This window comes from Aythya ferina (genome assembly GCF_964211825.1).
Source record: "Aythya ferina genome assembly, chromosome: 5".
In the NCBI taxonomy this organism is placed as follows: domain Eukaryota; kingdom Metazoa; phylum Chordata; class Aves; order Anseriformes; family Anatidae; genus Aythya; species Aythya ferina.
In genome coordinates, this window is record NC_140301.1 from 56,950,073 (window position 1) to 57,093,175 (window position 143,103).

The 143,103-nt window shown below is 43.8% G+C and overlaps 1 protein-coding gene across 3 annotated transcripts; it reads right to left on the reverse strand.

Moving 5' to 3' along the window:
* Positions 1-36,456: 36,456 nt before the first annotated feature.
* On the reverse strand, positions 36,457-104,577 carry JAG2 (jagged canonical Notch ligand 2). 3 transcript variants are annotated; one of them, XM_084519656.1, is made up of 26 exons: positions 104,194-104,577; positions 103,653-103,976; positions 80,046-80,097; positions 73,269-73,523; positions 72,083-72,143; positions 61,670-61,800; positions 61,159-61,278; positions 58,785-58,898; positions 58,122-58,235; positions 57,438-57,551; positions 56,897-56,943; positions 56,461-56,634; positions 54,013-54,163; positions 53,583-53,747; positions 52,985-53,098; positions 51,553-51,666; positions 51,052-51,165; positions 50,434-50,550; positions 49,470-49,497; positions 48,366-48,451; positions 45,621-45,734; positions 45,332-45,447; positions 43,373-43,618; positions 42,789-42,920; positions 41,647-41,803; positions 36,457-38,755 (listed from the first exon to the last, which is right to left on the reverse strand). In XM_084519656.1, exons 1-26 carry the CDS (start codon positions 104,560-104,562, stop codon positions 38,283-38,285), a joined length of 4,002 nt encoding a protein of 1,333 aa, XP_084375782.1. In that variant the 5' UTR covers positions 104,563-104,577; the 3' UTR covers positions 36,457-38,282. The 3 variants fall into 3 exon arrangements, with proteins under 3 accessions (XP_084375782.1, XP_084375781.1, XP_084375783.1); XM_084519655.1 differs by having other exon boundaries at positions 80,043-80,097; XM_084519657.1 differs by lacking the exon at positions 57,438-57,551 and having other exon boundaries at positions 80,043-80,097.
* Between the last annotated feature and the right edge of the window lie 38,526 nt (positions 104,578-143,103).

A 143,103-nucleotide genomic window follows, 5' to 3' on the forward strand; every position in this document is an offset into this window, starting at 1 on the left:
TTATACATATCTGATTTTATTTGAAAATAGTGGAACTTTCTTCAAGTTTTGGATAGTTTTATGTTAAATTTAGTACCTGAACTGGCTTGGTTTATCTTTTTTTTGTTTGTTTGTTTCTAAATAAAATATGTTTCCGATCCATATGTCATGTTCCTCTGCTGTCACTGCAGCCATCTCAGCCTGCGTCAGAGTTGCCTTGCTATACAGCACACCTGCTCCGTGGCTTATGGCTCTTAATTGAATTTAATTCAGAGGTTTTGCTCTAACTTAGAGGTTGTTCTTGCTACAAATATTTCATAAAATATCCAACCACATCTTGAGGTGTTTTCAATAAATAATGTCTATAATTGTTCTAAATCTGATTTTTATTTTCTGCTTAGAATGCCCTTTTTCTCCTAAACTCTGTATTTCTAGGAAGTTTTGAGTATTTCTAAATATAATATTTCTTCAAAACAAACAAACAAACAAAAACTTCTTTCTCTGGCAGAAATTTGGTTTCACTTTGTTTTTCTTTGAGATCATTTTGTATTATTATATTTTATTCTTCCCTTTCAAGTCCCATAACAAGCTGCTATCCAGAAGTCACAGATGACAGCACTTGTCACCCTCTTTCTTCACTGTCTTAGCATTAAATGTCTAGTGAAAGCTAAGCTCTGTCTTTTGCCTCTTCCTAGAGAGCAGAGGATAAATCGCCAGCTGGATCTCTCACTGCCCACTGTAAATTTAGTGCAGAAGATTGGCTAGAGTAAGTAGATGTAACCCTCAGATGGCTAAAATTGTATCAGATGATTTGTGACCTGAAGAGAAACAAGACAGGCAAACAGAGGATTGTAAGAAAAGTGAAGAGAAAATGCAGCCTCAGCTATCAGAAAATCTATGTGACATTGAGTGACAAGTTAGGAACAAAGGGACATGGAATGACAAGTAAAAGGGGAAAAATATGGAAGAAAACTATAATTCAAGCATTTTGATATTGATATCAATATTTTTAATGACTTTTTTCCAATACAAATTTCAGTCTTTCTCATGCATCTATCTTCTTCATATAGGGACTAATTTGTAATTTCTGACATCTGACTATTATTGCCAAATAAATGCAACCCCTGTATCCAGCATAACAGTTCCAGTTAGCATGGATTCCTCTGCTTCTCTGTTCCAGTTTCAGCTGTTGCTGCCTGCCTTCACACATGCTGTATGCTTGCTGCTTTTCCTTGTCCGGATGGCTGCAGAGAAGACAGTCTGCCACCACAGAGTGGGCACGGCAGGGCTTCCCCATCTGTCTATAGAAGGACAACCAGTTTTTGCCTTGCTGCTGTTGCTCAGACTGCTGCGTGATGGGAAACTCGAGGTTGAAGATCCACTGATCCTTGCATGACCTTGGACAGCTGGCAGATCTGGATAGTGGTTGTACCTGGATGTAGGTGCCATGATAGATGGGGATGGAGCAGCCCCGGAAAGGTTTCCCTGCAACACGCAGCACAAACCTTAGCGAGGTGTCCATACCACGGGTACCCCACGGTCCATCTGGGCCTCAGCTGCTTAACTCTGGCTCTTTATTTTAGAGTCATCCCTCAGGACAGCCAAGGCATGCACTATCGTGTCAGTAAGCATGTCTGATGGAGCCCGTCAAGTGAACAAATAGCCTTTCAAGGCAAACCTCTCTTCTCCAAGGCAACTGTTATGGGTTTCCCACTGTTCCATTAATTCCCACTGCTGGGTTTCCCTAAGGTTGCTGTAGATTACCAGGAAGGTACATTATTTGAAAGGGTCACTGGTCTCAACATATACACCTATACACAAAATGGAAGACTAAGTAGAAACTAGACTTCTAGGTTCATAATGAAAACATAAGCAAGGCAGATGTGACTTAATATTGTGCCAACAAAAAGGAAAATTCCCCATCAGCATTATGACTTGCCATCCTTCATAATACAATGAATTTGGAAGCTGAAAGAAAAATAGGGAGCTTTGGAAGTCTTTGATAGGTGTTACTGGAAGTGGTATAGCTGCAGTCAAACAAAAGATCCAGCATTATAGTGTATTTTGTCATTTTCCTGAAAGAGCCAAGACAAAGCTGTGATTTATTTTCATTTTTTGATTTTCCTTTGTTGTTGTTGTTGTTGTTGTTGTTGTTTTTTCTACTAGTTCTAGTGATATCTGAAGAAGATTGGGCACGTTGGGGTGTAAATGAATAAGCATAAGTTGAAAAGCAATCCTACTGCCAAACAACTGGCAGCCCCACTGCCCCAGGGAGACTAAAGGTGGGCAGGGATTAAGAAGAAAAGCATCCAGACTGGAGTCAGGCAGTATAAAGAGATGAAAATAAAATCCAGATCTAAATGCACAGTCCCTCTGGCATACTTGATCAAATTGCCTGTTCTCTTACATTTGTAAGTGCTATAAGCCTGCCTGCCAGGAGGATCTTTATCTACCTCTTCTTCTCTTTGAAACTGATATAAAACCAAATACTGATGGCTTGGTAGCTTCTTCTGACATACCAACTGATCTGATCTGATTTGGTGCTAGCACTCGGTGTTGCCATGACTCTTCATTTTGCAAACCCTTTTCTTCTTTTCCCAAAGTCAAATATGGAAAAGCTGTGACAGCAGCATGAGCAAAAGGATATTGGAAATAATCCTCTTCATTCAGCCTGCATGCAAGATTTAGTGGTGCAGTAGCATTGCAAGGATGATTTCCATGCATCTGATAACACTGTGACACCCTATAATAAAACGTATACCTTCTGTTTCATTTTATCCATTTAAGCCCTTTGAGCAACCAGCAGTTGTTGAGTTCCCCGCTCCTACTATTAATAGCCGGGGCAGACCACGTCTGCCTACTTAGATTTATTACATTTTAACTAATCTTGATTGAAGTCTTCGTATGTATAGGCTCCAGAGCAGTCAGTCACCAGGGTTACACACAACACACACACAGACACACACACACACGTACATGCAGAGATTTCCCTGAAATTAGCTCAGTAGATCTGAAGTGAAAGTCATTTAATGTGAGGAAAAAAAAAAAAAAAAAAAAAAAAAAAGTTTCTCCTTATGAAACCTGGAGAACTAAATGAAAGTATCACCTCTTTCTCTTTCACCGTGATGGATGAATCCTGTACTTTTACCCATGTGAAAGTCCCACTGAAGTCTGTGGGGAAGTTCCCTTGAATAGGGAAACTTGTGCAAACCCACGTCTTGCCTCTGCCACCCATAATACTGGCAGAGAATTTCTCCCTGATACTGGTGTATTTTAGTTGAATAGTTTCAATAATAGGCTTTGTGTTAAGGGACTTGTCAGCGATGTAAAAATCCACTCAGGGGAAAATTCATGACACAGTTTCTCAGTGTGGTCTCTCACGAGTCCTATGTATGCACCACACAGGGACAGACGATGTAAGGGGCACTGCTGTCCCCATGGCTGAGAGAAGTGGGTTTGGGGTCTGCCATGTCCTTGTGTCCCTGCTTCCTCCCACAGGACTGCACCGAAGAAGGGGGCCCAGCTAAAAAGGCACAGAGCACTTTGCTTTGAATGCAACATTGAAATGCCTGCAAGCCAAAATATTTCATTTAATTTAGGATCGTTGAATTTAGGAAACACTCCTAGTCTGGAGAAGAGGAGGCTCAGGGGAGATCTCAGTGCTCTCTACAATTGCCTGAAAGGAATGGCAGTTGAAAGGAAGGTGTGGGGAGCTGGGGGGTCAGCCTCTTCTCACAGGTAACTAGCGATAGGACTGGAGGGAATGGCCTCAAGTTGTGCCAGGGGAGGTTCAGGTCGGAAATGAGGAGACATTTCTGCTCAGAAAGAGCAGTCAGACATTGGGACAGGTTGTTCAGGGAGGTGGTGGAGTCACAATCCCTGGGGGTGTTCAAGGAAAGGTTGGACGTGGTGCTTAGGGACATGGGTTAGTGAGTGACATTGGTAGTAGGTGATCTCGGAGGGCTTTTCCAACCTTAATGATTCTATGATTCTACTGCAAGAACAAGATAAATCTCCTGGGGTTTTAAAGGTTCACATCAGAGGTCTTTTGGCTGGGGCTACTCAAAGCCTGCAGCTCCAGCAGGGCAGTGGGTTTGCCCTGGCTGAGGACACGCGGCAGTGGGCGTGACACGGTGTGCACCACATGCAGGGCACAGCCGTGGTGTTGGCTGCACCAGGAGCCAGCACCGTGCAGGAGCTCTGAGGCCTACAACACACGCTGAGCTTCCTGACCAGGTGTAGATCTCCTGCACCGTGTGTGCATGGCAGCTCCCAGGCATCCACAGCACGCTGAACACATTCAGCACGCACTGCACATGCAGCTTGATGGTGACTGAAGCCAGCCTGTAGGATTTGGAGATGTCGTCAGCAGGCTGCACATCCCTCTGTGAGAGTGCACGTGAGCTGCAGAGCCCTCATTTCTGGAGACCTTGGGAAGAAAGCTGGCCATCTCCATAACCCTGCATTCGAGGAGGGGCAGAGAGAGACTGATAAGAAACTGCTTTCTTGATAATCCTGCCAATATCCCAGGGGGAATGACAGCTACGGAGGGGCAGTCTGAGGCTAATGGGATATGGCTCAGCAGGGACATTTCCACCTATTAAAACCCCTCCAACTGTCTGTGCCCAGGACAGAGGTGAGAATTGTTTCCTTCTTTTCTCTTAAGAATGGAATAAAAGGGAGGTGATGAAGTCAGTGCTAGGTGTTGAAAGCTGATGTGGATACTGCTCAGACACTTGCAGGGATGTTTTCGAGAGTGACTGGGGTGATTCAGCGGTTTTGGTCAGGAATAAGAGTGGTGTGATTGGCTTGTGACAATGGCATACACCACACGTGGCTAAAGGGACATCGCGAACCCAACTGAATCATAAACACATCAGCTGTGGGGGATTTGTATCTAATGTCTTTCTTGGCACAAACAGGAACCCTCGTCCCCAGCAACTCAACCAGCGGTTCCCTGTCTGCTTTTGCCGTAAGATGTAATGCAGGATGATCAACAAACCTCCATCAAGGAAATCTAAAAACTTCTGTAAGCAATTTAATGAGAAGATGCTCTCTGAGCCCACACGTGGCAGAAGCTGAAACAAGAGATAAAACACGGGAGAGTGATGAACCCATCCATCACCAGCAGTGTAATTGGGAAATTTCAGGTCTTTTTCTGCCTCACACACCAATTGAAAAACTCCCTATCTTATCAGTTCTTCCAAACAGTGTCCAGATTTTCTCCATAAATCATTTTTAATTTGCGGCCATCACTCTGTAGCTGTTAACGACATTATTCACAAGGTACTGTTATAGTTACTGGCAGTTCAATATAGATGTATATACACCAGTGAAAAAATAATTGTGAGGCAGACCAAAGCACAGAGATTAAAATGCAGTTTTAAGAATACTGAGGCACAAAGTGGTCAGAAAGGAGAAAGCCTTGCTGGGAGAAAAAGAAAAAACCTCAGTGGTTGCTTCAGAGCATGGCACGGCTGTATTCCTTGCTGGAGATGCCGGGCTGGGAAGAGGCTGTGCTGGTTTTGGCCACCCAGAAAACCTTCCCCATTTCCCCAGGTGTGGATTTTCCTGAAATGAGCTTTCATGCCTACAGTGTGTCCCCAAAGCATCCCCTAGGAGGCTGCAGGGAAGGTGCAAGCCCAGGAGTGGTGGTGGCCAGGTCACAACGGGCTGCCTGGGCTCGGCACCCCCAGTCCCAGCCTGTTGGGACTCGCCGTCAGCTCTGAGCCCTCTGGTGAGGGCAAAAAGCCTCCCTGGAGGCACATGCCCAGGCTGACCCCGGTGCGGAGGCTGGGCCAGATTCTGCAAATGCTGTTGCAATCCGGGAGGAAGCCAGTCAACACCTAGCAGCAGGGTTTGCTCGAGCCACGAGCTTCATTTACGCTGCGGCGGCCAAAAAAAAAAGTCTAATTGAAAATAAATCTAATCCCATTTCAAAGAAAATAAGGGGTTTAGCAGAGCATATCAATTTGGTAATAACAGCGCTCGTAAAGCTCGCCGCTCTCTGCTGGCCTCCAAAGCCTCGTGTAGTTACGAGCGATTATTTAGTGCATTTTGCTTTCCCCTGCAGGAAGCCAACTGAGAGCTGCTCCTTGGAAGAAGCTGATCTGAATCAAAGAGAAACTCTGCCGCTAAAATCTCTGCTGTGAGCCATCCCAGGAGAAAGGGGAGCACCTCAATCATCCACCCCGCTTCTCCTCCCAGGAACCATTTTGGAGGAAGCCTCCATCATGAAGCCACAGCACACCGCCAGCCTGGGCCCTCTCCTTTTAAACGTCACCCTTTTCCCCAGGCTCTGCAGAGGGGCCGGGTGGGCTCAGCTGAGCCTGACACAACAGGAATTTCTTTAAAAAATGATCTGCATGCCTGCCTTGAGCTCCTTGTGCTCATGCTCCCCCCACCCCAGAGGGGCAGGAGGGCTTTGCGAAGCTGCCGTGGTCCAGGCGGACAAGAAGCAGCTCCACAGGCGTGATTGATGGGTGCTCTGGTGGTGGGAGCGCCGAAAATAATCCCAACAAATGTTTCCCAGTAGCACCTGGCAGCCAACCAGAAGAGAGCACTAGCATTTCCTAAATACTGAAAAAATGACTGTCACCGCAGATGCCTCGCTAAATATAACCCCCGTGAGGTGGCAGCCTGTGAGAGGCTGAAAAGGGGCAGCTAGCCACGATGTATGCACCGTGCTGGTCCCATCTGAGCCCTGGGCTGTCATCCCCAGGCTGCAAGATCCCCAAGACTTTACTGCACAGGCTTCGAAGCCTCAGACGTGATGGAGAAGTCTCTCGAGGAGTAGGTGCCAATGAAATACTGCAAATTGAAAACAGGGAGATATCTGAGCAGAGCAGATTCTTTCTGTCTATACGCAGGAAGCATGATTTTGTGTGTTATTCCATCTCTGGGGCTCGCTGGGAGGGGCTTTACCCACACACCTGGGGCTATGGGGTGCATGGTCCTCTGGGGTGCCTTCTTAGTGCCTCTGCAGAGGGAGCCAGGCAAGCATTTTTGAGTGCTACCCAGCAGCCCCAAGAGCTGGGGCAACTTGGAATCACAGAGTGGTTTGGGCTGGAAGGCACCTTAAAGATCATCTAATCCCACCCCCCTGCCGTGGGCAGGGACACCTCCCACCAGACCAGGTTGCCCAAAGCCCCATCCAACCTGCCCCTGGACACTTCCAGGGATGGGGCACCTACAACTTGCACACCTAAAATGTCACAGCTTTCACGGGTGGTTCACACAGCAAAGTGCAACCCAGCGGCAGGGCAGTGCAACACAGCATTCAATTTTTCATGGAGATGGGGGTTGTTCCTTGTAGCCCTCTCCCCTTTGGCCCCAGGTAATTCCCTCCAGAATTACTTTGCCAGCAGACTCCAGTGGTTCCTCGGGTGATGGCACTGGGAAGCATCAATCCTAAGAGCATTTGCTTTAGCAGCTTGCTGGGTCACTGTATGCATCCAGACGTGATTTTGATGCTTACACATGAGTATCATTTCCCTGAGGTGGCTTTTATAGGGCAGTAGGGCTGAAGGGAAGTCTTGTGTCACTCTTGAATCTGGCTGGTCTCCATGGTGCAGTCCATGGGCATCTGTCTGCTGGCCAAAGATGTTACACCAGCATTAGATCCCACTGCTGGAGCATTTGCTGGTGCAGCAATCTTTCATTGCCTTTATAAAGCCTGCCAAAATTTGAACTTCATAATGGACACCAACTTAATTTCAGCAATGCAGAAGGAGGAGCATCTGAGTGGGAGATTTATTTTCCTGCATTTGGCCTTGCCCTTCGATTCTGAGTTGCAAGAAGCTGCAAGCAACCTTTCCCCAGCTCTTATCCATGAACAGCCAACAAAATATAAAATAAAAAGCCCAGCCTGTGATATTACTGTAAACTCTGGGCTGTCTCCTGTCTATATGTTTGCATAGTGCCTGCTACAGCAAGCCCAGGGGTCCCAGAGGCTTATCATCAGACAGGTAGCTAACAAAGGAAAGCAGCTGTACGCTTCCATTTCAAATCCATCACACAACGTGCTGGCAGGCAGGGGAATTTCGGAAATCATTATCCAAAGCTGCCATCTTCATCAGGAAGCCCCCCATATGCTCTCTGGAAGCTCTTGCTTGTGCATTTTCTTAAAAACAATTCAGGCTTTAGCCCATCAAGATGAATGATTAACTTCCGAACCAAGGAGTGCGGGGTTTCAGCCTTGCAGGTCCTCTCTCTAGCAGGAGGTGTCGTAGGAACGGTTCCTACAGCAGAGTAGGTAAACAAACGGATATAGAACAGAGTCCTCCATAGGACAGCTGGTGAGAAAAGCTGTAAGGGCAGTAGTGTCATTTAAACAAAAATATCTAATTTGGGATCTCCTGTACAGGACGCAGGCCCTTATGCATGGCCAGTGTTTGTCCACACCAGAATCTGTGGTTATAGGTGATCCATTTTTGCCTCCAGCCTTATCTGTACCATACATGGAGCATGTGAACATTTTCATGCAAAGCTTCAAAAGAAATGGGCAAAACCAATCCCAGCAAAAGGGATGGGCAGTTCCATCAGCATTGCGTGCATTTCTTGGTTTCCTTTTTTTTCCACGTGCTTCCCTCCAGCCTGGCCGTCTGTGTCCACCTGTTGCCCCTGCTCTTATGTTTCAATTGCAAGCGCCGTGGGATAGGAAGCGTTATCCTCACTTGTGCAGGGCCTGAGCTGCTGGCCTTAATGCTCTGACGTGATTCCAATGGTCTCCTACAGCGCTGGTTATCTGGCAGCTGGAGAAGTATTCTTCAAACAGGTCTGCCTCCTTCTACCACCTGTGTTTGACTCTGAGACTTCATTGCAACAAATTTCACAACCCTCAGGTTTACCTGGGAGCCCACTCACACCAGCACACTTGAGGATGCTCTCAGGTGGTTTTGGAAGAGGAACCCAGCAGCAGAATGATGGCTTCTGAGAGGCATTAGAGGGCATGAAGGAAAGTCAGTTTACCAGAGGCTCCCTAATTCCTCCTACTCATCTCCTCCAGGAAGGCCCATTGCATATCTCCCATTCCATTCAGGTATCAGCAGAACTAACAGGCACCTTAGGAGCCATTAGGATTTTAATATTCATACCGCTTCCTAATTGTTCACTTCCCAGAGCCTTCTCTTCTTGCCAGGAGATGATAATGTTCCTTGCCCAGAGCCAGATTCCTCCAGCTCCCTGACTAATTTTCCTACAAATTTTGCAGCAAAAGCAGTTGGCTGGTAAACCTGCTCCACACTTAGATGGCACCTAGGGTGAAATTCATCTCCCTAGCTCCAGACACCTCCACCTAGCTGGTTACCATTTTGTCTGCTGTTGTCTCTTTAGAATCAATGGCTTCAAACAGGATTCATCTCATCCTGAAATTAATTACTACAATCAATTAGATGCATCCTTCTCTAAAATGGGTTACATGACTGTGAGGGAGCTTTGGTAAGACAGCAGCCGTGTGAAGGTCTAAAGCATCTACTCTTGTGCCCAGAACATTGTCCTCCAGTATTTAAAACTGGTTTAAAAAAGTGTGGAATTATGACAAATCTGCAGTGAAATAGTCATCAAAAACCCTGATTACTTTCTAACTGCTCCAAATGAACAGTTCCTATTACTTCTTAACCCCAACCATCCACTTGAACCACCAAATCCTAATGACAGACTCCAAGAAATTTATATGAAGCTTCGGTATCACCCTTCTGGATGTATGTGCACAGTTTGTTATCTTATATGCAATGAAGTGTACTTTTTTGCGACTGAATGGCAGGTTCAGGCACTGGAAACATCGTCTTTCCCATCCTGTAGCTGTGACATCCCTGTGCATGTCCTCTGCACACCGAGACAAACACAGCCAAAGAGAGCCCTAAAAGTTCTCCTGAGCCTCCGGGTGGGGAGGACAGAAAGGCCTTGGTCTTGAATCTTGCATTTTCAGTGTTCTCCCTGCCTGTAAAACCTTCATTTCTCTGCTTGGCCTTTCATTTAGCTGGACTTTGGCACATGTCAAGAGGCAGCCACCTAGTGAACTTCCTGGCTGAACAAGGGGATGCTAAACACCACCACTGCCTTTTGAAGGGAGCATTGCCACTCATTTTAGGTCTCTGAGCAGAAGTTACACCCCTGCCGTGTGGTTGTTCAATGAACTTGAGGCTGTGAGCCTGCAGATACACACACGGGCATGCAGCTGGTTTGCAAACTATCAATTACTGCAGCAAATAAATAAATAAATAAATAAATAAATTTATATCTCTGAGACACCCAGCTGAAGAGGAAAAAAAGAGTAATAACAGCACAGAACTGGCAAGACAACTGTCCAGAGGTAATAAGTGAAGTTTTTAAGCTCAGTTTGAAGACTAGCTGCAACTTGCCGCACAGGAAAAAACAGAAGACAAAAGCACTATTATGCTTTCTTAAAAATGTAAGAGTACAGCACACACATTCCCTGACAAGGTCATTAAACACCGGTTCAGAGACCCATGGCAGCAGATGCCCGGGCCCTGGTACAATGGGTGTTTACTCTTCGATTCAGCCAGGTGCTGGTATGCACAGGGGTTGCTGTCGCCTGCAGAGCACCGCTTTTGGCCCGGCGTGGATCGCAACCGCTCGGTATTGTTGGTGCACAGAAATGCGGCTAAACCCACCCCTTCAGATATCTAATTTGTTTGGAATGACAGGCATGTCCTGACCTAAAATTAATTCTGCCAGGTGATATAACTTGTTTGAATTTGCAGGAATTTGCCATTTGGAGAAAGGAAAAAAGAGAAACTTTTAATTAGAGAAGGAGCTAAAGCAGCTAATTTGATCTTTCATTGGGGAAAAGAATTACAGGTTAAAAATGAAGATTATACACTCCGGGTGAAGAATGCTCCCTCCTTTCAGGTATGCTTTGATGAGGCTTCTTCCCCTGCAAAGAAATGCAGTGCACATTTCTCTCAAACCTCCTGTTCGTTGTCCTTTGGGCTCTGCCCATGGTGACCCCGTCATGGTGGGGATGTGTCAGGGGACCTCTGCTCCTCTGGTCGGCTCTCTGTTGTCCATCAGGTGGGAATACAAAGGTGGCCACTGTGGCCAAGGCACAGAGAGCAACCCCAACTCTCCAGGGCTTTGTGCCCCATGCCTTGCCCCTCTCCTTGCCAGGAAGGAAAGCAAAGACCCCCTGTCCTCTTCCCTGGGGCTGAGCAATCCCGCTCACCGTTGGTGTGCTATCTCACTAGGACCACATGGCACAACCCCGACAATGGTGCAGGAGGGAACTGTGTGAGCATGGTGCCACCATGCTCCGGGCTGCCCCCAGCATGGCCATGAGCACTGCCCCGGGGCATCCCTGGAAGAACATCAAGCTTTGCCATGTCCCCAGAGCCACCATGACCCCTGCAGAAACCCAGGAACAATTCCCACCACCTCCAGCACTGCAGGTCTTCAGCAGCACCGGGGCTGTGTCCTGGCAGTGAAGGCTTCCAGGCTTCCTCCTCCTGGGGGAGGCTGGGGGCTTCATCCTTCCCCAAACCACCCTGGGGACATGCAGGATGCTGTCTGGGAGAGGTGCAGCCCTGACATCGGAGTATTTCAAACTCAGACAGGTTCAGACTTCCCCTTCCCAAAGCTGTGAGCAGAAGGTCTCAGTGCTTTCTAGAAGCAGGCTCCTCGGACAGAGCCACTTCCTGACGGAGCTCTTTGTCTTTTATCAGCAGGAGTGTAATCTGAAAAAGGCTAATTATTTACTGGAGGGTTATTATTATTATAAATTTTTTTAAATCTTTTCTCTTTTCTTATTAGTGTCCTTCCAGTTTATTACTCATTTGTGGCTTTTTTTTTTTCTCCAAGTTGTCTTTCAGGTGAGGCGCAGTGAAGTGGTGTTACATTCCATGCATGTAGGGGCTTAGCTGCAGTTTCATTGTGTATTCAACCCTATAATTAAGACTCAGATGGAAGACTTTATGCCTTTAAAGCAAAGAAATTCTAGGTTTCTTGGCAAAACATTTGGCTGAGTACATAGAGAGCACCTTAAGTACTTAAATGGTCTCTACGTGAGGAAACCTGATGCCAGAAATGATGTACCTTAAAGGCAGGCTGTTGGGAAAAAGCAAACAAACCAAAGCTAAAACGCTTGATGTCTCAAGGTGCATTCTTCCTGCGCATTATTTTTTTTCTTGGAAGATGCTCTGTGAGAGGGATTGTATTCTCAAAAATGTCTCGTTGCTGGCACTCGATTGCTGTTAATGTGAGCTGCATAAGGAGTGGGAGTCAGCAAAAACCACCCAGCTGGTTTTCAATAAATGATGAGGGGCTCGGCCGTTGCCTTTAAGCAAATCAATACAGCGCTGCTGCAGCCAGGGGAGTGCAATGGGAGGGAGCCAGTGTCTTTCTGAAGGAAAACCTCTGCAGGGAGGAGGAGCAGAGCGACGGCTGTGCCCCTGCCCAGGGAGGGTCAGGGCAGCCCAGGGAGGGTTGGGGCAGGAGGAAATGCTCTGCCCCTGCCAGTAGTGCTTTTCCATCCTCTCCTCTCCTCTCCTCTCCTCTCCTCTCCTCTCCTCTCCTCTCCTCTCCTCTCCTCTCCTCTCCTCTCCTCTCCTCTCCTCTCCTCTCCTCTCCTCTCCTCTCCTCTCCTCTCCTCTCCTCTCCTCTCCTCTCCTCTCCTCTCCTCTCCTCTCCTCTCCTCTCCTCTCCTCTCCTCTCCTCTCCTCTCCTCTCCTCTCCTCTCCTCTCCTCTTCTTTCCTTCTGGAAATGGCAGGGAAGGAGGACAGACACAGTTGTTGGGCTCAGGACAAGCAACACAAGTCACAGCTCCCCACTTTTACAGGAGGACGCATTTGTGTTCAAATACCTGCGTGGCACAACGTGGACCAGCAATCTCAATGACCACCACATCAGTCATAGAAGGCAAAAAGAGTATTAATGCTCACAATATTGATATATCGTTCAGGCAGCAGTCTTTCCAACAGCCAATCTCAAAATACCCCAAAGAGGGATCAATAACATTTTTTTTGTAGATGAAGAAACCACGTCACAGAGCCGTGACCTTGTCACCATCATACAGCTGGCTGGCGGCGGAGCCAGCAGCAGAATTAAATTCACAACCCGTGTTTTAATCAGCCTAAAACAAACTCAGCTTTGCCATTTTGGCTCTTCATGATGCCATTCTAAAGTCTGGCAGAGAAAGGCGCATGTATCCTTCACTCACCTCCCCTGGGTTTGGGGCCTATCGAGTGTAAATGCAACGGCAGAGCGAGAGCAATAAAGATTTCTATCAATGGGGGACCTCCCACTGCACAAGGAATGTATTTAGTTTGACCTTCAAAAGTAAGCAATTTGCCAAATGTCAGCCCGAGCCTTTTAGGGGTATCTGTGCTTCTTTCAAGGAGATGGTCTGCATATGAGAGCCAGAATCTTTTGGGATGTGAAAATTACAACAGTCTCTTGTTCTTTTTTTTTTTTTTTTTTTTTTTTTTTTTTTTTTTTTTTTTGTTATTAGGCATCAGAGTAAATAAGCATAAGCCCTACATGGAGCATCTTGTTGGGGCATACACTGTATATGCTCCAGGGCGCAAATATTTTACACACCCTCCCCTTTGATTTTTTTTTAATGGAATATGCAAATCGTGCATGTTTCAGCTGGGATTGTCTGCCTTTGATCTGACTGCTTTCCATCCTGGAATTTCTTGCAGCGGGGAGACCGAACCCAGGCATGCAGTGAAAGGGAATTTCACCCCGCACTTTCCCTAAACCCGTCAGGGGCCCGGCAACCTCCCTGTGAGGACTTTGGCTGATGGCAGCACTTCTGGAATACAGTCCCTAGGAAGGAAGAGCTGGAGAGCGCCTGCCTGGGGCGTGCGAAGGATAGGCAGAACAGGTTGGGTGCCTCCCTGCGAGGATTCGCCCCTGAAGGGGATGGTTAGGTGAGAGAAAGTCAAAATCTCCTTTGAACCACGGTGCCCATCCTCAGCGTGAGAGGGTGGAGGCACCGATAGCCGTGATGGATGCATTGCATGCAGCAGCATCCCTGGCAGCACCTCCTGCCTCACCCAGCACCCCTTGGCCATGCAAGGACTCAAAAATAACCCTGAATGCAAACTGGGAGCACCTTTTGTGGGCACCTCAGATGTCCCGTTAAGGCCAGGAGATGCTCCATCCCCAAGGAAGTCACAGGAAAATGGCTTTAAATAAATGCAGCAGGGGGGAAGTGGCAACGAGAGCCACCTGCAGCCAGCGAGGCTGGGGCAGGCACGGAGGAAGAGGTCAGCTGAAACAACAAGCGGTGCCTAGGCTACGCTGCCAAAACAGCTCACGCCGGGGCTTGAATTACCTCCGCCTTTGTGCAAACAGCCCACATGGCTGCCGTGATCCGCTCCCTGTCTGCGATGAAGCAGATAGGGACTGGAGGAAAGCCGGGCGGGGAGAGAAGGCAGCATATGGTGACACGTTTGGGTTCGTGGCATGAAACGGGCTCCTGCTCCTGCTGGAGCCTCTGGCTCCAGGGACAGCAAAAGACAAATTTGGGGGACCTGAGTAGTTGTTTTTTTTTTTTTTTTTTTTTTTTTTTTGGCACATGGGGAAATAAGCTGTCTATCAGGCATGTATTGATGGGCAGGAACACAGCCTGTGTGCCAGGCTGTGCTGCAGCAAACCAAGCACAAGGGGAGTTTGCATATTCAGAGAGAACAATTTGAGCTGCCTGGAGAAAATCGTACCAACGCTAGGGAAACGAGGCAGGCAGGGAGGGTGTCCTGGCAGAATCTGGAAAGTATTCCTGTTTATTTCTGCTCGCCTCTGGGGGAGAGGGCAGCACAATGAATCATTCCAGCCACACAAAGAGCAGAACTCGGAGTTTACCTGAGCGAGAGGAAAGCTTCTCCAAGGCTCATAAATGCCTACTGACTTGTCCTCTTCCATTTGTGCACCTCTGCATTTCCAGGAGCACAAGCAGAAAGAAAGCAACCCTGAAAGAAGACCATCAGCAGGGCCTTTGTTTTCTACCTGTTTTCTACTCTGTTTTTTCCTACAGGCCCCTTGCCCAGTGATGGAGCCGCTTGCCTCCAGCCATGGACTTGGTCCATCCACCACTGATGGAAGCTGGTGTACGTGGAGCCCCGGCAGACCCCGCTGTGCTCCTCGGTGCCTCTCCCCTGCACATTGCCCTTTGGGGCGAGCCCAGGACACTGCCAGGGGTCAGCTGGGGGGGAGCCAAGAGTTTGGCCGGCAGAGTTGTGGGGCTTATCAATGGGCTCTTGTTCGGCTCAGGATTCCTGAGCTCCTGAGTCACGTCTTTGCAGGTAACTATAAATCACCCTGCAGAGCCTTCTGCACAGCCCGGGGTTTTGCAACACTTGGCCCTCTGCAATTTTGCCTCCTCTGCAAATAGCAGGAGTGGCCATTTCTGCTCTGCCCGAGCCAGGCTGTCTGGTTACGGGCTCTGGGTTCACAGGGGGTTTGTTGGTCCCACTGGGCTAGTTCTGCCAAAATTATTGTATTTCATTAAATAGAAATATAGAAATACATTAAATGCTAGAAATGCTAGAAATACATTAAGATCCTCTGTGCTCCTGTTTCTCCTTATAAGGAATTGTTGCTACTGGGCTGGAAAGTTGGCCAAAACATCCATAATAACATCTGCAAACAGGCTCAGGAAAAGCATAGGGGTTGAATGCCTGGTCAGGTTGGCAGCTCCACCCCAGGATCCCACTGCTGGGTGGCATTTCCCCACAGGTGAGCTCAGGGCCATTTCCCAGTGTTGCTGTGGCAGTCAGCAGCTGGGCAGAGGCAGGAGACATCAGATCATAGAATGGCTTGGGTTGGAAGGGACCCTAAAATAATCTAGTTCCACCCCCCTGCCATCGACACATCTGGTGTCCACCTTCCTTCCCCACCCCAAATCTCATTCACCTCCACGGGTGACGGAGTCCCAGAGGACAGACCCTGCACCCACTTCATCCACTGCTAAAGAATTTCACTCCTTGCAGTTTCACGGTGCAGCAGATTGTCTGGGTGCAGGATGCACCTGCATGGCCAGATGTGGGGCACGGGTTGGCTTGAGCTGATGGCTTAGGCATGCTGTGCCCATGGTGGCTCATTCCACAGGCTCCTTCCCTTTCTAGAAAATAGCTAAAATATTGGTGTGAAAAAAAAATGCAAAAAAAGCACATTATTGCACCAAGCCGTCAGCATGGCTGTCACGCCGTTGTCTCAAGTCCAGTCAGCTCTGCCCACGAAAGCAGCTGCTGAGGCTGTTCAGGGTTGTATTTTTGACTTTTCCAATTTTCAGGCTCACTCACCCTCTCGCTGGTGCCTTTCCCTCTCTTGGTGCTCACTTAATAATGCATGACCAGGAGCACGGTAGGGCAGCGCGTCTCCCCGGCCGGGCTCGGGTTACTTGCCGCCCGGGAATTCGACAGATGGGAGCGCTGGGATTCTTTCCATGGCCCCCGGCCTCCCCAGGCTCTCAGGATAGCAGAAGATTATCAGGGGCACATCCCAGCACAGTCGCCAGCCCGGGAGAGGAGAACCTGCAGTGAGAGCTGGGGGGGTGGTAGGAGTCATTATTTTAATGAAACTATTGATGATGAGATGATAGGAAGGCAGGGCATTCATAATCGTGTGGCTAAGAGGATTGGTTTGGCTTCTTTAAACTGATTTCACTTTCATCATCATGGCCCAACTAATTACAGAGAAATGGAGTGGCTTCTCGTGAAGTGTATTCTATTTTCTGCAGTGCTACTGAGGGAAATGCAGCAAGAACTGCTAGGAACGTGGTCCCCTCACCCCCATGTGATGCTCGTGTGTTCTCTCTCATATTTTTTCTGCTCCAAGGGAGTCAGAAGAAGATGTCAAAACAGGTGCTTCCTCTGACCCACTGCTGGGTCCATCCAATGTACAAATACACTGGATCATTTTGCACAGCCTGAATGATGCTCACACAAAGAAGCTGGGGCAGGTTATGGTGCTCAGGGTCCTGAGCACCACAAATGACAGCTCATTTGAACAGGTCTGTGTTCAGTGGCTGTTTTCTTCTTCTTAGGGCTCTGTATATTCTCTACGCTGAGAAATGTGGATGAGAGCAACAGGGTCAGGAGACTCGGGGATTTCAGGCTCAGGTGTCAGCCCTCCTGGTGTGCATATAGGTGAAGCAGTCCCAGACAGTGGGCTGGGAGCCACGCTCACAGCTTCTTGTTCCAGCAAGGGCTGCCTGTGCTGTAGCAAAAACATTTGTTCATTTTTGGGTATGAAATCTTGCCAAAGTTGAAGCTGGCTATACCTAACAGGTATGGCAGAGCAAGGTGGAGGAGTCTCACAGAAAATGGCATTGTTGTCAGAAATGATTGCCTAGAATATGAAAACATTGGTCTGGCCAAAAATGTGGAGTTTTGGGGACCCCTTTCATGCCTCTACAGCTGCTTTGCATGGAGAATACATCAAATAGGAACCTAATAGCTAATGCCAGCTAACATCATCGTGCACACAGAAACCCACAGCAGTGCCCTGCACATCTGCCCCCAGAGATGGGGCGGCTCAGAAAGGGAGGTGGCTACATCATGGAGCATCAGGCAGGTGTCTTCATCCCTTGGTGAGGCCGCTCTGCAGGCTCTGTCAATCCCGGGTGACAAGATGCCTAGATGGAAGCCAGCATTTGCTGCCTGTCTCAGTTTGCCTGCTCCAGCCTTGCATGGAAGCTTAAAGCACCATGAGACAGCTCCCGCACCAAAGTATGTCCCTGCTTGGCTGACGCAATCCAGGCCAGAGACAAGGGGACTTAAGACAGCTCATGAAAAAAATGCCATTAGGCTCACCTTTAAACCTTGCCTTCAGGCTCTCAGGCTTAAAAATAACACCCACCGTTGGCCATGTATGTTTAGCTCACTGGGGGCTTTCTTTCCTGTAGGAATGCAAGGATTAGATGGTCTTCTCCGTTTGTGCGGTGACTCCACCAGCGCCCTGCAAAGCGATCATGTTCTCCTCTCCTAAAGCCTGGGCTGGATTGGCAGCAGCGGTGCAACAGCAGATGCATGAATGAGATTCCAGTGTGTGCGTCCTGTCCGGGCGGGAAGGAGGGGACAGCTCCGCAGGACAGGCTCCCTGTGAGGAGGAGCAGGACCTTTGAGCTGTGGGGACCCCCCAAAAAAACAACCACCAAGTTCCTTGGCTGCTGTTAGCTCTTCCTGGTCTCTCTGGTGTACACCTCTGGGCCTGGAGAGATGTTGTTACCCAGGACTTTGAAAAGAAAGAAAGGATGTTTCCTGATCTCACTGGTACTTTTTTTTTTTTTTTTTTTTTTTTTTTTTTTAAGAATTAAGCAGCTTTTTGGCCAAGCAAGAATTCAAGGGCAGTGGGTACAATAGGAACAAAAAAGAACTTTACTAAATCAAACCTAGGAACAAAAAAGAACTTTACTAAATCAAACCTAGAATTAGTATCTGCAGTCAATAAACCTGAAATGTAGGCTTTGCATCACTGCAGAAGACAGGCAGAAAGCCTCATGTCTCCACCCCTCAGGGGAAGGATGAGGGATGGAGCAGTCCTCCAGAGCAAGCCTGCTATACCCAGAGACTCTCTTACAGATAAAGGGAGACAAACCTTGTTCAGAAGGAATTTCCTTAGCAGGATCAGTGATGTTGGACTGGGTATTGCTGAGCGTTTGCTCTGCATTACAAGTCCTCTGCCCTGCTGCAGGAGCAGCCTGGCTGGCCCGACAGAGGGATGCGGCAGCAGACAGCACTGGGCTCCGGTCTGTGTGCCTCAGGATATGATTCACAGAGGCGCTGGGCTTCCCCAGAGGTGGGGAAGTGGTTTCAGCCCAGATAATGCAACACCTCCTCATCCGTCACAGCACCTCGGGACGTCTGAGAGCTGTGGTGCCTGCCAGAGGCTGTGGGGATTGCCATGACTTTCCCCTTCAGACAGCCTCCAGTTTTCCTGGTGCCTCCTCCTCTAGTCAGTTCACCTGTTTCAGGGTGCATTGAGATAGGGGATCTTCCTCCAAAGCTGCTTCGGCTTTTTATGATCTTTACAGAGCAATTTGTTAAGTGTAGGACGTAGTACAGGGCATCAGGGGCAGTGGTCCTTAAAATATTCCTGTTAGAGAAGGAGCATTTGCAAAGGTGAACTTAAAGTAAGATGAACGTTTAGCTCAGATGCTAAATGTCATACTGAAAAAGTGTTTGGTGATGAAATAAAAGTGGGCAAACGCTCTTGTGATGGCTTGTTTAAGAAAGGGAATATTGCCTTTGGTCTAGCTGTAAAAATGTGGAGCAGCCAGAGACACATTGTGCTGCTGGGAGAGAAAAGCGGTGGGTGATCATTCACATCAATCTAGTAATCCTGGAAATAATTTGAACCAAAGTAGCAGAGGAAAACAGAGTCCAAAAAATAAAGGTAGCAATGAGCCTGTAGATATCTCTGATATTTATTGTCCCATATGAGCAGAAATACTGCAGTGATGGGGATCAGGAGATGAGAGAGCAGATTCCTTAGGGAAACAGAAATCAGTACCAATGTCTGAGTGTATCGCTAATGGGTTTTATTTCCATGCACCTCTCATCTCCTGGGTCTGAGCTGGCCAAATGACACATCATTTTCTTGCCTGCTGCTCTGCAGCACTGATGTCCAACCACCACAGCTCAGGTGCAAATGCCCGAGATGCTCACCAGAGCAGTTTCTCTCCGGGTGAGGCACTCTCTCTGCCTTGTGGGTTAGAAACTAGCCTGAAGAAATTATAGCAAAGCCTCCTGGTGATCCCGTTTGATTTAAGCAAATGAACTCTTAATTGGAGAAAAAAAAAGAAGTGCTTTTTTTTTTTTTTCTGATGAACTCTGATTTGCACTAGAGTTCTAGCCAGTGGTACGTATTGAAATGTCTCTGGGGAGATGCTGGGGTGGCACTGAGAAGCTGTTGGAGAACAAACTGGCTGTCTCAATGCAAATGAACCCTCAGAGATAGCTGGGAAGTCCTTTCTTGTGGCCTTTGCTAAACACCGTGGTGGAACAGGCCTTTATTTGCCCCTTTGTGCTGACTGTACACACTGCATGCATGCCCCAGGGTGATGTTATGCCCTTTGTCCAGGCTGCAGGTTAGGCACTACAATTAAATGAGCACAGAAGCAGTGAGCTTGCAAAAACAAGAGGTTCGGCTGCTGGCCAGGGATATCAGGCAAGGGGGCTGCAGGAACCCCTCCTGCTGTGGTGTCCCTGGGCATCCATGGTGGAGCTGGGACAAGCTGGTGGAGCAGAGGACATCCCCCTTGCTGGGAGCCTCCGCTCCCCTGTAGCATCCAACTGCAAATTGCAGCTGGGCAAAGAGACGCTGTTCCTCTGTACCCTTTTTGTCATATTTCCAGCACTGGTTCACATCCCGTTCCCTTTTCACTGCACCTTTGCACTCCCCCCTGCCCACCCCTCCAAGCCTGATGCAGTCAGGGTTCTCTGCCCCACCAGGGCAGATTTCCTGAGGAAATCTCTCAGCTTGAGCCCCTGAGCCAGCCCCTGGCAGGGAACAAGGTTGCACAGGGATGTTTATTTCCCCAGGGCAGCAGCGCTTGCGGCGCTGTTTTGCTCCTGCTTGTCCGTGCATTCCCGCCAGGGATAACAGTATTGTCTCAAGGAGCGGCAGGCGTAGGTACGGGATCAGGAAACTTGTTTGGTCATGCCAGGATCGCAGCAGGAGCTCTCTTATCTGCCCTTATCGCACAGTGCTGCAGCACAGCTCCCCTACCACGGCCCTACACAAGACCCCAAAAGCATGGGGTCAGAGGCTCAGGTGCAGCTGCGCTACCCTGGCCACTCTCCCTGCAGTGCCGCCAGCCATACAAGGCTTCCTCAGGGACCCCAAAAAAGTGTGGAGGGAGGGGAGAGAGTGCGAAGGAAAACTTGCCCATCGGTGCATTTGTTCTGACTTTCTCCCTGGTTGACCCTGGCTGGGGCCAGCTTCTCCCTCTCAAGCAGCATTAGTGCAGCCAGCCACGTTGCAAACCCCAATAAAAAGGATTTTGGCTACCCATAAGCCTGTAAAGAGAGCATAGATGGCAGTCTGTTTTAGTCAATGGCATCTAGGAGAAAATAATTAGCCTAGACTTATTAGCCTAGACTTATTTGAATGAATTGCTGTGCAAGACAGAAGCACGCTGGGCTGGTTAATGCACACCCTGCTCAGCAGTTGCTCATCTCCTGGTGCTCCTGAATGGCCGGGGCTCAGATGCATCCCCTGCTCCAGAGGGGTTTCTTCAATACCAGGGAGATGTGAAAATGTATGCACTGCGACGTGCCCTGAGCCAGCCTGCTGCCCAAGTCTGTTAAATGTTAAAAAAATCTGGAGAGCCCAAAAATACAGACCTTGGAAAGCTTTGGGACAGGTCCCATTCTGGGCATACGGACCCTGGGCTGTTGCTGCCATAGCACCAGTGCTCTCTTCCTCACTTCAGTGCCCTGGGGGCTGCTCTGGCCAAGAGTATTTTTACCAATTCCCCCAAATCCAAGAACAAACAGAGCTTTTCCCTCAAACACTGCTGTGATTTATTGCAGAATAACGTACTGACAGGGGTGGAGGAATGGGACAGTGTGGGGGTCACTGTGTGCTGGGACAAGAGGCATCAGTGCAGAGCCAGGGCATTGACATGGCACAGATGCAAGGTGTAAGCTTCAGCACTGCAGGCTGCTGACTTTAGGGAATTATTTGGGCTGTAGGATTTAACCCAGTGCAATCAAAATATTGCAGAGAAAGGGGCAAAGACAATCATGGAAAAGCAAGCACTGCTTGCTTGGTTTTCCTCAGTGCAGGGTGAGGAGCTTGATTAGCCAAGCAGCATCTCACAGGCGTCACCCGCATGCAGGGCAGCACCGGCAACTACAGAGACTTCTTGTATATGATTTCATAATAAATCACAACAGATCTCACCCCGATGGAAACACTTTGTTTGTTTTTGGATTTAGGGGGAGGCACGCCGGGGGCTGGAGGGGCCGGGACTGAATGTGTTTGCACATTCCCTGCCCGTGTGGGATTGAACCCCTGTCAGCCTGGTGATGGATGCACTGCTGAGCCAGTGTATCTGATCACCACAATCATTAACCAAATTGTTCGAGGGTCAGGGGTCGGGGGGCCAAACACCGCTTCTGCTCCCGGTTTTACAACGTCCCTTTGTCGCATTGTGCATGAGCGTAAGCCCAGTGCCCACAGAGCCTGGCCAGCACGACCACGCCACTGGGGGACGCGGTGAGCAAATGACAAGAACAAGGATGGGGAAAGAAAAGGAAAAAAAAGCACAGACATGGACTTTTTTTCCCATGCAGATGTCTAAAAGTGTTAAAAAAAAATATTCAGTTGCATGTTGGGATGCTCCTGTTCATCTTGAAAGGCAAACCACTGCAGAAAGGAAAAGATGTGTCCAACCCCTGGCTCTCACCGAGGGTCTTCTGCTTGCCGTGCTGTTGAACCATGTTTGATGCATCACTGATGCATCTAAGAGGGGATTTAGGGACTTAAAAATTTGCCTGGGGGCATCAACACATGTTTTGTGGACTGCGATCCCTGAGGAGGTATCAGGCTGTCAAAAAGAAGGAAGGAGGAATCAGCTCATGTTGGGGCAGAGGGGAGGGAACAGGCTGCAACTGCAGCAGGAGGTTTGGATGGGGAGCAAAAGCTCTGGGATGAAATTCCCAAGCAGAGACGTGTACTGCCCAGCAGCTTTGGGAAAGGCACCGGAGGAAGCACAGGGAGAAAACGTGTGATACGAAGTACGTTCGCTTCAGTGACCGAAAATACTTCTGCTCATTCTTCAGTGTCACAAGAAGACATTTTTGACATAGCTTATTTAGACAGCTGCTTGCAAATATTCAGGTTGAGTCCTTTCCTGTCAGAAGAAGAACGTGAAAAAGAAAAAGAAAGTGCTGTTGTTTCAAAAAATCGAAACTTTCTGTGGGAACATATAGCTTTCAGCCAAAAGTCACTTTGCAAGAGGCTACACTGGCACTCTCCTGCCAAGGGCAAGATATTCTCTTGGCCTTTTCTAAGAGCCTGTATGACTTTTTTTTTTTTTTTTTCTCTCCCAAAACAACTTGTCATTAATTTTTAATGCATATTCTATTACAAAGAGCACTGTGGTTTCAAAGGCACTGAGACTAGAATGAGGAACATTGATTTTACTGATGAAGAATGTTCTTCTGACTTCCAATATCCCCCTTGATCCTTTGGAAGGAGATTTCAAACTTTTTTTTTTTCTTCTTATTTATTTATTTACTTATTTATTTTCTATTTGGAACCAATATCTCAAACTCAGAGAAGTTTTGAAATCACATAAGTCCCCCCTCAAAGGAAATCCTCATCCCATGCAGCTTTACTCATTTCCCCTGCAGACCTGAGTAATAAACGAAGGAGGAGGCTCTCTGCAGAGGGGACAGCAGCCCAGGAGCTGTGCAGGCCCTGCACGCAGTGCAGTTCAGATTAGAGGGGACCCAAATTCCTGGGCTGTTGAGCACTTCCTGAACACGTTCTTTCAACCTGCACAACCAAAATTTGAGGGCTGTTGACACAGTGGTCTCTCCCCATGGCTGTCTACAGCCCCAAATGTGAGCCCAGACCTTAGGAGCAAGCCTGGGGGCACCCAAGCAGGTGCTCTCAGAAGGTCTCATTGACTCTCCAGCAGGTATCTCAGCTGGACACAGACAGAAGGAAGAAGATGCACTAAAGAATGGCCTCATGCAGTAGATGCAGTAGATTTTTTTTGTAAATTTTCCTTCTTCTTGGATGAGATCCTGCGCGAAGAACCTTTTGGGTTGGTTTACTTGATGGAAGATTTACAGCTGGATGGTGTCCCAGTCCCATTGCAGATGTGTGGGCTCCAGACACTCTGCACCTGACTCCCCATTTGGGAAAACATCTTGAGGTCACTTGGGAAATTTGGCTTCTCAAGGTTTCCAAATGGTGGCTGACTCAGGGGTGCACAGAAGCTGCTGCCATAAACTCGGTTTGCAAGACGACTGCACACATCAACTCTGACACAAGAGCTGATTAATGCCTTCTAGGCCATTGCTGGAGTGTTTGCTGAATCACTGCGCTCCTCTGCCTCAAATGGTTCTCTTTTATTATTAATCAGTCATAAGGAAGACAAGTGTCTTGTGTTTGCAAGCCATGGGCTGCACTGAGGTATTCAATTAGCATTGCAAGAGGAGGCTGCATCACTTGGTCTCCTGCCCAGATCAAAAGCAACAAGTACCAAATATTCCTTCTCCTGAGGACTGAATGATTTACAGCAGGGTAGCAGGAAGGTGGGAGTAGTCCTGGGGTATGTGAGGACTTCACGTTTTGAAGGGGAATTTTGTTGATAACTAAACAGACCCCATGTTGGGGCTCCTTTTAGCGATATTATTGTGTAGATAGGTGGATGAAATGGCAAATTGCTCATCTCTGGAGTCAGCCAGCTGTAGGCAAATGATTCTTAAATTGTCATCTGAGATGCAACACTGCACAGAGGGCAAGAAAATGCTTACTTCCAGCCGAGCTAATAATTCCCAGCAAGGAATTTTTGTCTGGTGAACTTGAGCGAGGTCTTTGTGAGTGGTTTGTGAATTCCTTGGAATTATTGATGGCTTGGGGGTTTCTCTGCAGGCTGTGGGTGGGGTGTTTTTTGGGGGGTGGATTTTGCTCATGGTAGGAATTTCAGGTGATTTTTGATGGGAAATGCAAAGAAGTGGCATTTGTTTCTGCCAATGTGAGATTCTGTTCCTGCTTTGCCCTGGGAGGGAAGAAGAATGGTGACCATCTGTGTTGCAGGCTTCATGGAGAGGGAAGGTTGCACAGGAGGCTTTCTTTGGATGCTGAGCTAAAGAAAGTGCTGTGAAAAGGAAATCGCTTTCTCCAGTGAGCTGCTCTGGCGAAGTCCTACCTCCTGAGCTTCTTTACTCCAGACTTAGCCCTTGGAGACAGCTCCAGAGCAGTCGTTTTGCTGTGGTTTAAGCCCTACTAGTCAGCAAAGCACTGCAAAAAGCTCCTTTTCAGCCATAGCTCTCCCCTGTGCTCACAGCTGGGCATGGACTCAAGGTCACTGCTGAGTGAGGGTGGGCTGAGCACTTCCCCACATACTTTGGAGCCTAAAAAATAAGCCTGTCATGAATTGTCCAGATTTCAGATGTTGCCCAATTTTTTCCATGTGGGCTTTGTGGGTGTTTTTCTCCTTTTCCTTTTTAAGGGCGTCTAAAAAGCCACTGTGCTAAAGACGGGAGCCTGCATTTGAGTCAGTGTGCTCCTCCAGCACATGGCACACCTCGTGTCCCTGACTGCTCCTGGTAGTGCTACCACCAGAAGTGTCCCAGCTGGCCAGGGATGCAGGTCAGGAGGAATGCCAGCCCCCATCCCCATGGTGGACCAGGCCCTGAGCTCTTTCTCTGCCCCCATGTTGTGTTTTCATCACCTTTATCAAGACGTGCCATCTCTGAACACCATTTGGATATTTTTTCAGGCTTCACGTCAATAGGAGGTTGTTTTTTCCATCTTCCTAATGTTTTCTGATGTTGAGTACCAGGGATATACTCTACCCAGCATGGATGTAAGAAGCACAGCAGTAATACAAGGAGGAGGAGGAAGGGTCACCTCAGAGGCAGTTTGTTAAGAAGCTGAGCCTCTCTTTAATTTCAATAAGGACTGAGAGATAACTTGATTATGCCATACACATTAGTGCTAATAGGATCTTTAACATTAGCAAAGGCATAAGTGGTCCGAGACCACTTAAGGGTCAAGCCTATTTGAACCAGAAGGAAAGAACAAACCTGAACAATGATGGCAACCAGTTATCATCGCAAAGAGGAGCAGGTACTCCATCTCCTCGTCTGCCAAACAATTTGATCCCTAGTGAAACAACCTCTGGAACTCAAATTATTGAGCTGAGTGATCGAATATCTGGGCTAATCCAGATTTAGCAATTCCTTCTGGCCATTAAAGTTATGACCCTCCTGGTTCTCACAGTCTGCCGGTGGGAAAGGGCTGAATTTGGTAAACTCAGACAAGAATGCGGTGTGCTATATTTATACAAATCAGCACAGCATTTGCCTTGTACGGAGCAGCCCTGTCCTGTGGGGCAGCAGTCACTCATCGAAGGGCAGCAGCAGGTCTGGGTTGGGCTGGAAGCCATCCACAGCCATCCCAGGGCAGCACCCACATTGCTGTGAGCAGCTCTGATGATGGTCTGCTTCATCCTACATTAATGTAGAAGTGGCTTTCTGAACATCCAGGGACCTGTGAGCTTTATCAGCCAACCGCCATAACAACAACAACAAAAAAATAATAAAATAATAAAAACAAATAAGCAAACAAATAAAAGAGGTTAAAATGCTATGAGAAATTTAAGCTTTGTAACTCCCCAGACTTTCCTTCCAGGGTTTGGATAGTGCAAGCCAGAGCACAATTTCCAGCTTTTGCCTTGGAGACAGTTTCATAGAACCCCCTGCCACCACCACTCTGTTCCCTCCTGCAGCGCTGTCAGGGAAGCAGAACCCCAAAGCTGACTTGGGCACTTGTTTCTTGCAGGGCTTGTGGTCTTAACCAGGGCTGCTATGAAAGGATTTTGAGCACGGACCCTTAGGTGGGGAGCAGCATGAAGCCCATCAGGAACAGCCAGAGCAGCAGCATCACTATGGCAATGGAGATAAGGAGCAGCCCTCACACCACAGCTGATGAGTGAAATGTTTTCTGGCCCTTTCAATACCTTGAAGTGTTTTCCTTCTTGACTCAAATTAGAAGTAGCACAACTTAAAAACAATTAATGTCCCCTTGGAAAAAAAATAAAAATAAAAAGTGATTTTTCCTTCTATTTTTAAGCCTCGCTTCACCACAATGGCTCCAATATTTCACTCCTGACTCAAAGGCGAAGGCAGAGTGAGCAGGATATGCTGTAGGGTATCTCTCTTGCCACACCATTCGTGTTATTCCTCAGTTCCTCTCCGCCGGGTTGATCTTGGCAGCAGATCACACGCCGGTGCAGCACAATGTAAACTGCAGCCATTGTTGCTCCGTCCCGCGCTCCTCATCGCTGCGACAACATTTCCCCAAACGCCTCCCGGTGAATTGTTGCCGTGCCCCGTCCCATTTCCCACCCCCCCAAGCCCATTAGGCTGTCACAGCTCAGCTATTCATCGAGCCCCCCTCGGAGGCACCGCAATACGGCAGTTTCCCTTTGTGGGCCGACATTAGCAGGGCTTTGACAAATGGCCTCAGTGCCAGCAGTTGCTGCAGGGCCACCCGAATGCTTCATGTCTTGTGTGGGCAGAAAAGGCTGGTGGGGAAGCGACCAAAATGGCTTCAAGCTGCCTTGTGCCCTCCTGTCACACGGTGAGGGCCCGGCGGCAGGCCCGGCTGAGGCCCCTGGGGAGGTGATCTCTATACATATAATGTATTGAACGTGTGTGTGGGCTCACTCCTTCGACAACACAGAGCCAAAGAATGTGCCAGCCGTGCTGAACCTGAGCTAAGCCACCTGGCTTCCTGTGGGTGGCTGCCACCATGGATAAGCAGAAGGATGCCCCAGCACATGCCAGCCTGGGCCAGACCACAGGCAGAGCCATCCCTGTCCCCACAGAAGTCCCCTGGCCATGCTCAGCCAGGCCGGGTCCTGGTGGTGGCGGAGGACGCTGCCCAAGATGGGCTGGGAGCGGTGATAAAAGTGACATCCGTGGGAGTTCGCCGCTGGCTTCAGTGAAAGGGGATCAAGCCTTCTGTCACTTGGCAACCCGCTTTATCGACATGAACTTGTATCTCTCTCTGGTGCTGTTTTTCCAAGGGCTATTCATGGTTCAAAGCCATAGACAATGCCGCTCCTTTCTTCACTCACCGCCACCTAGTTATCTCTGGCAGAGTGTGACTCTGGAGAGAGGCAATTTGAGAGAGGAAATACACTGGTGATGGAAATAGTACGGAAGATACAACAAGGACTTGGCTTTCTTGTTTATATCTTACTCGAGATTATGTTTCCTGACTGCATCCCCAAATTCATTTGAATTGTTCTAAAATTCTTCTGAAAGGCACAACAACAAAAAATTACACACATTGCAGAAAATCATGAATGATTCTGGTGATTTCCAAGGTGTGAAAGCAGGAAAGGGGGTCAGCGCTTGGCCCTTGGCTAAAGTATGAAATGCAGGGAAAGTCCAGGAGTATGGGAGAAAGAGACACCTACGTGGGAAAACTTTTATCAGCATTCCAGCTCATAGCCATTGGAAAAAACATTTTGATCTCTGCAAACTCTGAATGTCATAAAAATGCAGTGTATGGACAGACAAATATTACTATGGGAAATACTACAGATAAGATTGTGGTAGGATGCACTTAGTAAGGAGAAGTGCAGGTGTGGGTGTGCTCCTCCTCCCTGGAAGTCCGCTGGGTCAGTTCACCTTTATGGCAAGGAAGTTTGGTCATCCTGGGCTTACCTGGTGTTTTCTAAGTAAATCTGATTGTCCAATTGACCCAATTTTCTGAAAAGTGTGCACATAGAGATCAAGTACTATACTTGTAATGAAAAAGAAAAAAAAGAGTATCAAAGAACAACAACAACAACAACAAAAAGAATAGAAATAAAACAACCAGAAAGTTATAAAAACAATAAACTTAGGAAACAAACAAATGAAACAAATAAGATTTTTCCCCAGTTGGCTGACCTGCAACTGTTCAGGACACTGACCACAAAGTGGCACTGGGATGCCAGCTTCTCCCCTCTGCAGGTCTGGGGCTGCACGGTAGAGATAGCACCTCTGAAGAGTGCTATCTCAGTTTGGGTATTCCACTGCTGGAATACCCAAACTGAAACTTTCTATCAACTTCGATACACCCCAGCTTGATCACAAAACATTTTCCTGTGTGATTTATGAGAAATAAACAGCTGCAGCTTAAATAAACGCTTGCAGGCCTCTGGCTATACTAACAGGAAAAAAAAAAAAAAAACAACAACAACAACAACAAAAACTGACAGCAAATATTAGCAACAGATTTTTAACAGGTGGGGGGAATTATCATATGTATTTCAGAAAAAACAAAGCAGGCACTCCTAAATCACCAGCGCTGACTTAAACACAAAATTTAAAATACATACAGTATGTGAGCAGCAAATGGTTTCTAATTGATGAAAGTTTGTAAACAAGCAGCAGCTTTCATCTGCAGCATCATGCACAGTACGCGCTCTGTGCTGGGGGCTGGATCCTGCTGCTAAAGCCCAGGCCTGGGAATGGAGACATCTCCTTAACAAATCTCAAGGCAAAAGCATCCTGGAGCAAGGAAGAAAAGCAAACATGGACCCACACTTTGGAGGGTCTGAATGAGATATGAGAGCAGTGCCAAGCCAAGGAGCCAGGCACATGGGGATCCTGGGGTTTCCCACCAAGAGAACTAGAGCCATGTGGTCCAGAGGCAGCTTTGGAGCAGTTAACCTGCAGGGAGAGAGTGGCTTTGTAAAACCATCTTCAAGAGATGTCATTTGCCCTGAAGCAAGAAAGTTGATGGCCCTTTCCAGCTCCTGCGTGTGGGCATCTCATCATCCTTGTCTCTCTTCATCTCCTGTTTTGGGAGAAGACTTGCCTCAACATCCAGCCTCTATCAAGCACCGTGAAGAAGTATCTGAGGAGCAATCTGGGCAAGTGGGAGTAGCAGAAAGGAGGGAATGTGGCTGGAAACAAGCCTCTGAAAGATAGGCAGGGGCATGGTCAGGACAGAAAGGTCTGTTGCAGCAAAGCTTGCAAAGTTACTGCTCAACTTGTGATGCAAGAGCAGAGGAGATAGAGCATGTCCGGAAATGTCTCAGTAGTGCAGATACAATCAGGGCTGAAACACACAGACCATGCCAAGGAAGTAACCTTGAATGTCTGCTGGTATTTTTCTCTGGAAAGCAACAACAGGATATTACAAAGGGACCAAATTTTGGACATGCTTCTCAGTGCTTACCTAGGTTCACAAATTACTTGCCCTGGAATGGAGCACAAGAGGCAGAAATATGCCCTGTTCCAGATAAGGGATCCTTAAGAGGTGGTGTCCTGTGGGGCTGTCACAGCTGCCTGGGCACCTGGACAATGGGATGGTGGCTCTCAGAGCACATTCTCAGCGTTTGCACTGCTCCCCTTGCACCCAGGTCTGTGGTGGCTGAGCGTGAAGAGCATCTCCCCGCTTGAGAGAGTGGCTGCGGTGGCAGAGCTGTGCACACATCGAGCACCTGCCACTTGCGAAAAGTAGCCTGTCCTCATTCAGTTTTTATTTCCAGAAGTTTTCATTGCTCTCTGCTCCAATACATAATTAATCACTCAGATAAGCTGAACCAAAAGCCAGGAAATCAAAGCAGCCCAAGTTTTGAAAACACTTTGCCCACAAACCCCAGTTTAGCACCATACCCTACAGCAGGAGAAACACAAACCCCAGCAGAATATAGCACCCCGCAGCTCCCAACCCAAGTACCCAAATTTAGGCATGTAGATGGAGCAGCTTAGCTCTGAGGATTGCTGGGACCCATATAGACCACCAGAGAGTCAATGGGAGCAGCAGGTGCTTGGAAACACTGCAAATCAAAGCGCTCATTTAGGGGACTAAATATAGAGGAAAATTTAAACACCCAGGCTGGAAAATGTTGGCCATGTCATCCCTCTGCTGCATTTCACCGCGGGACCCGCGCACGCAGGCTGCTCCCACGCGATGCCCCTAGAAGGTGCTGGGTCTCCATTCCCACTGCGGGGCTGCTCATTAGCAGGTTTTTATCCACGGTGACACAGTGCAAAGTAGGTTCTCCTCCTGGCTTTTCTAGAGGATATGGCTGCACTTGAGATAACCTCGCGGGTTTATCGGTACTGAAAGCAATGTCAGCGGGCTGTCAGAGCACCTCCCAGCCAAGCGTCCCTGGCGCCTCGGGGCTGCATGCAAACACTGTCCCTGTGCCACCACGTTTGCAGCCAGGAACCCTGCAGCTGCCCTCCGGGGTGCAGGAAGACCAGGCCCTCACCGTTCAATTCACCCAAACATTTCCAGCAAGGTCTTATTCCACCTCCCATCAAAATGCTACTGCACCTCTCCGTTTGCCTTTTGGGGAGTGGGGGTTTGATGGTGCTGCAGCGGTTGAGCTCTTGGTGTCGTACAAAGAGGTCAGCCCTGCCCAGGGGTCTTTCAGCCAGGACATCACCTTGGCCAGAGCAAAGGCTGGTCGGCACATCTCCTGTGTAGTCTGGCTTAGTGTTTCTGCACGAAATGGCCCTTTCTCATGCCCCCTTATACCGCTTCATAAGTAATGCATGGAGGATTTGGGACTGTAGCCCAGCCACGTAGACATACATCAGCAAAGGGACCACCAAAGAGAGAAGAGCTAGATAAACCACATGGCAAAAGGAGAAATGGATGCAAACTGTCCCACAATTTTCTAATCCATGGCGAGGTCAGTTCTGGGACTGCTTCTAACGTGGGTACAAAAGGATGGATGATCCCCCCTCTCTCCAACAGCTATCACATACTACTTAAAAAGATTTATAGCATCGTGTTTCTGCCCAGGGTGGGGCATGTGGCAACAGCCACCCACCCCTTCTTCCTTCTCACTGAGATCATGCATTTCGCCTCTCCTAGAACAGCAAACCACAAAGGCAGTTGGTGCAGCACGGTGCCATGTGAATGGGGACACTTTGGGCATGTGGTGGTGAATGTGGGGCTGTAGACACCCCACTTTTCAGGAGTGCTTTATTGGCTGTTTAAATGTTGAATGAATAAACCAATGCCATGCTCTGCCTTTCCAGCATGGAGATTTTCCTCTACTTCCACTGTCTCATTTCTGTGCTAATTCTGCCAGTGCAAAGGACTGTAGTGACTGGCCTCACGCAAGTACTGCATCTTTGTTCAGCTGCTGGGAGCCTTTTTTGCTTTCCCACTCCATCACATGCGAGGAAGCTGGGGAAAGCTGTGCAGATGCAAGAAGCAGAGTGGAGACAAGGAAATGCAGATTGCTAGTAAGGGAAATCAACAAATTGCTGAGCTCTGAAAACATCATCTGCGTTGTCAGTGGAGGCCAAAAAGTAAATACCTGTGATTTTTAAGAAAAGATTTGAATAAAGTGGAGAACTGCACCGATCTGCTATGGCTGTTGCTGTTCAGTTTGGTCATCCCAACTCAAGTGGCAGAGCACAACTAAGAACAGGGCTTACACAGGACAGATGGTTGGAGATGTGGAACAGCATCTCTGCATGTGGAGACCAAAAAGGCTGGGACCCTGAATCCCAAGACGTAGGGAGATAAGGGTGTCTGCATTGTAAACCCCAAATGTTGTGGAGACTGCGGGGAAGGGATCAACTGCTTGCTATATTCACAGCACCTTACAGGGGAACAAGTCCACAATAAGCAGAATTTGCTCCGAATTCACACTGCCACTGTGGAACACATTGCTGCCACAGGATGTTGTGTAGGCCTAGAGCATAGAAGGGATGAGATGATGCCATGGAGAAGAAATGACTATTAAACACCTCTGCCCCAGGAAGCCTCTAAATCACCGATTGCCAGAAACTGGTTGGGTATGAGAAAGACTCACATTGTATTTGCTGATTTTTTGTGCTTTCCCTAAGCATCTTCTGCTGGCCACTGCAGGAAACGGGACGCTAGACTAGATGGACCTTTGATCTGAGCCTGTACAGCTGTTCATTGACTCTACTTCCACCCACAGATAGCATTCTGTTAATTAGTAGGTGGGGTTACACCCATCGTTATGCTTCCAGCCAGGTGGCCTAGCCTTCAAAGGGTCTTACACATGCCGCTGCCACAGCAGTTTCCAAACCTGCTCCACAGCTCCCTGCTCAGCCTTCTTTAATACACAGCCTATCAGCACAGCAAATCTGCCGCAGGGAGAAGTCCCCTCCAACCCGAGACTCCTTCAGATGGGTGGGAGAACAGATAGGGTAGCAGCTGAGACAGATCTACAAGTTAACGAGTCTCTCCCCACCCAACAGAGCAAATGGATTTGCATTGGGTTGGGTTTGTGGGTTTAGTTTTTTGGACAGAACATTTGAAAGCAATATTCTCTCCAGAAAGCAGAGCACGACTCCCTGGCTCTGGTCTTGCATCCTTACAGGATTGTCACATTTACACCAGTCACCCTCCTGCCTTGTCCAGCACAGAGGGAAAGCTTAGTTTGGATTTCAGAAACACCGATATTCTTTGTATCTATTTGTGGTCATAAAGAACAATATAAATGGAATATCATTAATATGAACAAAAATATAAAGCCTCCTAGACACTATTTAAGGTTTCCATGACTTTTTTTTCCCCCACACAGAAACTTTTACAACAGTTTTTGTTTTGTTGTTCAGATCACACTGGGGAAGAAACAAGTTCCTCACTTGAATTTCTAGAGACCTGATAATTTTTCCTTCTGACTAGCTGACACGCATACTCCTTTCATGAAGATATTGCAAAGTATCTGTTGAGAAGGATGTGATACACTCCCCATAGTTATAGGACCAGGTTGTTCGTATGAACCATGGGTCGTTTGTTACTAGCTACAGGAGACATCAAACAGCATTGTTCAGTCTTTGGGAAATTACACACTCTGTGCAAACCGTGCTGATTCTCTGCAAACAACTGAGTCTTTCCCTCTTACCCCCAGATTTTACTGAGCACTGCAAGTGAAAAACTTACCCATTAGATCATGAAGTTAGCAATGCTTGTAGAAACAGATACCCTAGATAAGGATATTACTTACGTTATTTATGAGCATTTGATTGTAGGCAGATGTTTACAATCAAGTGTTTGAAGAGATTTTTTGCACTTAGTTTAAGTCCCTGTCGTGATGAAAACAATCACTTGTAAACAGACATCTGCATAGAGATGCTGTGTGTAAGCATGGGCGCTAGAAAAGGCATGAGCATAGAAAGTGTTTAGTCTTAACTCATTCTGAAGAGGACCTTTCGTTCCTTTACTGTTTTACATGTCTGTTCTTTATTCAAAGGCACGATAAATTAAATAACAAGAGGCTATATAGGAAGAGAGTGCTGTAAAGCACCAAACAGAATGAGTGCAAGATTCACAGAGTTTTTCCAAACCAATATTCCAGTGATCCCAATGTCAACTTTACCACTGGCTTTGCTATTTTTCCTTTCTCAACCACCATCCTCCTCCCACACAGTAAATCCCACAAAGGTCACAGCTAGCATCCCCACATCAGGCAGTCCAGCTACCCAGGAGGGTTCACATGTTGCTGCCATGCTACTGCACGTCTGAGAACTCTTCTACAGGCTCATCCTATCTCTGTTGCATCCCAAGGACAATAGTCCATTAGCACCCAAAACCAATGAGACAGACTGCACCTGTAACCTCATTGAATCAAACTCAATGCCCACACAAGTTAAGTCCATGCTGCCCCTAGCCCCTTATCCAGCACTACAACTAACACTCTCTGCAGCTTTCAAGGAAGCAACTAAAATGCCTTTCAGCTTCTAGGTTGTTCCTGAAAAGCATATGGGGGAAGCGCTGAGTTATTTTGCTATACAAGTTGACTTTCCATCCAAGCACAGTTTGATCCCAAGAGGACTAATTACACGGTCCAGCGAAGAAGAAAAAAACAGCCAAAAGGAGCAAACTCACCAAGTGTTTCAGATTAGCATCAGAGAGCATTGAAAAAGCAAAGTTAGCCTGGAACTACTCATAAGTTTAGAAAAAATCTCAAACGTGCCTGTTTCTAAGTTGTTCTCATTACTTAGTTCTTGCAATAGCCCTTTCAGGAGTAATGCAATGCTTAGCATACCTGAGAAGACCTGCACCAGCAAGAAGTTGAGATGCACAAGTTCAACACCTTATGTAAAAAGTCAAAAAGAAACAAAGCTACAGAGTAAGCATGTATAAGGCATGGGGAGAAGGCATGCAATTAATGGAAGAGCAGCGTAGAAATAAAATCTGTAAAAAATCTTGGTAAACTCTACAAATCAGTTTACTTTTTGTTCATCCTCTTCATCATCTTATTTTATTCACCCCATGCTACATAGCTTGTGCTGGTCACCATATGAGGGTAGCATGAAATAACTCTTGGTTTTGGCAGGTAAATAAGTACTACTGATATTCACACTAGTTTCACAAAGCCATGTGAGAGCAAGGGTCAGGATCTGGAACCTTCGTGAGGGCTGATACCAGCCATCAGGGACACTCGGAGCCTTTGGTTAGAATGGTTGATGAGCCAACTGCAGGTCTGACATCAAACTGTCACCCAGTTACTTTATTTACCAATTCAATAATATATTAAAAACAGAGCTAACGTCTTCAGGATCAGTGAGCCAGCTCGCTCCTGCACAACAGCAACAGCCTTACTATACATATTTTGATCCATTATTTCTCCATTTCCATACAGCAGTAACACCCACCACATTTATCCACATTCATGTAAAAACCTTCCGACAAGAAGCATTCTCTCTATCTTCAGTACATGGCATCAAAGACTCCTCTCTGCAGGAGGTACTCACAAATACTGCAGCCTCAGCTAATCTTATAGAACAATGAATTTCATTGCTCCCACTATCGCTAGGGAGCTAATGACAATCACTAGTTTTTTTCCAAATCGATTTTAGAAAGTAATAGCTGAGAAAATGTTGGTTCCTTGCCTCATCTTTGGATTTCCACAGCCCCATGAGCCCTTCTTCAACAACAGGAGACATGTTTGAATATTTGAAGCTTGGAAATCAAAAGGTAACTCAAAAAGTAATGAAAGAATTTGATTTTGAGAACTGACTTTGTAGCCAGGAACTTAAAAACAGCTCTCAGAGCTTAGAGACAGTTCTCACTCATCAAGATAAAGACAAGCCAATGCCCTAAGGAAAAACCCTAGGGAAAATAATGAAATAGCTATGGTGACTGGAATTCTAGTCTCTAGGATGCTGTTTCTGAGGTTGGTAGCTGATAGAAAGAAAAAAAAAATCAGTATTTATATTCCATATCTCCTTGTACAAAAGTTCAGCTTTCATGTAGGTTTTTGTCATAAAAGTCATTTAAGTCACCATAAGAAACAGACATAGACCTACTTAATTACAATTGGAGCATGAGAAGACTAGAGCTTGAACAGTTACAGAACATAGAAAGGAGTTAGTTAAAAAAATCCAAATCACTTTGGCAAGAGTGTTCCAAGCTGTTTCGTGCTTGACAGCCCTCTTATCACCCAAGGAAGCAAACTGATACCACTAGACAAGCCTCTGCTCAGCAGCTGGGAGAGAGAGCCATTTCTAGAAAAGGCACATGGGCAATAGCTGCCAGCAAAACCAGCCGCTGTACTCTGCAAGGGGCAGCACAGAGAATCCCAGTTTAAGTAGTAGGAGGTATCTGTGCCTCTAGACCACCTCCTGCACAAAGGGCTACTGGTGTAGTAGTGGGCAAAGGACAACGCTGCCAAGTTGACTCAGGAAATACCAACACGAACAAAGGCCATAAGCGAAGGTTAGAGGAAGTACCAGGTATTAAATCAGGACTTTCACTCCTCATTCATTTTGCCTCATCAGATCAGAGCTTCAAGTAACCAAAGCAAACACAATGTGAAGTATCTTACACACAATGAGGGAATCATTTTATTAGATTATGGAAGACAGCAGCATTACAGTACAAAAAGTTACAAGAGTAGCAGAAAAAAAGTGTTTTTGGTTTAAATACTCAGGATTATACTGGGGAACATGAGAAGGATAGTACCCTTTTCTAAACTAACTCCTAAACCAGGTTATCAAAATAAGTTTTGAATATTCAGCACAAGTAAAAAAGTTACAACAAACATCATTATAAAATGCTTTAATAAATAGTTTCTTTTCTGAAAGTTTTTTTTTTTTTTTTAAGAACATGTCAAACAAAAATGTACTAAAACAGAAGATCCTGCAAAGCAAATCGTGTGTTCCTGTATAAAATAACTGATTTCAAAACATTCATGTTTACATTGTTCATGGGCCAGAGTTTACACTCAAACATCCGCTCCTCTCACTGGTAGGGTAACTAGGTGTATGTAGTGTTATGCTTCTTCAGTACTTAAAATAAATGTACAGTTTGCCCAGTAATAGCAATAATAAAGCCTAAAAAAAAAAATGCACAAGTCTTCCATTACAAATAACCATTTCTAACGAGGTACTCCCATCTTCTGAGCTTGCCAGCCTTTTTTTTTTTTTTTCTTTAGAGCAAAAGATGAATAAAGCACAACAGAAACAAGATTGAGGAAAATATTGTTCCCTTCATTAGGCCTGTATTTAAACGCAAAAAAGTAATACCACATGTAATTAACATATTCACAAAAGAAAAAACAATGCCTCACTATGTTGGTACTGTACAGTAGATGCACCCGTTAGTGTTCTTGAGATGGGCTGAACATGGGGATAAACAAACATTTCTGGATCTATTTACATGTAAGTGGTTATGTTCCTATGTAAATACAAATGACCAACAGATTCCTAACATTGATTGTATTAACATCATTTTCTAATCTGGACATAATACCAAAAAAAGTCTTATAAACTGCCATAAAACCTCCTTTTCTGTAACATAAATTAAAAGGAATGACATGTAAAAAAAGACCAAAATATTTAAGTTATTAAATCAAATATACAGAGTGATTCATTTAATATGTACATATTTACAAAAAAAGCACTTTCACTATTAGAAAATAAACTGTGTCAGTTGGGGAACCTAGAGTTCTCACAATTTTACTATATTGATATGGCAGTCTTTGACAGTTGCTATAGAAAAAGTTTAATCTCAAGGCACTTGTCACATGCTTCAATACTGCAATTCTAAAGGAATTCAACAGAAATAAAAAGGCCACTTTTAAACCACAGTTGAAAGATCTCTATAATTTTTTTGTTCCTATTACAAAGTGTGTAAGGCAAATTTGGAAAAAATCTTACAGAAGCTACTAACGTAACAAGTGCAGTGAGCTGCCATTAATAGAGATTCAAAGTCAAGAAAGCAGTTTAAAGTTCACAATTTCCTCAACCAGGAGGTTTTAAAGCCACCATTAAATTAGAGCAAGTAATAAAAAGAAATACATTCTGTAAACAGTGTACAGTCTTTTGTAATAAACTTTACACATATTGAAAATACAACCTCTCCTCTGCCACACAGCGAGTGTATTATAAGTAAACTTTACAAAAATAGCAACTATCAAAGATTACTCATTTTTTCATCTGACAGTCATTGAATAATTTATACAAGGCTAAAGAAACAAAATAAATTTTATTTATTATTATTTTTATTTATTTTTTTTACGCAAAATAAAGAAACTATGAACATTTGACTCCAGATATTTTTAGTCCTTGATGCAAAGTGGAGATGTCAATTTTTCCCCTCCCCAGTAAGTGTAGGCGCAGTCTGCCTACATTCCAAATACAGATTAGTCTCTACTGCCTTCAAAGTTTGATGCATTCACATTTTTTACAGATCTGTTGTCCATTTTGCCTATTTGATGGGATTTCTTTACTGGACTGCTCTCTGATGTATCAGATGCCTTTGTTGGCAAAGGCTTTGCGAGTTTGTGAGAGAGGAATTTGTCCATTTCCTCATCTCTTTCCTCCTCTTCATCCTCCTCTTCCTCATACTCTACATACTCCTCTACTGCATCACAAGTTCTTTTTTGAGGAGATATGAAGTTTTTGCATTCATAACGAATGTCTTTGTTACTGTAAGATCTGTCTATAGGATTTCTTATGGGATTCAAAGGCGCCCACTGGTTATTGGCACCCTCTTCTCGGGGAGGACGACTTCTTTCTCTCTCTTTTCTTCTCTTCCGAGTCCACCACACACAGATGATTATACAGGTCAGCCATACAATGCTAAATACCGCACAAAGAATTGGAACCAAATAATCTAGAGGGCAAATAAAAAAAAGCAAAGTCTTGAGTTAATGGAACTAGTTATACAGCACTGAGCAACTGCAAGAGAAATATCCATACAAAGCTCTAGATTAGTCCTAGAAAGATTTTTTTAGTAACTCTGTTAGGTCCTAGAAAGATTTTGAAGAAAGGAGGATGTCATTGCTGCACAACAGCATATATCTGAATACACTAGATTGTCAAGAAAGACTCTTTACAAAAATAGTGAAGTTGGGGGAACACCTGAGATGTTTTTCCCCTCGAAAGGACAAGCTTCCTATATAAACAGCATCTTCATTCAAGTACCCAAGCCAAGTTGGCCCAGAAAACCTCAGTAATGACTCTGAAAAGAAACAAACTGTTTTTGTAGGAAGGAAGCAGAATGAAGAATATCATCCCTCTAATTTGCCCCTGAAATAGCGTATTTCTGATGCAAATGCCAGTGCTAGGTATCCTATCAGTAGATTTCCTTACCATCAAGTCCTCCTGTATTCATGTGCTACCTAGCTCTTACCTGAATGTTTTTGTTTGTTTTTGTGTTTTTTTTTTTTTTGTTTTTTTTTTTTAAATATTTAACCAAATCAGTCAGGCAGTCTTTAGGATGGTCCACCAGTTTTACTTCCCTGTAAAATTCTTACTTCAATTTCTCCTACAAATATGGTATATACCATAATGTTGTCACTAGATACAAGAACATTCACTGCTCAATGAGTAAGCAAAAGGAGTTGATGCAACTGCTTTTCCCCCAGTTCCCCTATGACAAATCCCATTAGTGTTGTCCAAGCCACACAGATGGATTATTCTTCTGGGAAACAATTTCTGAAGATCTGACAGTTATTTGTCTGTCTTTTTCAAGGGCTTTATTACTAGAACAGAATATCTTTTCTGCTAAGCAAGAATTCATGCATTGTAAGTAGTAAGAGACATCAGGTGCTTTGCTTTTATAAAGACAGGATGGCTCAACAGCTCTGCAGACACACACAGTCCGAACTACAATTTTGGCCTCTAATCTAAATACAAGTTTTCTGCAGTTTTGAGACAGTTACTTACAGAATAACCTGCAAGTTGCTGTACAGGGGACTGCTTCAATGCCATGGTCATTCATTCCAACTTTAAAATGTCTTCTGAACATATTCTAGTGTGAAAGATGATGGTATGCATGATCTGACATGCTCAAACATTTCCTTCTTGTACAGGAAGATGAATAACCAGGAAAGGGGTTTGCCTCATGAGATTTAAAGTCATAGTTTAGCATGCTAGTGAAAGACTGTGCTCTTAACAATAACTGTTATTCTCTCTCCATTTTCCATAAGCAGTCTAAACCATGAATGTGGTGGTGGGAATAACTTAAGAAAAGGAGCTCTTCATACCAGCTTCAAGTAAAAAAAAAAAAGATTCTTATGCAAAGAATAGTCTCCATAAGATCCAAATGAAGATTTAAATATTTTTTTTAAGCCAGAGGAAATTGATGAAGTATTTAAATAATCATCTCCATCTGGACACTTGAGCATCCCACAGAAATCAGTCTTAAAGATATAGGGCTTTGCACCAATGTTTTGTGGTAGGTTTACACCTGCCACACCTAATTAAAGGTGTCTAATTAGAGGGTAAAAATAAAACAAACCAAAGACCATGAGACCAGGCTATAGTTTACTTCTTCATGAGTCCAGTTAAAGAACTGGGGTCCACTGGTCAATATAGAGCATCCACAGTGAAATGAGTCTAGAAACATCTTACAGCTAGTGCTTGAGAATAAAGTCAAAGACTTCGCACTTTCTCAGAGAATCTTTGGATTTCATTGATGCAGAAGTAAAACAATCCCAACTCTTTCCCCAGAATTTAATGCACAATCAGAACAGAGAAGCTGAAGTATTTCAGAATCACAGCTCAGTTATCATCTATGACATTTCTATTCATGACAAACAAAGCTAGTAGCCTCCCAGCCTCCCTCAGAAGAGCTAAGGAAATACTACATTTGCCAAGGCTTTAACAGATGAAAGGCATTCCCCTAAAGGGAAAATATAAAGGAAATGGAACCAGGCAATTTACTCATTGTTTTGACTATGGTTGGAAGATCTTCCAGAAGATTATCTGGGGAGGTCTAAGAAAGTTGGGAGGGTCTCCAACATTTGTAAGATTTCCACTCTGAAGCTCTTTAATCAAACTGCAGCCCACCAGGGGTCCTTCAGAAAACCTTCTCCTGCCTCCCCCAGACAGGAAAAGGACAAGGAACACAGGCACGCAAAACTTCAACTGTTCATTTTGGCACATCTCTTGGACAGACAATACTGAGAGATGAAGGTATCTCCAATCACACCATACCCTTGTTAAGGGGAATGTATGTTACAGTTTAAACCAGCTGTGCACTACTGATAAACATGAAGGAGAACAAAGTTTTGTATTACCATTGTCAAGTACTGAAAGATCCTAGACATCTAACTCCTGCTAAGGTAATACATAAGCACTTCAGAAGAGACTTGGTATCACACTATATCCACCCCTGTTCCCATGTTTTCAGTACCTCACATCTTCAGTTTCTATAGTGCAGCAGCACCAAGGTCTGAGGTTTGGTTAAGGTTAATGTAGGAAAATCAGAAAAGATATGAAAACAAGAACTCCTGATCTGGTGGAAGGTATGCTTAGGATAGAAAATGGGGTTAGAAATAGTGGCAATAGCAGGTAGGGACATAATCCATAACATGGTATCAAGTTTAACCTAGCACACAAGCACAGACTCTTGATCTTAAAGCCACTTTCCTCTTCAGTTAGCAATAGCAATTGAAGAAACAACCTGGTCTACCATTTTCCCACACAGAGACAAGACACTGACAGCAAGGAATAGAAAACACTTGAACACACACAGGATGAGTGCATTGGGAACCTTACCTGATGATGAATTCCCAACAACTATGGTCTCTACTTTAACTTCAGTTACTGCCAACATAACAGTGCTGTTCTGCCGCTTGGTGATGGCATTTACTATTGTATTAGCAGCATTCTGTATGAGACTATTGTCTTGTTCATCTCGATGTGGGACAAAAGACTAAAAGGCAGGGAAGGTGAAAAAACAATTACTGCAGTCACCTAGGCAAAACATTGCAATTTTTAAATTTAACTCTATCTTATTTGAGTTCTGTGGCTTGAGTTTACCTGACAGAAGTTAGAAACCTTTAAATATTCTGTAGCAATATCATGGATGCCTTTATTTGAACTGCAGATGCAGTGTCAGGCTTGGTTGGTAACATGCCTACTTGCTAATCCAGCATATCTCAAAATGCAGCTGACTTCCATGTCACTTACACCACTGAGCTAAACTTAGTTATACTTTGAAGCACTTCAAGATGTGTGGATTATCTAGATAGAAGCCTGGACTAATAACAGTCTGCTCTATTTATACCATACCGTTTACTTCTTGCATCATGGCTCAGCATGTTCTTTACAATACTGGCAGAGACAGTCCAGCTTCTGCCTTGACAAACACTTTAATATGAAAATTAATTCTTTATTTGGAAACTACTCAATAGAGAAGCATTGAGTGACTGAGCTATAAATGCCTCTAAAGCACATCTTTAGCTCAGTATGGCAACAATCACTCGCACCTACTTAGCTTGCATCTTCTTCAACTTAACACTTATGCTTAGTGAACATCCTGAAGCAGTCATACTAGATGGCAAGTACCAACTTCTTTACACTGCAAAGATCAAATCCAACCACCTGCAACTATCTCCCCACTGAGAAGGTCAAAAGCCCAAGATTTGATAGAGCAGGTAGGCACCTGTTCACTAATTTAGGCTGAATTAGTCCTCAGAATGACTTTATCAGCAGATTGTGGTCACCTTCTGTCATTAATGAAGCTTGTAATCCAGATATCTAGCAGTATAGGAAATTCCATGAGATCACAAAATCACAGTACAGTCAGCCTAGGCCACAGATTGCAACATCTGTATTGAAGTGAAACAAGCTTAAACAACCTCTTCCCCTGCTCAAACTAATGACAACACATATACACACACACATCTCATACTTACAATAGCAACTTCCACCGCATTTTCTGTGGAGTATGACAGATCACATAATATTATCAAAGTTCTGTCCCTAGAAACAGTCCTAGTAGCTGGTAAATATCGAATTTCAGAACAGATATTTTCAGTTGTAGTGCCCTGTTAGAAGCAATGGAGATCACATGACTTTGGTTCAAGTCAAAATTAGCACAAAATAAACACCTCCACAGTTTCTGCGGTTACTGAGACCTGATGAAGGGGACAAATAAGGCAGGCAAGAAATGGCAGAAAAGTGAGGAACAGTTTTTGAATGAAGGGAAGAAGCTGAGCTTATATGACTATCCTAGTACAGTCTAAACCCAGCTTGTACTGTAAGAAGTAATTTATTTCTTTGAAATTAAAATATATATATATATTCAGTAAAAACCCTAACTTTACCTTGCCCTTTAGGCAAAGCAAAATTTATAACTGAAGTCTAAGAATAAAATTTGCAAGTTGATGACAGCAAGTTGTGTTATAAATATTTATCTTCTATTCCCCAACACGGAAGATATATTAAATATAGAAATGTATAAAACATATTCCCATACTTGATTAATAATTATTCTCACCTGGGGGACTTTGTTTCCATTAAAAATTAAAGTAATCCTAGCACAGTCATTGTCCAAGTATCCTGAATTAGGTAGACACTTGATATTGGCAGGCAGAGGTTCAGAGGCACTGCATTCTCCCCAGTCAGTACACGGTGGCTGAAAACATTTCATATACTTCTCCTGGCATTCTTGACCCATGGGACACTGGGTATTTGAATTATCCCAGTGTTTGTGTAACAGACAAGGTTTTTTCCCACACCACACCTAGAAATTCAGAACAAAAAAAGTACTGTTACAGTTAATTGGTCTTATGCATCAAAATCAAATAAGCTATTCACTAAGATGGTCATGATCTACTACTAATTGCAAAGTACTTATTTTGATATTACTATAGTCTTAGTAGAAAATGGAGTTGCTCTTCCAGAAAGAGTGGATGTTTTGTATTGACTAAAGAGTAAACTGAGCAAAGATTACCCAAGATACTGGTGACACCGAGGGGCTTCCAGATTAATCCCACATAATTTCAAACCATATGGAAGTTCAGACTTTTTTTTTAAGCTAGTCATCTAGGCTTTTTATTTCTAGAATATAAAAACCTCACTAAGGTTTCATTTCCCTTCAATTTTTATACTAAGATCCTTGCTACAGAATGCTGAAGACATTAAGGAATGACAGATCATTAATAACCACTGACATTTCGACCACTCTTCCAAGAAAATAGTATGCCAGCACCCCCAACTTACTGAGGGATAGCAAGCTTGCAAACACCACTCCACTTTATGATGCACCTTTGTGAAGCATATAAAATGCTATACAGCTATTCATTTATTAATGTATGGATTTCTTAAAGCACCATTAACAGCAAGAGAACATTCATTTCACTACACATGAAAGAACCAAACAATATGAGTAACTTGTAATCACTGCACCATTTATTTGCCTCAAAGCTGTGTGCTGCCACCCTATACGCATCCTTAAGTCTCCTTCCACAACAGGAAGCATATTTCTGCAGTTGTAGTTGCCATCACGTGCTGTTCCCCTTTGAAGGCATCTCAAACTTCAAACTCACAATACCATAAAGACTAAAAATAGTATTTTTAAATTATTACATGCAAGATACAGTTATTTCCTAGCCTACAGGGCATACCTACCTAATAAAAAACCATGAAGGCTGAACAGACCAGCAAGATCCAGGCTTTTAAACTGGTGCTTCCAATGAAACACCTGGGAGATTGCCAGGTGAGGCAGTGTCATAAGTACTATTAGCACTCATCTCAAACCACCCACCTAGCCTTACAACTTGTAAGCAGCACTGATCATGTTTTTTCTCCAACTGTGATGTAAAGCTGCACAGGCACCACAAATCCACTGAGATATCACAGCATGGCTGAAAGGTCTGCAGCACATACGTTAACATGTTCTATCTGAATTTAGGCTAGTCATATGGCTTCTAAGTCACAACCACAAACATATAGTCCATAATAAATATATAAAGATTACAATTAGTCAATTCATAAGTCTACTGAAGGACAACACAAAGGCAAAGATTGCCCACTGAAGAAACTGTTTTTCTTCCTCCACATCCTTTACCTTGGAATTAAGGTTTCTTGGAATTAAGTCTAATACCATGTTTGCAAAGCTTTGGCAGAGATTATTTTTTTTCTAAAATCATTTCAAGGATCATTATTCCATTCCCATTAATATTTACTTTTCTGAAAAAAAAAAAAAAAGTGCCTATCTGCTTCTAGAGAGCTTGTTCTAGCAGGTAGAGGGTAGGACAATAGCTTATCATTGTAAAGCCAATCCCGTTGGTGTTTTTACGGGAAGTCCTTGCAGACAGAAAAGGACATTCTGTGGGTGTGCTATGCAAGAGTCTTGATGGAAAAGAGAGACTAATTTGTGCATGAAGAAATACTAACTTGTACATGAAGTATGTTTCAGCCAGAAGGATTTAAGAAAGCAGGTCAAAATAACTACCTTGGTGCAGTCAATACGGCCATCCAAGCAGTGACAGTTGTTGCATTCTTGATCCCACCTGCTGCCATGAGGAAACGTCATTCCTTTAAGCCAGCAAGGCTTTCCAATTCCAATCACTACAGAAAGAAACAGGCACTTAACTCAGTCACTGAAACTGTAAATATTTAAATAATAAAAAAACCTTGCTGCTTATTCAGACCATTGCATATAAACTCTATACTAACTACAATTGTAAATTGTACCCAATTGTTTTTTGGGGGCAGAGGTTGATAAGTAGATATAGAAATACCTTCTTGGCACCTAGGACCAACTCTTCCAGGGGGACAAGTGCATCGGTATCCATTGATTTCATCTATACAAGTGGCACCATATCCACAAGGGGAAGACTGGCATTCATCAATATCTAGAGAGAAAATAGCAAAACTCAACAGCAAGAACATAAAGCATTGTAATCAAACATTTACTGGGATGTAATCTGACAATACCTGCTTTTCTAACACACAAGAGTTTGGCTTCAGAATTAATCATCTTAATTGGAATTATTCTTATAATTCCATCCTAATTGAAACTTTGGTAATCAAAGCAGCAATCTTATGCTGACTCATCTTACAGAGCAGAGGTGTTGGACAGCTGTAGGTGCTAATGTCTTCTCCACACACAGCTAATGTCAGAACAGGATGTGGGACTGTAGTCCTAGTGTCTGCCATTTAGACTTAGAAAATCACATGCTTTCAGGAGGTTATCATAGCGCAAGAAACGAACAATAAATTGGCTCAACAGTGTCCCCCCAAAAAATTACAAAGGAGTTTCTTACAGCAATACAACCTACCACGAAGAGGAAAAATATAGTTTGTTACAGACATTTGATACAACTTCCCAATAACTATGAAATAGCAAGTAGATTCATTTAGTACACAGATACTTAGCACAACAGCATCTCAAACAGCCTTCAAAGATTCACGGACTTATAGAAATCTAATGAAAAAAGGCAGAATCATAGAATTATGCAGGTTGGAAAAGACCTTTAAGATCATCTAACCCAACTTTTAATCTAGTACTAAAGTCCACTACTCAATCATGCTGCTAAGTCCTAAGCCTACACATTTCCTGAAGATCTCCAGGGATGGTGACTCAACCATTTCCTTGGGCAGCATGTTCCAACACTGCACAACCCTTTCAGTAAAGGAATTTCTGTTCTCCTAATATCCAAACCTAACTTCCCCCGACACAATTTGAGGCCACTTCCCTTAATCTCATCACTTGATGCTTGGGAGAAGAGCCCGACCCCCACCTTACTATTGCCTCCTTTAAGTAACTGCATAGCACAATTTGCATCCACCCCCAACTCCTTTTCTCTAGGAGAAATAACCTCAGATCCCTCAGCCACTTCTCCTAGGACTTGTGAAGCAAGAAGCATTGCCCGTTCAGATGCACAAAGTATTTGTCATCCTGGATAAGTGAATAACACTAATTTATGCAAAAGTCTACCAATAGAAGTAAAAAAAACAACCTGCCAATTTGCAAGCTACAGCCAGCTGCTTCAGTTTTGACCTTAACTGTTCTCTCCCAAGACATATATCAAAAGTTTAATAGATTCATTTAGGTTGGAAAACACCCAACCATCAACTAACACTACAAGTCCACCACCAAACCACATCTCTAAGCACCATGCCCATGTGTCCCAAGTATCTCCATGGAAGGTGACTTCACTGCTTCCCTGGACAGCTAGTTCCAATGCCTAACCCCCTCTTGAAATCCCACTCCAATCCTACAGAAAAATTATTTAAACACTAATTCTTAGCTGATACAGGCTATCAGCTCATCTTCTGTGTTTACAGGACTAGAGTTAGTCTCATTATTACCACCACAATTGCTTTCTGTTATCTGTATAGGCAACAGAAACAACAACACATAAATGAACATGAGCCAGAGCTTTTGGTTCTATTCTAGCTCCCTTCAGAACCACTCCATGACAAAGTACCAGCAAAATTCAGAAGCATCTAAACTACAGGGTTTGATTACTCCTTCCTCCTCTATTCAAGCTATGTTAAAGACTATCTAAATGGCTGTTAATTCTTACTGTTATCAGCATCCCATAATAGGTATTTGTTAGAGCTACTTCCTTTGTTTACAACTTTCTAAACAAGGAAAAAGCAGTCAGCAACCCCATTACAAATACACAGCATTTGTCTTTGACTACAAGTAGTCCTCTCTGCATTTCGCATCTGGAAAAAGGACAGTTCAACATCCCTGAGTGTCTGCATGTAATTATACATACATAATTATCTGCCCTCTCTGGTTCTACATCCAGAGATCGCTAACTACAGTAGATGTAATAGCCTCAAAGTCCGATCTACCCAAAGTAAAATTATATAAAAATAGAGTAAATATATTTAGATCAAAATAGTAGTATTCAGAAGTATTTAATTAAAAACACAAAAAGACATACACACATCCACAACATTTAAATGTAGTCTTCAAGTCCTTTGTTTCCTCCTTTTTTTCAGCCTCTAGTGAAAATTGCCATGTAACAGGTTAGTTTTATAGCTTTGAAAGAGCCTTTATCGTATTTCTTGCAAAATGCTGTGCTCCACTACCTGTATTCATGTGCTCCTCATATTTTGTTTTCATTTGAGATATCCAAGTGGATTTTAGTTTCTAATTTTTTAGTTTCTAATGTTAAATGGTACACTTAATGCGTCATCTTTAATGATGAATTGCTTATCAAGAGAAATAATAGATCATAATAAACTCCTATAAAACCAACACTCCAGACCCTTCAGAAATGCCTGACAAAAAGCAGCGACAAAGTACAATTTAAGCCAAGTCACTTTGGTTGCATTTAATGAAATAAAGAAAGGAACAGGAACTGCCATTGTTTGCAAGGTGAGTACCAGTGCCTGACTGACCCAGTTGGCTTCTTTATTTGGAATTCAGCTGACCTAATGCAAAGAGGATTTAAGGGTTCTTTCCGATTTGTGTGCTGGAATGGTGCAACCTTTCAGGTCATTATTCATATAGGTACTTTACTTACTAATTCTGCAGTCAGGACCAGCAAATCCAGGTGCGCATTCGCATCGAAACCAATTCACACCATCGACACAGATACCTCCGTTGTAACTGTAAAAAAAAATAAACATAACTACACCAGTTGTTCTCAGGCTACATTCACAAGTCTAAAGATGAACGAAAAACATAGGTTCCTCACACTGCCTGTTCAAATGCAAATTTCTATCGTCTTTATTCATGGGACTTTCTCACTATTCAAAGAATTACAAAGTCCCTAATTCATAATACTAGTCTAGACTCAAGCTATTGTTTCAGTGGTCTCTAATTAAAGCTTTGTTAATTAAACCTGCTGCTGCTGTTCAGGGGAACAACTTATTTCATCATTTGAAAAAGCATACTGTTAGATAAAACTGCTTTGTAAGTTACCTGTTGAACCAACAACATCTACAAAAGCATGCATGGGGAAGAACATCAACAGATCTCAAGGAGATAAAGCAGCCCTAAAAAGCTAATACAGAGCCAGAACTTCTGGAATTTATTTGAAATGCAATAACCCCTACTGAATGCATCAGAGGTTGACAACAGGGAAAGATAAGGTAGATAGTTTGCTTAATCCACGTGTCAGTATTTTTCCTCTTAAGCCATAAACAAACTTCTATGTTTAACACTCCTAATATATCTCTCCCCCAAAAATTACTATTTTAAAAACTCATTTATACAGAGTATTTGATCTAACTGTAAGTTTTTTTTTTTTATATTTGTTTAAAACTATTTGCTGCAGATTAACAAGTTTTGATTATTTTTCAATTCTTATTCTAAAACTCAGTTGTAGATACTTGAGATGTTATCAAGTCTGATTCATTTCACACTATAGTAAGTCACCAGTCAGTTCTGGCATGAAAACTACACTCTGAAATACTTTGTTCATATATGAATCAGCTCAAGATCATTCTGTGGTCTTTGCTGTTGTGAAGAAATAGATAAGGCACAACTAAGAACTGCTTTAAGACTTACAAAGGCTGGCTTCAATTATTTTAGGGCAGAATTTGTTCTAATCTAGAATAGAAATCCATATTACTGTGCTGTCTTATTTTCACAATAGGTATAGAATTGTAATTCTCATACTTACCATGGATGAGGGTTGCAGTCATTGGTATCTATAAAAAAGAAAATAGACTAACATCAGACTAACATAACTGACATTTTCTAGCATACAATATTATAAAAGACAATGAAAGCAAAAAGTTCAAAAAGATTCCTTCTACACACACGCTTGCAAAAAAAGTTCAATTAGACCTAAGAGACTTAAGAAATACCTTACATTTTCATTTTAGTCATAAAGTCTTACAATTTCTGCATATTCAACACCATGGACTGGTAAGTAGAATGATGGCAACGTAACAGGAATAAAACACATTATTGCAGTAGTAGTTCCTAGCTCACACAGCCTCTAAAAGCTTTTTAAAGGATTCTTATTACTTTAGCAATTCATACATATGTATGCAACAGTCAGATTTCTTAAGCAAATCTTTCACATTATAAATAATTCTGAATTATTTGTTAGCAGTTACACTGGTACTGTAACCTTTAAAACAGCTCATTAGGGCATACATCAGTACAACAGCCATTTCAGGGTAAACTTAAAGTGAAAACAGATCTCAGATGTAGACTTCTTCTGTTATGCCTTGAAACAAAAAAGAAGAGCTGCAAGCTTTGTTCCACCTAACTAATTCATTGTGTTGACAAGTCAAAGCAATTAATAACTATCCTCAAAGAAAGTAGCTGTATATGATGGAATATGCACCACCACCTTACTTTCCAGATACTTTTCATTATTAAATATACAGAGCAAAACAATCCCAGAGATAGTTGATCCCAAAGATTATTTTTCTCTAAGAGGCTGGATGTCATATTTTGGCAGAGAATAGTGGCAAAAAGAAACACGGCAAATTCTTCATTCATTAGTCAAGCATCATATTTACTGTGAGTGATTCAGATATTTTGGCAGCTAAACATAATAAACTTGCTTTGTTTCAGTTAACAACTCTGCTAGACACTCTGAGTATCACAGAGCAAAGAAGAAAAAGCCTTACTCTGTGTGCATGTACGTCCTTCCCATCCTTCTTTGCAGATGCAAGAAAAGGAGTCTCCGCTGCCAACACATGTTCCACCATTCATACAAGGGTTTGGAATACAACTGCTGTTTTTAGCTTTGAAAACAGAAAAGGTATCTACTTAGCACAACAAATATATCCGTCATCTGGATATATCAAGATCACTAACCTGAATAGCACTTATGTCAGCACTGCAAGACTTACAAGAAGGTGAAAAGATTCTAAGAAGAGCCACATGCACAGTCATCTCTTACCTACCTTCACGATCACAAATCAAATGCTTAATTGAATCAAGATAAATTATCTATTTTTCCCCCATGTAAGGTAAGCATTCCTCAAACACTGCTAAATTCCTACTCTGGTAGTATCCCACATCAGCTGGGATACACAGCCTGCACAGGATGTGAACACTGGTTGGTGCTTATGACTAGAAATTTTTCTAGAAAAGGGAATAAACTACCCTGAACTCAGTCATGATCCAACTGGAAAGGCATTGACAGTCAACTAGAATACAGCTTTCCCCATTTACGAAATGATTAAGTATTATTTAAGTTGTTCTCTGCTTCTGCCTTTGTCCATAGACAATTTAGAGCTTACCAATGTTGCAAGTGCTTCCAATCCATTCTGGAGGACACGAACAGCGGAATGTATCTCCATCGTCATAGCACGTTCCACCATTGCTACAAGTATTTGCATCACATTGGTACTCACCTACATGTTTACAATAAAAACAATTAAAAATAATCAAGTCCAGGCTAATGGAAATTAGAAGGCCAGGTATTTTTTACTCACAAGTTTACTTTTTTTTTTTTTTTTTTAGAGACTTTACATTTAAATGCAACGGTACTAGAAATGCGTAGTTCTACTTGCTGTATTAGAGTAAGCAAGCCAAAAATAGTGGAATCTAAGGGCCTCTCTTAAGACTATTCCACTACAGTTTGTGAAAGAGTAGGTTCTTTAAAAATTCCATTTTGTTGCTGGGAAACTGGAAGAGGTAATGAAAATACGACTATTATTTCACTGAGATTGTTTTAAGTTTCAGGAACTCTAGTCTCATGCAAAGAAAGAAAACTAAAGATCAAAGAAAAGAACACTTACGTGAATGGCAAGTTTTGCCTTTCCAGTCATTCTTACATTCACAATAGAAGTCATTTACCAAATCAATGCATCGGCCACCGTTATGACATGGGTTAGGAGAACAGTCATTGAAATCTAGAAAGAGTTATTCAAATTAGCTGATCTAGCCTAGCCAGGGCCATGACAAAGAACACAAAATGTTTCTTTATAAAGGAAATAATCTGCATAGCATTTATGAAAGCAGCATTCCTAATTATTAAGCAGTTATCTTTATATAAGCAAGGAAAATCTATTTTTAATAAACACGAATTACAAAACACTTTGACAACATAAGACAAAAGTATCTTTTAGAAATCAGCAGTATGACTAAGTAGAGAGCCACCATAGTTTCTTTTTCCAGCAAACGTCTGCATTTTGAACTTTAGAACTTTCTACTATGCAACTTAAGAGTAGAAACCACAATATCCTGAAAAGAAGCCCTAACTCAGGCCATCCACAAAACAAGGCTCGCTTCTCCATGTGTACATGTATATACACACAAATATACAGAAGTTCTAGAGAGAATGCTTTCTACTCAAGACAAGTTTCAATACTTAAAACAATTATTCCAAAACAACCTTCAACTAAACCACACAAATTCTTGAAAGTGATAGCTATCAAAAGCTTCTCAGCCTTTATTTCACATCTGAATTGACAGACATCCTGTAGTAAGTCTCAACAAATCCTTGTCCTCATGTTTTAGAAGGAACTTCATTCAGAGTAGATATCACATTTAATAAAGAATCAGCTGCAGTTTCCTCTGAGTTAACATCCATAAACTTGATCTAGTACACTTCATTAGCCAAAGCCCAAGAAGTCTCAGCCAAGGTAACAAGAGTAAAGGCCTGCTCCCACTGAGCCCAGAATACAAAGCACTTAAGTTGCAATATTCATCGAGTAAAACTTCAGACTTCAGCAGTTCTTTTCTTACCAAAGGACTAGAATGTTAGATTTGTGATTCCTTCAGTAAGGTGGAAGCACGTTATAACTTACACAGGTTTAAAGCTAAAAAGCTTTCCAAGTTTGGAAACTGATGCATATTAACTGATTTGATAAAGGACAGACTTATGTACATTAAGTACACTAAGAGGCAAATATGCTTATAGCAATAAGAGGAATGAGTCTTTTTTAGCATGTTCTCTATTCACTTTTGCTTCTCCTCAGAAGAACTTTTTTTCTCCTGAGGTATGTCCCATGCTATAACCAAAGCATCAGATTATAGTTACATCAAAAGAACAGAATCTTTTAGAGCTGCTGCTATAAAATCTTGAAAATGCTTCACCAAACAACACTGAGTAGGCTGTCTGTTACCATAGAACAGAGAAACTACTGCAGGATTAGCTATATCCTAAATGTCACTAATTGTTACAACATAACTGTAGTATTTAACAGGGGAATGCATAGCAATACTCACTTGTGTCACACAACTCTCCTTCCCAGCCACTTGAGCAGAAACACCTAAATGAATCAACTTCATCGATGCACGTCCCACCATTCTTGCAAGGTTTCCCAAGACAATCATTGATGTCTATGACAAAGAGTCAACAATTATTGCTCAAGACTTTCTTCATACACAAAAACAAACTAGGTTGAATGATTTCTAGGCATTTTCTAAGAAAAAAACGCTATTCTCCATTTTGACATGCACAAGAACAGCTCATAGCATCTGTTTTCAAGCCTGGTAAAAATTCTAGATGTGTTCTCTCTCTCACGTATCAAGACAAACCAGAGCATTAAGTTCCCCTGGAAAAAAAAAGTTCAAAAATACCTAAGTAGTAGGTACAGACACATTCGCATTAAGATCAGTTTTCATTCACAGAGGAAAGCACAAACCACTACAAAAGACAGTTTTTTACCAGAAGAGATTGGACTTGAAGCAATACACTGGAAACAACACTCTGCAACTCTTAAAATCCTCACGTTTTACTTTATGTTGTAGAGCTTCAAAGCAAAAACAAACTTTAAGGAGGTTTAGATCAAAAACATATATTTTAAAAGAAACTCCCACTTACTTTCATGACAGTATATTCCAGTAAAACCTCTTTCACAGGCACAGGTAAAATTCCCTCCTGGCTGACTAATACACCGTCCATGAGGCCCACAAACATTAGATGAAATGAAACGGATTCCTTCTTGGGTAGTATTAGTGAAGACTTCTATTGTGCAGCTGTCTATTACTAAGAAAGAGAAGTACACCATCAGACCATAAGAATCCGTATCACTTTAAGTTACCCAAAAATTAAGACCTTAAGACCAGTTAACTTTTAAAAACAATTATGTTACTTCTCTACCGCTTTATAAACGAGCACTGCTACAAGCACTTTCTTCTCACTATTTCACCAGGTCCATGTACAATAAAATAATTCTGCATTATGCTATTCGCAGAAATACTACTTTTCTATGTACCACCATTAAGACAAATTTCTGGACAGGAGCAGGTACCTTTACAAGAATTGTTCTTGCAGTGGTCCTTGAGATGAGAACAATTCTTTCCATCATAGTCATCAGGGCAGGCACAATAATAATCTCCTCCCAGATCATAGCATTTAGCCCCATTCTGGCAAGGGTTAGGTTCACAGAAGTCAATATCCATCTGTAAGAGAGACCAGTTAGCAGCAGCAGCTTCATTTCCCAGAAATAAACAGCTTTAAGTATGTTGCTGGAGACAGATGAAGCTGATTTACAGAGAACCTCAAGTTTATGGATTTTCTACACTGCATATACAGAAGGAAACTTCAGTTGTTTTTTTTTTTTTTTCAACTTTAATGAAGGGCTTTTACAAAGGGCTTCTGATTCTCCAATTAAAGATATCCCTTTGCATGAGGCTGAATAAGCATATTCACAATAACTTAGCAAAGAATGTGTCATTAAGAGATCGCAGTGTGACTACTCTAGATCATTATCCATCATTTCTCTGCCCTTCACACCCACATGCTATGTGCTGTAACTCAAGTTAGATAGCAGCTCACTTAACTTGCCTCTACAAGACACTTAAAATGCACAGCACCTTCCAAAAATGTATTCTCTAGAGCAATTCAGTTCCCCTCCCACCTTAACTAACACATAATTTGTTATTGAACCACACAACTTTGAAGAAACCTCTGGAGATAGCTACTCCCACCTCCTGTGCAAAAAGCCTCTTGTTAGACTAAGTTGGCCAGGGCCTTATCCTTACAAATATCTAGCATGCTGATTTGCACACAGAAATGCAAGGTGCATTTTGAACACTTCTTAGAATTTGCTTTTTGAACTTAACACTAAACCCAGTGTTCATAACATAACCTTTAACAGACTCATCCTTTTAGGAAAACAATTCTGCTTCTACATCTTAGACTGCCACAGAAGACCACCACTGGTCACACCCCAAACGAGCTTTTGAGGCTGCATTGATGACTGAGACTATATTGTTATATCAGTTTCTTTCCCCCAAACTGTTCTTACAGACTGCACTCCTGCCCTCGAGTCAGTCTTTTCCTCTTCACATCTTGTGAGAAAGGAAAACTCAATCTTACAGAAGTCTGATCAAGTCCCATAGCGTATTTGGCCACTCTCTTTCTTTTCAACTGCAGAGTTTTTTTTTTTTTTAAATTCAAACCTAAATAAAACAGAAGGAACCCCAGATGTCTAAGCATTAATTCAGCACAGCATGTACAATTCCAGCTGCCATTGAGAGATTTTCAGCCAGCTATTTAGCAGACTCATATAAAACATTTAAAGCAGACTATAAAAATAGGAGATCTGAGAATCTTTCTCAGACCTAACTATCATACATTTCCATTTGTTTCCTTCCATTAGTATAAATTTCCCCTTCCCAATGCAAGTCAGTAGCTGGTACTTTAGCATCTGGAATCAATGGTAGATATTTCCTGCAGCACACACGGCAAGAAGCCAATTCTTCCTCTATTATTTGAACAGATCTACTAAAACTTTAATTACATATTATGGTATGAACCAGCAAGAAGTAGAGCACCCAAGATACAATCCTTACGTAGAAAAGGCATGAGTTATTAGGTACTACACCAGTTTTATTAAACTGGTCAGTATCTGTAACCCTTAATTTTGAATAAAAGGAAGACAGTACAGATACATTACAATAAACATTCTTCAGCATGTAGCAGAAATCACTCCAATGTCCTCCATTAAAAATTCTGGAAGAAATCCAACAAGCTTCTAATACAATGCTTTCAGTAGATGCTGTCTTCCAACTATGTTTATTTGTTTTTTTAGGAAAGCCAGAAAGTACATACTTGAGCAATATAATTTCATATTGAGAAAAAAAACTAGCATCCTCCCTAGGAAGAAGTAGATCTTCATTATCATTAAGTATTTTCATTAGGAGTTATCAACAGCATTCAGTATTTAAGATCTGAGTACTTAATGTGTAATAGCACTGCACATTCCCACAGCGATGTAGAACTGGAAGATCTGAGAGCCAATACTTATGTATCTACCTGCCTGTGGTTATTCCTGCCAACATTAATAGGATCACTTGAAAAGTACATCAGCTTTATACTTCAGAGTTAGTAGGACAAAGGTCTAAACCATTTAATGTAACAAGAGGACACAGCTCCTGAAGATTTGAAAATTTCAAAAAGCATTTCAAGCTTAAGGAATACTTACAGCTTTAAAACAAAGGAATACTTACAGTTTTAAAACATTTAGGAGGAGATTCAACACCTATATGCACCAATTTAGTTTATCAAGCTGCACCTTCAAGTTTCATAAGCACTGTGACAGCACTGAACAAGTTTGCTTATTGAGAGTGTCAAGTATCACCTATATCACACAGTAACACCTTAGGCCTTGCATTACTCTTATTTAAACCTGGAGTTACGTTTCTTTCAATTCAATCCATGGAGACTACTGCAGTAGTGTCACCACTGGCCTCACCTCACAGAAGACTCCCGAGAAGCCCTGTGCACACAGGCAAGTGAACCCATTCACTAGGTCTTTGCAGCGGCCTCCGTTTTGGCATGGATTGCTTTCACACTCATTTGTTTCTGTCTCACAGTTTTTTCCTGTGAAACCACGAGGGCATAAGCAATGGTAACCATTCACTTCATCCTACAAGGAGGAGAAATGAACAAGTGGGAAGACTTGTTTATTGATAAGACTTACACAGAAGAATTCAAGTTGTTTCTACATTCTGAATTTGTGAACAGCATTAACACCACAAAAATCATTTTGTTAAAATTTTGTGGACAGAGTCTGCAAGCTTTCAACGTATCTTACCTTGCAGCCTCATTTAGCCCATCTACAGTTGGAACTACAGAATAACTAGTCAGAACAAAATTTATTTTCAACATGGTATGTAATCAAAAGTTACCTTACAAGTCCCTCCATGTTGACATTGTCCATGACAGTCATTAATATCTATGGATAAAATAAGCAAGGTATTAGAATTTATAAGACTAAGTCCTAAAATAGAAGTCTAGAATAAAAAAGCAGAACAAATTATTTTCAAGTAGTGTTTAAATGTAAAGCAAGGATGCTCGACATCTTAAGATAGTCTTATTTTAAAGAATTTAGAATTCTGTAATAGAAGTTAAATCAACCGGTATCAGCTAATCTCATATCTAAAGTTTCAGCTAAAAAGTATTCAAAAGTGAACACGATATTCAGAATCAGGGGTGAGTAGTCTTGCTCTAGGAAGACAATTACAGTTACATAAATTTAGATTCGTTTAGAAAACACCTGTTACATTTCTAGATCTAATGGTACTTTCAATTTACTTCATTAGAAGTTAAGAAAATCCAGACAACGATTATTTTCCTCTTGTGTAAGTATCTATACTATTATTATTAGGCCTCGTTTAAAAAGAGAATGAAACATCCTATATACAACATAAATACTAAAGAAATACTAACTGATATGACAATTTACTCCTGTCCATCCTGGAATGCAGTCACAGTAATATCCACCAATGAGATTTTTGCAAGAGTAAGCATTAACACAGGGTTTTCCCTCACACTCATTAGCATCTGTGAAAGAAGATAAAAGAAAGAAGAGAATAAAGAACAAACCCAGAAACAGATTACCGCAGCACCAAGCAGTTTCCATGCAATCCAAGCATCAGCAGCTCATCTTAAATACGCTGATAGGGCACTAAAGCTATTTACATACCCTAGGTTTTTAATGCACGCTCATCTATAATAGCACATGCATGTTATCTTACTTTTCCCTTTGCCTAAACTCAAAAAAGTAACATGTTAGTCAGGGCAAATTCCATCCTTGCCTCCATAAGCTGGCATAAGCACTTTCTGCCACCATTAAGTAGGAGCTACCATCACCAATGCTGTATTTGGAGACAGAGAAGTTATTGGGCATTCTAGAACTATTATAAACAAGCTTAATCTGGGATTTTTATAGTTACAGGTTCACTTGAAACTTTTTTGTTGTTGTTGTTTGTTTTTAAAGACCTAAAGAAGATCTAAGATATCAATAACAGCACACATCTTCGGTGCTTATTTCAATAACAATCATATCAGAAACAGAGCTGCTCATTACTTAATACTCTTCAGTGGCCTTCACTATAGAAGGTAGTTACTTACCTAGTTGACACGTCGCTCCAATCCACTGTTGTGGACATATACACTCAAATGCATTAATACCATCAATACAGGTCCCTCCTTGAGCACAAGGGTTAGATGCGCATTCATCAATATCTGTGAAGTCAGAGCATGCCTTCCATTACTTGGTTTAAAATTCGGCTTAACTTGGGTTTAAGTTATTTTGCAAGGGGAGTGGGGATGGTGTACAAAAGCTTGGGAAGAGACTAACAGCTCCGACCTAATTTTTTACTTGAACTTATCTTACTTTAAGAAGATGAGAATCTTTCATGTCCATGTTTATATATCATAAAATGAATCCATTTTATTTTGCTTTAGTCTAGCTAAACAATTAGAAGTTGTCCTAGAACCTTTGGCAACAGAGCATTTCTTCATATACATTAAAAAAATCTACAAGTCCATAATATGATCTAGCAATGCTTTTGCCAACTTGCACTTCTAAACTGCAACAAATACATATTGATTTTAATAGTGCAGGCCACACAGTACTTTTAATCTTTACTGAGTCTCCCAATGCACAGCTGTTAAAAGCCAGGGAAGTCAAAAGGCTACCACCAAATTCCATACCTGCATAGCACAATTACTAAGCAAGCTTCATCAGCCCTTCCAACCCAAGGGGTCAGCCACCAGTAAATGCATACCCACCAATAGCACATGTTGGTCCACTCCACCCCGACGGGCAGTGACACTTGAAGCCTGATGAAATTTCATGACAAATTCCACCATTAGCACAGGGATTAGATACACAAGCATGCTCCGCTGGGAAGAAAGGGAAAAAAATTGCTAAATACTCTTCCAATATCAAACAGGGAACTTACATGTTTCAAAAGTAAAGTTTGGAGCCTTCGTCTCCCACATACAGAAAGACTGACAGATTTACAGAATGAGACTTGAACACGATTTTACTGAGGGTACATCATATTTTAAGACTTAGAAAGCCTAAGGGTAGACAGGTCACCCATACCTCTATATCAAGCAGCTGGAGAATTCCCCATTAATCTACTGCTTCCAGCCACATACTTCTTTCTACCTCCAGAGTGCTTCAGCACCTTTTTTTTTTTTTTATTTTAAAGCTTCAGTGAGACAAAACAGATATGTTGCATGCAAGTCTGAACAGTAGTTTAAGTATCAAAAGGTCTGTTTAGCTTCATTCTAATATCCTTCATTGGAAACTGCAAAGAAGAGAGCTACTTGCTCTCTGTAGGCCATGCTGCCTGCTGTTACTTCACATAGGGCTGCCTAACACTTGCAGAAGCTGCAGCAAGTATCAATCGAGTTGAGAAAAGACAAGTATGCTATCACCTGATACTAATTCCTCTCAGAAGCCAAAGAAAAGCTTTTGGAAAGTAGAAAGCAATCCTTTTTTAGGTGAGACTTTCTTATTTTGATAGTAGTTATGTTTTAAAAAGGCCTTTTTTTTGGTGTATTATCTAACTCAAAATGAATTCATTTTGTCTTGGCTGTTACGTACTAGTGCCTAAAACAACTCATAATCCAACCTACTGCTAATAATTAGTATAGAACTTGTGAAATGTATCCCCACTTTATCACCACCCCCTCATCCAGAGAGCCAAGTTTCTTCTCTACAGCTTTCAGGGCAAGCTAAGACAATATTTCATCTATCTTAGCCAAAAATTTGCAGTGTGTTCCACCAGCTGAATCAAAATTCACATCTTGATAGCATCACAAATATCACGTAGCAGTTTGAAGAAGTTCAAATAAGATCTATATCCTGAGAAATGTGAAAGCCTTCTGTGAATTTAGTGAATTTAAAACCCAAACAGGTTAAGTGGAAGAAAAATTGTGTTCTTCCCATCTACACTAGTAATTAACAGTAAAATTCACATGAGAAAACTAATACCGCATTTTAAAAATAAAAAATAAAGGATTTAACAATCCATTGCAGCAAGAAAAATGTCACTGTAGAACATCCAACTGAATACTGCGAGTGGACAAAAAGACCACCCAAGATTTTTCATTCTTCTCCAAACATGAAACCTTTGAGTAAAATTAGAAATATAAAGTTACAGTATTGCACACTTGTCCCTTTATCCAATCAAATACAGAGAAATCAAAGAAAAGTCTCCAAATATCAGAACAGTCTACAGCACATAAAAATGTTGGGTTTTGCATGGAACACACACACAGGTGTGCATGAAAAAAGACAATGAGCTATCTTTGTAGCATCATGAGACAGGATGCAGTTTCACATTGGCAAAGTATCTGTTGGATTGTAGTCAAGAAGGCAGGCTTCATCAGAAGTACAGTTGAAATGTTTAAATTTGTTCTCCCACTTTGGCAGTGGATACAGGGAAGACACTTATCCATTCGTTTAGACTATGCTCAAGGTGACTCTACAGAAGGGCTCAAGCATATTTCCACAGTGGTTAACAACTGCATTGCTAATCCAAGTGTCAGAATTCTTTTAACATGGGACATCTAACATGAAGTTTCAGTTAATCAAAAATCACAGTCAACACATTCAGATAACTAAAAATTTGGCCAAAAACCCCACCAGACCATCGTTAAAACTGAAATGCCTATGACTACTACTTCCCTCAGTCTGCAACTTGTATAAGATGCAGGTTTGCAAGCAAGTCAAAAGACAAGAAAAATGTAGCAAGAAGGCAAGTGACAGAGAAAAAAAAAATACACCTCTAACCCATGTTCAGAAGACCACAGATCAATTTCATGTTTGGATTAAGTGAAGAAGCCAAGGGGAAGGAAACATTCTGGGTCTTTTTTAAATCCAACAGACACCATGGCAGAATTTGTCATTTCCAGCGGGCTTTTTTATTTTTGAGTAGCCAGACAAAGACAAGATAGAGTTGGCATACAAGTTGCATGCCCTCGTATTCCACATATCCCTCTTTGGAAATAAAGCTAATTTTTGGAAGAGACCTCAGTCTCTCCACTCCACAAAAAGCACAACAATGAACATAAAAGAATACCATCAGGCTGACTAGAGCATAGCTCTGAATAAAAACGGTTTCAGAACACGTGCAATATCCAGAATTACCAATTTCGCAGTTCTTTCCAGAGTAACCATCTGGGCAAGCACAGCGATATTCATCTGGTTCAGTATTCATGCAGGTTCCACCGTTCAGGCAGGGATGGTGATTTCCACAATAATTCAGATCTGGACAGAGAAAAGCATCAATTAATAGGGTGACATAGATCTCAATATTATCATTTTAGTCCCTAGTCAGGTGTACGGGTGCCCTTCTAGCTTGAATATCATTCACCCATATCAGCCCCATATTCCATTAGCTAGGCTGTCAGTTCATCACTAACAGGGAAGGATGAGCAGAAGAGAACTGCATAAGTTAGAGGAGTCCAGATCATTCCAAGACTTTTGTCTTGAGCTTCCTATACTTACAATGCTTAGGTAACATCTGCCATAAAAGAATTAGGGATAGAAACACTCGGGTTGTGGCACACTAGCAGGAAAGAAATGGTTAATGAGTTATCAGTTAATCATGCAACTTTACTTTTTTTTTTTTTTTTTTTTGTAAATTAATGTTAAGTACCTTTGTTACAGAGCAGGCCACCCCAGTTGGTTTCACAATTACACTGCCATGGTTCATTACAGCTCCCATGAGCACAGCCTGGGTAGCGGACACACTCATCACAGAACTGTCCTTGCCAACCATAATGACACCTAAGATGTAAGTTCACATGTTAAAAGTTAGCAACATGATGCTTAATTATCAGCATTACAGGTATTTAGAACGCTACACTTACCATCCTCAAAAACAAAATCAGCTGTTGAATGCACAACAGATCATTTAATTTCTGCCATTTAGAAGGTACGTACTAGTCCTGTTGAAAGCCTTCACTGGAACTCATCTTGCTCAACCACATTACACACCATGGCAACAAACCACAGCAGGCACTATGCGTGCTGAGAGCTACACATAGATCTGTATGTCCTTTCACAGGAATCCCATGTTCTGAGTCATCTCACGCTGGGATAGAACCAGTGATCAGCGTATAAAGAAGGATACAACTACTTCTCAAAAAGCAGACTGCAGGCTTACTGAACCGCATTAGATTATGTTGTCTGTAGCAGTGCCCAGAATTATGCTAACAAAGCAACTGTTTATACTACAGGGTAAGTATTAAAAGCCTAGGTCTTTTAAAAAAAAAAAAATCAGGCTTTTTTTTCCCCCCAAGTATGTTTCACACACATTCTAACCAAACAGAAATAGTAAGTTCACTCTGTTGGGTTAAAAGAAATATTTCTGCCTGTTCATAAAAAAAGTATTTCTTATAAACAGTTCAAGAGCTATATTAGCAACAAAAAGATGCATAAAAACACTTTGAATGGGAGCTGGGCACACGCATGCCAGTGGAGATATGCCTGTCAGGGGAAAAGCATTAGAAACCTTTTTTTTTTTTTTAAAAATAGCTCACCTTTCTATTACCACCATGCCTTGAGAACCATAAAAAGCAGACAAGTTCTTACGTCTTTTGGGAATAAGGAAGGAAAAGAGGAATAACTAAGTCTTGCTTCCTTGTGAATCATTCCACCATTTCAGTAAGCAGTATCAATCCCCAGAGGGATAGACCAGACTCTGCTGACAGCATATTAAATTTCTGCTATTTACATAGGCAGAAGGAATCCCACTGCAGATCTTTGCAAGACAATTATTTTATTGCATAAACCTCTAGAACTACTTTGAATTCTCACTCCTGACATCTCCTCCTCATTCACAACCCCAGAGTTGCAGGATCCATACAGGACAGCCTCAATCATCCATGCAGTCCAGAGGCAGCTGATTGCCTCTTTACATTAAGCTGTCAGGAGAACATGCCTGGAAAACACACATACTTTAGAAGCGGTTTTCTTCTGTTGTATTAGCAGTAAGAGGAAACAAATACTGCTCCTGCTAAATTTGATCTCTTCCTTCCTTCTCAGGGACAGAAACGTCTTTTCAGGGGCTGGTAATAAACAATAAAAAAAGCACTAACTCACTTTACTGGCCCCAGCCCAAATCTGCATCCATGCCAAACCTGGCACTACTGCCAGTGATTCACCATGACTATCCCAGCCTGAGCCAACTCCCCACCCACACGTAACAAGCATTTTCAAGGGCTGAAAGTCTGCATCACACAGCAGATAATCATAATAACTCCATTTGTTTTCTATATCCAATAGATAACATTTCTTTGTTTAACACTGCACTGAAGATTAGGAGCGCAAAGAAAAATAGAGCCACCTTCTTCAAACATGAGAGCATTTTAAACACCTCCTTGAATTTGCAGGTATGTTTGACTCAACATTAGAATTGGTTCATCAGGAAAGGATTGCTGCTTTTTCATGATATTCAACATGAAGAATATGAAGTTTGCTGTTGAAGTTACCACCGAGCCCGAGGGAAATCATTTCTACAGGCTGAAGGCAGTCCAATCAAAGGAACACAATGTTTACAAGTCAAAAGGTTACTATGTGGTAAGCTGATCAGCCTTCGGTTTACAAGGAAGAATAAATTAGGATTTCCTCTTGAACAGGAAGTCTGGTCGCATCCTACATTAGCAGGTGCTAGAACAGCTTTAATTTCACTTCCTTCTAATAAGATAACGTTTAATAAATCTCATCTCACTCAAAGCAAGATGGGATCAATAAAACAAAACCAATACAGAAGTGGGCACACTGCAATATGAGATAAAGATCAAAGTCAAAACACAGCAGAGAAATAGAAGCACAAAAGGTACAGATGTAAAAGTAACAATATCTATCAAAAAACAGAATTCCTTGTCAAGTAATGACCACTTGTATTAACAAAAAAAAAAAAAAAAAAAAGGAAACTACTAGCACAGCTAATGGCAGGCTGAAGTTACCTCTTCCGCAGCCATCCACCGGTCCCTCTCCCATCCCCTACCCCTGTTGAGAGTAACTTGTTGTAAGCTTATGCAATCCTATATTTTACACGTCTGAATAGATAATAAAGCCAAATTTAGAGAACTTAAAGATCCCCATTGTACAACGGACAAAGAAAATCCTTACTGGAATCAAGATTCTACTTCCTTCGTCCTTCCCCTCTGCTGACTTCATCTGCTCCAACTCCTCTCCACAACCAAACGCAAAACAAAATCAGAGACTGCTTACTTAATCTTAGCCTTTGCTGGCCATTAGCAGTACAAAAGCAGCTACCATAAATAGACTGCTACAGTTTAGTTACTTCCTGATGGAAGGCTGAAGCACAGGCATCTGCTCCCAGACCAAAGCCTTCCTTCAGGTCAGGATTAGCACGGAGTGCAACAGGAATAAGAGAAGAGTTGCTAGTCATCTTGAAACTGAGAACTTGCAGAAAAGATCCTGATAATTCTACAAATGTGCTTCATGGCTTCCATTTTCCTTAAATGAATGTCTGGTGGCAACAGAAAACAAGAATTTAAGTACAAGGCTGGGGACAGGGAGGTGGCAGAAGCTAACATTAGCAAGGCTTTGAGATAACATTTCAGTCTTCAGATTAGACAAACTGCAACTGCACAGGAAAAAGCAGTTTTTCTTGACAATTAGATAAAGCCACAGTAATTCAACTCATAGTATATGCTTAGTTAAAAATAAGCAAGTGGGGCTTCAAATAGCTAAATTCCAGGATGAAGAAGGATCTTCTACAGTGCTTGTAAAGCAGTAAAAATTTATTATCAAGAAATCCCACAAAAACACCTGTCACTATGCACAGTTCAATGATGTGTACTCATAGGCTAAGAAAAATATATATTTTTTTTCCCTGGGGCTGTTAAGAAGCGAAACTGGTAAAATAGTAATCCCATAAAATAGGAATTGTCCTTACAGAAATACGCTTGTTCTATGTTCTTCTAAAACACTTATAATTAAGGAAAGAACTGATACTGGTCCTTCTCTGAAGACATCTGTGTTAATTATACAGTGAGAGCTAGAGCATTGAAATTGAGCATTTCTGAATCAGATGCCACAAGGTGTTCAAAAGATTCCATATTGCTGTATGCAAGCCAGCATTAACAGTATTTATGAGCAACCTGGTCTAATCAGACCTACTTTGGGCAGAAGGTGGGATTAGAGGACTCCAGAGGTTCTTTCTGCTCTCCACAGTTCCATGATAATCCTCCAAGGGCAGTTACAGAAGTGATATGGAAAGGTGAAGCGATGTACCCAGACCTTGCAAGTCCAAAAAACAGTCCCTCAGCACCTTGTATGATTCAACTCTTTATCCAAAAAGAAGTCTGTTAAGTACCAAGAAGCCACAGTGCTCTCAACAGCCAACTTTATTTGTTCAGCTGTTTTACACCACCTTGGTGCATGGCCTGTTCTCCTAGTTCAATCATTTCTATTATTTGAGAGTCTTGAACTTCCTGCATGATGTTCACTTGAAAAATTGCATATCCAAGGTTTCATTCAATCACTAACCTACTCCAGTTAACCTTTTAAAAAAAGCTTGTGATACTTAAGAGGATACCTAAATAAATTCTGTTCTACATCTAGCTACGGGGAGCTTAGTTGGCAACTGATGTGTAAGTAGACCTACACCACCAACAGCACAAAAAGAAATCAAAACTACTTCTGAAGTCTAGGTCAAAGTACATAGCCCAAAAATAATAATAAATCCTCGGGAGGATATCCACAAAGTGGTACAAGCCTTTAATTACCATCTTACCGGTATCTTGCATATCCTATAAACATAGGAGGAAAAATCATTGTGACGTGATTTACACGTGTTATTTTTTTTTTAAAGCAGGCTTTTTGCAGGGAGCTTCTCCCACACAGATTTTAGAATCTGTGGCCAAAAACTGAACACAGGAAAATGAAGCAAAACAGTGACATTAAGAACAGAAGCAAAACGCATCATTTGGGGTGGGGGAAAAATAACCCTCTTAAATGGAAAACCACTGAATTTTCTGATGACGTGAACAGGATGGTGTTGCATAGGCCAGAACAATAGCTTTATATTAGTTATTTACTTAAAATAACTATAAGAAAGTCTGTTTAATGCTTCAAGAGACCGTTGCATAGCATGGAGCAATATGGTCTGTTAGATGATCCTACAACTATGAGCATCCAGATTCGGTATTATAGCTAGTACGGTACTCACTAGGATTTGGTAACATCACAGAAATGCATTCTCCCCCTTTCCTACTTTTGAAATAGACATGATAGCAGTTCTGTGACTCAGAAAAGATGCTCATTAGTATACTCAAATCCTTCAGTTACCCAAAAGCTCGACTACTTTTACTCTCATTCCCAGAGCTCTTATTGGATGAAAAATGCAAACCTTACAAACTTGTTTCTCCTATAATAAAACCATTGAAAGCTAACATTCTTGCTCCAATACCTTACTTAGTTTTGTGAAGATGATGGAGGGGATGGTTCAACATTGTTTACCCGGAACACATGGGGAAGGCTGCTCAGTCAACTTGCAGTAAGTGGATCTAAGGGTGTGTCTACATTTGTGCTAGTTCCTATCACGAACATGCTTTTCAGTGAACTGCCTGATCATTCCTGTTGATGGTGTGTTGGTTCACATCAGAGCTGTTTTGGAACAAAGGAACTGGATTCCTTTCAGGTTAAGCTAAGGTAACATAAGACAGAGTATGCCAGGAGCACACCTCATGTCTTCCAGCTGCAAACATGCATTCAGTCCTGGAACAGACTAGAGTTAGCCTAAAAGCAAAACTGAAGTGGTTTTAGCATGGATATCAGGTTCTCAACAATAAAGCTTTTAATCTACTGTTCTAATTTGTCTGCACCACCTACTACCAGATAGGTTAAGATTGTACATGTTCATATTCCCTGCTCTCACTTGCGTTCTACTGGCAAGTAGTACCCAGAATATATTCTGTGCCTTTCTATCCACTACCCATTTAATGCACAGCGCAGAATGTGCCTCAGTTCCTTGACCAATTAAGACAAAAATTAATTCCATACTTTGTTTCTAACTTAATATGCCTTTTTTTTTTTTTTTTTTTTTTTAAATATTTGCCAGCACCCCCAGGAAGCTTACCACTAGGACACGAGATGTGTAGCACAATCATACTGGTTATGGTAACAGGCATTTATATGATGAGAGCAGCAACAGTAATAATTTCGCAAACCCTTTGAAACTGGAAACCAAGATAAAGTATCTTGGTGTGAAAGAGGAGATGGGAGCAGATGTTCAGGTACCAAGCCCACTCCTGCAGGAACAAGCAACAGCCACCAGCACTTTAAGGATCACAGTCAGTCCAACACTGCAGAAACTGAAAAGGTCAGACGGTGTGGCAGCTAGTGCACAGCTCACACAAGACTTCTAGCTCAGCTTAGGAGATTTCTCACCAATGAATATCATGTTGTGGAGCCACTGTGGAAGGAAGCCATGTTGTTTCAGATTCGCTCTTGACAAGTCCTGGTTATTCAGGAATTCATCTGTGAGCATTTTCTAGGTGTTTGGAAGTGGTAGAATTTTGAATCTGAGCTAACTAGCATTGAAGTTCATGCTCTTACTTCCTCCCCACCTTTAGAAGCAGGCTTTTTTTTTTTTTTTTTTTTTAAGTCCTGTAAGATCTCTTGCTAGCTCTCCACAGAGCACTTCAATAATGACCTGCTTCAAACTGCCTCACCAGACCTCTGTAACCAAGCATGAATTTACTAGAATCCATTTTTTCTTTCTGTAGCTTAAGCAGAGCTCCCCAGTACCAATGCTAACAGCATCATCCATCCAACTGTTATGAAAACACAAGCAAGAGATTAGTGATATCAGTTGGCCTCCTACTCAAAAGGAAGGGAAGACTGTGAAAGCCTCAAACAATTAACAAAGGATCTCCAGAACACTATTATTCCCAACACCTCAGGTAGTAGTAGCTCGTTTCGCAACTCGGGATTTTGTCCCTGCATGTCTTGAAGGAAAACACCGAAAGATAGTTGAGCCTGTTCTGGCCCTTACAGCAACAGATTAAGTGCACACAAACACTTGGGATGAGGTCCACAGCACCTGCAGGCACCTCTGGACACAGTAACCCAAAGTTGAAGGACTAAAGTTGAATACAAGACTACAGAAGGCATGGTGTGAGCTGGGACAGCAAGTTTGAGAAGTCTTACATTTGCCCTACTGAAACAAGTACATGATTTCATATAAACTAATAAATCACACCAGCATTGTAAAGCCAAATTTTTACCACAATTAGTTCAAAAGCAATTCTACAGTAAGCCTGAAGTACAGAAGTTAGTTAATTAATTTGCTTCAGAAGTTGTACACATCGTCTGCTGGCTTTGCTCAGCTTGCACGAATTCATGTTAGAGGACTATCAACAACCTCAGTTCTCGTTCATTTCAGTTAGCCTACATATTCTGAAGAAGTTTTTGCATCACAGTTGCATGGAAAAAATCCAGGACATAACCTAGGGCCTACCATAGTTCCAGAGATGCAGCTGAGCACAAGGAGAGCAGTATTTGAGATCTGACCCCTTTTTGCTTCAAAAAGACATTTGAGCATTCAAAGACAAAAAGGAAAAGGAGAGAGGCATCAGAAAACACACTATCCCAGCAGGAATACGACAACGTAGACCAGACATGAGGCATAACTGAACGTCTGCCAAGCCCATACCACTCTAGATCACAAGGAAGTAAAAGATTAAGCTGTTAAGCAGCCTACTGACAGTTTAAGAGTGGTACCAGTCAGCAGTTTTAATCAAGGAAAGAGATTGTCAATTTGTGGTTTCTCTATGTTCACTTTGGTAATTTCCTAACGTGATTGAGCCTAACCCAGTTATAAGTCATTAGATAACTACATTCTTCTTTACCTAGTTTAATGCAGCACCTAAAATGATGCAAAAACATACTTAAAGCATCAATTCTTACAGCTTGGCAGTGTTGCTTCAGCAGTCTTTCCTAGTGCTTTCGTTTGATGAAGTCAATCAACCAACAAGACCATTTGGCCTCCCACTGCAGGCCAGAAAGTTCACAGCTGTCAAATATGGAACATGGATATTGATAAAGTTCATGTTTTTTTTGTTTTAAAATGACTGTTTTCCTATGTTTGAAAGATTCACTTAAGTTACTTTCCTCAAGGATGTCGTTTTGTTCGCTTTTCATCAAGTTACTTCCGAGCTGCCTTCAGAATAACCCAAAGCCTATCACCTAGACTCAGTGATACCACAAAACAATTTCCTACACTAAGTTGTAATAAGGTCTGCTATTTTTAATTTATTTGATGAAAATGCAAAGAAATAGCCAACTTCACCATAACCTCTTCAAAACAATGGGTACCTGAACTTGTTCAACTGATGAGATCCAGTTTCAGCTAATTGCCTATCAGCTATTAGCAGTCTGCAGTCATTTAGCTATATTAAATATTTGTTTTTGCTAGAACATTTAATCCAAGAACAGCTCTAAATTACTTTGGAAAAATCAAAGCACAGAGGGTAGAGCCTGGCTACGAGAGTTAGGCTGATGCCTCAGAGCCACTGCTTAAGTTATTTGCATGTTCATACAAGATGAAGATGGAAATCGTTTTCCAACTCTATTTATAAATGCCATTGCACACTCTGGCAACAAAGGAGCTATTGGCACCAGTAGATTTCCATACATCTCACACCCATGTTTTTCTCACATTTTCATTTTCCTTCTGAATTAAAAAAAGGACATTGTTTTCACCTCTTAAATGACAGTGGCAACTGTCCAAAAACCAGGAAGGAGCAATCTAGATTATGATTCAATAGCACCAAACTTTTTTTTTTTTTAAATAACAGCTTCCTTTGTACTGCTGAAGATAAAGGTCACGTCTCTAAGCCTTACTTATTTTTAGTTCAGAATCATTTTTTCTATAGAAAGTATTATCCATTTGGGTTAGAAGTTCCACTTTTAACATAGCCTAGTAACCACTACAAAATGCAAACTAGAGATATCTGTGGGACAGAGCTCCAGCAAACAAATCACTTTTAAAGAGAGATGAGTCTTCTGCAATAGTGGAAATACAGTGGCCATATATAGAAAAATCAGTATTCTCCTTCAACATGCTGACCACCAGTCTATTGCTTCAGCAGACCTGTGTTAAGAAGCAAGGAAAGTAAACAGCATACAACCCATCTGGACCAGTAAGTCCCTTATTCTTCCCCCCAGTACTTTTTTCAGATAAAATCCATCCAACGAAGTAGTGAGATTTTTGGTCAAAGTCCTTCTGCAGAAGCTTCTATAAGCTTTGGTCATCTGGGCTGATTAGAAGAAGCACCTAGACTTACACCACTAGATGCTTTTTCATGTATGTCAGTGAGACTCTGTAACGGAAGGCTTTGCTCATGAGACTCCTTATTCAGACACCTTAAAAAAAGGTATCACAAGAACCCAGATTTCATCTTCAAGGGCTTTTTATTCCACTCTTGAAACCTTCCTCCACCTTTCCAACTTCTGTCCTTCCTGATACATGCGGTACCACTGAGAGAAATGAAAGTTCACAATGAAATTGCACTCCAAACCACAACTTTTTACATTTAAGATGGTTCATCTTCATTCAAAGGCTGTTTGCATTTCAGAAGCAAACATTCACAGGCTCCTAAGACTCAGAGAGGCACAGGGCTCCCAAAAACCCTACATAAAGCAGAGTTCAGCATAGATTCAAGGTTCCTGGAAAGCTCAAAAAAAAGGAATACTTAAGTAAAGATCACCAAGAGGTAGAGGGACTCATAATACTTAAAACCACAAGCAAAATTTTTAACACGGAGAGATTCTAAATACCATTAAAAATACTCTTACAAAAACACAACCATAATTTAGATAAATATCTGCCTTGAATAATCTTTTTAAAGGAGATTTCTTAGCTCTTCAGAAGTAAAACACCATATGCACAACACCAATGTACTTCACATACTGGTATTAGCACAGAATTTGCAGTCAGGTTCAAGACCTACAACACAATCTTCCACAAACCAGCAGCATCTGACTGAAATTTCAGGGCAGTATAAAACCACTCCAATGCAATGATTTAGAATTGTTATCTGCCATACCCTACTGTCAGAAACTTCCAGTTCTCCAGCAGAATGGGACTTGTTCTCATCAGCTGTCACAGCTCAAACACCAGCACTTCAAACCCTGCAAACAAAGCTAGGCTACACCTGCATCCAACTTCTGCCACTTCCCTGATGGCCACTGTTTGCTAGGAGGAGGATCAATCAGCATCACCTTAAACTATCAGAGCTTGACTCAATGATATTTGTCAGCTCTCAGGGGTTCTGACAGACATTAGTTTTATATCATCCCAAGCAAAGACTCGATATAACTTTACCTCTGGTCAGTTTTAAGCTAAGAACTAACAAAGAATCACCAATTTGCAAGCAGACCAGTCTCATTTCTTCAATACGCAGCATAAAAATAGCACCTGTTTCTCCATGACCTACTGCATTAGATGCAACTTCAACAATGAAACAATCAGCGCTTCTCTGCTATCATAGTCTACTTAATCACAAAGTTGCACAAACATTTCAGACACCATTCTCTCATATCCAGGGACCAAGAACATTCAATTAGAGTATAAAGTTTAGGTTGACGCTTCAGTTGCTACTATAACATTACTACCCAACAAAGCTTCTTTGAGAAAAAGTCTATTATATTTTGGTGATGATGTACACATTGAGTGTTCTAGTACTGGGAGCATTTCGTAGTTGTAATAGCCATTCTTAAAGAGCAAGTCACCCTTTTAAAAGGAAAAGAAACCTTATATCAAGATCTAAGTTCCTAAGGATTTTGAAAAAAGGATGGTTCTCATTTGATAAATGCAGGAAGCATATCTGTTCAAGTCCTATAAGCACAGAAATAGAACAGCATTGCAGAACAGTATCTTACATGTGATGTCTACTTCATATCTAGTAGCATCCATGCTTTTGTACAGACCCTTCAATTTTAAAGTAAGCCCTTTAAGAGTAGCAGCGTACACGGAAAAAAATAGAAATATCAGTACTTGGAAGTAAAATATTCAAGCATGCAGACTTACTTGCATTCCCCAGGTGTACTGCAACCCCCATGGAGCAAATTACATCCTTGTTTACATACAGCTGCAAACAAAAAAAAGTTTTAGTCTTCAGTTAGTCTGGGTAGCCAGATATCCCCTGGTATAGCAGCAATCCAGAACTGTTCAGCTATGGCTTTTGTGGTGTAACTTACTTGTTGCTTATGCAAAGCATTTTTTCCCTAGGCATGTTCCAATACACCTACCTTCTAGCTAGCTATTTCATAAAACACCACCACAGCAGCTTTGTGAAAAATAACTCAGGGTATCTCACTGAAAAAGTTGCTACCGAATTAAATAGGTTTGCAACAAGAGCATCAGAATTGACATTTATCAAATAGTTTTTTTTTTTTTTTTTTTTAAATCAATTTAATATTATGCTAGAAATCCCAAGCTTCAGAACACATACATGTGTCTTGACTAAATCCTAAAGATGGTCTCCCCCTCATTAACAGCTTTTTACTAGAGAGGAAAAGAAACAAAACAAAAACAAGAAGCCCTCAACAGAAAGGTAAGTATGACAAGTAATTTTAGCACTAATTACTCACTGAGAGACTACAGACAAAACAAAAATTTGATAGAAGATTAGTGGTCCATTAAGATTATTACACTTTAATTTCTGTTCATATTAAGAGCTATCAAAAAGCTTTCAGCTGTGCATATATTAAATTTTAAACTTTTTCATTTGTGAAGATGTTACGGGAATTTTTACAAGACTAAAAGTCTACAGTATTACTGTTACCATCATTGTTTAAAAAACCTCATGTTTACAAACAGTACATTTTGCTTTGTTACAAGCATGGTACATTTTGTTTTTAAGAAACATCACCTCTGAAGAGAGTTGGTTAGCATAAGGTTGTTTCAGTGTTTTGAATTCTAAATACGTTGTGTACCCCCAACAGCACACACTGCAAACACTGTACCCTGCCCTGGGCTTCACTACTCAAAGGATGAGTTTTTCCTATTTTAACACCATCTTTCAAACTGATTTCAAGAGGAAGTAACAAGAAAAAGTTATGCTTTGAAAAAGACTTGTATTCAAAGGACAACATCTGTATGTGTTAAAATTAATATGCAACAGCACTGATACTACATGTATCAACTACTGCAAGGGTTTCTATTATATTAACAATACAACTAATCTAAAACGAAGTAAAAAAAAAAATACTACCTTGTTTACATTCTTCTCCCATCCAACCTTCCATGCAGGCTTTGTTTCCATTTTGATCACATGTGTAGTGACCGACAAAATCATCTCTAGGGCCACAAAATTTATTGCACAGAGCACTGTAGTAATTTTCATCACACTTCACTCTTATTTGAACTTCAAAATGGGCAACAGGACCATTAAACTGTAGTGTCTTCCACCGATCTTCTGGGTTGATCATGCCAGCATGCGCCACTCGTTCTATTAACAAGTCTTCACCTATTTTTATTTATTTTTTTTTTTTAAAAAAGATAAATTCAACAAGTGATGATTTTGATAGCATACAAATGTGTAAATTCAAATCCAAAGTACTCAACTGGTTAAGAGAAAGCCTAGTAAAGAAAAATGTTAAGTGATAAAGATCTACTGTGTAACTGAATTTTCCTTTGCCTTGCAAAGTTCATTACAGGAAGGCCAATTTTAAAAAAGTGTCCCAAAGGAAATATTAAAAAAACTGGAACATAATCCATAGGAAATAACTTATTTTTCAAGGCAGCCAAACATACCACACCCACATACTGACAACCAACAGCTTTATCTTGATCTGAGACTCTTTTTGCCTCCTTTCTGTTCCTCTTAAATCACAAAATCTGCATAATCTAGTAGCTGAGATAATACTGTAAACGTTCTCTGGTGCCAGAGTATTTTTTTTTTTTTAAATAGTATACTGTTAATTTAATGTAAAATTAAGCCTACCAGAGCATTGCATTGACTATTACATACATCAACCAGCTTATTCCCATTTCATCATTTTCTATAAAGAAGGCAAAACATCTTTAACAAGCATTTCATAGAATACTTTGTCTAGCTACTACATGGCTTTTTTTGAAGAAACATACACGTGAACCAAGGACTACCAAGGGACCGTTCTCTTTGTATCCTGCTTATCCTTATCCCCTGTGGAACTACAGATAATTATGACCACTGCTGCAATACACTCTCACAAGCATCCTGCCCTGCCCACACAGACAGCAGCAGCACTGCTACCGCCAGCCTGTTAGCTGAGACCACACATGCACGAAGTATTTAGCAGTTGCATGGGACAAATGGATTCTAAAATGTAAGATTATGGAACCACCAACCCCAAATATTGTCATTTTTACGAATATCAACTTTGTATTTATGTATTTTAATCTTGATACAATGGCTTCAGTACTAGGAGATGAGGCAGTTGCGTGAGTAAATATTGAGAGTAAGCAAAGACAGCAGGTGACCTCAGTGATGAGAGATCTCATTTGGAAGCTCTCAAGCCACTATTTGAGTCTGGTAACATCCTACTATTTTTTCTAGGTGACCACAAGCTGCAGCTGAAAACTCCAAGCACTATTCAGGGCAAGAAAGGGACACAAAGTCCACTAGTGTACATGAATTTCATACCCATTTATGAAGTTACTATAATATTGCTAGTTCAGCACTTTGGTGTCCATTTTCTTTAACGGATGAAGATTCTTTAAAAAACACACTAAAAGAAACAGAGAACCAAGAACTGTACATGCAGAAAGACTAATGATAGTGAGATAGGGTCTCAACTTCAGATTATTAATGATATAAAACAGGCCAAGGAGATAGCAAGCAATATTGAACTCTCATATTCATCTAGTGCATTCTACATACTTACTGCTCAGTAACACATCAGGCATAGAAAACAATGCCAAGAAAGTGACTTTCTCACCTGGGAAGCTACTGAGAGCACAGAAGTATCCTGTACATCTGCCACCAAAGCTGTACTTAGAGAACTCAACTAACAATTTTTCAGTCATTCCACCGTTAAACCAAAGGTAATGAAGTAGTGGGCTCTGCTTTTGTTACCTTGACATCTTTTTTCAAGCTTGCTGCTACCATAAAAATCTTTCCTCTTAAAGAATACTGAAGTAAAAGGTAAAAGCTATGTTTTAATTAAGCACTGAAAGGTTCTCCAATTAAGCCAAAGCATCTCTCTGCTTTAATATTACAAGTGGTAAAAGCCATCTATAGGCTATAATTCATGCTTGCCTAGACTAGTCTGCATAAAACATTTTATGGCTAGACAAACACATTGAAGTCTGTTTTTAACTCTTTGACTCTCAAATTCCTATATGCAAAGTCCTCTGTCACCCAGCAGCACAAAGTCAGTGGCAGACTGAACAAGCCTGCAAGCCAGAGAAAGCTGCTTGCAACTGAGCAGGGTATCTAAAATACCACCAACCACCTTTAAAAGCTTCATGATTACGTTCAATATCCTTTCATAATATGATTCTTCTTTAATGACTATTGATCTAAAAGCCTTGACAAAAAGTGCCGAGTCACTGGATGGTCAAGGAATTCGACTAAAGAGCAAGTATGCATTATAAACCTATTTTCCAGCTATCAGCAACACAGGCTCATTGAAATGACTGCAACAGCCACAGCCATACACCCCAAAAAGGGTTTTATCAAAGTGCATCAGATGGACTGAAAAACACATCCTGCAATTACAGGAGTGACTAATAAAAATCTTATCAAACATCTTTAAGTTAAAGAAGATTCATCAAACCCAGTTAAACTGGAATAAGCATTACAGCTATTGGCAAATACACCTATGCAGAACATTCATCTTAATACCTGGGGTAAAGAAATGGGGAAATGAAATAGGCAAAATTATTTTTTTTAATAAAAACATTAAGCTCCACCTTCACAAACTCCTCTGAAGAGAACATAGTCTCGATAGCTTTTCCTTTGGTTTGTATCAGTAAAAGAGCTCAATGGCCTAAATAAGCAAGTGAAATAATTCACCGAATAAAAGGTACCAGGAAAAACAGCTCCAAGCCATCTAGTTTTAATACTAGATTCGTAAGTAATATAGTAAAATTTGAGAATAAAGAGATTCTGCTTTACTTCAGACTTCATAGTGAATCCAAGTAGTGTGAAACATGTTTATCAGGGTTTCTCCTTCCTCCCCCACAATGCCAAAGTGATTCTGAAGATATTCTCTCCTACATGTCACTACTGTGGTGAGGCAGGTTTGCTCCCTGCATCTGGTTTACCATTAAAACTCACCTTACAACACAACCCCACAGTACTTTTAGCCCTCACTAAGGCAATAAGCCACATAACTGAATCCAGTTACTGGTCAAAGAACTGATATAACCTCCCCTTCATACTCCTCAGAAACAAGAGGATTCTTTTCCTTGATGAAAGAAGTTTCCTGCACACTTCTCTAGAAAATCAGACGGCAGCACAAGGACTTGCACAAAAGGAGGTGATGGCTCAAAGTTCCCACTTTAATTAACATTCACAAAGCATCTGATTTTTGGAAGTGGAACTCTTATCTTAAGAGTATTTAATTGCACCCTTGCTATCAGGAGCCATGAGTACACTTAATTAAGAAATTCACTCATCAACACGCTGACTTTTAGCAGAGGTCAGACATTCCCAACAAGGCACTTACAGGGCAATACAAGAGGCAGTGTTGGTAGCTGTTTGCAAAGGGACGAACACAGTAGCATATGTACTTTGTGCCTAAATGAACAGGAGGTACCATCTTAGGAGGTACAGTCTTCGGCATCTTTCAAGCAAAGGTTTTAAAGCTGTAAGGACAGATCAGTTTCCTACAGACTAAGATGAAAGAGGAAGGCAATCTGCATCCCAGCAGCAGACAAGCACTCGAATGGAAAGTTACTTCACGTGTGAAGATGCCAGCTTGCTTCATACCAGCAGCACTGGGTTAAGCATTGCCCAGACCTCTGCTGTACAACTAGACAGCTGCCAAATCAGTGACTTACCTGGAAAGTAGCGAGAACTGCTGTGACAGAGGACAGAAAACAGGCCCTTCACAGTGATTCTGTATCTAAGCCAGTTTCCTCTCCCCCTCCTTCACCCTCACAAAGCAAACAAGTGGTAACACTACACTGCCACAAGCTTCACTCCCAGTCCATAGCTTGGTGGTGTCCTGCTAATACTGCTGCACAGAGGAGGAAGGAAGCACAGGAAAAGTTTGGGAATCTATGTTTTAAAGCCCCTCTTACAGTCTGCACTTTAAGGTAAGTACCAGGGGATAAATATACCCTGACCGAGTTGTTGAGATGCATGCTTCACAGATCTACTATACGCTACTATAATACTACTATAAGCAATCCTGCATTTGATGTTTGCAAGGAAGAATACAGGATACCGGTACATATAGAGGGGAAAAAGAACTATTCTAAAACCTTTTTTTGTAATAATACCTTATCAAAAGTTCAAATGGGAACAGAGGACTTGCAATCAACTTTCAGCCTTGCTCATCCCCTTAAAGGGAAGTAAAACCTGACTTTGGCACCATTAATCAGTTCAGAGAGAGACTGGAACTTTAAGCTTTCTCACACTGGCAACAGAAGACATAAAACCTGAGCCTGAGGTTTACTCAGTGTTCAGTACACATCAGGGAATTCAGCTTTCCACAGATATTCCTCCCCTCTCCCCCCAGGATGCAGACATTGTCCCTTTTTTCACTGGAGGAGATGTTGTGTTCCTCTTTTAATCCCTTAGGTGTGCATTCTTACTGATCTGTCCCGTTTGGCAGCATACAGAAACACAAGGAGCAGTCCCTGCATCTTGTCAGATTCACAGGGGAAAACCTACTGGAGCATCGCCTGCCAAGACTGCTCTTGGAGAGAGAAAGAAAAAGCCAACAGATCTCTTTCATGAGACTGGTAAACAGACTACTGAAACATTTAACCTCAAGACATGTGTTTAGCTAGTCCTCTGTCAAATTATAGGCTAAAAAAGCACAACAAAATTCACATGACAAGCCTCTCTCAGTTTCAGATGCAATGCAAGTTAACAGCACCTCTCTGGCAGCCTACATTAAAGGGAACTTCACCTTTCACTGGCAGTTTCTCAGGAAACCTAGACTGTAATTTGAGACACTTGGACTTCTGTAGTTCATTGAAACCATTCTTTAAAGGAGATGGCCCACTGGAACTCCTAAAGACATTATACATTAGGTTGTTTTGAAGTTCAGGAAAAAGCTGACATCAGTGGAAGTACACAGCTTTGTTAAAGCACGTTAAAGAAATCTGAAAGGCATAAAAAGGAAAAACAACACAAGCCTAAAGTAATTATCCCCTTATCAAGAATATTTTAAAAGTTTCTCTTAAAACTGGGGTTTGAAAGCTACAGATTCGCTAGAGGATTCTGCAGATTCAAGGACAAACAAAAAGTTTGGAGACCGTTCATTATTAAGTTTATTAAAAAGAAATCAGCTTTTAAATGCATCCATTTCATGCTTTGCAGGATAGGGTCCTCATACTCACTCCTTTCTACACAATTTCCTGAATTGATAAGCCACCTAGAAATAGGGGGAGAGCAAATACTCAATACTCACTGTACTAGCTGCCCCTAGGTAAACTATTCCCAAGCTGGAAGCTATCTGAATAAAGGAACTTCATGTAGTACTTCTTCAAAAAAACATCCAAATAAGATGACTCCAATCTGTTCCTACGTAGGATATCTAAACTTATTCAAGACTTAGGCTTACTCTGCTCAGCACACAAGATCTCATTTAAATACCATGTCCAGCTTGGTAAACTGCCATTCAGCAGGCTGTGGACCAACTGAAGGGTTGCAGCAACATGGATTACCAGAGATCTAAAGAAAACATACCTATTAGAAAAGGCTGAAGCTGTTAGACAGGACAAAAATTACTTAATTTTAACAGAGGGAAGACTGAGGAACAAACTACAAACTCAATTACTTCATCACTAGACACAGACTATGTTAGGAAAACCTAAGTTAAGAAAGTCTGCCAGGAAAACGCAAGTGGAACTGGTCCCAATCTTCAAGAGGGCCTTCAAACTCTAACATAGCCTCAGTATTATTTTAGCTTTGCCTTTTTTGTGTGCACTTGGTGCATCTTGCTTTATAAGGATGGTCAGTGAAGCAGCAGAGAATAGAACCTATAGTTAGGAAATGACGACAATCTGGGGCACAAATCTTCGCTATCTCAATGCCTGAACACTTATCTTTCTCTGTAACAGTCCCAGACAAGATTAAATAGTCCATTATCAGCAACAAGTTTGATGTTCACTTAGCACTTGCAGCTACACATTTTTTATTTTGAGAGACAAGTTCATAAAACATTACCAAAGATCAGAGAGCTCTACTTCAGCAACAACATAGCAACCAACACCTCCAAATTATTTCTGAAGTATTTAAACACTAAGCTTACTTTTCCTTCAGATTAATAGCCATGCTCTGATAACAAGGATTAGTATTTACAGACAAGAAACAAGGTAACTTCCAGTACTAGGAAAGAAACATCTGGAGAATGAATCATACCATCATGACTTGGAATACTGTCAATGATATCCAGCTTTTTTAATTTACAGGCAGCAAGAATGCTTTATTTGCTTGCCTGATCATGGAAGTTACCACAGAAGACAGTGAAGGGTGAACACAGGAGCATTTAAAAGTGAAAATCTACAGCACAGATCATTTTCCTTAAGGGAAAAAAATGGCTTACCATAATTTTTAAACTTTCTGAAACTGAAAGGATTATGCATTACAATCTTCACTTGCTATGGTCCTTTCTCTCTCTTATCACTAGTATTTTTTTGGTAATTCCTAATACAGTCCCCTCTCTGCTGGGATTTGTACATACCCTTTACTTAGACTGCATCCTCCCATTGCTTTGGAAGGATGGCTAATTGCAACAGCATACCATGCTCCCATCTCCCCACACGATCTGTGCACATACAGCACAAAGTAAGTGAAACCTGACAGTTTTACATAAATACTCACCACCTTTTGTATCATTATCCCAATCCCATGCTTCTAATACTAATGTGAACGATCTCTGAAAAGAAAAAAAAGAAGACACCAGTTAGATAAAAAGCACTGTTACAGGCCACACAAACAGTGATTTGGAATAAGCAGATATTGCTGCAATGAAGCCAACAGAAAGCAGTTTAAATTTTCACCACTTTACTGTCATGTGAAAGCCCTTGAAGGCATCTTCTCAAAAGCATGAAATATAACAGCATTAAAAACTGTGGGGCAAAGCAGGCTAACAGCAAAACAACAACATCTTCCCCCACACACCAAGGACTGAATTATTATTTTTCTCCTCCCACTATATTTATTTCTCAGCTTTCTTAGCCACAGAAATCCTTCTCAGAAGCAGCTCTAAAAGGTTTCAACAAAGTGAAGGGTCCTGAACTTTGGGAAATTGATAGGATATTTAAGACAAGTGAATGAAGATTGAAAATAAGATCAGGGTCATCTTTTTAGAAAGTGCCCAAAACACAAGTCTATAGAACAAGTCAGTTTAGATATATTTTTTCCTAGGAAAAAAAATCCACACTTCATCCATTAAAAATTTAGGCTTATTTCTCATGAAAGGGGAGCTGTGAAGAATGGACCTGAAAAAGACACAGCAGAAACATGATTTTTAGAGAAAGCATGTTTGGTAGTAGATTTTCCTCAGAGGAAAAAATAAAAGCATCATTTCAGACAAATTGAAAACTATTTCAAAAGAAACACAAGCTTTACTTCACTAAAGCAAGACTTCAGTAGTTTCCTTTGGTTTTATGACCAAATATGTAGGATAGATGTTGACATTTAAATACTAAGGTTACTTAGGGGAAAAATGCAAATACAGCTTTATGCATAGATGTGATGTTTACCTGTTTTAAGTTTAACAAAAGCAGCTGTCAAACACCTTGACTTTGATAGTTTCCAACCCATCCAAGTTAAAATAAAGTTTCTCACATACATTCAAAACCAGTAACAAAAACAGTTATTGCACCACTATCCTAAAACCCTCTTATATACATCTTTGTGCTTAGAGGCAAGCCACACCAAAAAACTGAAACTCATTAAATACAGCAGAGCGAAAATTTCGTGTGTGCTGAATTCACAGGCTAACAACAACCTATGAATTCACATGAACCTGGGGATTTTCAGTTGAGGCATGAAGAACACCCTCTTAGGAGGAGGATAATGTAAGAATTCATCTATATTTCATAGCTATTTCAGACTCCTACATCAAGAGACGAACATTTTTACTGTGATAGTTCATTAAGTGCTTAGCACACCCACACTTCCCACCAAGGAAGGTTGATTATAACACTGAAATCTCCCTATTTTACAACCCCAAAAAATCCATGCAGCAGCATTATTAGGGCTCTTTGCTAGACATCCCTCATGACTACAGCAAAGGACCAGTCTACTCAGTGAAGTCCTTAATAGGGTGCCTATTCTATCACTTAGTTGCATTAACATATACATGTAAACCACAAACTATGCCTTTGGAAAAAAGTTTCTTCTGAACTTTCAGCTTCAGACATTAGGAAAAAGTGATTTACCGTGACTGGAATGCAAGGAAAATAAAACTTCAGTGTTAAATAGTTATATTACACTCAAGGAAGCTCAGCAGTGACTACACTGGACAGAGGCATTCTTGTCCTCTTCCAAAGGCAGTTCTGGCTCAAAGGATAAAGATCAATTGATAAGAAGCCACTAGTTTTGAGGGATGACAATACGCACAATTCCCTATTATTATTTATTAGGGAAAACAAACAGTAGTGCAACATTTCCTCCAACTCCCCACTTTATAACCCCACCTGAACATTCAGGGAGGCAAGACAGGATCCTACTGTAGTCTGAAAATGCTACTTGGCACCCTTGTAAACTGTTACCTGAGAAATAAATGTAAAGTGAATAATATCAGAAAGTAAGTACTGTACAGTAGTGGCCCTAATGTTTTTTTGGCAGTTCTAAGTCTGCTTATTTTGGGGATGAAATAAGTATAACCTAGGCAGAATTCTGCAAGTGGCTGCATGATACCAAGTTCTTTACCCACCTCCCCTGCTTTTAACAACTGATTTTGTAACCCATCCCTCATTTTTCTTGTGCTCCACTGATTTCTATCAGAAGTACAAAACAGTGCTCAAGTGCTTCCAGATGTCCACTTATTTATTTTATCTAAGGGCTGGTCTTTCCTACTGCAAATTAGCCAAACTGCCCACACAGGCTAAGGCAGCAACACACTATAGTCTTGGTCAGCTATGCCTTCCCATTGTTCCACTTGAAAGCAGATCTGGATCTCTACCTAGGATGCTAGGAAGTTTTTGTGGGAAAGGGAGCTGTACACAGCACACTGTTTCAACATGCATGCACTGAAAGGTGTGAATCAATGGGCATCCTGCTGATTAAAAGATGCTTAAAATAAGGAGCCCTATAGCTTCGGTGGCAAATCTGACCAAACAAGCTAGCATACACTCTAGAGCTGAAAGCATTCCTGCAACACCTTATAGAAACATACTACATTACAAAGAGTTATGACTAACCCACAACCCTTCTTCTAACATGCAGAAGAATGGGGTTTCTGGCCACACAACTAGACCCCAGAGCCTGTGCTGCTGCCTGGCAGGACATGGACAGCACCCTGCAAGCCACGGGTCCAACAGGCCAAATTCAATCATTTGCTTTTCCCCTCCTAAGGGCAATCAAGAGCTATACAGCCATCTACAAAAAGCCTAAAGGGAGCACATGCAATAGAGACTCAGAACATTAAACCCTTTTGCTTACTGGCACCCCATGTCCCTGCTTTCCTCACATCTACCTCTGGGCTCAAAAGCTCAAAATGGCATCAGGTGGCCATTTACACATGGACAAACACATGGAGTGCAATGTTTTAGGAGGTCTTACAAGCGTGACTACAAGCTAGAGATGTTATTCAAGTCACAGTAAATGGAACTGATAGACGAATGCTCATTTACTTGAAAAACCCATGTCAGCTCCGACAGCTCACTTTGTGCAACTTCCTGCTTTCTGTGATGCTCACACTTACACACTTCCAGAAGGGCCTGACAGACCTAAGAACAGATCCAGAAAAGAAGCTGATTAAAGGGCTGCTCTCCCTCTAATAGACCAAACCAACTTGTGATGCCTTCCTCACATCCTGCTAGGCAGTAGCTTTAAGGAACTCCTCTGCCATAGGGTGATGAGTGGTCATATTCCAGTTTATGGCCCCTCAACACAGGAAACAGATCCCTAACCTTCCAGTTCAAAAAACCTCCTCTTCCCCACTAAAGCATCAAGTCTCACATTAGATCTGCTTTAATTCTTTCAAATTTTCCACTTTGTTTTAAAAGCACCAAAAGCATAAAGATGCATCCATGTTACTACCTTCATTATATGCTGCACCGAGAGCTTTCCAATTACAGCTCAACTATCAAAACCATTACTGAAAACTAATACCCACGTACTCATCCATGCTGTAACCCTACCTGACTGCCAAAGTAAGAACTACAGGCTGATTAAGGCTAATGGATATAAGTGCCAAATAGTACTTTCAGCTTAAATAGACATACTCAGTTTATAAGAGCTCTACCATTGGCTTGCATTAGGCATATCTCTACCTAGTGGATGGTCAGTCAGCACAAGATGCAAACACCTTTCCTGTAGTACAAGCCAACTTTCCTTTCAAATTGTGCTTTCAGAAACCAGTTAAAGAATTTGCATTAATTAGCTCTTCTCCAGAGTGTAAGGTCTAACCATACTTAATCTAAATACCTGACATCATCGAGCTCTTCAGAGTATCATTAGAAACATGCTAGCTTAAAAGTTGAAGACTGTGTGGAGAACTTACCTAATTATACAAGTGTTTGAGTTCCTTCACAAATTTATCAAAAAGCTTGTTTTCTAGTGAGCATCCTAAGAATGCCCCAAACTCATGAGTATTTTATAGCATTTCATGGGTATATTATATACACACATACCACCACACCACCTTATTTTGTGACTTGCACACTACTCAGACTTGAAGCTTATGACTAACACCTCACTAACAGGACATGCACATTCCAGTCTGTTCTTACATATGAAAAAAATTTATAAGAAGTAGTATTTGTTCATTTCAACTAGTATCTTCTAAATATTTTGCTAATACTTTAGAAGTGGCCATGGCACAGATTGGAGGGGGGTGGGGAAGGCGAGGGGAGAGCACATACTGCACTGAAAGCAGTTCACCTCCTTTAATTAAAGGCAATACAGCATTTGTGCTTACCAGAAACCACAACATACTAAAGGCTACTGCTCAGAGAAGAACATCAGCACAGTTCTGCAGAAAAATCACAGCTTAGCAGAAGAACCGTTTCACAGGAGATACCTAAACAGATATGCTAACCTGTTGGGAAAGATACAACTTAAGCCTGTTTAACCATCTTGGCAATGCTGCTTCAGTGGTGTTTTTCCTAGGACCAGTGTTGACAAAAAACAACTTCAAAGCATTATTCCACTGCTTACACTAAACAAAACACTCCCGTTACTATCCCAACGACCTCCTCTCTGGGAGGGGGGGGGACAAGACCTGTAATATTGGTTTGGCAGTGTCTTTTCATGAACTATTACTATTACCTTGACTTCTGCAAATCAACACTCAAAAGGTGTTTTTGGAAAAACAGCCTTGTCAGATTTTTAATCCCAGGTAGGATGACCAACCTCCTGACTGCACTTTCAGTTGGGTACAGAATTTATATTCTACAACACAAAACCTCCCCAAAACTCACAAAATGCTTAGAAAATGTTATGGTTGAGCTGAAAATGAGTATTTGTCATTTTCTGCATTGATTTTTACAAGAAGCTATTGTGTATTAAAATATTTATTCTAAGAATGATTCCTCAATTTCACCTGAAATTTTCTAATAGGTGCATGTTGACTGGAGTTTCTACAGATAGGCAAAAACCCCAGAAGAAGCCAGAAAGCTGCTACAGATTAGAAAAAAGCACAGCTCCTAAACAAACCCAGGGCCCACACTACCATCCCATTCTGCTGAGTACTACACTGTGAACACAGGATCTCATCACCAGTCAGGGCCTTTTCCGTTCAAGCCTCACTCAAGAACAAACAACTTAACAGATTTAATGCAAAAATAGATCAAGCAACAACCTCATATCTCTACTCACTCCAGAAGTTAAAAAAGTTAGACCATTGGTTAAGTCATCACCCATATCTCTTGCAACCAAGTCCCTAACGTCAATCAGCACAGCCAACTCTCAGATTCTTTTCTTAACTCCTAGAAAAACAAGGCAAATAGAGGTCCAGGGATTTTTTTCTTCTTCTTTTTCTCCCTGCTCTTTCAAGAGCCTGTCCCCCTCCTCCAGGCAGCCTGCTTGCCTGGAAAAAGCTGACTTAAAGGCACACATGTTCCATTTCCTTCCCCAGGAGCTCTGCAAGTCTTTACAACTTCCTCATGCACAAGCCAGAGCTGCAGAGGAAGGAAGAAGTGAAGAACGCTTCAGTGAAGGTCCAAGGCTGATATCTCTGCCACAGGTTTAAGGGCAGACAGACAGAACAAGAATGCAGGTTGATCTTGACATTATGAAGACCTCTACAGAAGGAGCAGGTGTTCCTCACTCACCCAGGTTGTGTTTCTGAGGGGAGGGAGAGGGAAGGCAGAAGGGGCTGCTTTTCAAAACTTCAAGGAAATTTCAGCCCTGCTTGCATGCAAGAACTTGTCTGCTGCAAGCAAAAGCTATTCCAGCATGTAAAATTATAAAAGCACCCCTCCTATAAGCCCTCATTTTTCATTTGAGAAGTACCATTGGCATGGTGAGTCCTAAACAAAAGCCTTCCCTTTGGAAACCAGGGCCAAACAATCCCATTTTGTCAGGAGCGTTGCGTGGAAGGCTGGGCTGGAGTACTGCAAACATGGGCAGCACAGAACAGAAGCAGTTGAGCAACTTTAAGCCTCCTATTTGAGAGCAATTACTGAAGTTATACTCCTCTTGGCCAAGTCACAAAAGCAGAATGATGTTTACAAGCTTTGGAGCCTGACTGCTCTTTGAGGGGAGCAGTTTATGGGTTGCCCCACCTCACAGTCTTTAGGAAGTCTTCAAAATGTGGGGAGGTGGGGAAGGGTGAGAGGGGGTGTATTTTCTGCCATGGTTAACAGCCTGACATCTCCACCTACATGTGCTTAAACACCTCATTCCTCTCCTCCCCCAAACCAGCACAGTCAAAACTGGAGGGGTGTGTACACGTGTGTGTGCGCATATGGGGGTGGCAGGGAGAAATCAAGATGTCTAGACTATTAAGACATTTCATTGGAAAAGGAGCACAAATAAAAACAACAACAGGTGAGTAAGTTAGAAATGGTCTCAGAGTTAATACTTAACACCCAGGTAGGGACTCACCACCTTCAGCTGAAGAAAATTACCCAGCAACTGGGTGGAAGAATCTTACCACCAACCAGCTGTATGCATCTATATGAATGCAAAGATATAAACAACTTCAAGGAGGAACTCAAAGGGATATTATAACATCTATTTGGCAGCACGCAGGGCTTTGTGAAACAGAAGAATAGCGTGCTTCTCTCCCAAGTATATCAAACTACCAGATCATGATGTACATTACCAGATGATACGTCTATAGGAAAATCTTCAAGTGAAGGTTTGGAGGTACTTGGATCCTGCTGCAGTGGCAGAACACAACCTCAGAGACAGTCTTGATATATCACAGGACAGCAAATTGTTCATCTGTGCAGAAAAACTACCAGAAAAACCTACAAGGTTCTGGTAACTTAGTACCTTTGGCAGAAACTCAAAGAACATCTCAGCTGATTTAACTTTGTGACAAGTCTCAGACACAGTATTTGTTCCCATCACCTTAGTACTGAACTTAAACCCTGAACTTCCATTGCACCCTCCACCAGAGAACTGCTGCAGACAGAGCATCCTTCTCCTCCACTAAGTAGGAAGCATGCACCTCGTTTTTACAGTGCCAGAAGCAAGTCACTAGCTTCTTATTTAGAAAAGCTGCAGGAGATCTGTCCAGCCAGTAGTCCTGCAAAGATTTGCATGAAGAAAAGCTGCTAGCTACTACTCTTACCTTCACAGGACACTGCAGAGGTTCTAGAAGAGCCCATTCCTATTCTAAACCAGTGCCTTTCACCATTGCATGCGTAGCAGTAATGCTAGTCTTGCAGAATAGAAGCTATAAAAAGCATGGACAGGAGTTGCTATCTGTTATTCATGCCCACCCTAGTCCATCCTTCATTCCCTGAATCCATCATATACAAGTCTCCTGGAGTACAGCAGAGATTAAGTTCCACCTCTGAAATCTAAGCAGTCATTTGCAGTCACTTAAATTTGAACAAATGCCACATGATTAGCTTCCAAACTATTTATTTCCCTTATAGTTTCAGAATTAAGCAAAAATAAATCAGCGAATACTTAACGACTCAAGCACAAATGGTCCTGCAATACCTTGCTATTGCCAAGGTTTTCCAGAAAAAAATGCATATTAATTTTTAATGCCAATCCAATCCCACTGATTGGTTTTGCTGAAACACTTCTATCTCACTGCAAGTGCCTTCTGCCTGTGTCACCTCTAGACACCTCCTGTATATAAGCCTTTGTATTTGTTTATAAAACTAAATGCATCAAGAGTAACATAGAAAAAGCATAGAAAAAACAATTTAATCTTAGGTGAATGATCAGTAACTCCCATGCAAGCAATGACAGTGTTAGTCAGAACTCCTCAGCCTGGAAGAAAAGAGGACTGAAGTATGTAGCTCTGTAGACTTCTGCTACAAAAGGCCCAGGATTTGTTTAGCAATAGACTGTCCATTTTCTTGTCAATGACGAGACAAGACCTGCAGGTCCAGTTAAGCTAACATAAGCCATGCTCAGGAACAGAGAAGTGAGACAAGATGGCACTTCATGCAAAGCCTGGCAATGTTACATAGGTTGCCTAGGGATGAAGCAGGTGAAAGCTTTGTGGGTCCAAGGAGAAACTGCCACAAGCACTTCAGAGAGACCAGTCACAACTAGTCAACGATTCCTGTTTGAAAAAAAAAAAAAAAAAAGGCTTAATAGAATTTAAAGAAAATTTTATCTATCTTTGCACTGTCCTTATCTTACAAAAGTATTTGCTTACATTCCCTGAAATCTAGTTTCAACCAGTAGATGTGTTGTTCCAAAACAAGTATTCCACTTTTTCTGATGGCTGACATTAAAGCAAGAGACTATTAAAGAAGCCTTTACAATGTAAAATTGTGCAGGCCTGCCTAAGTCAGTGTCTATCCTAAGGTAATCAAAATCATGACGAAGGAATAGTTGAGGAAAAAATGACAGGAAAAAAACAGAAAACAGTTCTGAATTAGATTTACAATTACACCTCAAAACTCCTCTTTGAAAGCTATAACATCTGAGAGGTAGTAATTAAAAAATCTAATTAAGATTCTCCTTTCTGCAATACTGAAATGCCACATCAAATTAGGACTATTCCAGAAGTCAAACCATGTACACAGCACATCCGTAACAAGCTGTATGACATGTTGCAACATACACTGAAATGCTACTCAGAAAAAATGATGCGCTGAGCTACAGCTACTAACAGGGAGATAGCAATATCTGGAAAACTTTTCCTGGGGAAAAAAGTAATCTAGATAGTCTTTTAAGAACAATTAAGTGCAGCCTGGGTGGTACAAAGCAGAACATACTATCATCCAACACAAGGTAAAAGAAATGCACAAACGAAACAAGCACTTATTAACTAGCTGACAATTGACAAGTGTCAAGTGAAATACTAAGCTTACTGACTTCATAGCAGTTTTTGACATAAAACTGTCAACATATAGGATAAAAACCCTGTTTTAACTATGGAAGACCCAGGATATTTCTGGGGGAAGGCCACAGTGAGAAACACAAAAACCTTCACGCAGAAGCATACCTTCGATAATTAGGCAATCAATCTTCAAACTTCAAGTATTGTATTTGCACCGGTCAGAAACAATTCCCTCCTGGTTTCCATGTAACACAGGCGAAGGCTTGTGCCATTTCTAGTCACTAACTCCACAGTGACTGAAGCAGCAAGTGCCACCTACATTACAAGCTGGGCCTACCAGTCTCTCAACAACCACTCTAAGCAATAACACTGCCGTCAGAACCAACACCTGTATTTGAGGTAGGGGCACAGAAGAAAGGGTGAAGATTAAGTTCGTGTGACTGGCAAGAGAGCTGTGAAGGCAAAAGCACCTGTGACAGTCTAGAAATACCAGCTAACTAGAGAAAACAATTAGAACTTTAAAGCTGGAAAGGAAAAAAAAGTCAGAGACCTGCTGCAGAAGTTTCCCTAACGAGGTGGTTCCCTCTGATGCATCTGCAAGGCCCTCTGGACCTGCCCCAGCAGCATCAGTCACTGTAAGCTCAGTCCAAGGCTGGGACTTCAGAGCCATAACTTGAGCCAAAAGTAAGAAAATTTTCAGTGACCTGAGGAAACACATAAGTCAAGCAGAACAGAGGGTGGGGAAGTAGGAATTAGGGCATCCCAGGCCTGTCAGAGCCTTACCTGTAGAGATCTTATTTCACAATTTGATTTAAACCTTTGCACACTGCCCAGTAATGAAAAAATACCCTGAACAACAATATTTTGATCAGTACCCACAGAAAGTCTCCAGAGACTTCCAGAACTCAACACCATTCAGTAGCTCAGTAAAACTGCTTTTCTTCCACATGAAGGAAGCCCACCCCACCACATGCTTTCCAATCTGCAACAAAAGCTTAACAGATTTTTTGCTTTCATCTATTATCACCTCCAAAGAGGTGATCCTAAGACCCACTGAAGAGTGGACTTGTGTCCAACAAAAAGCTTCGGGGATGGGAAAAAACAAGTCTCAAAAAGAGACAATTTCTCCCAATTGTTCTCTCTTCTGCAGATGCCATAGCACTGCAAAGCTTTGCTTGTGAATAGCAGCTGTGGAAGCACAATCTACACTACCAAGAAGCACATGTACAAAGTAAAATTCTCCTCAAAACAATGTAGTATTAAAACCATCCCACTGTTGTTTAGCTTTAATCCTGATGATCTGTTGAAACAATGATGAGCACAGGGCACGAAGGAGCTAATGCAACCAGTAACTGCATACCAGGGCTCAGCAGAGGCATTAGCCACCCTTACTACTGCCTTCTGCCAGTTAATTTACTTAACACACTTAACCTTTGGGGAATCTGATTAAAAGTCAACCAATATATGTGCACAATTTGCATTGGCACCTGCCTCTCAAACAAGAGAGCCCAGTGTAAACTCCCCAGATTTCATGTCTTTGTGATGCTCTAGAGAGCAGGAAAAAAAACACAAGGAAAATGAAACGTACTCCACTGGGAATCAACCCAGCAAACCTGCTAGAACCTCAAGCCATAGCCTTCCCTTCCATCCTACTTAAGGAGAACACAAGGTGTTTATTTTCAATTGAGATTAGAAACAGTTTAAATCAGAAATTATACACCAAAGAGAATGTTTCACAGCAAATGTTTCTCCACTAGTACCTGAATTTAGTGGACAAAAAAAATAAGTCTTTGACTTGGCAGAAAACACTGTTTTAGAAATAGGGTCACAGGACTATGTTCCAATATACATTTGCCTTTTATGTAAAAACTATTTCTTAAATACTTTCAAACGTCACAGCTATTAAGATATAGCCCTCTGTACCACAGCCAAAGCCAGCACTGGGAGTTTCCAGAAATTCACTGAGTTAATCTAATAGCAAAGAACAGAAGGAAGTATTGATGAAATTAGAGAATGGAGAAAAAAGCCTTTTAGAAAGAGACGTGCGCAAACACAACACACTGCAGTCAGGTATCCTCTTAACAGCATTTTATTAGATTTAAGTTGAGGCTTTCAGCCTCACTACCACCTTTGAAGGTGGCAAACTTGATATTAACCAAGTATCCATGACCTACTCCTTCCTTAAAGTTCTGGAAGAAGTCCAAGATAAATTAAGCCCCATTATATGTACACTTTCTTGTTGCATTAATGAAAACGTACCTAGATTGTCTCTTTTGAAGTGTATGCATCAACTATGAAGACCCATTAATGGCTGGTGCAAGCCTTGTTTTATGCTAATATTTAGAATTCAAGAGATGAACTAGTAATTAATACTGCTCTTCCCCTCCCCTCTGCACTCCATGTGGCATGGATATTAGTGTCCTCTGGGCACTTCAAGCCATACATCATTACAATTTCAACTTGAAGTCAAGAGGGAATTAAACTAACTATGTAATAACATACTTTAATTATTGTTCTAAACACAGAACACCTGCATGCACTCTTTTGTATTGCAAATACACATACTAAGAAGGTAGGCAAATACAGGAAAGATAGATATGCCCCCAAGTTCTATGTATGCAAAGTTCCTAGGAATAAAGAGTATTTTAATCTTAACCCTTTTAAATAACATTAGCTGCTGGTAGCACTGCAGTCTTCTTCATTTATGAAAAGGCAAGTGCCCACAAAACCAATTCAAGCTAATGAGACAGGATGTCTTGCCCTAGGAAGAGGAGAGGCCCATGCTCAACCTCTGCTCCGTTCCTAAGGGAGCACAGAGATTAGGGCACCATTTTTTTTTTTTTTTTTTTTAAAAAAAAAAAGTTCTCTTCAACTCCTACCAATCTTACCCAACCAAATCCTATTAATTCTAGAGCTAGCTGTGCAGTACCAGCCACGTTTGAAAGACACATGGACAAAGGCTTAGCTGGCCCCCAGTGATGGCAACAAGTGACTGACCAAGCATTCATACAACTCCAAACAAGATGCATGATTGTCCTCCAACAGTATTTGCTCTGAGTTCAGATCTAGCCATAGGCCTCTTCACTGAAAGGAAGAAACATCCAGGTCTTATTGTGTAGCTGACATAGCAATATATCAGGTCACTTTGAACTCCCATTTGATTGTAGAGTTCCTCACTGACAGTTTCAGGAATTGTGGCAGACGGCGTAACATGCTTGTGCTTTCCTTCATTTCAGCCTCAAACTGAACACCAGCTCAAATTTGAATTTCTATGCATGCTAAGAAAGCTGGCTGAGAACATGAAACACCTTGATTTCAACACCATAGGTAGCTGCTCACCTTGCCTTACATCCTTCTCAATTATTTGCACCAGGACACTGCATACATAACCAAAGCTCTATCCATATCCCACTGTTCTCCATATGAAAGTAGTCTGACCAGACAAGTAAGAGTTCCCACTACAAGAGGGCACAAATTCTTTCAGAGATCAACCCACAGGATTTGAAGGAAGGATTAAACAGGGATTCTTCACTCAGACACGCACATGTAGTTACGCATGCACAGGAACACTAGTGTCTAGTTTATAAACATGTTCCTGAAACAAACACTTGGTTCACATTCCAGTAGCAGCACTGAATCTTATGAACACTATTTTGTAGCTACAGTAAATCTTAATCACACTCTCGGCACCAACCACACTATGCTGTATTTAGATACTATTAAAAACCATCTGCTTACAGCAGCAAATAGATAGAGCATACAACAGTATAGTAAGTCTACAATTCAAGGTACTTATTTGAATATATAGCATCCTGAAGTCCATCAACCCCACTAACAAAAAAGCACCAGAACTCCAATATCTTATCATATTTTTCAAGTTAAGGTATAGTGGAGTAGATTTGATATAGCTTTGTTATTACAGATCACCAAAAACACAAATTGGCAGTCCTTTGGAAGGAGAGCTTTGAGCACATGGAACTCATGAAAGCAGGCACTTGTTAATTAAGAGTGCTTCCCCATTTTTTTCCTTCTCCTCTCCAACAGAGATCTGGAAGCTATGAAAGGGAGATCATCTCAGCAAGTCCTCAAATTCATTTCATTGTTGACCCCTAGTTACTTCTCTGGGGTAGCAATGTTACAGCTTTCTTCGTAAGGATGAATATCCACAGAGAAAAGAACAAGGCAACATAAAGACAATCAAAATTAAAAGAACTATTTAAATATAATATTAAGTTTATTTTGCTAGTCCAAACCAGGATTCCTAACTCAAGAATGCATACAAATGAATAATTCTCAGTTTCTTCAGCAGTTTCACTTGTCACCAGTTCCTCTGCCATTCTGTCCAAATCCCTTGGCAAGCCAAAGTTTTGCAGACTTCCATGTCTTGAAAGTCCATCCCAAGGTCTTGGGGACATACATACTATCGCTGATAGCAGGCTGCCACAAGTCAGACAGTCTCCTGCCAGTTAAAGCTTATTTTATTTACCTTCCAGTTGCAGCAATCTGGGAGCAGATATGAACAGCTACTGATATTCACCATCATGTTCTTCTCTTAAAGCCTGGTGACAGTAATATTCCAACAGTCCACAGCTATGTAAGTCCTGTGTACTTTTTCCTAAGTGCTGTGTACTTAGGAAAAAGAGGTATTTGAATTCTGGGAATTACCTCTTAAGAGCTGCCACCAGCTACATTTGAGCAACCATTTTACCTTTTATCTTGGAAAGCAAGAGGAGATGTTAAGTAACTAAAAGCTACACAACCCTGAAGTTTGTCATTAAGCTGTGGTGACATCAGAACACACCTGAGGAGCACTAAGTCACTGAAAGCCAACATTCAGCATGCAAGTCTGAACATTACAGTTTCTCTACTTATTAGAAAGTGGTGAAGCGAAAGAGAAATTGCTGGTCTCTGTGGATCAACCAGGGAAACAATATTCAGTTCAAAGGTCTTAAATACAACACTACAACACTTTGGGCCTATATGTAAATATATGGTTTAAACAACAACTTGTAAACAGAAGAGATGCTATCCACTTCTTGTTGTGTAGAACAAGAGTCATTAGCAGAGGCTTGTAGATGGCTATGCTTGGTCTTAGCAGTCCAAGTGAACATGGTCTGATTTGGAGACTTTGCTGATTGCATGCAGCCAGTTACAGTAAACTCCATGACATATGATAAGGAAAATCACGTTGTTTTTAAACATAAAAAATTAGAACTATCAAAACCACCACAACAACAAAGTCTTTGTGCAAGGTGCAGTAGCAAGGAACTGCCACTGAAATCTCTAAAGCAGTAGCACAGGTTACCAAAACGGTACTATTCAAATTGTCTTTAGCCACTGGAAAGAACAGCAAATGGTACCCAAAATTGCACACTGTTAACTTCTACTTCAGTCTTTATTAGAATACATCAATAATTAAGCTTCTTATGTATTTAACTTACTGCCTGCCTAAAGCACATGCCAGTCAAGCCTTCCAAGCATCAACAAGCTCTGTAATTAGAATTTAAGTTCTCCAGCTAGCAGCTAGGACTTTTAACTTTTAAAATGTAGGCTGTTTTAAGATAAGACATTTCAACTTTACAGAATTATAAACAGAATTACACATACTCAGAAAAAAAAGACCAAAATGATTACACTTTGTGTTTTAAGTTAACAGCCAGCTCATTCAGTATTTCATTACAATTTGCATGTACTGCTTCAGGAGTACCAAAAGCTAGCATTTTCTACTAATTGTATGATACTGCATCAATATTAATACTGCCTACTCATCGAAAACCTGGAAATGTTAAGTTTATCCAATTTTAACTTTAGATGCTTCTTTACTTAAGCTGGTATGTTCAGAGTACTAGAAAGCACACAGACTAGAGAACTAGTGGACCATCTGGAAGTAGAAGCAGCACTGCAAGAAGCATTTAAGTGTAGTAATAATCAAATAATAATGTACTGAACAAAAAACATCAGAAGACATCCTGCTGGGAACAAGATATATACAATCAGGACTTTCAAGCCCGAAGCAGGATGTAAACAGATTGCAGTTTATGTACTAATACTCCAGTCTTATCTCAGATTTAAAAAAACTTCAGAGAACGAGCACCTGTGCATCTGTCCAAGGGGCATATAATTGGTTACTCAAGGACTATTAGGCTGTTCCTTAGCAACCTCTGCAAGCTCTAATCAAGTAAGACTAAGATTGTCATTTAGCCTTCAAATGCCATGCCCCTTCCATCTAATATAGCATTTTAACTACTGCTGAGGAGCACACAGTGATTTGAACTACAGATAAAATCCACGCTATGTTTTTCAGTTGAGAGTTACCAGGAAATCTTAATTTAAAATATGCTTTTTAACTTAGTATCCAAAACAGCAATCGATAAAATACATCATCAATTTTCATCCTCTCTATACGCAGTAATAGCTAACTACAGTTCTCAAAAATCACCTTGGAGATAAAGTTTAGTAAATGAGCACAAGCTGTAGCTCAACTACCAAGCAGTGTTTTATAATGATAAACCATTCCCCGAATATAATTACAAGAGAAGAGTTTAATATCTAAAGCAGCAGTAGACACATTTCAGGTAAATAGTGAGCATTTATCTCTCAGAGAGAGGTGGTATTTAAGTCTTTGGAGACGCAGAAATGCATCTATTGTGCTGCATACAAAGGATTTCTCCAAACATCACTGAACAGAACTCTAGCTACCAGAGCCAAAGGAATCTGAATAACTAGGAAAATAAGAGTAACTTAACTGTTCAGTCCTGGACCAGCTTCATTGTTCTTCCTTATCCACACACATACTATAGTTTCCACTCAAGATTACTTGTAAAGTTTTATATACAATTTTTCCTTAGATAGTAAGCAAAGGCACCAAGCATCCATGACTGATCCAGTAAGAGCCACTCCTCCCTGGCTCAAGGTGATGCACCAGGGAGCCACTGTAAACCCTACAGCCACATGTGTTCCTTCAGCTCTCACTGGGTGTACAGCAGAGGAAGGCAGTGGCTCCAGTGCACCATACTGGTGGAAGTTCAGCAGGTGCCCAACACAGCTAGCACAGATGGACCTAGTCATCCACACAGGTTCACTCCCCAGCCTTGGGGACAGCAAGGGAGGGTGATGGGGTGCTCAGATTACACGGCAACCCGCCACTCGCATGACAGCAAAACACACCGTACAAGAGCCACCAACATGACAGCACTGCTGATGATCACCTCCAGCCAAAGGCTGACCAAGTTTAGATACCTACTGACCCAGAGCCGGAGCAGCTTTCTGGCATGAAGCCCAACAAAGGCGTATCAGAGTGCTGCAGAGGAAGAGAATGGCAGCGTTACTGCCAGGAGCCACAGCAACCACCTTTGAGTATCTGGATAAACATGAAGAGGCCAGAAGCAGTGTCAGTATACCCTTATTCCTCACTCTTTGGGCTAGCTCCTCTCCTTTCAAAGCACTTTTCACAAGCTTCTTCCAGCTCAGAGGATTACTAGCAGCTGGAAGCAGAGTGGCCCACAGGACAGAAAATCGATGTGCTAGCAGGAGAGCAGCACACCCTGCCCTTCTCAGCCTCCTCTCTAGGCCAAGCAGCCCTGAACCACAGAAAGCAACACAAATAGGACCCACACAGAGTTGACAAAACATCAGCCTTGTTTTCAGAAGAGAAGGGAGGGAAGCTTCTGGGCACAGAGTAATCTAAACCTTCTGCAGATGACTAAGTGCATGATGTGATTATAGCTGCTTTATGAACTTAATAGTTTCTAAAGTATGTTCATTGCATGTATTTCAGAGCCCACACTCGCACAAACCATCACATAGAGGAAAAACAAGTGAAGGAGTCAGACTACACAGAGAGGGTGAGTTGCATTCATCTCACCTACGCAGCGACTGTGGTGTTGCTCAAAAAGAGGGGCCAGAGAGCCACCAGCCTTCAGGGACACCACCAAGTGAGACAACTCATCCACTTTACATCTGTCTTTAACACAATCCCTCCCATTCAAGAAAGACTTTGAGGCAAGTCATTAATAACTAACAGATTAAAAATGCACTAAACCATTTTTGGCACTTTTTACATCCAGAAAATGTAGGTGTTTCACATTTACGGTTTGACAGAAGCTTAATTTTTCACTGCTGCTGTGCTGGCAGCCACTGAACTCTAGCAGCATTATCTCAAATTGAGCTGGACTCGTGCAGGGAATACAGGCAGTAGCATCAGACCCAGAAGTTAGGTTTTTACAAAACAATGCTTCTCGACACCTAAACCAACAGATTTCCTTGAACTTCACTGGATCTCTCAGAAAGTCTACAATATGATGGGGCTGCAGCTCAAATAGGCCCAATATCACAAGTCCGATATAAACACACTAACTACAGTTTCACCCCCAGCCACTTATGTTAAAGACAAACCAGATCACTGAAGACTACAGCTACAAATACTCGTGTCTATAGCAGACCTTTCATATAGTCTTTTTTTTTTTTTTTTTTTTTTTTGAGAAAACAGGAGTTGGAACATCTTCAAACAGCCCAAAGCCAGAGCTACAAAGCCCCCATCATGTTGTGGTGAATGAAACACACACCATTTCTACCTCACCCTCTTCTCCACCTCGCATCCTCTAGCAAGGGGTAATCCTGACTCCTTTAACACCTATTCCATTTTCAGTGGAAGCTGTAATGCCCACATGGGCCGTGTGCTGGGGAGAGCAGCGTTTCACCCAGAGGCTGGTCAGAGCACCTTCCGGAATGAAGATCAGAGAGCTGACAAGAGGTGTCTAAGCACAGCTCTCAGCGTCTGGGAGGGAAGGTTATTTGTCTGCAAGTTTTGAATTCAGCCTCAGTGTTCCTTATAAATAAGCAAGTGTTTATCTAAGGAAGCTTTCAATGGGTATAAATAGAAGTGTTCTTTTTTCTATCTGGCCATCTCTGTGACATTCAAAAAAAAAAAAAACCAGAACTTTAAGGCATACAGGCTTAAGCAGTTACCAGAATATCACCCTCCAGGGCACATTTATTTCAAAGACATAAGAAATTCTAGATTCAGTAACATCAATGCATGAAAGATTAAGAGTGCAAAGAACATTTCTGCTTAAAAGTAGAAGACAGATTTTCTATAGTTACATGAAACTTAAGTCTTTAGGCTTTCTATTCTGGGCAAGCTGCAAATAGTTGCTGGCACACGCAGCACGCCAATAATAAATCCCTTTTTCAAAGAGCGGTTCTGAAGTGCTCACCATTAAGGCACTGATTCTTTTTTAGAGGTGACACCTGCAGCTGCTATTGAAGTCAACTGGAGTTGTCACTACTCAGCATTGCTACAGCCAGTCTCTAAAACACCGCCCAATTATATCTTCATTTAAGACAGAGCACTGCAAAACCTGCAAGCTACTCTTTGCATTGGCATAGCCCAAACCTGAAGGCATATTGTTATATAATAAATCATCCCCTCATTATACTTTTATTTCCAACCAAAAAAGCTTAAGTCAAATACAGTACTGAGCAGCTGAAAGCATATGATTCCCTGACCTGCTTCAAGACTGAGGAAATAAATATGGATTCAGAAAGTCTGCATTTTCTGATCCACAGCATTATTTGTCCCTGGGTCACACAAGGCAGGTAATGGCTTCGCACATACAAGCACTGCAGGTGCTTCTGTTAGCACAAGGAACAGTTTGCCACGCCAGTTACTACAGCAGTCCCAGAACCTATCGACAAGCCAATCTGGCAGTGAGTAACCAAGCAGCAAGTTCAGGGAGGGAAAAAAAAAGGGGGGTAGATATAAAAAAAAAAATAAATTTGTGCTATCAGCACAGACTTCCATTTAGGAAAAGAGCTAGGCTACTGGCAAATAAGACATTAATAATTCATGTAATTCGTCAATACATATAGCTTTCTACTACATTATTTTTCCATGCTGACTTCCTCTGTTAATGAGGAGTTATAATGCACTTGCATCCCACATCATTATACCAGATGGATTTTACATTTTGGCACAAGGTGATGCTCTCACTTTTATTCCCTGCCCTCAATTCTTGCTTGGGACTGTGCTTGCATGTGCTTATTAAAAAAAAAAAAAAGTTTCAACAGAGCAAAGAGCAATTATTTAGAGGCAAAGGCTGCTGAGTATCACTTGATACTATATTTGTGAAATGCTGATCATTTTCATGAAGTGTGTTACGTTTCTTTGGTGCAACTTCATCTAAGTACCTTTCTGAATTGCAAATGGTCTAATTTTAACCCGCCTAATTTGAGCACATCTGTCACGATGGGTCATCATTCAAGGCGACAGAGTGCACATCTACCCTACCAGGGAGCATGGAGTAACCTAATCCAGGATGTTTTCATTACGAAGCCTCAAGATCCTGATCTTGGGTAGTGATGTCTCTGTTAAGACAGAAGGTAGACCAAGTGTAACACTACCAGCCAAACAGAAACATACAAGCACATTTCCTACAGTCAGACTACCTAGCTCCCTGCAGGCATCAAGGATCTAGATAACATGCTTCAAGGCTAAATGCCTCCCAGGGCCTCACTACTTCCAAAATATACACAAGTTTTCAAATTAGGAATGACAGTACTTGATGCAGAAGATCATACTCAAGTAGACACCATCTAAAAATGCCAAACAGAGCACTGGACCCATTAAGCAATAAAAGCTGCAAGGTCAAATATTCTTGCTTGGGTTTTGGCAGGGGAGGGGGAACGGTTGCTTTCTAAGAAATCCAACATTTACTGCTGCAGCCAAGTTATCCTTTCAGCAGCTTTACATATTCAATGGCTCGTACTCCAGTTTATGTTTCAGCTCAAGACTGAACACTTCCAAGCATTTGGATGAGACTCACATGTGGACTGCATGTGGATGAAATCCATGCAGACTGGATATTAAATTTAAACACTTTCGTGTATTTTTAACTACCTGAAAGTTAACAGTGCTTTAGAAATGTACAGCTAAGTGTTAATAATCACACTCTAAGTAGGAAAAAATTAATATCAGCACTTACAAAAACAAAAAATGAACTGCCTAAATTCCAGTAGGGAAGGCAGAGTTACTAGAGCAAGTTGTGAGGACCCCCTGAACCTCCAGTACCCCTTCCTCAGATAGGTAAAGGGTCTTAACTAAGCATCTGTTGAGCGTCAAGAAGAAATAAAACTGCTGTTTTTTTTCCAGATACTTATCTGCAAGTCCCTGAACTCTGAAGTTCACCTGTGGAGTTCAGACAGAGAACAGAGTACTTGTGCACTGACTGTCAGTCACACCAGACTAGCAAGAACAGGGGGGCTGAGGGGAGATAATTATGCATATTGTTGTACATGATTTCAACATCCACGACTAGTCAGAACAATTCTTCTATATGACTAATTAACTGAAGTAATGAATGCCATACCAGTATTTATGGTGCAGGAAAAGCTGTGAATTCCCTGAGGGAACGAACAGGGTGGAGAAAAAAAAACACACACACACACACAAAACTCCATTTCATGCCATCTTGAAAAGATGTATTAAAAATGGTTCCACATAATGCACCTAACACAATGCCTACAGCTTTAAAACATCGTCTTCAGGAGCTGTCTAATCTCATTTATTTAGCCAAAATTTAAATTTTGGTAATATCCTGTAACTGATAACTACTGCTATGTTAGGTGTTTCTAATTTGGTCAAAAGGAAGCACTTGAAGGTGCAGTGTCCAAATAAATGGTGTCTGAATTTCTTGCCATAAAAAAATGCTTTATAATGAACCTAAGCTGTGTAAGCGATCTGAATTTATTTTTCAAAGCTATTTGAACCCTTCTGTCTTCTTTCTTTTAAAATTACACACACTTTAATTGCATCATTTGTTTGTTAACAATCTCAAAAGAACATTAAGCTGCAAGTTTTACAGCAGGAGGCAAAGAAAAAAATGTGAGGTAGGTGGGTGAAGACGACAGCTGTATTGTTCTAGCTGTTCCTCAACCTCTCCCACTGCCAGATTTCTGTGGATGATGTATCCCAAGGTAGCAATTTTAAGAACTTTTTGGCAATATCCCAAGCTCCTCTTGCAAATCAGAGATCAGACTAATGATATTAAAAAGAGACAGGAAATAGGAATAAGCTGGATAACCTTCTCTGTATCAAACCGGAGAAGTCACTGAACTCTGGTACTGCAGCTTTACAGAAAAAAAAAACCTTGTGTTTTAGAGTAAAATGCTTTACATTTTTCCCATGTGTAATAGAAAAAAAAAAAGGCAAAAAGCAGATATTTAAGATAGCCAATGCATTACAGATACGGTTAGTTTAGGACAATGTCCTATCAAACAGACATCCCTCAAGTGATTTGCACATTACTATATGAGCATCCTTAAGTGAAGGAGCTACCACTCAGGCGAGTTTCATAAGAAGTTCACATATACTAATGCTGCTTTTCATTGGGGCAGGATTCTTCAGTATTAGAAAAAAATACGTTAAGTCCTTTGGCTACTGTGCACCAAAGCTAATTTGTTTCACAAGAGAAGAACACACTTCTATGAAAAGACTACATCCATGCTGCTGTCTCATTTGGGTACAAAGAGATAATTTGGAAATTGCCCCAGTAATTGAAATATAACCCAGGAACCCCATCTACTTAAAAAAAGCAAGTTGTTAAACTAACATTACTGTTAAGCCTCTTCTTGTAGACTCTATATGGCTTATGTACAATTGTGACAAAGATGCTGCATTCCCCATCAGACTGAACATCCACAATTCAAGAAACTACAACCTATAGGAGGGACTTCTTTCCTTAAGTGCCTCTGCAGAGTGCGATACACGGACTGCTTTTAAAAGTACAGCTACTCCACAGCTTATTTTTAGAATCAAGGGTGGGCAGGGAGAGTATTCAGTAAACCTTCCAGAAATCAGCCAGCCACCCACTAGACTGCAGTGGCACTGTTTAAATAAATTACAGGCTGGTTTGCAACAGCTGCAAAGACACGGCAGAACAACAGTCAGAGACTTCAACTCCTGTAAAACGCTGGGGGCAATAATACCAGAAACAACAGCAGGCATGGTATTGTAAGCTAGAGACACTGTGGTAATCTACCTGCAAGAGGGAGGTCAAACAGGCCTTTCTTAGGACTCGATGAGCACAGAACAACAATATCCGGCAGCTGCAAGGTAGGAATGCGCTTATTCCAACACAGTAAAAAACAAAGACGGCTGGGCTTAGGGACCTGCACTGTAAGGATTATCCAACTCTCCTCCTGTTTCAAGTAGCAATGCTAGAAACCAGCGAATTATAAGTGTGACTTCAGCTGCCTCTACTTCCTCGTGCAGATAACATGTAAAGTTTGAGGTGCTAATGTTACTGAAATCTCCTACTTAAAAGAGGAGTTTATGATTTCACCAAGCCCATATTACACGGTCAACAAAGGAGAAAGAATTTTAATTTTCCCTTTGATCTTATAACTTAAGAGCAGAGTTCCAAACACCCTGTTTTCTTTATGGTATTGACTATACCTGTTAACAGCAACCTTTCTTATTTCAACAGGCCTCTGGACAAACAAAGGCAATGAAAACACTCCAACTTGGCAATGAGAACACAGAGCATCTGTGCAGAGAAATTAATAGTTTGTGCAAATTTATTCGCCACCTAATTTGAGCAAAACCCCAACCTCTGCATGGTGTAGTTAATGTGAGGTGTGTGAGCATCAGGACAGAGGGTCCCTGGTAGCACAGCAAGTTTTAAGTGTCTGTAGTGAAGCGGTTTCCTTTCCAAAATGAAACAAGCGAGCATTTTCCCCACCCGGACAGTTCCTAGCAGCAATTTCCAAGATAACAAAGCTCCTGCAGCCTGCCCACCTCCAGAGACCGCTGCGGGCCACCCCGTTTATTAGCCACCAGGTGCTCAATGCAACCTGTGGGTACCAGGGCCAGCATAAATCACCCTGATAACCCTGATATCACCGTGATAACTTATCTCCCTGCCCAGCTGGGGCACCTGGCCATCCATACCCACACCTCAGCACTCCACCACCTGCCTGCTCAGAATGGCTACGGGCAGCAGCTGTGCTGCCCCGGGGGGCAGCTACGAGCCTGGGGGGGTGCCCCTAAACACCCCTGAGGCAGGGGGGCACACAGCCAGGACCTGAGGGGTCCCCCCATGCCATGCCCACGCATAGGGGCGCAGGGGGCTGAGCCCCGTGAGGAAATGGCGGGCGGGGAGCGCACCGGGACCCCCCTCAGCGCTGAGGAGGGGGGCGGCTCTCACCCTCCCCTCCTTCCCCAGCGCTCCGTACGGCGGCTGCCAGCCCCCATCCCTGAGGGGACAGCCGCTGTGTGTCCCCCCCCCCACACACACACACACATACACCCCGGGGCGGCGCCTCCCGCCCCTCCCAGCCCCGCTCCAACGGCCGCCGCGGGGGCGGGCGCGGCTCCAGCAGCACGGCCGCGAGCAGTGGCAGCAGCACCAGCAGCAGCAGTGCCAGCAGTGCGCGCAGTACCAGCAGCAGCAGTGCCAGCAGTACCAGCATTGCCCCGGGAGGGGCGGCCGCTCGCGCGCCCTTCGCGAGCCGCGGCACGCGCCCCGCGCCCCCACCTGCGCCGCCCTCCGGCGCCCCCTGCCGGGGGCAGCCCCGCGCTCCGACCCGCCGGGATCGTTACCATGATTATCGTATTATTTTTAATTAATTTTTTCGTGCTGTCCGCCCCCACCACCACCACCGCGCTTTCTCGGGGATCCCGTCAAGCGGGACACGCAGTGCCCGCTCCCCACCCTCTCTGCCTCGGGTATGGAGCGCGTCCCGCAACCTGCCGCCCCCGAGCCGCACAGCAATAATAATAATAATAGAAAAATAAATTAATAATAATTAAAGCAGAGGTGGGAGAGGCGGCGACCTACCGGCCACGCGAACTGGAAGGGGATAACGATCCTGCCCGTCTCGGGGGTCCTGCCTTGATGGGAGTACTTGTTGCCGTTCAAATAAAAAATATTTCCACCGAGCACGGGGGTAGATCCGAATCCGTAGTTGCAGGGTCCGACGGGGGTGATCTTGGCCTGGTATTCCTTGAGGCAGACCTTCACGTAAGTGTCGCACTCGTCCCGGGCGCAGCCCTGGTTCTGGGGGCTCTTCTCGCCGTCGCAGCACTCCCCGTTGAGCAACTCTCCGTTTACATTCCGCACCGAGTTAAGCTGCAGCTCGAAATAGCCCGTGCAGCGGGACACCTAAAAATAAAAACCGAAAAAAAAAAATATAATAATAATAATTAAAAATAAATAAATAAAAAATAAGGGAGGGGGGAGACGGGCACCTGAAGGGAAGGGAATAAAAAAAAAAAAAAAAAGGGGGGTGCAACAGCTCTGCGAGCAGCACCGCGGAGCAGGACGAGAAGGGGGCGCGGAGCCCAAACACCCCCCCCACCCCTCCCCAGCACCCCCGTACCTGCAGGCAGGCGGCGAGGAGCAGCGCCAGGCCGAGAGCAGGGGCCGGGGGCCGGCGGCCGGCGCCCCCCATGCCTGCAGCTCCGCGGGGCCGCCTCAGAGGAGCCCGCCGAGCCCACCGGCCACGGAGCCGGACCCGCACCCGGACCGGCGGCCGCTCGCGGCATGGGCGGCGGGGGAGCCGCCCGCAGCGCGCCGGGGGGCGCAGGGCATGGGCTGCCGGCGGGGCCGCCCGGAGCGCTCCGCTGCCTCCTCCTCCTCCTCCTCGTCTTCTTCTTCTTCTGCCGCCGCTGCTCCGCTCGCCCTCTGTGCGCCTCGGCTCCGCGGACACCCAACAAGTAGGTGCCGGAGTGACAGCTTCATTACCCATTCGCCGCCGCGGCCGCCGCCTTCATATTAATGAGGGGGACGGGCCCGGCCCCGCGGCCGGCGGGTGGGGCCAGCGCCGCTCCCCGGGCGGCTCTTAAAGGGCGGTGGGGGGCAGCCGCCCCTCCCTATAACGCCGTGCCCTATAACGCTGTGCCCTATAGCGCCGTGCTCTGCCCCGCCGCCAGCGGGGGCTCCACGCGTGTGCGCGCACCCACGGGGGGCGTGTGTAGTCATGGGGGGGTCGCTTGTGGGGTATATGCAGTTATAGGGGGGTATGCATAGGGTATGTGCACCCCCAGCCCTGTGGGAGCGTGCACACGCAGGCAGCGAGGAGGTGTGTGCAATGGGTGATCGGGGTGGGAGCACGATGTAGGGGTATGCACGATGCGGGGTCACCCGTGGGATGCTGCGTGCCCACAGCCACGTGTAGGAGCGCTTGGTGCATGGGGGTGCTGTGGTGGAGGAGCTCACGGGGTGGGATTGCCTACAGCTGTGGAGGAGTGCATGGGGTGGGAGCACCTGTGGCTGCACGGAGGAGCAGGCACAGCCATGGAGGAGCACATGTGGTGCCTGCACCCACAGCTGTGGAGGGGTGCATGTGCCCGCGCTCGTGTAGAAACCCAAAGGGTGTGCAGGAGCACTTGTAGAGCCCCTGTGACATGTGCAGTACGCAGAGCAGATGGCCAAGTGGTGGGATCATGTCCTCCTCCTCCTCCAGTGGTGGCTCGAGCAGCTAGGAGAGTAAGCGAGCAGAGATTTCTCCTTTAGTTTAAGCACCCTGTGATTTTGATCCCTGCTGACAACTATGAAAGCTATACATCCAGACAACTGCATGCTATGGATATGCTATCAAAGCCCAGATCCCCATTTAGGACCTCGGGTTTTTCTTCTGTTCCTCTCCCTCCCCCCCTCTCCCTGTTCCAACTCCTTAGCACCGATCATCCACTGGGGCGGACAATCGGAGAACAAACAGCTCAGAAATCAAAGGGCTGTCATGTTCCCCTGCGCGGAAAACCTTTCACGGAGCCTCCCCCTGCCTTTTCAGCGCCCCGGCTGCCCCCCGTCCCTCCAGCAGCCAGCCGGCACGCTGCTCCTCTGCTATTCATGGCCAGCGTGCAGCTGCAGCTACTCTCCTAGGCTGACACAGCAGCAGCTGCTATGTGTGTGCCAGCTGGCTAGCTGCTCGCCGAAATCCTCTTGTCCACCCCGCTCCCCTTGCTTTCCTGCTTCCCCACCTACGGACCTGCGTCTCCTTTCCCACCCACGTCTCCGCTCGCCACAAGCTGCTGCAGTTTCCTATCACCCCCCTGTCCTGAGCCTACCCCCCGGCCGTCCTTACTCACCTCGCTTGCTCTCCGGGAAGCATCCTCTACTTTCCCTCTTATCCCTCCTGAACTCAAACAGGAGCTCTCTGAAGTGGAGCAGCAAACATTGCTTCTAATTATTTTGTGTGTCCTCTCTTTGAAACTGTGCCTGCCAACACAACTGCTTTCAAGCATTTTTATGGTTAAGATCACCTCTGGGATAACCACCTTTGGAAGAGGGCAAGGGGAGCTGAGGGAGGGCCAGCGTGCTGGTTTGATGGGATATGTTAAAGTTGCTTCGTTTTGCTAATCAGAAACTCTGCTGGGCCCTTACCATGCCCAGCTGCACCGTTTACTGGCTTGCAAATGGACAGGCAAATGCTATTTAGTTTTAATTACTTTTTCTGGTGGCTGAAGGGAAGAAGTTTCTTAGACTCGCTTTCTGCCTAATGATTATTTTGCGATGGATGGCAGCCAAAATATTTTGCAAGACAGGTATTTTGTTTGCATGTATCATCATAAACAAACATAAAACCTCATAATCTGCGTTCAGCATTATGTGGTCAATATGCCTCTGGAGGAAGACATATTTTTATCACCAAGCTAAGCAAATGTAATACAGAAGAAAGATGATCCAGGAGTTAGAGCATATGCTCAGGCTCTACGGAGCCAAGCTCGGTTACCTGCTGTATCACAGAATTTCTTTGTTACCTCGAGCACACTGCATGGTCTTTTTGTCCTTTGGTTGTGCCTTTGTAAATATTCTATGGTTCTCAAAAACTGCGGTGCCATTTTTTATTATTTATTTTTTTTCTTGCAAGAACCTGACTTCAGAGGAGCAGAGAGGAGGGTGCAGCGATTTCCAGGCACTCTTTCTGCTTAGGGAAACATTCATTTCATCCTCCTTGCTGCTGCAGCCCCATTTTCAGCCTGAACTCCTTAGCTCTCTGCTGGGGTTATCGTTATGTCTTGAGTACTGTGTACTTCGGCAGGTATACAAAGCTTTTTCATTACAGTTATGCACAGATAGCGATGGTTTTAAGGAAATGCAGCAAAAACATTTCTTAATATGAGAACTTTGAGCTCGTAGACGAGGCCAGCTGCCAGATCAGGAGGTGAGCTCTGAGCGGGGCTGGGAGTCGTCCCCTGTAGCGGGGTATCCCCTATAGCGGGGCATCCCCTGCCACCTGGCTCCTGCCCACTGCTCCATGCAGGTCAATGCATTTCAAGGCTCTTTTCTTTCCCCCCCTCCCCACCAAAACAAGGGTTACTGAGATCCAGCTCAAAAACTATCCATATCCTCCCACTGCTCTTCCCTCGCCTCCTCCTTCTGCCGCTCCTTCTCCTTTCTCCTGCAACCCCTGCCGATGGTCGCCAGTGGGAATTAGGGGCTGTGCACAGGGGAGGAGCGGAGAAAGGGCTGAGGAAACCAGTGCCTGACTTTAACGGGGGCTTGAGCCTGCTGTCAGCTGTTACTCATCCTGCACAGGGGACACGACTGGAGAACATCGGTCCCTCTGGCAGGGGAGGGACGCGCTCGCCGCCGGTCCCAGGCAGGGTGGAGTTCCTGCATCCCGCACCTCCTCGTTCCCAGCCCTCTGGGCCAGCATTTTTGCTTTTGCGCTCTCCCTGCACGCCTGCATTAAGTTTGTGCCTCTATGCAAATCCTTTGCAAGTATGCTCATTAAATCATTTGCATAAAATATCCCTGGAGGATCACGGCAGCTAGGAAGAGGCAGGGTTTCTCCACTTGCCTTAGAGACTTTCAGAGGTGTGGGGACGTAGTTTGTCAGCACACATGTGGATATGGATATAGACGTATATATCACATTTACCCAGGCCAGAATGTGTCCGCTTGGGAAAGTTAAAGGCAAGAAGATCGTTTTGGATGTTCTCCATCTGAAACTTGGCAGGGTAGGAGTTAATCCTCCCTTTCTGGCCAGAAAGGCTACAGCTGCCTGTCCTGAGAGCAAGGCATTGCAGGACAGAACCAGCTGTGAAGAATTAATTTCTCTTCCTTCTTCCTCTATGAGATGCTGGTGTGGGCTGGGGTTAATAACACAAGTGGAGAAGGCTCCTCTGGAAGAGAGCTAGAGGGTAACCAGAGGAGAAGGATTTTTCTTTCTCTCTTCTTTGTAGAACTTGGCTGGAGTAAGGTATTTTGAGCTTTGCTGTGGACTTGGCAGGGCAAAGACATGTCTTCTCCTTTGACCGATTAGGGTCCTGATGGATTTGGATGGTTCAAGTGATGTGTTTAACAAGCGTGTACATGCATACGCGTGCTCTTCATGGAAGCAAGCAGATGAACTGCAAGGATGTTGTTTTAAGATGTCTTCCAACAGAGACCTGGGGGCGGTTTCCCTTCATGAGGATTGAGCTGTTAGTACAGTCCAAGAGAAGATGAGGTGGAGAAGGTATAAGGTGCTGCTTGCATCTGTCTTCCTTCTGGCCTCCTGCTAGGAAAGTCAAGCTATGCCTGATGGAACTTGCACCAGGAAAGGAGCAGAGATCTTGGCGCTACCTCCTCCTGTGTCAGTGGTTGCCCAGCTCTGAGCTGGCTCTGCTCTTTGGGGGCTCCAGAGCAGGAAGAAGGTGGCTTCCTAATGCTTCAGCTTTGCTGCCTGGATTGTTTTCTGCTTTTGGGGCCTGGTCTTCTGCTAGCAGAAGCATGTGCTGCATCTAGCTGGAGGAGCCAATTGGTTTTGGTTTGTAGAGCTTGGTTTGAAAGGCTGACAATATTAATAAAATGAGGGAAACGTAGCAAACAGAGTCTTTCTGAGTTCCCTCCATGTGCCAAAGCTTTGCTTTACCCCCTTTAAGATTTGTGTGGTTGTGGGTGTGTTAATGGGTCATAGGGAGGAAAAAAAAAAAAAAACAACACAGAAAAGCCACCTCAGCTGATCTGCCTTCTGAAGCTCAATGCACCCCATTAGAAGTGAGGTTCTTGCTCTCCTAGTGGCCTAGTGGCTCTCCTTTGTGGATTTTCAGGAAAAACATTAGTTTTGAGAAGGCTTCTCAAGTGACTGAATGGTGCTGTATCCACTCTCCAAAGGCTACCCTTCACTCTTAAAGTTCATTGTAATCATCCTCAAAAAAAAAATAATAAAAAAGCAAGAAATCTCTACCTGTGACTTTCCTGGTACATGAATCACAGAAAATAAGGTCAGAAGGGATATCCAGAGATTATCTAGTTTATCCCATTCCACAGGGCAGAACAAACAGTGCCCACTTCTTGCATAACAGATGGGTATCCGACCTCTTCTTAAAACATCCCCAGATAGAAATTCTCAGCTGAGATAACCTGTTCTAGTAGCTAACCAGTAGAAAGTGTATGGTGCTGAATTGCTGCTCTTTGATCCCACTTCTTGACCTATTTGCAAAGGGCGTGGAGCACAGCATAGTCCCTTCCCATCTACCACTACCCTTTACGTACTTGAAGACCACTACTGTGCCCCTGTCTGTTGCATCTTCTTTATAATGAAAAAATAATATTTTGGTCTTATGAAGGTAGATCATATTTTTTTTTATATGTACTCCTGATTGTTCTTGTGGCCCTACTGTGGTCTCTCTGCAATTGTTCCTCAATTTTCTTAAGCCCAGCGTGCAGAACTGGACACAGAGTTCCAGTGAGCAGTGCTGGGTGAGGTGAGACATCACAGACCAGGCAGGAGCCACTCCTGGCCATACATGCAAGCATGATGCTTGCTTTAATGCACTTTTTTTTTTTTTTTTTTTTTTGAGGAGGAGGAGGAGGAGGCAGGGCTTGGGGTTTTGTCTGTCTGGTTTTTGCAATGATATTGTTGACTTCAATTTGGTTTGCCATCCACTGAGCAGTTGTGTTTTTGTGTTGTTTTTTTTTTTTTCTTCCCTTGGGGCTTTTGAGTGTGTCTTATAGTTATAAGAATGTCCTATGAGAGTCAAAATGCCTAATAAAGGATGGGTTTATTGCATCTACTGGTTCTTGCATACCCTGCTGCCCCAGTGAAAGGAAAAATAACATCTGGGTGATTTAACAAATGCATGTTAGCTGTTACTCACCTCCTTGTTGCTTTCCAGATGTTTATAGAGTATTTATTTGTTCCACCTTTCTCTGGGAATTTAAACCAAGTTGGTTTGAGTATTATTCTTCAGCTCCTCCCCTTTCTGAAAAGGGTTTATGTCTCCCTTTTCCAGTCTTCTGACACCTTGCTGGTTCTCTGAGGTCTCAGAGCTGCTGACCACTGAGTCTGCTTCAACAAGCAGTCTAAGCATATCGTAATATGTAATCCAACTAAGCGCTCTTCACTTAGTCTTTCTAGACTGAACTCTTTCTTTGTCATCATTCAGCACTAATGGTGGTAATCATTTGGGAGCAAGTGGTCTTTCTACTAAAAGCTGAAGTAAAGCAGGTAAATACTTCCAGTGTCTTCACACCATTTATTCCTTACCTTTTGGGTAGTTCTTCTCATGGCCTTCGTGTCACTGCTAATGTGCTTTAAGTTTTCTTGACTTCTTGTTGCGTTGATTCTCTGTTTATATCTTGACTTTTCTTTTTTAGTCCCTGCATCTTCAGGCTATTCATTTACATTCATATGCAAGTGAATCTGTGAATCTAGTTTCCATTTTCTAAATGCACTATTTCTTGTGTTAGAGGTCAATGAAGTGGTCATGATTTAAGCGTCTTGCAGAAGTTGCTTTCCCTCCTCTGCTGGGATTGTTTGAATTGATGTCCTCACCATTGTTTCTTTAAGCTGCTGCTAACTTTCCTGAACTCCCTTTTCTCTGAAACTTTTTTCTCATGATTATCAGTTCTATGAGGTTTTTGAAATATGCTTTCTGGAAGTCCATTGTATTTATTTTGCTGTTCTCCTTCCTTCCTTTCTGACGACTTGTGAACTCTGTTGTTTCATGGTCATTCTCACCCAAGCTGCATTCCTCTCACATGTTATAAGCGGTTCATTCTCTTTGGTTAGAGTCAAATTCAATTCTCATTTTGATTTTGTATCAAGATTTTAATCTCTTCTTATTTATTCCTTATCCTCTTGTGCATTATTTCATCAGGTGATCTCCTGTCCTCTTCAGCATCCCTCCAATGATTTTCGTATGAGTAATGGTATTTCCCCTAGTTTATATGCCTCTGCCCAAGTACTTGATGCTTGTATTTACCTGTTTGCTTTTGAAACCAGTCCTTGCAGATCCTAGCTGCATTAATTCAGCAGGTCAGGGCACAGAGATGCTCTTCATGCTTTGTGCATTGAATGCTAGCTCTGATCACCAGTCCTTTTTCTTGGAATATCCACCCAAGTTCAAGCAAGTCAGAACCTTTCTGGTGACACCACCTGCACAGCCATTCATTCATTTCTAATAAAAGAGTTCTAAGTAACCGATGCCACTCATGACTGAAATAGCCAGTGCCTTATTCATGGAAGGAATTTTCCCTTCCTCCTTTCATACATGAGCTGGTCTGACCAAGGCTAAGAAAACCCATCCTGGGTATCTCTGTTCTAACCAGCTGCCAACGCATTGCTAATTTCCAAGGAAAATTCATAGGGAAATTATCCAAGATGCAGTTAGAAGTTTGTCTAATTGAAACCCAATGGGAGCTCAGACTAAGACACTGACATTAATGGTATCTTGGATAGTCTGTTGACAGAGGATGGAGCCCTGACATCCCTCTCCTGCACCTGGACCACTCAGCAGAACAGGCACTGGTCTTGACCTGGAGATGCTGTTGTCCTGGTAAGGGGAGGTGGCAGAACTCATGAAAATGCAATAAAATATCCATGCCTGTAGAAGGAACATATCTGATGAGTCAGGAGGAGAGTAGCCATGCATCTATTTGATGAACTGATTAAAAAAAAAATAATAAAATTGCAGTACATCAAACATGCATACGTAAATAGAATTATATATTTCTCTTCATACATAAACACTCCTTTCAATGCATTAGCCACATGGTTGACCTTGACCAGCTTACAGCTTGTTAAAGTTAAATGTGTGTAAGGTGGAGAGTATGGTAGATGGCAGAGATAAAAATGTGAGGTGTACAAAGCTACCATCCCATCTTGTTCGGCTGAAAGCATCCTACCACTACCACTCTGTTAATGGAGTAGTGTTCACGTGTTCCTCACCTACAGGGTCCTACACTGTAACATCCTCACCCAACGTCATCTGCTGTTTCTCACCTGAAAGACATCCCAACGCTGGGGGAAGAGGGATTGATCTTTGTGCTCCTCTACCTCTCAAAGACCACTGTAAAGCAATGTGCTTGAAAGTAAGGGAGTCCTTGGGGACATACAGATTTGTATGTGGTACACTGGTGATGTCCAAGGGCAAGCACCATGCCAGTCGAGGCGCACAAAAGAAGCTCTTTCAGCACAAAGGCCCGGTAATATCCTTACACAGTGACAGTGATTAAAATTAAATAATAATTTTAAAAGACCAGTAGGCATGACGCTCCTATAGATGTTTTCCGGTTACTAAAATGCATTTATTTGAATTTCTGTTTGCATAATTTGATCTGATGCGCGTGGTTATGCAATCTTTCTTCTGCTTCACCGATACCTCCAGCCTCTTACACTTTGATAAATAAAACTGGATCTCTTTCTAAAAAAAACCTTTTTATTTGGAATTTTGTGTAGTTGAGGTTGTTGGAGAAGTGATCATTCACTGCAGAGCTCTTGAACTAAAATACTTCTTCCCCCTGTCACCCGGATCTCAGCCAGTCTTTGGCCTTCCTTTCAACTGGTGCCTTCCAGTGCATTCTGTAAGGAGGTGATGCACAGGAACAGACCTCTCGCTTGCAGAAGACAGCTCAATTCATTTGAGAGAAGTGACTCAGAGCCAGGACCATGCTATCCATTGTGCTGGATCACAGTCACATTCACAATTCATGTTTATGCCCTGATTAACCATTCAAATAAAATTTTTATCACTCCTAGTTAAAAGCAGGCATAAATGAGAGCTTCCTCTTCTGAACAAGGGACTGTACTCCAAAACAGAAGTCTTTCTTTCTGGAGCCAGGCAAAATAACCAAGAGGGGTGACAGATGATTCATCTGCCAGTGCTCTCCCATCAAAAACTGTAGATAAAACAAGATTACCAAGAAGAAGAGTGCTATTAAAGGAGGAAACTGCTTCTGTAATTTTGTTAAGGAACAAGAGATTATTTAAAAGCCTTTTTAAAAGTGTGTTTGTTCCGGGAGAGGAGGGGTGAGGGAGGATTTTAGAGGAAGAGAGAAGCGAGAGAAATCATTAGTCTTTCTTTCCTATAAAGATTCATGCTGCTTTCTTTGCCCTAGCCAGCAAGGGTAGCTATTTCAGGAGCCATTGTAAGTCATTACTCCAGTCCTAATGAATAGGACACAACCTGCACCTTAGCTTTGCAGGGGCTGAATGCATGAAACAACCATCGAGGGGTGCAGAGGATTTGGTGCACCATACTGCATGTAATTGCAGGTTCAGATTTTTTCACCGACGAGCAAGCCTCAAAGCATGCACCTTGCTTCACTTGCTGGTAGCTAGCTTTGCATCGAGCTGCTTGGTGCATGAAACAGGCAGTGAAAGAGGCTACCGGCGCTTTCAGCAGGCTCCCTGTATCCTAATCACCGCGAGTTATGCAGCAAAAAGGTGTTAGTGCAGTGACCCCATAGGAAGTGGTGCAGAGACTCAAATAGATATTAGTGCAGTGACCCCACAGGAAGAGGTTCAGAGACCTACAGTGCCGAATCCCAGACCTGGGAGGAGCAGGGATTTGGGTAAGCCTGCCGGGACGGATCCAGCACTGGCTGCAGACATCAGCAGGGGGCTGCTGCTGGATTTCATCTGCCCCAGCGCGACGAGGTCCCCCGCAGAGCCCAGCTTGCACAGCTGCTCACCAGGATCAAGGGCAGAGCGCTCGCCTGGAAAGCTGGAGATCCTATTCTGCTGCTGAAAGTGGCTTCTTCACATACCAGCTGGACGCATTGTATGGATACTGAGGGAGACATAAAGGGGATTTGCGCCCTGCAGACGCAGACCACTGGCCAGGAGTTACGTGTAGCTGCTCCAAATGTGATTCTGCACAGCAAAGGCTGGGGAACCGAAGGGATCCATTAAACCAGACGCTTTGGGCATTCAGAAAGCATTTTGTGTACAGTGTCAACTCTCAGCTAGAGCTGTGCATTTTGATCAGATTTTCAAGGTCAGACAGAAACCTGACGGTGATCCAGTCTGACCCCAGCTGGTTTTCTGGCTCTCGCTCAGTTTGCTGTTTGCTCTGGATCAAGGCTCCCCGGGTTTGTGCAGGAAGGGCCACACTGGGCAGGATTTGGCCTGGGGGCCACATATTAGAGAGGAGGATATGCTACTGAGCAGCAGAGAAGAAGCATCAGGAATGGGTATGGGTTTATCTGTGCCTTTCCCCTGGACAAAGAGTGCTCTGGCATGGTGCAGATAACTGTTTGTTAACAGGGTGTTGAAGCTGCACTGTTAGCCCAAATAAGGGATGTGTTTTAAATGCAGAGATCTGCTGAACTGAATATTATAGAAATTTGGCTTTGTATTGGGGTGGAATGGGGAATTCAGTCGAACTTCTGCCGTTCGGGAATTAAAAACTTATATGAAGGAGCCTGGAAGTTGAAAAAGGTTCAAATAATGAATGATTCTGAATAAAAAGAGTGAATTCAAGTTGGAAAAAAAAAAAAAAAAGCCCAGGATGTGGCTTGTTTTTTGTAGTTAATCCCTTCTAAATATTTAAGGGAAAAAGAAGAGAGGGGATGGAAATGGTGCTTTGTTTAAAAATGGGATCTAGGTTCTACTAAACACATGAAGAAATCCCACAGATTCCTGTACACTTGAGCCTCAGACAGGCTCATCCCACTTGATGCAGCTTATAAGGAGCCAAAAAATGAGTATGAATTCAAAAAATGCACACCTCGGATTTGGTAGCCTCCAAATACACTTCACTTTTAGTCCTCAAAGCATGTGTTCAAGGTGTAGGTTGCACACAAGCCTTTCCTACATGTCCGTGGGCGCAGGAGAACGGACCCGCTCTTGCTTTTGAGTACAGAAATACCCTGGCACACGCAGCCCCCTCACTGCTGCCCATACACAACCTCCCTCTGCAGGCAAGCAGCGTGCCTGGGGCCCCCCAAACCCTGGATCCATCCTATATGGACCAAGACCCACGGAGCTGGCTGTGCGCCCACCTGCAGGGCTCCGTGGGTGTATTGTGTACTTGCATTTATTTCCAGGCAAAGCATATTACACCTAGCTTCCAATGCCAAAGTTTTCCAATTATGAAAGAGCAGTAATTCACAAAGGAGCAAGTATTCCTTCAATTTCCTTTGCTTGGAAATGATACGGAGAATCTGTTCTGAATGGAGGCAGACGAAAAATGCTACATGTTAATGCACTCTCTGGGTTAGCTGTCTTTGTTAAATGAGAATGAATGCTGCTCATTTCCCATCTGGTCCTCTTTGACATTACTTCCAGAATATATTCACAGCTCTTATTTGTACAGTACAAATGGCTGGCTGTAGTACCAACTTTACCTTTTATAGGCTGCTAAAATGTGGGTGCCAGATCGCAAAATAACATTCTACTTCTAGGAAGCATCTGTGGACTTTACTTGCTCCAACAGCTTTCTTTTTTCCCTCCTCTTATTTTCTTTAAATGTAACCATATATGTGAAGTGAGTTTGTTGTCAAACCGAGTGCAAGTTGATGGTTTGACAGCCCTGGAGCCTGCAGCCCTCCTCGCGCGGCGAGGATGCAGCAGACAGATCAAGCGATGCGCTATCAGCCTCCTCATCTCTTCTGCACAGTCTTCCCCGAGGGCCGAAAGAGCAGATAGGTCCCCATCTGCAGCTGCTCCTCAGTGCCTTCGCTGCCTGCTGTGCTGTGGGGTTGTGCTCTGGATCCTTTGGGTCACCCTGAAAATACCAATGCAGCAGAAAAGCGAGCAGCACTCAGCCAGCACCCAGTCTGCTGCTGCCCACCGGAGCTGGCTTGCTAAATCCCAAATTCCTCCTGTTTGCAAGTGTTTGTTTCTGGCGGTTTCCTTAGCAGGCTCTCGGCAGCCTCCGCCCCTGCCCTCCGATGTGTTTCAGACCTACCTGGGTAAACACGGGCTCGTGAGCCGAAACACCCGCGCTCGTCGGCGTGCAGTGACCGAGCTTTGCAGCGCTGCACGGGAATTCTCACCATAGCAACTGCCCGCGTTGACAGAATTTGGGGCTTATTAAATAGGCTGTTTGTTTACCTCTCGGGCTGAGTGAGCGGAATAAAACCTGCGAGCTGAACAATGCTGGGCTGCCGCTGGTGTCTTCCCATGCAAAACATACAATTATTGCGTTCCGTAACTGAAACAGATATGGGAAGTCTGTGTGGGGTAGGAGTAGAAGGAGAAGAAGATGTAGGGTGACGCGCTGTTATTAATGGAAGATCAGCAAGCACACTACCTGCTAGGCGATCTTGAGGGATCATGCAGGTCACATCTCAACAGACAATCTAAATGACCATGTTCCCAGGGGTCAGTTCATGGGCTTAGCAAGCAGCAAACGCATGGGGAAAAGAGAATAAAATATTGTTACCCTAGCAGGAAACAAGCAGGCATGCATGTAGAAGCTTTCAACCTCCCAGGGACCAAACATATGGAAGTGGTTTTTATGATATCTGTCAATGCCCAACATGCAGAGTCCTGTAACAGTGAAGAAGTGATTGCCACGAAGCTCCTCCTCCCGGCTGAGAAGCTGTCCCAGCTCCTGCTCTCTGTGCAGCTGTTCTGCAAAGGGCACAGGTGACAAAGATGGGACAGAGCAGGAAGCATGCAAGGTCAGGTTTGCGATGCAAAGACCCCTTCTGCACCATACGAACTTATTGAGGCCCTAGCATAGCCACAGAAAAGGGGCACATGGCCAGAGCACACCACAAACCAGAAAAATTGAGCACCCTGAAACATGCAGCTGCACTTTCTGTCCAGCACCCAAACACACTGCCTGCTCCTGCACATCCCCTGCAAGCCCGCAATCCCAGTGGGGATTTTGGCTTGCTTTAGCACTGTGAGCTGCCTTGCCTGCCTGCTGCCAGAGCCCCAGTGAGGCTTAGGGTTATCAGCAATGAGCAGCCCAATCCAAACAGCAGCCTGAAAAAGGAGCAAGGAGCCACAATGCACAGCCCATGCCTGGCATCCCACTGAAAGGGGCTGAGGCTTTGTTTGCCAGCACTGAGGGGATGCCTAGGATTTTGTGCAGGCAGGTGCATGTAGGAAGGCAGGGTGAAGGACAGAAATGCCTCCGTGATGAACATGAGCCTGGAAACTGGAGTTCTTAGCACTGCTGATTGCAAAAAGCCAAGGACTCAACAGGCTTTTATTAACATTTTACCTTGAGCTACCCTCTCTCCCTTCCTTAGGCAGTAATTATTCTTTTTTTTTTTTTTTTTTTTTTTTCTTCCCAACCTTATCACTTGCTCATTATTCTCTCTTTTGTGCAGGTGCTAACCCTTCTTTTCACTTACCTTGTTGAAGTAATTAACAAAATTAAACCCAAGGAATTGTGCTCAAATACCCTTAGACTGGAGCTGCTGCTCTTTTATGCCTGGAAACCTGCCTGTTTTCTTCAGCCATGCGAGCTTGTCTGATGAGAGGCATTACTTCTCCATACAAACCTGTCCTTGCCATTACAAAGAGCCTGTGCTCTTGTCCCCTGCTGCCCCAGCACTTTCTGCATCTGTTTAATATTAAATGCAGAGCACTCTCCTTGGGAGTGCCCCGAGCAGGAGAGATGTTTCTGCTCCTTCTCTCCTGGCAAATGAGAGCCTCCATTATTTTTGATTCAGCATCAATGGGAGGAGGGATGGAGAATGTCTTTGTAGCCCAGCCAAGCGCAGGTACGCTCCCGGGGGATTTCCACCGATTTGGCTCCTTGTCTTGATGTACCTGTGTGGCAACCAGAGGGTCTGGTCCCCATAGCTGTGGTCCTCTCTACTCAGCAGTGAGGAGATGCCCCAGAAGGCAGCAGAGCAATGATTTCAGCTGTCAGGATCTTGGGAGGGCTGGGGAGGGCCACCACAGCTTTGTTGCTACCTCACCAGGCATGAGGCACAGCTGGTCTCACCCAGACCCACACCTGGATGTGTGGGGCAGTATTTTGGTCTGCTCACATACCACAGCTCCTCACAACATTGGTATCCTCCAGTTCTGGGTGCTTGACTTCAGATGGCAAGGATTTCATTTTCCAAGGTGCTGGACTCGCCTCGCTCTTGCTGAAATCAGGACAAAACATAACAGCAGCTCCAAATCAAAGCCTCCAGTTTGGTCAGAGTGGGGGTATCAGCATACCTGGAGGGGAGAGGTGATTGCTTTCCCTTTGAAAGGACAAGGATGGAGTATCATGAAGGAATGAGGATTAAGCAAATGCTCATGGTGAACATGTAAAGGTGATCAGATTAGAGGGCAAGCTGCAGGCCGTGACATGTGGGGACAAGCAGAGTTATCTGGGGCAGCCATGGGCCATGGGGCTCTTGCTTTGTGCTGCTTGTGCCTCTCAGAGAGGTGCTGCTGTGCTTTGTTTCCAGCTGGGTTGTGGCATGTTAGTTCTTCTCACTCCACCCTTCCCAATTGTTATGACCAGGCACATTCCACCTTTTGAGGTATTTTTTGCTGACTGTTATATGATCAGGAGTATGACCCAAAATGCAGCCTTGACTACTTCAGAGTGACCATATGAAAGATCTTCAAAGCTAAAACTTCTGCAGTGTCAGACATTTGGTGATGCTAGAAGATATGGAGATGTTAAAAGATGGTTTCTTGCCATTCGAGTCCACAAGGAGAGTGGCAATGGCATTTTTTGTGCCCCTCAGCCTCCTGGTGGAGAAGTAATTCCACACATACCTGAAGGACCTTTTGGTCAGCCTTGTATGGGACTTACTATGTCCAGGATAAAATCATGTCCCTTGGAAAGTCAACACGAGTTCCCATGGACAAAAGGATGCTTAGGAAGCCTGTCTTTGCTGAAGAAGTAAGCACTGTGCAGAATCAATTACATGTGACAGGAAAAATATATATTTGTATGCGAATTTTGATGAATTAGCTAGGTAATTGGAAATGTGTTTTCTCACTGGGTTATTTATTTTTACTTTCCTTTGCCTGTGATTTCTAAGTAGAGCAGACACAGAAAGCATGGACTTGACTGCAAAACAACAAGAAAACCGGCCCATTTTTCTCAGTTCATGTGGAGGCCCCAATCTGAGCCTATCACTGACCTCACACCCTCCCTGGACACCAGCAATTATTTCTGGTCACCGCTTTGGAGGAACACCAGGGAGCTGCTCATGGGGACTTCTGTGCCTCTGTAGGTGCAGGATTTACCCGCAGGGAGGGAAGGGCCCAGCTGGCGTGCACAGGCCCTGCCATTCCCCTCCTTCCTGCCCCTGCCCAGCCCTCCCTGACATCTCCCACCCTGCTCTAAAAGAGCTCCTGCCCACTGCAAGGCCATGCGCCCAACATTTGGGGCTGAATCGGAGCTGGATTTCAGGCACAGCTGAGCCTCCCCCAGACCTGAACCCCCAAATTTACCCCGGTTCGAATACCTGGGCGCTGATTGCTAGGAGTCAGACAATAATCCCTTTGTTTCCCGTTTCTGACTAGCCCCCTTTCGCTGCCTCACGTTTCCAGCAAGGAACGAGACCAACTGCCAGTTCGGAGAATTATTTTTGTGGCAGAGCGTGCCTGATGGGAGAGACACCCATTGCTATCCATTTCCATTAGCAGGCTGTCAATAGAAATTAAATTACATGAATAAGGCACTACGAGTGCCAAAATCACTGCAGGAAAACATTAATTAATCCTCATTTACATTAGTCAGTGCTACCATCAAATAGACTCTTCTGTTGCTACAAAAGACATTTCCACAAATGATTGTTGCTGTCTGATAAACAGATTCACAGAGCCTCACTGACTCACTTGTTGGTAGCTCGCCATCGCACTCGGGGTCTGAACGAAGCAAATGCTTTGTGGGATCCTGTTCAAAGCCCAGGTTGAACACTGGGCCTCTGCGTCCTATTCAAGCCAACCCGGACATCGGAGAGGTGGGGCTTCGGGCTGCAAAGAAAATAAATCAGCTCCCCAATTAACTTACAACAGTCAAAGCAAATTTATTTTTCTAAGGACTTTGTGATGTGCCTGTCACCATTATATCTAAACATCATGAAAGGTCTAATGATCTTTCAGAGGGTGCTATACAATCGGAGGAAAACAGAGAGGGCAGATCCTTCCCTTCTTGCTCAAGAAGGAATGATTAAGAGCTAAACTCTCTCCTGAACGAACATTTAAGACATGCTCTATTTAAATCACATCTTTGCTTTGTGTCTTTTGAGTCCTGCTGAGGTCCAGGTTTGCAAATTGCAGACCAAATTGAGCTCGTACATCCAAACACTGCTGCCCTGAGAGGGTGTCTGAGGGTGTGCGGCCCTGCAGAGGGACCGGGCCAGGCCTGACAAGAGAACTGCAAGAGGCAGTGCTGCTGCCACCTTTTGCACCTGGGTTTTGGGGGACAAAGAACTTATGGGACATGGCCGTGTCCACAGCTGGAGCTCATCCAGTGCAGTGGGAGTGACAGCAGTGTCACCATAGTGTCCTTACATCCTCAGAGGCTTCCCTGATGCTCCTTCACCACCCCATCCATCCATTGGGTTGACACAACTGGCTGCACCACCAAACAGCATTCAGGTCCATCTGTAGTGTGAGAAATGCAACCCAGGTGCCAGCAGGCCTCAGTTTCCCTCCAGGACACCTGTAGGAAGGCAGGGTCTGCAAACCAGGGCGGGTCAGAAAGCAATCTGGAGGGGCCAGGCTCCTGATTTGGGATTGTAGCCCTGCTCCTGGAGCCAGGGACATGAATATTGGATGCAATGATATTAATGCTGCCTCCAAGTCCTTCTGTTCTTTGTGGATGTGGAGGGAGCACTGTGACAACCCAGCCACCACCAGTCACAGGTGGTGCATGCTGTGGCAGGAGTGGTGCAGGTATCTGGAAAGCACCAGAATGTCTCTAAATCTGATCAACGGCTGTCTAATCTTCCTTTTGCCTTTCAACCCCTGATAAGTCGCATCGCGCAGCTTTATTTCACCAGGCCACCAAGGTGACCTTATGTACCAGACTGCAAATATTTTATTCTTCTACTTTGCTGCAGATTGGTCTAATGGGAGGTGGGAATGGGTGGAAATGGAGATGGTGATCACCAGCAGCTTCTGCCAGGAGATAAGGAAGGCCATTAGTGGCTCTCCTTCACAGCAGACTGCTGTGTCATGGGTGCTGCTTTTCCTCCATGAACATGCATTTTGCCTCGCCCTGGCTCTGCCTGGTGCTGGAGCTGCTTGGATGCACAGAGCCACAAGCATTTTTCTCAGCGGGGGACCTGCTCACTTGTGCTCAGGGTCTTGTTTTCCCATGTGGAAAGGCAGTACTGCTAGGCGTCTGTGCACTGAAAAGTGCTATTTTGAGTATAACAGGGGAGACAGAAACAACAGAAAAATCAGCCACAAATCTCTGGGTTTGGGTAGTTTTGAAATCCTATTCACTGGCTTGGCTGTGGAGGGCTGGCAGGAATTGCTGGTTATTGTAATAAGTCTCTAGGTCTATCTACTGGAAGTACCCTTCCATTTTGTTCCTTCCTTTCACAGGCTGCGTTCAGCCACCAGATGACTATGTGGGGATGTATTAAGCAATAAACAGCACAGTCCAGATAACAAAGCTTAGCTGGGATAAAGATAAGGCAGTATCCACTCAATCAGTGCATGCATGGGCAAAGCCGAGAGCAGGAAGAGTGAGATGCACCTCACGAACACTGTGCACAGAAGTAAAATAGACCCCAAAGCCTCCTGACATTTAGAGGAAACGGAGATATAAACAGCATTTATTTACTGATGGGTCCTGCCACGGCATGAAGTGTCATGGGAGCACAGAGATTGGCAGCGGGGGGAGATGCTGCCACAGGGCTTTGAAGCTCTGCTGGTCCTTCTGCAGCATACAGACCATCGACCTCCTCCTCCATCTCTCTCTACACCTATTGATCTGTAGGGAGAGACCATTTCAGCGCATGCTCCCCTGAGGCTGATGCGTGAAACGATCTCTGCAGGAGATAATGGTGAGCAGCCCTCAATGAAAGCATGAGCTAAATCTGATTCACAGCAATTGCTTGAAATGTGTTACCCAGTCATCTGCTACCTTGTACTGCGTGCCAACACTGATATAATGAACCGCTGATCGTTCACTTAATAGCTACACTGTGGCTGAAAAGCTGGGGACTCCTACATCATGTAAATTTGCCTAGATTTCATACGCCTACTGGTGACCTCCAATCCCTTTTTAAATGGTTTAGTTCCTCTGAATAGAATGGATTTATTCTTTTTTAAATTGTATTTATTTATTTGGTGAGCTAAATGAAACAAGTTAGATCCATAACATTATGATAAATTGCCTTGAAGTACCTGTGGCAGAAAATCTCAACTAAGTAGTAGGTATTTAAGATTTTTAAATATTTGTTACTAGCTTTCCTTGCATGAACTGCTTTTTTCCCTAGTAAGTCAGTCTTTACCCATTTTCCAGATGATAAACCTTTTGCTTCAGAGCCAAGGGTGAGCATGTGAGCGCTATTACTCCAAGGCATTCTCACCAAGCAGGACAAATAAAATTAGCAGTAATTAGATAAAAATAATATGGCACTATGAAAGACTGATAGTGCTGAAAGCAGAGAAGAACCTGTGGATAGTCTTACCTCAGGGGTTTTAAAAAGTGGTGATTTAACAAATCCAACTGTAATATGTGCTAAGACATCAAAGCCAAAAATAACCTGCAAATTGCACATCACCTTAAAAAAAGCCCATTTAATCAAAAACAATCTCCTTAACTAAACTCGGAGACTGGTTTCAGTCAAGACCCCATGCCATCCATCCAAGGCTTTGTTTGGTAGGGCAGTCCACTGGGATGTACCTTGCACAGTACGTATCCCTGTGCCATGGTGAATGACCTGCTGTCCATGGCCCTTCTGCTCCCTGGTCTCTCCCACAGCCCAGGGCTGGGCAACACTTCCCAGTGGCAATAGCAAAGAGAATGGCAAAAGAATTCTCCTTTTTCCATCCTTCAAAAAGAGGTAGTGCCTCCAGGTCTCTCAGAGAGTCATGCTGTCGGATTCTCTCAATGTCAGCAAACAGCTCACCTACTACAAAGAGCAACTGTTAGAAATGGGGCAAGAAAATTGAGGTGATGATGTAACTGAAGACATCCTTAATCCTGCTTTCTTACCTATGTAGGATTTGGTTTTCTGACTTCAGTGTTCTTCCATCATAGCTCAACACATAAAAAGGTCCTATTCACAGTTTCAAAGATATGAACAATTCCTTACCAGCCCATGAGAGGTAAGAAAGAGCTCATCCTCAGAGGCTGCAGATTCATGGCCTGATCCTGGGATGTTTGTTCATTGACTCAGGAAAGGTAGCCTGAAAGATTTCCTAGCTCTAATCTGAGTCACACCTCCCGTTAGACACAGCAACATGGAGGAGTGAAAAGCTGGTATAGAAGGGAGATGGAGGATTGCCAGGACGGTGAGATATCGAGTAAGTTTAGCTACACACACTTCTTATTTGTGTTGCTGTGGTCCTTGGAGGCCTAGCTGTAGTTCAGCACACCGTTCTACAAAGTTCTTGTTGGTTCTCCTCCTTTGTTTTACATTTGCTTTGAGATAACAGGTAATTGCATGGGAAATAGAAGCTGGGCAAGAGACCAGCCACGAGGTTTTGCTCTCAAAGGCTACCCAGAAAAAGCAAGGCATTTCCATGGATAAGTACATGCCAGACATCCCATCAGGATCATGTTTAATCAGTCAACAGTGATGACCCCCCTAAAAATTGCCCTTTGCCTTAGATAAGACATATCTGCTCTGATAACCTCAGTATTTGCCTTATTCGAGATATTTCCTATAACGAGTACAATGAACTACATTCTATTTGTTTAAGCAAAATTATTTTTGTAGGGAATGGCCGGCACTGTGACTCAGATGCTCACGGGTGCTCTTGGATATCGGACGGTCACAGTGATGTCCTGCTTCAAACAGGACATTCCTTGAAGGGCTGTGGTGACCTGTCCCCATCCCCTTCCCCTTGGGCAGCACTGCCAGCCTGGGGCAGTGAGCACAGAGATTCAAGGATCTTCCCACCTATGGCCCCCGCAAAGCCCACCCAGATGTCTGCTACAGCCCAGCTTACCACGGAGAGGCTGAGCAAGGCTTCAATGTTCTCAGCATCTTCTTTCAGTTTTAAAGCAAGCTTTTCCCTGGTTTTCAGGTTCTTCAGTGGCTCTGCCCTAGGAGAAGGTGGTAGGAAGGGGAAGGCAGTGGGTGAGGATGCATCTGGATCCTTGGTCTGATGGATATGGAGGTGGGCTGGAGCACACGTGGCTGGGAAGGACGAGGTCATGGCCCCAGCTGGGAAGCTGGTGCTCCACTTCGTCTTTCCTAACAAGTAAAGCAAGAGGTTGAATGTGGGAGACATTTCTGTACAAGCCAAGAGACGGAGGAAATGTTAGGGAAGGAAAGTGGAGCAGGTAATCCACCAAAAGCAAGGCATGCTTTCACCATCAACAAAATTTCTGCAAAAGAATAGGCAGAGACTATAACTTTTTCCCTGTAGTGTCTAACTATATCTATCTATCTACATGTGTGTATGTGTGTGTCTATGTCAAATCCCCCAGCCCAGGCATGGTATGCTGACCACTCAATTGAATCTGTGAGGAACATTATACAGACCTACAGACCCAGGAATGACAAGGATTTTACAAGGGGCATATACACACACAGGACCCTGAAGCCTAATAAGGAAACTCTTTACCATTTGTTTAAAGACTACATAATTTATGTTTTTCATCATCTCACAGAAGAGAGGAGGTTGTTTACTTTGATTTGTTGATGCAGCAATTTTAAACATACTGTATGGTATGTGGAGTCTATCTGGAAAAAAATACACCTTATTGATTGTGGTGTAACCAGGCCAAAAGCCATAGCACATAAGGAAAAAAACTGCCTGTGTGTGATAGAGAGTGTACAACTGCTCCTGTTATGCACCAGCACTATTTACACAACGTTTGTGATCAATGCCACCTTGCAGGAAGAATTATGGGAAAAGTAAGAGGAAAGGTTCAGAACACCAGGTTTGAAGTGTGTCACGGAGGCAGGAGGAGGGAGAGGTGCCTGCCGAGTCACCAGGGGATGCAGGGCTCCCAAAAGCAGCGGGTGAGGCTCGAGCCCTCGGAGGCAGGTAGCTGCAAGACCAGAGGAACAACAGCAAGGCAATTCCACGGAAAATCTGCAGTGATAAATTGTTTGCTCTTAATATAAGCAGGTTCATAAACCAATCTGATCCCTGAAGCTTGAGAGAGACCAGATACCAGCAAGCACATTTCCAGCTGCAGAGCTGGCAGGACTCGTACCTGGGATCCTGACCCAGGTACAGCGTCACATCGCGCTTCGACCAGGTTGGATTCCTCACGATGTCCTCACTAGGTAACCTGGCACTGTCACGCACAGTGAGGCTCTTGGGGATAAAACAAGCTTTGGTTTTGTAATCACAGGTAGTGCTGTGCCTTGGGTGCGTACCCCATCCACCTCTCGGTCCTACAGCGAGGAGCCCAAAGCCCCTCCTTTTGCTCCAGTGTCCTTGCATCATCTGTTGTTTTCATTTGCAATACACAAGTGCGCTGACGATTGTGAGTGGGGACAGCAGACCTTCAATTCTTCAAACTTTTTACAAGAAAAGAGTGCACTTTGCCTAATATGGGCTGCTCCCTGGGCTCTTTGCTTACATCTATAGTTTTAAACAGAAGGAGTGGGTTTTTGCTGGTGGCTTTTATTCCCTCCTTGCTCTCATTTGTTTTACTGTAAGAAAAACGAAGCCACGTAGTCTCACTTCTTTGTGCAAAGGGTTTGCCTCCAGGTAACGGGCAAGAAGTAAAAATGTAAGTTCGATAGTGCATTTTCATAGACCTGGTAAGCAAACGGCAGATATACACTGAAAAAACAGATTCTGCCTTGAGCTCCTGAGTCAAATTGAAGTAGGTGGGCTAAGAGAAAAAAAAAAAAAAGAAGAAGAAAAAAAAAAGATCTAATTCAAACTTCTTCCTTTGTTTATAGAAAGTGCTTTTTCCATCCTGAATGCTCTTAACATAAATTGTTACTTTGTTTGGTTGGTGGTTTTTTTTGCTCGTCTTTTATGTTTATATTTTAATGCAGCTGGGAATTTATTGGCAATATCTCTTATCAGAACTTCTTGCGTTGTGTCAAAATGTTTATAGAGGCATTCTGTAAGGACAGAAAAAATAACTTCATAGTGTAGGGATGATTTGCTATCCTGAAGCTTAACTTTTTATTAGAGGTTACGAAATCAAGATATCAGACAACAAATGGCTAGAATGGACCAGGAAAATCCTTTCCTTATCTCTTCCTCTCCTTTTTCTGATGAGATTTTTTTTTTTTTTTTTTTTTTTTTTTTTTTTTTTTTTGTTAAAATGCAGTTTTAGTTCCATTGAAGCATCTTGGCATTCCTCAGGAAGACCTCAATTTCTTTTACAGAATATAGAAAGGCTTTTATATGTGAAAATTACTGTTTCTGCTAGCAAAAACGTCTAAGCAGAAATGTTTCAACCAAATTTACTAATGGTAGTGTGCTCTCTGTTCCTATCTATTAATAGGATATATTCCAGTCAGTACTTGAAATTAAATAGACAGCTATTAATACAAGGTAGTTTCAGCCTCTGAATTTTTATGTTCATATCATTCCCTTTGAATTCTCTTTGTTCATGCAACGATCTTCATTTCTGCATTTGAGGGAGGCACTGGGTTTACCTCCAACATCCATTTGCACTGGAAACATAATAAAATGCAAACAGCATCAACAGCATCTCACCTTGGTTTGCATTATAGCAATACTCAGGTCCTTGTTATAAATACAGATATGACCTGCTGTGTCTCCACAGTGCATTAGGTTAAACAGCAGCAGCTCAAGGAGCACCAGGCAGCATGAGGAAGAAGATGCCACCAGCCAGTCGTCTCTTCTGGAGACTGAGAAGCCTGAAGGTGTCATCTGCGTGACTTGGGATGGTGTCCTGGGTGCCAAAGCAGTAGGGGGTGGTGTGACACCCTGCCTGAATGCATCAGCCCAGGCTAGCCACCCACCTCCAGGCTCCTTAGCTCCATCCATGCTGAGTTTCACCCAAACCCACCCTTCCCACCCCTCCCTGCCAGCAACTCGCTCCTGCCCTGCTCCACCAGCATGGCCATCAGGGCCTGGTGAGGACAAGTGTTGGAGATCAGACTCAGCTGTGGAGAAAGAACACTTTTTCTTGTCTCCCTCCCTGTGTTGTTTTGAGTCTCCTGGGCTGGCTTACAGTGATGCCACACAGGCAGGTAGGTGGCAGGAGGGACGAGGTGAGGAGAGGTGCGGGGACGCCAAGGGCCTGCAGCACTCCTGGGCAGGGCACTTCACCCGCTGTGTCTCGGCACAGGTGGCCAGAGCAGCTTCTGGTAAAGCAGAGCCCAACTGCCTCCAGTGGGCTCTTGATTAAGCCATTATGCCTGTGACTAATTACTTAAATATCTGCTTTGCTTCTTATGTTCTCTTAAGAGGCTCCTGCTCTGGAGCTGACTCATGAGCGAGCAGGTGTTGCTGGCACAGGCAGCAGGTGCTCAGTTTCTACCCCTACCCAGGCCCACAGCCCCCATGCACCTCCTCCCACCATGGGGTGAGAGCTCATCCCCAGCCTTTGGGTCCCTGTCAGGTCCTGGAGGCAAGCGTGACCCACTCCTGTTGCACACCCGAGCCACACGTGGGGCTACTTCTCCCTCACAAACTCCTTTGGACGGGCACTGTCCCACCTCCTCTTCCACAGCCACCACATGTCCTCCGTGGTGCTCCAGGGCCTGACAGGAGGCACATTCAGGTCTGCCTGACTGTGTGGCAGACTGCTGGGAGGCTCAGGGACAATTCAGCATGGACCTGTCCTGCTGCTACTGCTGCCAACTGGAATGAGGCTCTGAAGGAGCTCACAACACCCAAAGACCAGCTCAGGTGAAAACCAGCAATTTGATTGCTTGTTACACCTCTCAATGATGAAGAAAGGGTTTTGCAAAGTACAAGGGAGTCTGCAGTCAGGAAACAAAGCATTTCCATCCAGAACCTGCTTCATCATTTCCGTGATGTGCCTAATTGTGAAGACATCTCCATTTTCAGCATTGAGCACTGCATGGAAGGGGTTATGGTATCAGGGCTGAGGATAGGGTAGGCCTGTGAACAAATTGGTCAGCTGCAGGACAGGCAAGAGAACCGGGTTTCACTGCAGCTGTTACAGCACTGACAAATGAATCTGCCCTCTTAACCAAGTCAGCCTTTCTTAAGGAAATGACAGAAGGGGCCAAACTCACACAGTGCTGCAATGCAATAATCACTGGAGCACTTGTTTGAAAATTGCAGGTCTTGCATTATCGGAGAGCAGAATAATTTGGCAGCCTCGGCCCTGTGTATGCAGCTCGCTCCATGCACCAAGGCAAGGCAGGGGCTCCAGAGCCGAACCTCACTTCGTATTTAGGGAGAGGTCAAGGAGAAAACCGAGGGAGGAGGTTGCATTTCCTTAAGTGAGGCATAGGTAAGGAGATCTTGGCTGCTGTGCTGTCACAGGGTGTACCCTCCGCCTTCTTGCAAAGCCCTGCCATGATGAGGACGTGATTTGGGGTGCCATGGGAGAAGAGGGCAGATGACCACTTGTCATGCATGCACTTTCTTCTCATCATCATTCCCTTGGTGGCCCACGTGTCTCATCCCCATGTGGCAGCACTGTTCATCTCTGGAGAAGACAAGGACAGGTTGTGGAAGCGACAAATGCTGCCCAAACAGATTCCTGATCGCTCCACTTGGGTGCTGGCTTTGACCTGCTGGGGCCAAAATGTGACAACCCAACTGCTTCCCATGCCGTGCTGCAGCTCAAGAGCTGCAGCTGCTCCGGAGCCCCCGCCAGCAGCTTGCCAGCCTTGCTCTGCCCTCCCAGCTATCCCTGCAGCAGGGCAAAACGTCACCGCAGAGAGCTCTGCAGCTGAAAGAGCAATTGCCTGTCTGCAAGGACCTCACACCACGTTATTAACGTTTTGTGGCAAGAAAAACATCACTGGGAAAGACTTTCCTCCCCAGCGCAGGGGCACGGCTGCGCTCTGCATTGGGGCTGCGCTGAGCCAGCCAGCGGATCTATACAATTTCCAGACCCGTTCCTTGCTTGTCCTTAGCCTCGGAGAGCAGATGCAGCACCACTGAGCTCATTCCTGCTTTTCCTTCCATATTAGGCAGACCCCTAAGTGTCATGCCCTTCGCAGAGCTAACATGATCTCCAGATAGCAGCAGATGGCACTCGACGGCTTGTGTTGTGTCCGCGATGCCTCGCGCACGTTTCACCCTTCTCCGGGGCTTCAATTCCCACCCCTAGCATCGTGCCCCACTGCGTCCTCCCTTGGGGTACCGGTGCTGGAGCGTGCCCTGTCTCGTGTTTGAAGATACCCGGCTGCTGCCTGTCCACACAGGCTCCCAGTGAGTGGGTACCACTTGGATTGTGCTACTGATGCTGTGGAGAAATGGTGCCCCAACCTTCCCCTTCCAACCTTCCCCGTGACCAAACTGTAAGAAAGGCAGCAGAGTGACTGAAAGATGACATCTATCCTTTGCTCGCCTTGGCCTCTGCTGGAGCCTCCTCCTCCCTCCTGCACCGCCGGGCTGCAGTGGGGTGAGCTCATCCACTCGCAGAGGGTCAGCCCTCACCAACCCACCTGGTGCTCATGCTGCTAAATATACCGAGGGTGAGTGGCACCGGCAAGCACATCTAATTGTTGTGCAGGAGATTTCTACAGTAGATGTCTTGTGATGATTTACCACGGTAGTCATTTGAGAGAAGGAGCATGCAGAGGATAAAAGCCTTGGAGATGCCTTACAGGCACTTGTCTGTACCAAGTGAAACTCGTACAGAAACTCATCCTGGGAGCAGTTGGATTTTGAGCCATTGCGAATGTTTGAAATATCTACACAACATATTTATCTTAGCTTGTGGCTTTAGCACTTAGCGTGTTCTGCAGTCTGTAACCACAGTGCGAGGCTTCTGCCTCTGCCTGGCAGAAGAAATGGCCTGGTGATCACTTTTGTGTGATTAATGTAACCAAACAAGTGTGTGCACAAAAGGGGGCAAGGCATTGCTCGTGCGACCCCGCCAACCTGGCAGTCAGTCTGGATCAGGAGTGATGATGATTTATTTGCTGGTGGGCAGACAGACGAAATGTGCTTTAATGCACAGAAAAGCGACTTAACACCAGGCATGCAAAAACAAGGGGTTGATTTCACGTGGCTGATTCCTACAAATGAGTCCATCATTTTGGCAGTTGGTATAAACCAGAAGATCAGAAACAATGGGTGTGCTTGATAACAAAGAGTAGATTACATGGGTCACCTTCTTGGGCTGAAACCCCTCTGCCTATGTGGTTCATCCTTATACCCCAGCTGCTCCAGGACCCATCCCTCATGCAGGACCATGGCATAGGCCAGCAGCATAGCTCCCTGTGCCTCCTTTGCAGGCCCTGCCAGCCCCCACCATCCTCTGACTTTGTACTCTCATCTCTGAGGGCTTCTTCCCTCGACACCTACTTCTTCAGAGCCTGGGCAGAGCATTGCTGCTACCTGCTGAAACTCTGTCTTCCCCAACTATTGGGTGACACCCCAAGGCCTTCCCGTCTGTTGGGGAGGTCGTTTCACATCTCTGACTACACCATCCGTAACATCTGCAAGGCTAACTTTAATGTGTGTGCTGTGCGAGGAGGAATAAACTCAGATTTGGGACAGTACTCAGACATTCGTGCTTTCCCCTCCCATCACAGAGCAGCCTTTGCAGCTAAGGGAAGAAGGTGTGCACTTAGCTCATAAAAATAAACAGTGTTCTCTGCTGCATTCCTGGACGTAATGTTTGCAGATCTGATATTCACTTGTGCCGCTCCGGCAAGCATTAGTTGGCTCAAATACTAAATATTTACATAGCGTGTGTCACGTGCAGACTGCGAGGAGGGAAAGCATCATTGCTCCCACTTACAGGGGAGTTAAGTGACTTGTCCATGGTTTCTCTGGAAAGACCCTAGCAGGACCTACAAGTGAGCAGAGCCCTGGGCACAGGGCCACTCTCTTGCCCGGGGATCTTGGGAGCTGCTGTTTCAGGGGAAGGAGCAATAAGGAATTCAACACGGGCAGCTGGGTAAAGCTTCGAGTGCCCCATGGAAAACCAAACCTCTGCGGGCACCGTGGCATCACAGAGACACACGGCTTAATTTCACGCAGGACGTGGTGCCAGAGCGTTTGAAGAAGCAGCAGCTGCCCCCTAACTCTAGAAATGATGTGGACTTCTGAGAAAACTCATCTCTTCCAGGCGGCGTGGCAAACAAATTGTTGCTCTTTCTGTTGACAACAAGCCATAAATTATCCTGTTATATAAAAGGGACCAGCAGCCTGAGGAGCTGTGCCCCAGCCACATAGCAGGGGGCTTGTTTTAGCAGGGAGGGGCAAAATCCTCATGTTTAGGGGAGATGCCCCCAGTTTACGCAGGTTGCTGCCCAGCAGCCTGCTGGCCTTCTATAGGTTTCTACAGTAAAGGTCACATAGATGGCTTGAGGATAACTCACCCCCTTTGCTGCATGTCATGCGAATGGAGCTGAAAGTCTCTCAGGACTGCTCGTCTCCTGCATGTTTATTTTATTCAGTGGTATCATGTCAGTGTGTCTGCCTAAATATAGCTTCTGTGAAGAGCATTTCTAAGTTTCCTGTTACAGTTTCACTCGCAGTTACCTTACAGTAAATGGAGGAAAATCAATGTAATCTCCATTACATGCCACATCTAAATGTGCGTTGCTGGAAATTCTGCCCGGATTGATTTTCTTCTCGTGGAAACTGTGCGTCCTGTCTGCCCCCCACTTTTTTTTTTTTTTTTTTTTAATTGGAATAAACCACAATTTTATCATTTAAAAACCTTCACTCTCCTTTGATGTACTGTGCAGATAAGTCTCTGGTAGGAACTGACAGCACAGAAACCATGGAGTCCCTGGACAGGGTTGCAACTGCAAAGCCCGGATCAATTGACTCCGTGTGGCATTTGGACATGACCATTTCAGCAGCTTCTACAGAGTAAATTGAGCAGAAGGGTCAAATTCAAGGTAATCTCTGAATAGCAATCATTACCCCAGAGCTTGCTTTTGTTCTTTACAGACTAGATGATCCCACAAGTTGCAAGAAAATGATTGCTTTAAGAATAAATTCCCTTCGCCGTGGTGTTTAAACACAGCTCTTTTACCCATCCCTCCAGTGACATGGATCTACAGATACACAGAAAAAATACTATTATCATATCCCTGCGGTGTCAGTGTCAGTCAGTCTCCAGTAAACAATCAGGGCTATAAAATGATCCAACAGATGTTCTGCTGGAGAGGAGTAGTCCGAAATAGAAAGTCTAAAAATACACCCGCAGGGCCAAATCACACCCTCGCTTTTCTGCCAGGCTCTGCCATTTCTGGCCCACAGTTGGCTCCCGGGCTCCCAGCGTAGGCAGTGCCGCGGCCACCAGCACACGCTGGGCAGGGGCAGGACGGGGGGACATGGCTACCTGGGGCCCAGCGGTGGCCACCACAGGGACCGTCGTGGTCCCAAGCCTGTGCCTTTCAGGTTTAGTGCTCTTATTATTTGCCCCTCGAATACCTCAGTAATCCAACACCAGGGGCTCTGCCTGTGCTAACAGACTTTCAGAAATGGTGCGTGTTGGTATATATACTTTAAAGACGTGGACTTGAGGTAGAATTTAATGCCCGGAGGGGTGCTGTTGGTCTGTGTGATAAGCAAAGTGTCGCAGTCTCAGCTGTTGTAGGTAGGGAAGTGAACGGGTTATGGCAGATGAGGATCAAGGCACGTGCAGCTGACAGCTCTGTGTTGCTTGTGGTAAACTGGGGCCAGACCTGGGGCTCCTGCACTCCTGTTGTGGGTCCCCAGTCCCTGCATCCAGCAGGGATCTTTCATCAAGAGATTTCTTTTCTTTTTTCCTTGCTTCTACAGTCTGAGCCAAAAGGATAGCGCAGGGCCTGCAGGGGGGTTAAGAAGCAGCTCTAGATAATAATATCTATTAAAACCTGCAGACAAGTGCAGGATTGTTTTGTATTTCTTTGAAAGAAGAGACCTAGAAGGTGGCTCAGGGATATCTACTTTGCAGAGAAGAGTGCTGCAGGCAGGAGGACCCCAAAGAGGGACCGTACAGACCAGTGACCACCAGGTCCTTGGGGGTTTGTTGCAGCAAATGAGGAGCAGGTGACACCAGTCATTTTGGCCTCCGGTTGTGCTGTGATCCTATCAGACCTCGTGAGCCAAACAAGATGAGGCCACAGCAGCAGCTGGCTGGGAGATTTCCAGGAAAAAGCAGCAAGCAAGCAGTCTTTACAATCCTGCCCTCACAAACCCGACACTCTGCTCAGATCAGGGCCTGTGTGAGGAAATGTGGGCATTTCAGGCATAAAAAACCAAAATCTGGGGTCAGCACAAAGACCTCCAGCCCAGCCCAGCTCTGTGGCTGGAAGTAGCATTTCCCAGTTCTGCCAGTGGTGATTATTTGGTTGTTGAGAGGTTCTGTCTTCTGCTTGGCCTACAGCTGTGTCTTCTGCTCAGACTACCACAGAACAGCGCTGCATGGGCCTGACGCAGTGCTTGAGCAGAAACACAGCCTGCACAGACAGAAAGGAAGGACTGGATCAGAGGATGGGAGAGAAGCATAAAAAGGTGCTGGGAGAGGGTAAAACATTCTGCTCTGATCTCCAAAGGCGTGCAGTCACCTTGATAAGGAGCAGCGATGGCTGGGGAAGCCCTAGCAGCTTCCCTCAGTGCTGGCCTGCTGGCAAGGGACGGTGTGGAGGATGCCTGCAGCTGGCACCAGGGATATCCCCATGCCCCAGGCTGGGCCTCCTGTCCCTAAGCTTGGAATGAAATGGGACCCAGAGGCTCAGCAGCTCTCTGCAGGCCTTGCCCCAGCAAATGCTGACTCTGTTCCACAACATTAGCAGACAATTTGACGGGGTCACAACGTCCCCGCTTCCATATTCCCTTTGCCAGGTGGTGAACGTGGTTGTGTCAGCTCAGAGACAGAACCACGGGATGCCATCTCTGTGTGGCCATACAGAAGCAACCAAAGCCATGGAGGTGGCTTTGCAAGGGTCCTGTTTTAGAAGGCGATGCCCAGAAGTGTCCCGTGGCACGTCTCAACTGCCCACATCCACCTTCCTGAGACGTACGCACTCAGCACTGGCTAGGATGCTCATCTTCCAGTGTGGAGGAAAATAATAAAACCAGAGCAAGTTTCAGGGGTTGCCTGGCCTGTGTGCATTGTTTTCTGAAATGACATAAGCATCTCTATTTTTTCACTGATTAATTCTTGCTCCCTGTGCTGTTGTTTTTTTCCAGTTTTACAGAGACTTCAGGCTAAACTCAGTTACTCTAGCAAGAATGCTTATTGCTTCAGCTTCCCGACATGGGTTAAAATCAGTAATGTTAAAGTTTATTTTAAACACTTTAGTTTATCAAAGCAATTTTCTCAGCATTCCAGCCTGCTGTCAGTTTTTTCAATGTTATTTGCAATGCATTAGGTGTAGTAAAAGAGTGTTTCACAATCCCATTTGCTTTGAAAGCCCTTTCTAGCAAACCCTGCAATGAGGATATAATTCATTTGATGACCTTGGTTGAAAACAAACACAGGCCCCAAGGTGCAGCATGTGCAAAGGAGCTGATACACTCACAGGTTTTGTTAAAACAAAGTTTTTGTGCGTCGCTGTCTTGCTGAAGCTGGCTGGCCTTGTGTACACCCAGCAGCACAGCTGTTGCTAGCTGGAAAACCAGCTATTTCTTTGGCTCATTTTGAAACCATGAAATATATTTATGCTTTTAAATAAAGCCCTCGCCTGGTAAATTGCTCTGCCCATGAGCTGATGTTTGCAAACGCATTATGCCATTATCAGCTGAATAAATGCATGTGCAAAGTTGCTCAAGTGCAGAACCTGAAAGGGATGACCAGACATTTTTACAGGTGGGAAGAATTTGGAGGAGGCAAGCTGGGTGAATAAATTTGATGCATAAGCTCTGCAGGTAAGTTCTGTAATGAGAGGGCAGTTGGGTTTTGCATGCGTGGCATCTTCCTGTGCTGCAGACCAGCTCGAGAGGTGCAAAGCAAGGTTTAGGAAGCTGATTCACAGCTGCTGCAGACTCACCGCTGCCATGGAAGTTGAAGCCATACAGGGAGCAGGTTGTGAAATATCCCCCCACTTCTGAAAATCAGGTCAGCTCTCGGGTGCCGACTGTGGCATTAAAAGTCTAATTTTAGGCTCTTGGCTTCTGAAAGCATCCCTGTACATGCTCAGCTCCTCTGCCAAGCTTCTGCAGGCTGGAGGGGAAATTTGCATTAGGGAGGTTTTACTGTCTGCACAACGAGTTGGGAATAAGAAAATAAGATGCAGCAACACATGCAAAAGAGGCAGAATTGGTTATTTTGTTTCTCAGCACAGTTTTGGGGCCAAACCCCTCCTTGCTGCAGGCTGCCACTGTGTCCTGGACCAGGAGTCCAAGAGCTAGGAGCTGCATGTGGAAACCAAGCCGAAGCCCAGCTCGCATGCAGACTTGGTGTGAGCAGCATGAGGTGCTGCTGGCCCTGATGTCCCATCCTCATCTGCTGCATGTTGGGAGGGAGCTGGGGCTGCAGAAAAAGTGAGGTGGGAGCAGGAAAGGATGATGGTGGCTGCCGTGAAGGAGGGGCGGCTACTTGCCACCCTGCACCCTCGCTTTCACATACAGAGCTGATACTCTGAGCTGACCCCCGGGTTATCTGAGGATGCAGATTAGCTAAGTACTTGTTTGCAAAGGACAGTTCTTTTACAGTGGTGTGAGTTATCTGAGATGCAGGCTATATGCATGAAAATACAATACCTTGAGCTCCTCAATTCAAAGCACTGTGATGTGATAGTGAGATACATATTATAGGGTCTTAAATCATGTCTACAGCACTGATTACAAATCCCATAGTCCTGCCTCAGCATGCACCAGGATCAGGGCCAGACCTGGAAAAGATTCTTTGGAGGTGGACAATTCAAGTGCTCCAAATTCCTGCTCAGACTCTGGGCGAGGCTTTTGCTTAGGTACTACCTTCATTTTCCCTCTCCAAACCTTCCAGCTTGGAGGAAACCTTTGTCACTGGCAGAGGAGGCTCTGCAGATATCTGGGACACAGTTGTGATACCCAGCCACTGCCACCCCTGCATTTGTCTTCACCAAGGGACTTCTGCCTCTCCCATGATTGTGGAGGCTCAGCCTGCAGCTGAGCTACCTCCTGAGATGATCTTCAGAGGACGTGATTTTTAATATTACCGTAATATATAAATGGCCATATTACTTTGCCATAAGCTCTGCTCTTTTGTGTTGTTTCTGGGGTGAAATCCATGGGATGCTTGAGGCAACTGCTCCAAGAGGATCCAGAGAGAGCAGGTAAGGAAAGTGCTGTAGGCAACAGAACTGATCCATGGAGAGAAGTTAAGCAGCCCTGCTGAGCCCTCCCATGGGGACACCAACACAGACCCGCACACGGGGATTGCTTTCAGCAGCTGCGTTTTCAGAGATGTGTTTCTAATGGAGAGCAAAGCACTCAAATTTGAATATAGTTATTTTCCCCAAGTGTCTCTGAGAAAACCCAAAATGTCTGAGGCTCAATACTGCTAAAGACATGCTTTTTTAAACAAGCCTTTCTTGAAGAAGCCTCAGTTGGTGTGCTGAAGATGAATGTAGATAGGGAAGCTAATTAGTTTGCAACCCACAGCTACGAATATCAAACATGGGGAGAAGGTGGCTATTTCACCCAACTCTGCAGCTCTAAAAAAGAAATAATGGACATGAATTGCAACCAAGGATTACTGGGGTAGCCTCAAGCCAGCGTTGCTGATAAGCAGTGGGGTTTTAGGGCAGGAAGACAACATTTCGCTGCAGGCAGTCACCGACAGATGCTGGAGACACTTTCCTGACCAGAAAAAGGTCCTGGGGGGAGCTCAGAGACAGGTGTGATCCTGGAGGGAGGAAAGATCAATTTCTCTGCATGTTTCCCTCCTCGTACCCTTGTTCTACTCTGCTCCATGGTCAGAAGTCCTGGAAACCCTGCGCGTGCTCCTTTTCCTCAACAGCAGATCTTGTGTTCAGTGTTGACAGTTCCTTGTAAGCCGGACACGTAGCTTCAGGATCTGTGCCAAAACAATCAAGTCAAAGAAAAATGATGCTATCTTCCCATGCGGTGTACATCAGCACAGCTCCCTTTCTGTCCACAACGCATCTGTATTTACTTCCATCCAAACCGGTTTGGCCCCAAGGCTGCAGATAGAGCTGTGTCATGTCCAGCAGGACAGTGAGCAGCTGAAAAGTTCCCTGGAGCTCTCCTGCTGTCAGAGGAGGCCTTTTGCTGGGGGGTGGCCTCAGATTTAAAAAAAAAAAAAAAAAAAAAAAAAAAACTCACAAAACCTAGAAGGATTAGGCCACCATCTTTCATCACTGCAGTGTGGGACACCCAGACCTTTATTGGTGGTAGCTGGAGAAGGATCGTTGGTCCAGACGGGCAGCAATGCGACCAAGGTTCCTAAAGTCATCTACTGATGATAACACCAGAGTCGCAGAGCTTTGGGACTGGTCCTGCTGGTGATGCTTGGTTGTTTTAGCACACAGACGGCCAAGGCTTCTGTGCTGAAGGACCTGGAGAAGATACCACTGCCTGAAGGACTCGTAACCTGCAGGCAGAGCAGCAGAACAAGGCCAGGGGAGCCTCTGAGGGACAGCGATGGGCTGAGGGGGACCCAGAGCCCGGTGGCACCGAGCGCTCCCCTCATGGCCCTGCCTGTGAGGCCTGGTCTGCTGGCACCCGCAGCCCTCTCCTGTGAGGCTTTCCACGAGCACTGAAAATCAGCCATATGATAGATTCAGCATAAAAAAAAAACACATCAGCTTAACTGGGTACCCACACGCAGCTTACCGAGGAAAGCTCCATCCTGAAAAAGAGACTTTTAAACGCAGCTTGGTTTAACCCTGGCTCGTGCAGAGTGCAGCGGCAAAGCCCCCGCTGACGGCTGCGAGCAAAATGAGAGCTTTTGGCTCCCGCGTCTATAATTAGACTGAGCAGAAGGCAAAATATTCCATTATGACAACTTCGGAGTTGAAAGAAATAGGTCTTAGCAGATGTTGATTTGCAGGATAAACAAATTAATTCGACTCAGTTTAGTTCCCTCTGCCGTTCAAGTCCTTTGTTCCTTGATTTAAAGTGTCAAATACAGCGCTCGTGCTGCACGCATGACAAAAGCCAGGACAGACACATAAATCTGCAAATAGAAACTACATCCAGTATCCCTGTAGGTCTGTTGGTTTTGTCTATCGTCCTTTAGCCTTGAGGACCTTGGCTTTTACCCAGGGCTGCTGTTCTACAAAGAAAAACTCCATTTTCAAAGCTTTAACAGCTTGCAAGTGAAATGATTGCCTTTGATGCCGAGATCTCCCAGGATTACAGCACTGTATTAGGTTGTACCGAATAAGCAGATTGAGCTTTGTCAATTTAAATTCCCAGTCTCTGAATTTTAGGGGGGGAGGAAGATGCTTTCTCTGCCCCATCGAGTGCAGGGCCTGCTCTCCTGCCTGCTGCTGAGCTGAGCAACACCTCCTGGCACCCTGGGGGCGAGTGCCTGGGCTGGGTGGTCCCATGCCATAAATCATAGCCACTGGGGCTGCTCTCTGGCATCCCATCCCACTTAAAATGATGTCCCTTGTAAAGGGCTAGTTTGTGAGATGATTTGGGGAGGGAATCGGGCCCACACACTCAGAGTTGCGTGCTGAGTCCTCCCTGTCCACATGGCAAAGTCCTAGAGGCTGGGGATTTCCTTGGAGGGCTGGGAAGCCCAACCCCATGAAGTGTGTTAAATGCAAATGGCTTGGAAATGAGCTCAGCTCAAAAGCAACAAGCAAATAAATTAGTACGGGATCTCTCCTGAGGCCACGTGCTCTTTCTGGAAAGTTGAGCTTGGGTTTAAAGGACTTTGGCTCCTTTAGAGGTCTTGCAGAGGTCTCTGCCTCCTCTGACTTCCAGGTTTAGACCGAGACATAATTCAGCCCTTTTAATAATTAAAAGGCATTTGATTCTTCTTAGTCCAAAGGAGAAGATAAGCAGCTTTCTGAGTACTAAAACTCCGGCTGGCTTTATAAGGGGCATTAGTGCAATAGTCTTTCTGTGTTCAGTAACAGGAATATTAGTGTGCAGACAGGCTTAGAGAAATAATCTAATATTTTATTGTTCAGCATTTACGTTTCTTCAAACACCCGGCCACCCATGATTGGGGTAAAGGGAAGGGAATATTTTTTGTACAGGGTTCTGAGGCCCCAGAGCATGCGGTGGGGCCCTGCCCAGCACCAGTCCTTGCTCCCAGACCTGTCTGCTCCTGGGGTCCCACCCCCACCAAAGCCTCCTGCATAAAAGATCTAAATCTATTACCTGAGGAATGAAGCGGCCCTCATTTTTGCATCCAGAACAAATGCTCTGTCTTAACTCTGTGCTGCCACGTGCGTACCCTCAGTGTGCTTCATGAAGCTCACAAGGACAAGCCAGCTCCCGAAGCACCAGTCCTGCAATGAGCAGCAGCCAGCCACAACCCCAGGCTCCAGGCAGGTCTGCGGCGATGCTCTCCGACCTCTTCCAGGAGCAGGAGCTCCCAGAACAACATGTTTTACTACGAAACAATTTTACTATGTAAAAATGAGTCACTTTGTTTAGTGTTAAACTACTTGCATTGCATATTTACGTCTTCTCCCTCCCTGCTGAGTTGCAGGCTGCAGGTGGCAGGAGAAGTGATGCAAGGAACAGATTGTCCTGAGCGTGGTGGAGCTCAGAGGCTAGGGCTGTGGGATGTGCTGGTGCCTCTGCCCTGTGGGGCTGTGCACCCAGTAACATCCTTAAACTCATCCTGGAGCTCCTGCCCTGTCCAGTCCCAATCTCTGCAGCCCAAGTTGGGACATGGGAAGGCTGGGTGGTAGGTGAAGGCCAGAGCCCCTGCGATGGGCAGCCGGTTGCGTAAGCCCCGTTTCTCTGGAAAAATGGCTAAAAATAGCCAGGGGAGATGTGCCACGGGCTGCACGCTCCCTGTGCCAGGCTTGTTTTATATTATTGCAGCAGACCTGGGACTGCAGCCCAGGCTGGGCACGACACCAGCGCCAAGGGCAGGCCTCGAGACGGGCACCTTCGTTAGGTCTGGAGAGGTAACGAGGAAGATCGGGGAGGTCTCAGTTTCTTTATCCCCTGTAAGAAGGTTTGTGCCATAAGATGATACTGTGCTGCAAAGCAGTCTGGTCAAGTGGAAATCAACACTGGCTAAGTAAACGCTGATCATCCTGCTTAGAGACTTGAATTAAAAAGCTTTGCCAATCAGCCTTGATTGATAGAAGAAGGACAGGGCATTAGGATCAGGCACAGGGCATTGGAAGGCAGGACCGTTGCCTCAATTTTTTTTTTATTTTTTTTATTTAATTTATTTATTTATTTTGCTTTTTTGACATTTGCTGATGCTTTCCCTGTTAATCTAGCTAGGAGCAGAGCTATATTGGTGACAGCAGAATATTTACACATTGCTTTTGCCAGCAAGAAAAAAAATAAATCTGCACATTAGTGTCCATCCAGAAGCTAAATCCTCTGCTGGAGAGAGCTGTCATGGCTGTGATGAGTACAACAGCCAAGGTCGCTCAGTGCTGGGCTGTGTAAGAACCCCTCGGTCCAGATCTTATTCTTTGGGTGCCTTGGCATTACTTTGTCTGCTCATCTGGGATTGATGCGTGGAGGAGGAGCAGTGGCAGCAGAAGCAAGGGCAGAGCAGCCTCCATGTCCTGGGGAGGTCACTGGGAAGCGTTGTCCCTGTTAAGACCCCCACCCTTCCTACTGAATAGCGAAGAGCACAGCATGGACTTGCAATACCTTTCGATTCATTTTCCTGATTCCCTTGCCACAGCAGCACCCTGAAACCCTGGGGCGGGAGCCCAAAGGAGGAGGTTACGAAAGGAGCCGCAGGTTATCGCTGCAAGTGCATTCCTGCGGGGCCGGGCAGCCAAGGCCGCTTTCGGAAAGCCCAGGAGCTGTTTGCACAGCGCCTGCTGCTTGTCCCAAGAACATTTCTTAAATTGTTTCTAGCGCTTTCGAGTGCTTGGTTGCACCTTGTCCAGTTATTTCACCGGTTGCTGCACGAGCTAAAGTGCTCTGGAGTTGGCTGCCAGCATGATCGCTGCAATGTTTTGCTCTTGTAGAATGATTAAATCATGTTAATGCTGCTGTTAATTGCTCCAGTCATCACACCTGCAGCCCCATATTGAAGCACAGTGGGCACAAGCAGAGCCAGTGCCTTTTATTTAAAGGAGGTTGGGGCATGAGGGAAGCCATTCATTGATAATGGTTGATGGACATCTCCATATCACCTGCTGCCAGCCCATTTTCATCCTGACCAAGTGTCCAAAAGGTTTTTTTTCGGAGCCCTACTGCTTTTGAATGCTTTATTAGAGACCAAAGCCAGCACAGGATATTACATCCTCCACCAGCAGAGCAATACAGAGCAGGGTTTAATATGTCCACGATCATGTTTCCAATTCTGAGGCAGGCCGGGGAGCACCGCAAGTCTGGGCTGTTCCGCTATGGTCTGACTTCTGCCTTGTAATTTATCTGGAGAGCAATTAAAGCCCTTGTAAAAATGTGTTCCCAATTACAGAGCGAGACTGGCTCTGAAGGATTATACAGATCGAGGGGTAACATTCGCAGCAGCACGGAAGGATTTGTATGAACATCTTCCTGCTTTTTATCAAGCAAAGCCACGCGTGACCCGGTGGGAAGGAAAACCGCCATGGGGCACCTGACCCACAGCCTTCCGTACCTCAAATGTGAATTCGGCTTGGGGCTGAGGGCTCTGAGGGCTCCACCTTGCTGCTGTGCTGCCTCCAGAGAGCCTTTTGGAGAGGCTGAGCCCAAACAGGGGCTGTAAATCGTGCTTAATGCCGGCTGGGCCGCTCGGCAGCAGTCCTGGGACCGCAGAAATGGGAGCTGCAAGCCCACCCTGTGTGCATGGGCCTCATCCTGACCCCTGTGAAGCTGCTCCACGCTTCGGGAGGTGGCTGCGAGCGGCTTCCAGCGAGGGCGTTAATCTGCCACAGCCTCCCTCGCCACACGCAGGGACCGGCGGCACGGGGGGCACAGCGGGGGCCGCGCAGCCAGACTTTTATGGCCACAAAGGCCAAGTCGCACCTGCTGACGGTTGTGAATAGACTTGCAGACAGCACCAGGTGTGCCATTTCAACAGATTTCACAACTGGGTGTGCCTTTCATCTATGTATAGAGCTCCGGCGAGGGGGATGAAGCCTGCGTGGCGATTGTCCTAATTTAGCAAAAATCCGATTTGGCCGGTGGGTCACCCTGCTCTGGCCACGTGTGTATTTCAGGAGCAATTATATCGGTTGCCCTTGGCCTGGCCCCGGCCCCGCGGGGAGTCAGGGCACGCCGCTTTTGTCCTTGGCGGGGAGGGATGGTAATGAGGCAGCGGGCAAAAAGGCGAGCGGCCGCCTGCCAGGGGAGCGGGGCCACGGCAGGAGCATCCCCGCAGACAGGGCACCCCCTCCCCGCAGCCCCATGGTTCATCTGTCAGCCCTTTAGAGAAGGCATTTTTATCAGATCACTACTTGTAGGAGTAGCTTGGGGCTTGTAATTAATTATTTTACAACCATCCCAATAAAGAACAAAAATAAATGTCATCTGTGTACCTGCGAGGTGCTGGTGATGTCTTTTCTGCCGTCTCATAGCGAGCCTGACAGCTACTTTACATCCCAATTTTATAATTTCAGGCTTCATTAGAAGCCTGATTCATAATTTCATTAGATTATCTCTATATCCCAAAGCCATATCAAAAAGATTAAAGAGATGCTAAGACTTGTTTTCTAAATGCAGACCGATCGATGCTGCTCAGCAGAAGGAAGACGCTGACCTCACCGGGCAGGGTGGATGAGATCAGACGTGACTTTTGCACAGGTTTCATCACCAGCAAGCGAGGAAAGGCTGAGGGAGCTGCCCTGCTCAGCCTGGAGAGGAGAAGGCTGAGGGGGGACCTGA

Coding starts and splice junctions, on each gene's coding strand:
- JAG2 (XM_084519655.1), bottom strand. CDS start 104,562: ATGGGTAATGAAGCTGTCACTCCGGCACCTACTTGTTGGGTGTCCGCG. Junction 73,524..80,042: donor GGATAATGATACAAAAGGTG/GTGAGTATTTAT, acceptor AAATAAAAATAG/GTGAAGACTTGTTAATAGAA. Junction 49,498..50,433: donor AGGACGTACATGCACACAGA/GTAAGGCTTTTT, acceptor TCTTTTTTATAG/ATACCAATGACTGCAACCCT.